At 43.7% G+C, this 105,787-nt stretch overlaps 3 protein-coding genes across 6 annotated transcripts; 1 reads left to right on the top strand and 2 right to left on the bottom strand.

The window, feature by feature from the left end:
- The first annotated feature begins 4,798 nt into the window (after positions 1-4,798).
- On the top strand, positions 4,799-49,864 carry LOC139387550 (SNF-related serine/threonine-protein kinase-like). Its single transcript, XM_071133890.1, has 6 exons — positions 4,799-5,067; positions 27,689-28,412; positions 42,409-42,550; positions 45,749-45,961; positions 46,166-46,303; positions 46,660-49,864. The coding sequence occupies exons 2-6, from the start codon at positions 27,824-27,826 to the stop codon at positions 47,879-47,881; spliced, it is 2,304 nt and encodes a 767-aa protein (XP_070989991.1). The 5' UTR covers positions 4,799-5,067; positions 27,689-27,823; the 3' UTR covers positions 47,882-49,864.
- Positions 49,865-55,981: 6,117 nt separating this feature from the next.
- Positions 55,982-67,849, bottom strand: LOC139387413 (anoctamin-10-like). 3 transcript variants are annotated; one of them, XM_071133777.1, is made up of 13 exons: positions 67,746-67,849; positions 66,734-66,987; positions 66,198-66,371; positions 65,813-65,953; positions 65,340-65,459; positions 64,612-65,247; positions 64,324-64,379; positions 63,237-63,311; positions 62,797-62,961; positions 62,409-62,600; positions 62,059-62,196; positions 60,919-61,035; positions 55,982-56,756 (listed from the first exon to the last, which is right to left on the bottom strand). In XM_071133777.1, exons 2-13 carry the CDS (start codon positions 66,981-66,983, stop codon positions 56,748-56,750), a joined length of 2,073 nt encoding a protein of 690 aa, XP_070989878.1. In that variant the 5' UTR covers positions 66,984-66,987; positions 67,746-67,849; the 3' UTR covers positions 55,982-56,747. The 3 variants fall into 3 exon arrangements, with proteins under 3 accessions (XP_070989878.1, XP_070989798.1, XP_070989708.1); XM_071133697.1 differs by lacking the exon at positions 55,982-56,756 and adding an exon at positions 59,858-60,831; XM_071133607.1 differs by lacking the exon at positions 55,982-56,756 and adding an exon at positions 59,858-60,831 and having other exon boundaries at positions 67,557-67,834.
- Positions 67,850-69,009: 1,160 nt separating this feature from the next.
- LOC139387024 (fatty acid 2-hydroxylase-like) lies at positions 69,010-105,309 on the bottom strand. 2 transcript variants are annotated; one of them, XR_011629126.1, is made up of 8 exons: positions 104,866-105,309; positions 83,944-84,021; positions 79,703-79,845; positions 79,167-79,267; positions 78,492-78,664; positions 78,115-78,367; positions 71,288-74,343; positions 69,010-69,880 (listed from the first exon to the last, which is right to left on the bottom strand). XR_011629126.1 is itself a non-coding variant. In XM_071133018.1 (7 exons), exons 1-7 carry the CDS (start codon positions 105,145-105,147, stop codon positions 74,195-74,197), a joined length of 1,179 nt encoding a protein of 392 aa, XP_070989119.1. In that variant the 5' UTR covers positions 105,148-105,309; the 3' UTR covers positions 69,010-74,194. The 2 variants fall into 2 exon arrangements, 1 of the variants encoding a protein (XP_070989119.1); XM_071133018.1 differs by having other exon boundaries at positions 69,010-74,343.
- Between the last annotated feature and the right edge of the window lie 478 nt (positions 105,310-105,787).

Raw genomic sequence — 105,787 nt, 5'->3', positions numbered from 1 at the left:
TTCAGCTGTCGTGGACAGCCTGGCTGTTTGGAAAAGGAGGTGCTTTCTGAACCCTTGAGTGACCATGCATGTTTGAATGTACATTTGATTGGGGGATTCAAATAAAGTGTGTGTGAGAGAGAGAGAGAGAGAGAGAGAGAGAGAGAGAGAGAGAGAGAGAGAGAGAGAGAGAGAGAGAGAGAGAGAGAGAGAGAGAGAGAGAGAGAGAGAGAGAGAGAGAGAGAGATAGATAGAGAGAGAGGACACACCTGCTCAGTGCCAGACGGCTGAGCTCACATGCACAGACTCATCTCTGCCATGTTGCTGCCTGACTGCTTCACTCAAGGACACTCCATCTTCACCACACACAGAGCGGAATGCAGGGATCACTGCTCCTACTCACCACTCTATTAGGCTAATAATAGCATAATAATATTTAATCCGTACTTGAACAAAGGGACTACACAAGAACCACATAGGCTTACTGCCCTTAATTGTTCAAGTGCATACCCTGCATCTATAGACATTATAGGTTGAAAGGTGAAAAAACAGCATAGACAAACATTATATTCACATCCTGTTTCCATTGATCATCCTTGAGATGTGATTTTCTGGAGAAAAAAAATCTAATTTTGTCTGTCATAGTTGAAGTGTACCTACTATTAAAATTACAGCCCTCTCTCATCTTTTTAAGTGGGAGAACTTGCACAATTGGAGGCTGACTAAATACTTTTTGCCCCACTGTATGTATATATATATATATATATATATATATATATATATATATATATATATATATATATATATATATATTAATCTTGCACAGAATTCAGCCTACCTGATGTGATGCAATTTTCCAGATATTTTACAACTTTTTTTCTCTGGCCTCCATTGATTTAGTCACCCTAATTCTGACCATCATACATGCATAAAAACTCCAATAACTTTATTATCTACACAATTAATTCATTATTTTACCCATTCGTCAAAAGATGCGTTTGGTTGCTGGATGAGTCTTACGATATAAGAGAAGCACAGAGAGGCCAGAAATAGCCAGACTTAAAAATTGGGTTAAGAAACCGAAGTTGGGTTTTGGAGAAACGGCATCAGTTTGTGCAAGCAATACAGCGGAAGAAGGCACGGCAAAAGAGTGGTGAACGCATAAACGTGGTCATGGAAAACGAGGAAGAGGGAGAAGAGCCGAGTGCAGTGGGAAGATGTGTGTTGAGGAAGAACGGCGCCAAGTAAAAACTGTATTCTGCTGTCGCTGATGGCTCAGAAATTGAACCTGACAAGAGTGAGGATGAATTACCTGTGGTGGCAAGTGTTGTGAAGACCTCCAAGTCTGAGCCTGATGGTCATGCAAAGGGGTGAGTGGGAGTGAGATTTTGGGAGAAAGTAGATCCCTGCCTTTTGGCTGATCCATATGCAGTCTCGGGCCAGGGTAGAAAAGAAGTCGGGTACTGTTTAATCGGTGAAGCTAGCTCATCTGCAGAAAAGTACATGGGTATACGAGGTTTTACTGCAGAAGAGCTACAAGGTGTGTTGAACGAAAGGGTCCTGCCCTCCCAGGCTGTCGGCCTGGTGTAGAATCAGTTAGGGTCAAAGTAGTCGAATGGGGTGGTGATATTAATTTGAATTAAATAGTGGTATATAGGCGTAGAGTTAGTTGGTGTTGCAATGTTTTCCTTTCCCCCCGTCCTTTAACAGTTTTGTATCACGAAATAGAACGTAATTGACTACACACTACCGCACAGTAGGTGGCGGCATGCACAAACAAAATGTGCGAACGCCATGCTACCAAAGAAAAAGAAGACAAAGAAAATATGGGTTTTTGATTGGACACCCTATATAAAATAGCTTTTGACTAAAATGAAAACGTGTCAGTTTCACGAGGTTGGAGTAACAAGATGTTCAACTACTTAAGACATTGGCTAGAAATTCGGTTGTGCCTTTAGATTTCAAGAAAGTTAACAACTAAGGAATAATTTTTCACTTATCTCATTGACTTCTAAACCCCAAACCCCAGTTTCCACCAGTTACCACAACTACAAAGTCAAGATTGGCTATATCAGTAGCAGTTAAATGTACCTACATGTAATCGAAAATGTAATCTACTTAATCCCCAAAAGTAATTGTTTTAATTGCTTTATTTAAAAAAAAATGTTAATCATGAGATGGCCATAAACAATAACTAGTAATGCTGTATACTCCAAGAAAGGTTCAAATATCATCTTTATGGTAAGAAAGTGTAATACATTGCTGAGGTGTAGTCACTTTTGAGGACACAAGCTCAAGTGCACAGTAAAAACATGATACATATATGAAAATATGAAATATTATACTGCATATGATTTATTTCCTATTCAACAACACTGTATGGATAAGGCTTGAAATGACTTGTATGCTATCCAAAGATAGAATAATCAATTTATACAATGACTAACTAGAAGATTTCACCTTTAACTACGCAAGTCAGTTATGAACAAATTCTTATTTTACAATGACGGCCTACCCCAGCCAAACCCTCCCGTAATAACTCGGACAATGCTAGGACAAATGTGTGCCTCCCTATGGGACTCATGATCAGGGCCGGTTCTGATACAGCCCGGGATCAAACCAGGGTCTGTAGTGACGCCTCTAGCACTGAGATGCAGTGCCTTAGACCAGTGCCTTAGACTTGGGTGTCTATGACAAACAGAAAGTGTTTTTTGTTTAAATTCTATGAATTGTTTTAGATGAATGGCTATAAATTGATTTCTGAATGTGCTAACTGCTGTGCTACAGGGTAAAGATTGCAGGCATGTGCTTTGTCAGTGGCTAGGGTTCAGCCAGGAATTGATGGACAGTCGTAAGAGCAAATTAAATGGTAGGAGGGACATTCCAGCTTCACGTCATTTCAGATTTCACATCCTACATCACACAGACTCAGAAAATATACAACTGTGTCGCTGGAAACCTGGGCTATTGCTCAATGCAAGCCACTTCGATCTACGGTGTCCACAGATCAAATTATAAGCAAAAATGTGGGTTGAAACCAGTACCAAAACCACGCAGGTCACCCAACATAATGCCACAGATGTCTCATGTTTTGAGGGAGCATGCAATTGACATACTGACTGCTGACTGCAGAAATGTCCACCAAAGCAGGTGCCAGAGAATTTAATGTTAATTTGTCCACCATAAGCCACCTCCAATGTTGTTTTAGAGAATTTGGTAGTACGTCGAACTGGCCTCACAACCGCAGACCATGTGTATGGCGTTGTGTGAGCGAGAGGTTTGCTGATATCAATGTTGTGAACAGGGTGGCAGTGGGGTTATGGTATGGGCAGGCAGGCATGGACAATTTGAATGCACAGAGGTACAGTGACAAGGTCCTAAGGCCCATTCTCGTGCCATTCATCCGCCACCATCATCTCATGTTTCAGCATGATAATGCACAGCCCCATGTTACAGGATCTGTACACAATTCCTGGAAGCTGAAAATGTCCCAGTTCTTCCATTGCCTGCACACTCATCCAACATGTCACCCCTTGAGCATGTTTTGGATGCTCTGGATCCAGTTCCCTCCAATATCCAACATCACACAGTCATTGATGAGGAGTGGGACGTAATTTCACAGGACACAATGAACAGCCTGATCAACTCTATGCGAAGGAGATGTGTTGCGCTGCATGAGGCAAATGGTGGTCACACCAGATACGAACTAATTTTCTGATCCACACACCTACCTTTTAAAGGTATCTGTGACCAGCAGATGCATATCTGTATTCCCAGTCACGTGAACTCCATAGATAATGGCATAATATATATTTTTTTATTGACTGATTTCCTTATATGAACTGTACATTTTTTTAAACTGTTGCATGTTGTGTTTATATTTTTGTTCAGTGTATTTACTAGGCTATTAGGTCCAATTAAATGAGAGATTCGCATGTTCATTTGTTGTATGGCTCCTTCGGGAATATGAAACCATCACAGCCAGAAAAGAGGAGGAATATATTCTGGAATGGTTATGAAAATAAAATAGTAAAAATATTCCTATTTCTAATGATACGATTCCGATGTCTAATTATTTTAGATTCTAAAAATAAAACACAGATTTTCGCTCTTCTCACTAATGGCAAATGGTTGCATTCTTGTGAATAAGCTTTTCATCATATGTCCCATTTGCACAAAATACTTACTTGCCAGCTTGCAATACAATTTTCAAGCACTAGAAAATGTGCGTATGCATGGTCTAAAGTTTGCGGGTAGGTCAGCACATTCTCACGTCAAGTTACATTTTTATAAATGCCTGCTTTTGGGGTGTATTTTGTACGTACGCACGGTTGAACTCTGTGTCCATACTGACTAAAGAGAATGTGTTTTACTCTTTTCCTTCCGTTTTCATTATTTCCCTCCAAAGGCATTCTAAAAAATGTACATTTGTAAAAAGCATTGTCTTTGGAGTTGTGAATCATAGTCAACGCTACAATTGACCTAATGTGATGTGGTTGGAAAGGCCTCCCCTATAGACCGCTATGCCTCACCCATATATAAATATGTGAAGAATGTATTCTCCCCATTATTCTCCTTCATCTCCTCCGGCTAGCTAATTATAGACACGCTGGCTGTTCAATTGCATAGGCCATAATAGTTTTCTGCTCTCTCGACTTCAGAACAGACATTTTCCTCTAGGCCTTTCCGCCTGCCTCAGCCCTAGCGCGCCATAGGAGAGAACATCCTCCGAATAAGACCGGAGTTAGCTGGAATGCTTTGACGTCAGTAGCAGGCCAACCCAGGCCAGCGCTCAGAGCCGATCAGACGGAGGTGAATGCACGAATAGGCTAGCCTACTGCAGAGAGAGACGCACTCACATCGAGCATCCCTGTTGCCTCGTCATTTGCGGAGACATCGGGGCACGCAAACACTACGCACCTGGCACAGTCAATACAACAGGGCGAGGGGAAAATATTGTGTAATAGCGTTATTAAGATTTTAACACATCAAGTAGGCTAGTATTCTTGGTATAGAAAGAAGTGCATTGCTGTTTACAGTGGTGGGTCGCTCCACTAGCCTCAAGGATAACGCATTTTCCTAACAATGGTAAGTATTTTTTTTTTCTTTAAGCTAACTATATTCCCACTCTTAGCAATTTAAGAATGATCTATTTTGGCTATAATGTTATTGTCAGATTTCGGTGCCAGATGTGAACGACAAGTCTATGTTTATGCATTTCATCAGATGCGTAGGCTAGTCAGTATATGTGTATTTTACGAGCTCGGGACTGCGAACTCAGGACTGATTGCGGAGTGGAAGTTTAACGTTACCAGTCGAAATTAAAGCAAGTGTTTACGATGGGCTGTTATAGCCTACTGCTGGTATTCATGTCCATGTGGAGACTAGAATGATCATAATTTGTACTTTGATAACTAGATATATGCGCTGGCAGCTTTTACATAAAATTATACCGACTAACTTATGATCCATCCTCTCCAATACCGCTGTCATACAAAACTTTCACAATGCTTTAAAATACATTTAAAGATATGTTTATGTTAATTATATATATTTGTGTAACTGTTTGGTAAGGATATCTTAATTCATTAAAGGTCCAATGCAGCCGTTTTCATTGCAATATTATAACATTTATGTTTAACAGTTTAAGTACCTTACTGTGATTCTTTTCAATTAAAATGATCGAAAAGACACAACAATAGCTTCTTAGCCAAGAAAAATTTCTCAAGCAAGAATTTTGCTTGCATTGTCTGGGAGTGGTCTGAGTGAGGAGGGGAATACTGAAAACAATCTGTTATTGGCAGAGTGGTTTGGGACTCTCTTTCTTATTGGTCTATTCATTCATATACCGCCTGGTGATGTCACCGGGCTAGCCAATACTCCATCCCACCAAAACAGACATTTCACAATTTTCACAATTTTCACAATTTCACAGGATAATTCCAACCTTGTAGTGTGGAAATATATATATTGTAACGACCCTGGGTTTATAAGCGTGGATATCGACTCTGCAGCTCGAGCATGCTTTTGGGGCACAGTCGATAGCGCTCTGGATTTTGGATTAGAAGGTTGAGAATTCAAGACCTGCTCCCTGCCTGTTTCATTACAATATATATACAACACACACAATCATGTTTTTGACTGCACTGGGCCATGAATGGGACATGATGATAATGATTGTAGTACAGGGGATGATGAGTAAAATGATTGTGAGACCAAGTCTTAAGTTTACCCATTTGTTCTGTGTATGGTGTCCTTTGTTAGGGAGTAGCAAGTTTGGTGGCATCTCACAGTGCAGTGTGTAATCACTCCCCATCTCTCATAACTCTGTAGGCTATTGTTCGTTACTGTAACAAAAGAGCTGGTTCCTGGCCTGCACCTTGTCTTTCTATTGCCTTGCCATCCCCAGGAAGCACGGGCCAACTCTGAGTCATCACAGGACTGCCAACCAGATAGGAAGATAGAGAGCAAGGGGGAGAGGAGAGAGGGAGAGAGATGGAAAGGGTGGAGGAGAATACAAATGGGGTGATTGAATAGCAGAGAAAAGTCAAAGTGAACTAACAGAGTGTGTGTGTATATATAGCCAGCGTGCATGTGAGTGTGTGTGAGACAATGCATACGTGTGTACATGTGACTGCTTGTAACTCTCCATACTTTATTCTGAGCAGGACGGGACAGTGTCCCCTGGGTCAGAGAGGAGAGAGCAGGCAGGTCACAGGAGAAGCATGCAGCTACAGACACAACTCACTCAACCCTGTAGTTCTCCTCCAATAGACTTACAATTCTATTTCAATTCCTATTAATATTAACATGCTGTTCCATACAAAGAGAGAGACGGAAGAAATGGAGGAGTTAAATATGTGATAAGAGTTTAAATGCTGGAAATGAGTGTGGAATTGAATTATCTGTGTGATAATGACTGAATTAAGAATTCAGAGAGAGTGCTCTCTCAAGTCTCTCTGCTCCCCTATTCTCACGGTGACCTCACCATTTTGAATATTGCATGATGGGAACAAGTGAGATGAGATCCTACATAAGGAAACCCCACTCCGTTCCTCCATCACCCACAACCCCTCCCTCCTCTTTCCCCATCACTATCCTCATTCCATTACCCTCCTCCCTCCCCTTTCCTCCTTCCATCCCGATCTACTCTCCTTTGATAAGATACAGAATTGTTATTTATTTATTTGATTTTATATATTTGATTTAACCTCTATTTAACTAGGCAAGTCAGTTAAGAACAAATTCTTATTTACAATGACGGCCTACCACGGCCAAACCCGGATGACGCTGGGCCAATTGTGCGCCGCCCTATGGGACTCCCAATCACGGCCGATGTGATTCAGCTTGGAGTCATTTTTTAAAAGAAATGTATTTATTTCACCTTTATTTAACCAGGTAGGCCAGTTGAGAGCAAGTTCTCATTTACAACTGCGACCTGTCCAAGATAAAGCAAAGCAGTGCGACAAAAACAACAACACAGAGTTACACATAAACAAATGTACAGTCAATAACACAATATAAAAATCTATGTACAGTGTGTGCAAATGTAGAAGAGTAGAGAGGTAAGACAATAAATAGGCCATAGAGGTGAAATAATTACAATTTAGCATTAACACTGGAGTGATAGATGTGCAGATGATGATGTGCAAGTAGAGATACTGGGGTGCAAAAGAGCAAGAGGATAAGTAACAATATGGGGATGAGGTAGTTGGGTGTGCTATTAATAGATTGGCTGTGTACAGGGATAGTGATCGGTAAGGTGCTCTTACAGCTGATGCTTAAAGTTAGAGAATGAGATATAAGACTCCAACTTCAGTGATTTTTGCAATTCGTTCCAGTCATTGGCAGCAGAGAACTAGAAGGAAAGGCGGCCAAAGGAAGTTTTGGCTTTGGGAATGACCAGTGAAATGTACCTGCTGGAGCACGTGCTACGTGTGGGTGTTGCTATGGTGACCAGTGAGCTGAGATAAGGTGGGACTTTACCTTGCAAAGACTTATAGATGACCTGAAGCCAGTGGGTTTGGCAACAAATATGTAGTGAGGGCCAGGCAATGAGAGCATACAGGTCGCAGTGGTGGGTAGTACATGGGGCTTTGGTGACAAAACGGATGGCACTGTGATAGACTACATCCAGTTTGGTGAGTAGAGTGTTGGAGGCTAATTTCTAAATGACATCGCTGAAGTCGAGGATCGGTAGGATAGTCCGTTTTACGAGGGTATGTTTGGCAGCATGAGTGAAGGATGCTTTGTTGCGAAATAGGAAGCCGATTCTAGATTTAATTTTGGATTGGAAATGCTTAATGTGAGTCTGGAAGGAGAGTTGACAGTCTAACCAGACACCTAGGTATTTGTAGTTTTCCACATATTCTAAGTCAGAACCCTCCAGAGTAGTGATGCTAGTTGGGCGGGAGGGTGCGGGCAGCAATCGGTTGAAGAGCATGCACTTAGTTTTACTTGCTTTTAAAAGCAGTTGGAGGCCACGGAAGGAGTGTTGTATGGCATTGAAGCTAGTTTGGAGGTTTGTTAGCACAGTGTCCAATGAAGGGCCAGATGTATACAGAATGGTGTCATCTGCGTAGAGGTGGATCATAGAATCACCAGCAGCAAGAGCGACATGATTGATATATACAGAGAAAAGAGTCGGCCTAAGAATTGAACCCTGTGGCATCCCCATAGAGACTGCCTGAGGTTTGGATAACAGGCCCTCCGATTTGACACACTGAACTCTATCAGAGAAGTAGTTGGTGGACCAGGCGAGGCAGTCGTTTGAGAAGCCAAGGCTATTTAGTCTGCCGATAAGAATGTGGTGATTGACAAAGTCGAAAGCCTTGGCCAGGTTGATGAACACTGATGCACAGTAATGTCTCTTATCGTTGGCGGTTATGATATCGTTTAGGACCTTGAGCGTGGCTGAGGTGCATCCATGACCAGCTCTGAAACCAGATTGCATAGCGGAGAAGGTACAGTGGGATTCAAAATGGTCAGTAATATGTTTGTTCACTTGGCATTCGAAGACCTTAGAAAGGCAGGGTAGGATAGATATAGGTCTGTAGCAGTTTGGTCTAGGGTGTCTCCCCCTTTGAAGAGGGGGACGACCATGGCAGCTTTCCAATCTTTGGGAATCTCAGACGATACGAAAGAGAGATTAAATGGGCTAATAATAGGTGTTGAAACAATTTTGGCAGATCATTTTAGAAAGAGGGTGTCCAGATTGTCTAGCCCGGCTGATTTGTCGGGGTACAGATTTTGCAGCTCTTTCAGAACATCAGCTATCTGGATTTGGGTGAAGGAGAAATGGGGTAGGCTTGGGCGAGTTGCTGTGGGGGGTGCAGGGCTGTTGATTGGGGTAGGGGTAGCCAGGTGGAAAGCATGGCCAGCCGTAGAAAAATGCTTAATTCTCAATTCTCAACAAATGATAGCGCCTGGGGAATGGGAGAGGTGCTGGGGACTGCAGGGCCTGGGTTAACCTCTACATCACCAGAGGGACAGAGGAGGAGTAGGATAAGGGTACGGCTAAATGCTATAAGAACTGGTCATCTAGTGTGTTTGGAACAGAGAGTAAAAGGAGCACATTTCTGGGCGCGGAAGAATAGATACAAGGCATAATGTACAGACAAGGGTATGGTAGGATGTGACTACATTGGAGGTAAACCTAGGCATTGAGTGACGATGAGAGAGGTTTTGTCTCTCGAGGCACCATTTAAGCCAGGTGAGTTCACCACATGTTTGGGGGGTGGAACAAAAGGGCTAGCTAAGGCATATTGAGCAGGGCTGGAGGATCTACAGTGGAATAAGATAGTAATCACTAACCAAAACAGCAATAGACAAGACATATTGACATTTGGGAGAGGCATGTGTAGCCGAGTGATCATAGGGTCCAGTGAGTAGCTAGCTAAGCTGGACACAGCGAGTCAGACAGCTAGCGTGCTGGGGCTAGCAGATGGGCATCCGGGGGACGTCGCAACAGAAGAGCATGTTGGGTGGGGCGGGTTGCAGGGAAGTATGCTCAATTCATAGATGGAAATTGAGATTAAAAATGTAAAAAATATATCGAAAATATTTACGAAGAAAAAAATATATACACGGGACGGGACAAGACAAAACAGACGTCCATCTGGGTAGAAGCTGTTCAGGGTCATGTTGGTTCCAGACTTGGGGCATCGGTACCGCATGCCGTGCAGTAGCAGAGATTATTTCTATGACTTGGGGGGTTGGGTCTTTGACAATTTTTTGAGCCTTCCTCTGACACCACCTGGTAGAGAGGTCCTGGATGGCACGGAGCTTGGCCCCAGTGATGTACTGGGCCGTACACACTTCCGTCTGTGGCTCTCACACTCTAAAATGTGCAGTTTTGTCACACAACACAATGCCACAATTGTTTCAAGTTTTGAGGGAGTGTGCAATTGCCATTCTGACTATAGGAATGTACACCAGAGCTGTTGCCAGAGAATTGAATGTTAATTTCTCTACCATAAGCCGCCTCCAACATTGTTTTAGAGAATTTGGTAGTACGTCCTCTGACCTCACAACCGCAGACCACGTTCAAGCATGGTGGTGGCTGCATCATGTTATGGGTATGCTTGTCATCGGCAAGGACTTGGGAGTTTTTTTATAATAAAAAGAAAAGGAATAGAACTAAGCACAGGCACAATCCTAGAGGAAAACCTAGTTCTGTCTGCTTTCCAACAGACACTGGGAGACAAATTCTCCTTTCAGCAGGACAATAACCTAAAACACAAAGCCAAATACACACTTGAGTTGGTCGGCTTGAAAATCTATGGCAAGACTTGAACATGTCTGTCTAGCAATGATCAACAGCCAACTTTAAGAATTTTTTAAGAATAATGTGCAAATTTTGTACAATCCAGGCATGCAAAGCTCTTAGAGACTTACCCAGAACGACTCACAGCTGCAATTTCTGCCAAAGGTCAAGACATATTAGTTTTTTCTTTTTCATTTAATTTTTGTTTTTTACAGATGTTTGATTTTTTTCTCCCACTTTGACATTGCAGTTAATGTTGTGTAGATCGTTGACAAAGAATGACAATTACATCCATTTCAATCCCACTTTGTAACAAAATGTGAAGAAGAAAATGATGGGTGTGAAGACTTCCTGAAGGCACTGTATATCATCCATGTTCAGCCACGATTCCGAGTAACATAGGATATTACAGTTCTTCCGGTCCCGTTGATAGGATAGTCTTGAACGGAGCGTGTCCAGTTTATTCTCCAGTGGTTGTATGTACGCCAATGGAATGCAGGGTAGAGGCGGTTTATTCCCTCGCCAACGTAGTTTCTCCAGAGTGCACGCACTTCGGCTTCACTTACTGTACGCTGGTTCTTTCTTCTCTGAGTTTTGGGGATTAGGACCTAGTCTGGGGTGAGCAGTATGTCCTGCACTTCCGACTCATTGATGTAGAAATCTTCATCCAAAGATCGTTGTTATAATGTCCAGAAGCTCTATTCGGTCATAAGAAATGATGGTGGAAACGATATGTAGAAAATAGCTACGATCAATGCAAAAAAAACACCCAAAATAGCAGAATTGATAAGGAGCACGTAAAACAACCGCTACCCAATCAAGCGCCATGTCTCGTATGTGCATGTTTGCGCGTGCGTGTGTGGCAGTGGATTTGTCCATATCCACTCTGGTCCTTGTGTTAAGTGCAGTACCTCTATTGCTTGTTTGTCTGGTATGTTCACCTAGGTACAATTTGTTCTCAGCCTTTCTGCTCAGCTAGCACCAGGCACCAGCAGAATAGATATTCTCACTCATTTTCTCAAGATGTTAGCAAACAAACATGCTAAGTTTGCTGAAATCCTGATGCTTTAGCATTGTTTATTAATGTTTGTGTGCATGTGCCTGTGAGTGTGTGTGTGTGTGTATGTGCATGAGAGAAATATACAGTATGTGTTAGTTGTCAGTGTGTGTGTCTGTGTGTTTATAACAGTGAAAGTCATCTCCCCAGCGGAAGCCTGGTCCCTGTTTGAACACTATCAGAAGGAAACAGGGTTGTTTCCTCCCTGCTCCCTATAGGACGCAGCGGTCTCACACTGTGCTGTTTTAGGCCTGTTCTGCTTTGGTAGCTGACAAGAGAGGCAGTGAAAGCCACAGTGAATAGGAGGATGGCATTCTCTTTCAGTCTCTCAGTCTCTGTTCTCTTTCCCTTTCTCATCTCTCCCCACTGTCTATCTCTTTCTCACATCTCTCTTCTATTTTACAGTCTACCACAGCACAGCTTGTGCACTGAACCTTGTTTAGCATAACTGCTGCTGTTTCTCTCAAATGGAAACATAAAAGCTCTATCCCAAGAACAGATCCTGAGGAAAGTCCTATCTTGCAAAGTCCTATACACAAAACATGTGTGTGTGACTGTGCATTTGAATGCACAAGTGTGAGTTAGACTTTCTGTGTATATACTACTAGGGTATGTATACATAGTTCAACTAACAATGATTGATTCCCAGAATGTTTCAGGTAGATTGTGTGCATTACATCACCTGAACAACTTGTTAATAGGCTGAGGCCCAGACAAAGCCCAGGCCCAGACAAAATAAGTGGACATGAGTTGACGCACTGTGCTGAACAATTAGCTGGCATTTTTTACAGACATTTTACAATCCTTGCCAGACCAGCAAAACGTGCCAGTATTGTGGAAAAACGCAATAATTATACCCATTACTAAAGCGTCTAATCCCTCTGTGCTGAATGACAACTGCCCTGTTGCCTTGACATCCTTAGTAATGAAAATTGTGAAAAGTCAGCGCCACCCAGAAGCTCCTCGACCCATTTCAGCTTGCCTATCAGCCCAGCAGAGGAGTTGATGATGCCATTCTTATGCTCCTCAACATGGTCTATAGACATCTAGAGGCCGCTAAATCCCATGTGAGGTTTCTGTTTGTTGACTATTCTTCTGCCTTCAACATAATCCAGCCTTACATTAAAGCACAGATACTCATAATGAACTTATCCTTGGATGGGGGGGCTGGTTTTGTGGCTGTTGGACTTCCTGAGCCACAGGTCACAGCGGATCAAGGTGGGTCCCCACGTGTCGGACATATGCACCACCAACACAGGCTCCCCACAGGGATGTGTTTTGCCCCCTCTCTTGTACAGCCTTGATGTACAGTTCAAGGCTTTTCCCTGTCTTCTTTTTCTGATTCACTGCAATGTGATTATTTTGCTGTACCAAACTCATATGGTATTACTTATTTTAAACTGAGGGATTTCTTTCCTTTTTTTTTGTTCTTTCTATTTGTATTTGTGTTATATGATGAGGAACACCGTGGCCCAGTCCTAAATTACTTTGTAGAGTGGTGTGATGAATCACACTTGGTCCTCAATAGCAACTAGACCAAAGAGATATGCATAGGTGCGAACAACACCTACCTCTGCAATATCCACCTATCATCTACGTCAGAACATAGAGATTGTAAAGGAATACAAATATCTGTGTGTGGACAATAAGCTTCAGTGGAGCATAGACCTGATCTACAAAAAGAGTCAACAGAGACTGCATTTTCTCAAAAAGCTGGGATCTTTTAATGTTGACTGATTCTGTTTACAAATCTTTCATTGTAAATGAGAACTTGTTCTCAACTTGCCTACCTGGTTAAATAAAGGTGAAATTAAGAGTATTTTAACTTTTTGTATTGTTTGTTGGTTTGGCAAAACCACTGTCAGCCAGAAAAATATGCTGAGAAGGATTATCACCACAGCAAGCAAGGTACTTGGAGTCAAACAGACAGGCCTGGATGAGATCTTTAAGGTCAGGGCCCTCAGCAAGGCTCACAAAATTATTTTGGACCCAAGCCAACCCCTGTACCTGGACTTTGAACTAATTTGTGCCAGGTGTGATATCCCTCCTCAACAGCTCGGTCTAATGTTCCTATCAGCCCAGTAAGGCCAACAGGCTCTTTTTATTGGTATGTAACTGTTATGAGTGTTGTATTGTCAATTTGTTTTCTACTGTATTTAAACACCACTTTAAACCTGTACATGATACTGCAACAAAATTTCTCCATGGGGACAATACAGTCAGTAAGTAGTCACGCCAGTATGAATTGGTTAAAGCTAAATTATTGCTGGTGAAAAGAGCCAATCATGAGCCGTCTTATTAGGGCTGGATGATATACTGTATTTTATGATATACCGGTATTGATGCAGGGACTGGTTTGGGTTTTTACTTTACCTTCTATACCAGTTTTTGAATGTTTTGGTTTGTTGAATGTGATACGCCATGTGTTATGTCAATTTTTACTTGATTCATCTCTCTCCGCTCTTTCTCTCCGTGCCACTTTCCACACAGACCTAGCCACGCCCCTTTCACTCAAGGAGCGCATTTGATGTTCCTCAACCACGAGACATTTGCGTTCAGTCTGCATGGTCTATGCAGCACATGCAATTCAATATCCAAGATGGCATAGCAGTCAGACGTCTTTGTCCTTCGTCTTGTCGTGTCCCATGTATATATCTTTATATACCTTTTTCTTCGCATATCTTTTTCATATTTTTCTAAACCTCAACTTCAAAATACACTCCTTCAACCCGCCTCACCCAATGTGGTGTGGATCTGTTTTTTATAAAGTATTTTTATTTACCTCGGAACCGGAATCCCCTAACAGAAGCTAGCCAGCTCAGTAGCTACTAGCTAGTAGTCAGCTAACCACGTCTAACGGCCATCAGCTAACCTTTAGCTCGGAAAGCTCTCGCCAGTTTGTACAACGCGACTCAAACCAGAGCATACCGGACCTATTTTCTCTCCATATCGCCAGATTCCTACCGCAAGCTCTGAACCTTTTCACCTTGATCATTGCAGCTAGCTAACGTCTGTCCCGAAGCAAGCACCAATTAGCCTGGAGTTAGCCCATGCTAGGCCCATTCTCCCGGCTAACTGAAGAGGCCCATCAGCAACTCCAGGGCTACAATACCCGGACCCCTTCTACTGCCGGTACTGGGCACGGAACCCGGCCGATCCTTCACGACTGGACTACCAACGTAACCTGCTCGAGAGAACACTCAACTGTTCCCTACGCCGCCACGTCCCCTGAATGCCCATCTGCTAGCCGCGGCCCGCTAGCTGCTAGCCGCTGCCCGCTAGCTGTCTAGAGCATATTGGACTGTTAGCTGAACAGATCCATCGGCCAATTTCTTGGGCCACTATACCTATTTTGCCAATTGGACTTGGACCCCTCTGCTACTCTGAACCCTATTAATCCATCACGACTGGTCTATCGAAGTCACCGCATGATGACTCGGCTACGCATGCCTCTCCCTAATATCAATATGCCTTGTCCATTACTGTCTTGGTTAGTTATTATTGTCTTATTTCACTGTAGAGCCCCTAGCCCTGCTCAATATGCCTTAACCAACCATTTAGTTCCACCTCCCACATATGCGGTGACATCACCTGGTTTAAACGTCTCTAGAGACAATATCTCTCTCATCATTACTCAATGCCTAGGTTTACCTCCAATGTACTCACATCCTACCATACCTATGTCTGTAGATTATGCCTTGAATCTATTCTCTCATGCCCAGAAACCTGGTACTCTGTTCCGAACGTACTAGATGACCAGTTCTGATAGCCTTTAGCCTTACCCTTATCCTACTCGTCCTCTGTCCCTCTGGTGATATAGAGGTTAATCCAGGGCCTGAAGTGCCTAGCTCCACTCCTACTCCCCAGACGCTCTCATTTGTTGACTTCTGTAACCGTAAAGCCTTGGTTTCATGCATGTTAACATTAGAAGCCTCCTCCTTAAGTTTGTTTTATTCACTGCTTTAGCAAACTCTGCCAATCGTGATATCCTAGCCGTGTCTGAATCCTGGCTTAGGAAGACCACCAAAAACCCTGAAATTTCCATCCCGAACTATAACATCTTCCGACCAGATAGAACTGCCAAAGGGGGCGGTGTTGCAATCTACTGCAGAGATAGTCTGCAGAGTTCTGTCTTACTATCCAGGTCTGTGCCCAAACAATTCGAGCTTCTACTTTTAAAAATCCACCTTTCCAGAAACAAGTCTCTCACCGTTGCCGCTTGCTATAGACCACCCTCTGCCCCCAGCTGTGCCCTGGACACCATATGTGAATTGATTGCACCCCCCATTTATCTTCAGAGCTTGTGCTGCTAGCTGACCTCAACTGGGACATGCTTAACATCCAGGCCATCCTACAATCTAAGCTTGATGCCCTCAATCTCACACAGATTATCAATGAACTTCCAGGTACAACCCCAAATCTGTAAACACGGGCACCCTCATAGATATCATCCTAACCAACTTGATCTCCAAATACACCTCTGCTTTTTTCAACCAAGATCTCAGCGATGACTGCCTCATTGCCTTCATCCGTAATGGGTCTGCGGTCATACGAGCAGCCCTCATCACTGTCAAACGTTCCATAAAACACTTCAGCGAGCAGGCCTTTCTAATCGACCTGGCACGGTTATCCTGGAAGGATATTGACCTCATCCTGTCAGTAGAGGATGCCTGGTTATTCTTTAAAAGTGCCTTCCTCACCATCTTAAAAAAGCATGCCCCATTCAAAAAATATAGAACCTGGAACAGATATAGCCCTTGGTTCTCTCCAGACCTGACTGCACTTGACCAGCACAAAAACATCCTGTGGCGTTCTACATTAGCATCGAATAGCCCCCGTGATATGCAACTTTTCAGGGAAGTTAGGAACAAATATACACAGGCAGTTAAGAAAGCTAAGGCTAGCTTTTTCAAGCAAAAGTTTGCATCCTGTAGCACAAACTCAAAAAAGGTCTGGGACACTGTAAAGTCCATGGAGAATAAGAGCACCTCCTCCCAGCTGCCCACTGCACTGAGGCTAGGAAACACTGTCACCACTGATTAATCCACTATAATTGATAATTAAGCATTTCTCTACGGCTGGCCATGCTTTCCACCTGGCTACCCCTACCCGGATCGACAGCCCTGCACCCCCCCACAGCAACTCGCCCAAGCCTACCCCATTTCTCCTTCACCCAAATCCATATAGCTGATGTTCTGAAAGAGCTGCAAAATCTGGACCCCAACAAATCAGCCGGGCTAGACAATCTGGACCCTCTCTTTCTAAAATGATCTGCCAAATTGTTGCAACACCTATTATTAGACTGTTTAATCTCTCTTTCGTATCGTCTGAGATTCTCAAAGATTGGAAAGCTGCCACGGTCATCCCCCTCTTCAAAGGGGGAGACACCCTGGACCAAACTGCTACAGACCTATATCTATCCTACCCTGCCTTTCTAAGGTCTTCGAATGCCAAGTGAACAAACATATTACTGACCATTTTGAATCCCACTGTACCTTCTCCGCTATGCAATCTGGTTTCAGAGCTGGTCATGGGTGCACCTCAGCCACGCTCAAGGTCCTAAACGATATCATAACCGCCAACGATAAGAGACATTACTGTGCAGCCGTGTTCATCAACCTGGCCAAGGCTTTCGACTCTGTCAATCACCACATTCTTATCGACATACTCAATAGCCTTGGTTTCTCAAATGATTGCCTCGCATGGTCACCAACTACTTCTCTGATAGAGTTCAGTGTGTCAAATCGGAGGGCCTGTTGTCCGGACCTCAGGCAGTCTCTACGGGGGTGCCACAGGGTTAAATTCTCAGGCCGACTCTCTTCTCTGTATACATCAATGATGTTGCTTTTGCTGCTGGTGATTCTCTGATTCACCTCTATGCAGACGACACCATTCTCTGGCCCTTCATTGGACACTGTGTTAACTAACCTCCAGACAAGCTTCAATGCCATACAACTCCTTCCGTGGCCTCCAACTGCTCTAAAATGCAAGTAGAACTAAATGCATGCTCTTTAACCGATCGCTGCCCGAACATGCCCGCCTGTCCAGCATCACTATTCTGGATGGTTCTGACTTAGAATATGTGGACAACTACAAATACCTAGGTGTCTGGCTAGACTGTAAACTCTCCTTCCAGACTCACATTAAGCATCTCCAATCCAAAATTAAATCTAGAATCGGCTTCCTATTTCGCAACAAAGCATCCTTCACTCATGCTGCCAAACACACCCTCGTAAAACTGACCATCCTACCGATCCTCGACTTCAGCGATGTCATTTAGAAAATAGCCTCCAACACTCTACTCAACAAATTGGATTCAGTCTATCACAGTGCCATCCGTTTTGTCACCAAAGCCCCATATACTACCCACCACTGCGACCTGTACGCTCTCGTTGGCTGGCCCTCGCTTTATACTCGCCTCCAAACCCACTGGCTCCAGGTCATCTACAAATCTCTGCTAGGTAAAGCCCTGCCTTATCTCAGCTCACTGGTCACCATAGCAGCACCCACCCGTAGCACGCGCTCCAGCAGGTATCTCTCACTGGTCACCCCCAGAGCCAATTATTCCTTTGGCCGCCTTTCCTTACAGTTCTCTGCTGCCAATGACTGGAATGAACTGCAAAAATCACTGAATCTGGAGACTCATATCTCCCTCATTAGCTTTAAGCACCAGCTGTCAGAGCAGCTCACAGATCACTGGACCTGTACATAGTCCATCTGTAAATAGCCCTTCCAATTACCTCATCCCCATACTGTATTTATTTATCTTGCTCCTTTGCACCCCAGTATCTCTACTTGCACATTCATCTTCTGCACATCTACCATTCCAGTGTTTAATTGCTATATTATAATACTTTGCCACCCGTATCCTACCTCATTTGCACACACTGTATATAGACTTTTTCTACTGTATTATTGACTGAATGTTTGTTTATTCCATGTGTAACTCTGTTGTTGTATGTGTCGAACTGCTTTGCTTTATCTTGGCCAGGTCGCAGTTGCAAATGAGAACTTGTTCTCAACTAGCCTACCTGGTTAAATAAAGGTTAAATAAAATTTTAATTTAAAAAACAATGTTGATGACAACAATGCTGTTTTCACTTTGCTTCTTAATATAAATCCACTAGCGTTCTATAATGACACTATTGGTTTATTACTATTAGTCTTTTCTTTGCAAGTTGCCCTAAATCTTGTGATAAAATAAAAAAAAATGTTTTAAAAAATCTAATTTGTCAGCTGTCAGGCTCTCGCAAAGTAGGCTATAGGCTGCTGCGGCCATTCCCACTGGCAGTAGGCTATGTTGTTCAAAGTGGCTAGAGATGACACAGTAATGAGAGAAAAATCATATAGGCCTACTGGAAAAATAATAAGCTCCTGAAAATATTAGTATTATCATCCTACAGGATTGAATCATGAAAAGAGCTTGTCTACGTTTCATTCTTTACACCTATTTAATTAGAAAGGAAATGCAAAACAAGCTGACCATCATGACGCTTGCTGCCTACAGTTTCTGATTAAAGAGATGAAGTCCAGACAGGCTACGCATATTTTAGGAAACTTTCTGAATAGACATAGAGAATTAGCAAACTCATACACCAACCCACCCACCGAAAAGGACCCATCAGTCAAAGCCGCCTGCTGTAAATCTCACTCAGACACACAAGCAAATCATATTTCTAATTTCCCCAAAAACGTATTAAAAACTTTGCCTTAGCTTCAAATCCTTTCTGTACGATATCAAAAATAAGTCTACATTATAGGATAATGCTAAATCAATGTAGTCTATCATATCAATTTCCAAGAAAAGTTTTAAGGGGAAGATATAGAGACTGCTGAGATATAGGCCTAGGCTAAATGAAGACGCTGGGAGACTAATTCAGCTTTCAGCAGGACAATAACCTAAAACACAAGGCCAGATCTACACTGTAGTTGCCTACTAAGAAGACAGTGAATGTTCCCTGAGTTACAGGGTTGACTTCAATTTGCTTGAATTTTCAATTTGCTTGAAAATCTATGGCAAGACTTGAAAATGGTTGTCTCGGTGTAGAGGAAGGGGAGGAGACAGGTTGAATAAGGATTTTTAAGCTTTGAGACAATTGAGACATGGATTGTGTGTGTGTGCCGTTCAGAGGGTGAATGAGCAAGACTAAATATTTAAGTGCCTTTGAACGGGGTATGGTAGTAGGTGCCAGGTGCACTGGTTTGTGTCAAGAACTGCAACGCTGCTGGGTTTTTCACGCTCAACAGTTTCCAATGTGTATCAAGAATGGTCCACCACCCAAAGGACATCCAGCTTGTGGGAAGCATTGGAGTAAACATGGGCTGGCATCCCTGTGAAACGCTTTGGACACCTTGTGGAGTCCATGCCCCGATCACTGGAGTCTGTTCCGAGGGCGAAAGTGTTACTAATGTTTGGTATAGTCAGTTTATATATCATTAGGCTGTATGTCATTTTTGATGTACAGTGCCTTCGGGAAAGTATTCAGATCCCTTGAATTTTTTACATTTTTTTTTTAGGTTACAGCCTTATTCTAAAATGGATTCAATTGTTTTTTTCCCTCATCAATCTACAGACAATACCCCAAAAACAGTTTTATGAGAAATTGTATTAGCTAATTTATATATAAAAATATATATATTACATTTACTGTGCATAAGTATTCAGACCCAGTACTTCAGTACTCAGTACTTTGTTGAATCACCTTTGGCAGGCGTTACGGCCTTGAGTCTTCTTGGGTATGACACTACAAGCTTGGCACAGCTGTATTTGGGGAGTTTCTCCCATTCTTATCTGCAGATTATCTCAAGCTCTGTCAGGTTGGATGGGGAGCGTCGCTGCACAGCTATTTTCAGGTCTTTCCAGAGATGGTCGACTGGGTCCAAGTCCAGGCTCTGGCTGGGCCACTCAAGGACATTCAGAGACTTGTCCCGAATCCACTCCTGCATTGTCTTGGCTGTGTGCTTAGGGTCGTTGGCCTGTTGGAAGGTGAACCTTCTCCCCAGTCTGTGGTCCTGAGTGCTCTGGAGCAGGTTTTCATCAAGGATCTCTCTGTACTTTGCTCCATTCATCTTTGCCTCGATCCTGACAAGTCTTCCAGTCCCTGGCGCTGAAAAACATCCCCGCAGCATGATGCTGCCAACACCATGTTTCAACATAAGGATGGTGCCAGGTTTCCTCCAGACGTGACGCTTTGCATTCAGGCCAAAGAGTTCAATATTGGTTTCATCAGACCAGAGAATCTTCTTTCTCGTGGTCTTGAGTCTTTGCGTGCCCTTTGGCAAACTCCAAGTGAGTTGTCATGTGACTTTTCAAACTTCTTCCATTTAAGAATGATGGAGGCCACTGTGTTGTTGGGGACCTTCAATGCTGCAGAAATCTTTTGGTACCCTTCCCCAGATCGGTGCCTCAACACAATCCTGCCTCGGAGCTCTATGGACAATTTCTATGGACAATACAAGGTATTAGATTTTTGATGATTTTTTTTAGAATAAGGCTGTAACGTAAGAAAATGTCAAGCGGTCTGAATACTTTCCGAAGGTACTGTAGGCCTATTGCAAATGTGTATTATTGTGGCGTCACCTTCTTCATTGCAAAAATAAACACAAATACACAAATTACTTTAAGCTGCATATTAATTTGATAGAGGTAATGAACTGCTCATTGATAAGCACAGCAATTGATAAAACAGGACCATATTTTAAAAAACAAGTGTTTCTGAGCTTATGTCAGTATTACACAATTACAGAAATCAGGAATAGAGACAGGTCCTATAGACCTCTACTGTATATGAGAAACTGTGTCCAACAGACCACCACCTGTTGTTATAATGGTGACATACTGAACAAAAAAATATGTTATTAAATATTTTTACAATTCTCAATGACATGTATAGCTAAAATAAAGATTTAAGGAAATACAGGCAGGCACCACATTTCTGCAAGACAAAACAGCTGGCTCAATCAAGCATTATGGTATTGTAATTATAAAAGCAAAGCTTGCTTTCATATAATAAAAAAAGCTTGAATTGGTAGAGGAATGGGATTAGTGTGGTGTGTGAAGAATGATTTAACTTGTATGCGGTACGAAGCCCATTATTGTGGGAGCACCTCTAAGAGTATGAACTAGGCTGTTTGAGAAGGTTTGAATTCTAAGCAACCTCCATACGCATTGAAATACAATATAACAACATAGCTACTGTAGTAAGTCAAAGCTGTGTGCTGGAAAACCTTGGTAGAGCATGGATTGAGTAGGCATTGTGGTGCTCTTGAATTTCCTTTCTTTTTCAGCTTCACTTAAAACATTGTTTTTTGTTTTTTAATTAGCTATAACCTTGGTTGTCCAGCTTTACAGTGTTTTGTAAACATTCCACTTGAGCTCAGAAAGTGTGCAGAGAGAAAGAGAGCACAGAGAGAGCACAGAGAGAGCACAGAGAGAGCACAGAGAGAGCACAGAGACTTGGCCGTCAGATGCCCACTCCTTTCACCTGCACACATCAGACTGTGGGCAGGTCAATAATTCACAGAATTGATTCCTGCAGATAAACAGAGCTCTATGTCTGTCTGTCTGCACATGCTCCTCATAGGACTCAGCACTCAGACACATGTGAGAAGGCCTGCTCTCCTCCATCCCTTCTGCTTCTTTGGCACATTAACCCTTCAGTTACAGCACACGCACAAACACACACTTGAGCGCACACACAGACACAGACACACTTGCATGGCAGCAGCACACACACACACACACACACACACGGATACACACACCCACACAAACAAATTATAATATCCCATTACAGATATCGATCCATACCATTTTTGCATGAACGCACTCAACATCCATAGCCTTTATTCCTACCAACCCTGTCTGTATCTGCCACCCTTCTCCATTTAGTCCTTCCCCACCTACCTCCGTCTATTCTAGCCCTTCCTCTCTCCTGTCCATTATCCTCTCACAGTTACGTGTATCCACACCTATAGTGACGCCTGTTCTGTTGTTCTTTCTGCCTCCCTTCCTGTTTCCTTCGATAGTCCTCTGGGATTCTTGGACAGTTCACACTGGTCACAGAAGTCAGTTCAACATCTAGTTTTGATTTACATGTAGTTGAATTGGTAACTAATGTGAATTCAACATGACATCAACAAAAATGTCACCATGTCATTGGATTTAGGTTCAAAGTTGGGTGAAAAAAAGACTAAATGCCCTTATGGTGATTACTTTTTCAAATCCAATCAGTTTTTCACATTGATTCAATGTCATCACATTTTTTGTTTGTATTGACGTGGAAACAACATTGATTCAACCAGTTTTTGCCCAGTGGGTTGTAACTTGTGAGCCACAGAGGTGTACCTCTACTGTTTATGCTGGAATGTTTATGATGCCATTAAGGGATTTGAGATTGTTTTATGTCATGTATTACCAAAAAAAGCCTTTTTTGTTGTTGTAGTTTTTTCAAGTTTATGTTGTTCAACTGGCTGTGTTTGTTAGACAGAAGTCGATGAGGCCACCTGGCTCCTGCTTCCAGTCCCTTATGTTTATAGGAAGGAACACTTCCCTAACCTGTCTGTCAGGTCACTATGAACTGTGCAAGAATGCACACACACGCACTCCCTCTGCGTGGGTTCAATGTCAGCCTGTGTCTGTGTGAGAAACTGGAAATGAGAATGAAATGCAGCCAGGAAATGTTGGCAACAGGTCTGAAGCTAAATGTCTCTATTACATATATGGTGACTATGGCCACTATGACTACTAAAATTAGTTTAAAGATTATAAAGGGTGATTCTGCTAGTATTATATGGGCGATTCCACCCCAGCGTGGACAACATTTTAGAGAAATAAGCTTTTTATTGTACATTATTGAACATTTCTGGGATCTTTTATTTCAGCTCATGAAACATTTTACATGTTGCGTTTATATTTTTTGTTCAGTATAAAAGGGCTGTCCCCTTAGGAAAACCCTTTCATGAACCCCTTTTTGGTTCTCATTTGGGTGCTCTTTTGGGTGTCAGTTGGCTTTCCATAGCTGCGCATTCAGAGGTCGAGACAGTAGGTGCGGTAGAGCGAGGGAGAGGGAGGGAGGGAGAGTCAAAAACAGCAAGTCCGTGACAAGGTAGCATGTCTGGAGAACCAGGGTTCTCAGGGTTCCATAGCTGCAGGGAGAACAGTTGAAACTTGAGCAGCACGACCAGGTGGACAGCCAGGAGGCATTGGTCTAGGTAGTCTGGAGGCATGGTCCCAGGGCTCAGGTCCTCTGGGAGGGGAGGGAGAGAGAGAATTAGAGGGAGCATAATTAAATTCACACAGGACACCAGATAAAACAGGAGAATTACATCAGATAAAACAGACTGACCCTAGCCCCCCGAAAACATAGACCATTGCAGCATATATACTGGAGGCTAAGAAAGGCGGGGTCAGGGGACACCCACATACGGGGACACCCGTATGACACCACTTTGCCAAAGCACAGCCCCCACACCTGGGGCGGCAGGGTAGCCTAGTGGTTAGAGAGTTGGACTAGGAACCGGAAGGTTGCAAGTTCAAATCCCAGAGCTGACAAGGTACAAATCTGTCGTTCTGCCCCTGAACAGGCAGTTAACCCACTGTTCCTAGGCCGTCATTGAAAATAAGAATTTGTTCTTAACTGACTTGTCTAGTTAAATAAAGGTAAAAATTTAAAAATTTAAAAAACACCTAGAGGGATATCAACAGACCACCAACTTACTACCCTGAGACAAAGCTGAGTATAGCCCACAAAGATCTCCTCCAACACACAAGCACAAGAACAGACAGGAAGATCACGTCAGTGACTCAACACACTCAAGTTGAGTATAGAGCAATGACACATAGGGACGGCATTGAAGAATACTAGTAAGACAGTGACTCAGCCCCCGTAATAGGGTCAGAGGCATAAAATTGAGCTCAATGGGAGAAAGCCCTGCCTTCAGCTGTTTTCTTAGAAATTCTAGGGAGAATTAGGAGGCCTGTGTCTTGTGACCATAGCCTATGTGTAGGTATGGAGCAAGTCCATGTAATTCTTTGTAGGTTAGCGTCAACCTTGAATTCAGCCCTAGCCTTAACAGAAAGCCAGTGTCAAGAGGCTAGTACTAGTGATTATTTGGTTCTAGTCAAGATTCTAGCAGCCGTATTTAGCACTAACTGAAGTTTATTTAGTACCACGACTATTGATGGTCCTAAGATAGCTGGAGAGTAGAGCATTGCAGTAGTCTACTCTAGAAGTGACAAAAGCACGGATTAGATTTTCTGCATTATTTTTGGACAAAAGTTTCTGATTTTTTAAATGTTACGAAGATGGAAAAAAGCTGCCCATTAAATATTATTGCTATGTTCATCAAAAGAGAGATACGGGTCCAGAGTAACACCAAGGTCCTTCACAGTTTTATTTGAGACAACTGTACAACCATCAAGATTAATTATCAGATTCAACAGAAGATCTCTTTGTTTCTTGGGACCTAGAACAAGCATCTCTGTTTTGTCTGAGTTTAAAAGTAAATTTGCCCCCATTCGCTTCCTTATGTTGGAAACACAGGCTTCCAGGGTAGGCAATTTTGGGGCTTCACCATGTTTCATCGAAATGTACAGCTGTGTTTCGTCTGCATAGCAGTGAATGTTGACATTGTGTTTCAGAATGCCATCAGCAAGAGTTAGTATATATGGTGAAAACAATAGTGGTGGTCCTAAAACGAAACCTTGAGGAACACCGAAACTTACAATTGATTTGACAGAGGACAAACCATCCTCAGAGATGAACTGTTATCTTTCCGAGCGATAAGATCTAAACCAGGCAAGAACTTGTCCGCGTAGACCAATTAGGGTTTCCAATCTCTCCAAAAGAATATATCGATCGAAGGTGTCAAATGCGGTCTTGAAGCACAAGGACAGATGCTTTGGTCCGACGCCATTAAACGGTAATTTACCACCTTCACGAGTGCAGTCTCAGTATTCAGTCCGATAGTCCAGGATTATGAGGAAAAACATTAAGATTCACAATATTTATTCCACGGGACAAAGGTATGATCCAGGGTATGACTGTGACAATGTGTAGGTCCAGAGACAAAACCCACTGAGTCGATGATGGCAGGGTGGCAGGTAAGGTGGTGGTGATATGTTCCTTGACTAGTCTCTCAAAGCCCTTCATTTAGTTCAGTTATCTTTTCCTTCTTTGGTACAGGAACAATGGTGGCCATCTTGAAGCATGTGTGGACAGCAGACTGGGATAGGGAACAATTGAGCATGTCCGTAAACACACCAGCCAGCTGGTCTGCGCATGCTCTGAGGACGCGGCTAGGGATGCCGTCTGGGTCAGCAGCCTTGCGAGGGTTAACACGTTTAAATGTCTTAATCATGTCAGCCACGGAGAAGTAGAGGGGGGCCCGCAGTCCTTGGGAGCGGGCCGCGTCGGTGAAACTGTATTATCCTCAAAGCGGGCAAAGAAGGTGTTTGGTTTGCTTGGAAGCAAGACGTCGGTGTCCGTGACGTGGCTAGTTTTCTTTTTGTAATCCGTGATTGTCTGTAGACCCTGCCGCATGTTTGAGCCATTGAATTGCGACTCCACTTTGTCCCTATACCGACATTTCGCTTTTTTGATTGCCTTGCGGAGGGAATAACTACATTGTTCGGGCAATATACGGGCGATTTTGCCCAATCTAGATCGAAGGCACAGAAACGATCTCAATGGGGATAGAGTTAAGTCTAATTCATGTTTTCTTTTTTTGCCATGGAAAATCTGGTACTGTAGTATCGCGATACTGGTATTGTGACAAATCTAGCTTGAATAGTGTGTTGTTACCAACAATATGTCTAAAATAAGATGCATCTAAAAAGGTAGTTTTGAGATATCAATGTAAATATTTTTAATGTTGACAAAAATCATGTGAAAATGTGTATTTCAGAATCTAGACATTCCCCATATTTGAGAGAACACTATAAGGAGTATCCTGACACCAAGATGTTGTCTGTATCATGTACGTTTCACAGATCATAGGGTCTTACAGGAGGCATATACAGTATACAGTAGGTTAAAAATGGTTTGTGATACAAATGTAAATAGCATTTCAAACATCCTTCTTCATGTGTAGCTCAGTTGGTAGAGCATGGCCCTTGCAACACCAGGGTTGTGGGTTTGATTCCCATGGGGGACCAGTATGAAAATGTATGGACTCAATACTGTAAGTCACTCCGGATAAGAACATATGATGTAAATTCAGTTTCTATTTCAGAATTGCCAGAACAATCTGAGATACCCAAAATATTTTTAGCTGGCTTGGAATCACCCGTATTTGGGTTCTATAGGCATAAGGCCGATACAATGAATTGCTTCATTAAAGTTGTGTAATGTGTGTTGTGTAATGTGTGTTGTCACCATAGCAGCCCTGTAATGGTAAATCTGTCAGTGGAGCCTTTATTTTTGGCAGACCACCCACTGAGTACTCTGTCTGTACCACTTGGGTGCTCCTGAGTGGCGCAGTGGTCTAAGGCACTGCATCTCAGTGCAAGAGGCGTCACTACAGACCCTGGTTCAATTCCACGCTGTATCACAACCGGCTGTGATTGGGAGTCCCATAGGGTGGTGCACAATTGGCCCAGCAATGTCTCGGGTAGGCCGTCATTGAAAATAAGGATTTGTTCTTAACTGACTTGCATGGTAAAATAAAAAATCTGAACAATCAAACTATAATAAGGAACATAGCTACCTGCAAAAGACTGCAGCGCTGAAGAAATTGCAATGCATTTCAATGTTGTTAGTATCGAAGTGTTTTTTTATAGTATTTCAAACACCACATCTCCCATAACAATCTGGATAATAAAAACCCTCCTCCATCTTGTTTGATATGAAGTATTGACTGTGTTTCCCATCGCTTAATTTGTCCAGGTAATGCATCAGTAGAGAGAGCCTCCAGCCCAACCCTCCCTCTCTTCATACCGAGACCTCTCATCCAGACTGAGACTGTCTCCAGCACCAACACACCACTCCCCTCACCCCACCCTTGCCCCGCCCCACCCAGACATGGCTGCTTCTAAGGGTGGCTACGAGGGCAAGATCGCCGGCCTCTACGACCTGGATCGCACGCTGGGGAAAGGCCACTTCGCCGTGGTCAAGCTGGCCCGCCACGTCTTCACAGGCCAGCTGGTGGCAGTCAAGGTGATTGACAAGACCAAGTTGGACACCATGGCAACGGGCCACCTACTGCAGGAGGTGCGCTGTATGAAGCTGGTGCAGCACCCCAACGTGGTGCGGCTCTATGAGGTCATCGACACCGCCACCAAGCTCTACCTCATCCTGGAGCTGGGCGATGGAGGGGACATGTATGACTATATCCTGCGCCACGAGGGTGGAGTGGCCGAGGACACGGCTAAAGTTCACTTCGCCCAGATCGTCCAGTCCATCTCCTACTGCCACCGGCTCCATGTGGTGCACCGAGACCTCAAACCAGAGAATGTGGTGTTCTTCAGGCAGCAGGGTACAGTCAAACTGACCGACTTCGGCTTCAGCAACCTCTTCAAGCCCGGGACCATGCTGATGACCAGCTGTGGTTCGCTGGCTTACTCCGCCCCAGAGATCCTGCTGGGGGATGAGTATGACGCTCCGGCTGTAGGTAAGACACATGTGGGACCTGGACAGTGGGTGTCTGGATGAGCAGGGGGTCTGTCTGTCCATCTGGATGTCTGGCTGGTTAACTTTCTCTCTGTCTGTCTGGCTTTCTGGATGGATGGATGACTTGCTGGCTGGCTGGATGGCTTTTTCTATCATAAGGCTCAAGAGATGAGAGAAATATATACAGTGTCTTCAGAAAATATTCAGACCCTTTTTTAAAAATGTTTGTACATTTATTAAAAATTGAATTACAGAAGTACCTTATTTACATAAGTATTCAGACCCTTTGCTATGAGACTCAAAATTGTGCTCAGGTGCATCCTGTTTCCATTGATCATCCTTGAGATGTTTCTTCAGCTTGATTGGAATCCAATTAAATTGATTGGACCTGATTTGGAAAGGCACACACATGTCTGTATAAGGTCCCACAGTTGGCAGTGCATGTCAGAGCAAAAACCAAGCCATGAGGTCAAAGGAATTGTAAGTAGAGCTCCGAGACATGATTGTGTCGAGGCACAGATCTGGGGAAGGGTACCAAAACATTTCTGCAGCATTGAAGGTCCCCAAGAGCACAGTGGCCTCCATCATTCTTTAATGGAAGAAGATTGAACCACCAAGACTCTTCCTAGAGCGGCCCACCAGGCCAAACTGCGCAATCGGGGGAGAAGGGCCTTGGTCAGGGAGGTGACTAAGAACCCGATGGTCACTCTGACAGAGCTCTAGAGGTCGTCTGTGGAGATGGGATAACCTTCCAGATGGACAATCATCTCTGCAGCACTGCACCAATCAGGTCTTATGGTAGAGTGGCCAGACGGAAGCCACTCCTCAGTAAAAGGCACATGACAGCCGGCTTGGAGTTTGCCAAAAGGCACCTAAAGACTCTCAGACCATGAGAAACAAGATTCTCTGGTCTGACGAAACCAAGATGGAATTTTTTGGCCTGAATGCCAAGCATCACATCTGGAGAAAACCTGGCACCATCCCTATGGTGAAGCATGGTGGTGGCAGCATCATGCTGTGGGGATGTTTTTCAGTGGCAGGGACTGGGAGACTAGTTAGGATCGAGGGAAAGATGAACGGAGCAAAGTATAGAGAGATCCTTGATGAAAACCTGCTCCAGAGCGCTCAGGACCTCAGACTGGGGCGAAGGTTCACCTTCCAACAGGACAACGACCCAACGCACACAGCCAAGACAATGCAGGAGTGGCTTCGAGACAAGTCTCTGAATGTCCTTGAGTGGCCCAGCCAGAGCCCCGACTTGAACCTGATCAAACAACTCTGGGGAGACCTGAAAATAGCTGTGCAGCGATGCTCCCCATCCAACCTGACAGAGCTTGAGATAATCTGCAGAGAAGAATGGGAGAAACTCCCCATATGCAGCTGTGCCAAGCTTGTAATGTCATACCCAAGAAGACTCTATGCTGTAATCACAGCCAAAGGTGCTTCAAATGTAGTAGTATTAAAAACTAACAAAAATAAGTAAGCTGTAACGTAACAAAATGTGGAAAAAGTCAAGGGGTACTGTATGTGAAAAGGGGCGCTGTATGTGAAAAGACAGTTCTATATAATTCTCCATAGAAAACAATGTCAGCGTGTGATCCATTTTACAGACAAATAAACGATTAACAGATTTATTTTTTTATTCTGTCCAGACCACATTCTGGTCCCTCTACGCCAGGGTTTTCCAAACTCGGTCCTGGTGCCCCCCCCCCCCCCCCCCCTGGGTGCACATTTTGGTTTTTGCCCTAGCACTACAAAGCTGATTAAAATAATCAAAGCTTGGTGATGAGTTGGTCATTTGAATCAGCTGTGTAGAGCTAGGGCAGAAAACAAAACGTGCACCCTGGGAGCTCCACAGAATGTCCACAAATCCTCTGAGACCATGATAAAGCTGGAGAAATGAACATGGGTTTATCTGTGGTACTGTCTGTCGGTCTGTCCATGATGCAATCATTACTCTAGCTCACCCAACACAAGTGTATATTCATTGAATCCCTATTTAGATTTTAAAGCAGCAAAATGTGAAAAGAAATTCAAGGGGATGTAGACTTTCTACCCACACACACATACAAACACACAAACGTGAACAGATGGTGTAGTCTCTGGGCTGCAGAGAATCTGGAATGGAAATGTAATTTGCGCTTGGATAGGCGGCATAGCAATCCTCGCACGGCTTTAATCTAGGCCAGGGACGTTGAAGCTGTGCCGATGCTGGGCTTAAAGCCCACAGTCAGGGGGATAGTTGTCTCTGTGTCAGAATAGGAGGATTGTGGGTTGCCACTTACAGTTCAGTGTGTCCGCACACTGATGTTGTTTTTAGTCTGGTCTGTTTACCGCAGACAGACAGGGTTGTAATATGGGCTTTTTCTTCAATTTAAATCGAATTAAATCAATCAAATTAAATCAAATGGAGAGTAGTGCAGGGAGAATGAAGGAACTATGAAGATATGTACTAGGTCTCCAGACCTGCAGTAATTCCTGACCTTAACATTCCCCAAGCACCGTATTCACCTGACCTCGTTGCTAAGAAAATGGACTGTTATTGTGAAAACGCCATGACGTCCTCACACACACGTGGAGCGTGTTATGGTGCTGTGCCATTATCACCCTAACAGAACACTGAGAGACAGTAAAAGAGGTGAGTGAAGGTAGAGTAATTCCTTCTGTTCCTAGCAGTGTGGAATCCAGTAAACCTATTATATCTGCTAGGTAATTGCCACCGGCCAGGGAACAGCTGAGTGTTCAATGACACAGACAGACACATATACAGGAGGACAGGATTACAGCTTAGAGGGAATCTAATTAGACTCACACCTCATCTCAGCACGACACACTACTAGTCCAGTGTGGTTCTATACATTCCTTAGTCATAACTGCTGATGGGATTGGCCATGTGAAATAATGAAGATCAGCACTACACTAAGTAAAGTATATCCCCTATGGGTAAATCTAGTTGAGCCGGTTTGATGTCGATATTTCAGCACAGTGTGACCCAAGCAGGACTGGTAATACTACAGTACAGGGCTGTATGTGGTGCTGTGCTGGGAGTGTGCCAGATTGAAAGCCCCTAAATGGGTCAGATTCCTCTGAGGCACAGACCCAGACCAGCCTACGAGGTGACCAGAGTCAAGGGGGCCGCCCACTGCAGAGGGACCGCAGGGGGTTTAGGCACGTGCACTGAAACCAAAATCACAACCACCTTATTCACCTGCAGAATCAGGACCTGACGTGAGCACCTACACACCTCAAACATGCCCCCAAAATAAAGACTACACGAGCCAGCCCAGGAGATTTGTGACAGAATCCCTAGATATATATTCTCTGATCAGTCCTGTGTGTGTCAATGTGTGTTTGGGCTGTGTTCACCTACATTTGTAGTGGATGCTTTCATTCCCTCTGGTTAATACATCCGCTTGATGTACCAGCTAATCCACAAACACATCTGCGACAGACACACACAAAAATTAAAACATGTTTATTGGCTTGCACGGCAGTGGCACTGCTATAAAATAAAATCCCACATTTTTGGGCCTATTGCACGTGGGTTGCCTTGGCGTTGTGTGTGAGACTGTGTGAACTGACCAGCGAAAGGTCCCATTCCCCAACCAACACACGACACTGGACAGGTTTCTGGCATTAACCTGGTTTGAGCCCGGTCATGATGACCCAGTGATTAGCGCCCTGTTTAAACAGAACCTGGGAAACACACACATAGCAATGTGGCATAAGATACCTTTGTCTAGTGTCAACTTGTCTCTGATGTAATCTGACAGGCTGTGTTGAAGTCAAGCTGGGACAAGGCCTGACGAGTGTGGGTGTGGGGGGGGGAATCCTATTACTACAGGATTATATACAGTGAGTGCCTTGCGAAAGTATTCGGCCCCCTTGAACTTTGCGACCTTTTGCCACATTTCAGGCTTCAAACATAAAGATATAAAACTGTATTTTTTTGTGAAGAATCAACAACAAGTGGGACACAATCATGAAGTGGAACGACATTTATTGGATATTTCAAACTTTTTTAACAAATCAAAAACTGAAAAATTGGGCGTGCAAAATTATTCAGCCCCCTTAAGTTAATACTTTGTAGCGCCACCTTTTGCTGCGATTACAGCTGTAATTCGCTTGGGGTATGTCTCTATCAGTTTTGCACATCGAGAGACTGAAATTTTTTCCCATTCCTCCTTGCAAAACAGCTCGAGCTCAGTGAGGTTGGATGGAGAGCATTTGTGAACAGCAGTTTTCAGTTCTTTCCACAGATTCTCGATTGGATTCAGGTCTGGACTTTGACTTGGCCATTCTAACACCTGGATATGTTTATTTTTGAACCATTCCATTGTAGATTTTGCTTTATGTTTTGGATCATTGTCTTGTTGGAAGACAAATCTCCGTCCCAGTCTCAGGTCTTTTGCAGACTCCATCAGGTTTTCTTCCAGAATGGTCCTGTATTTGGCTCCATCCATCTTCCCATCAATTTTAACCATCTTCCCTGTCCCAGCTGAAGAAAAGCAGGCCCAAACCATGATGCTGCCACCACCATGTTTGACAGTGGGGATGGTGTGTTCAGCTGTGTTGCTTTTACGCCAAACATAACGTTTTGCATTGTTGCCAAAAAGTTCAATTTTGGTTTCATCTGACCAGAGCACCTTCTTCCACATGTTTGGTGTGTCTCCCAGGTGGCTTGTGGCAAACTTTAAACTACACTTTTTATGGATATCTTTAAGAAATGGCTTTCTTCCTGCCACTCTTCCATAAAGGCCAGATTTGTGCAATATACGACTGATTGTTGTCCTATGGACAGAGTCTCCCACCTCAGCTGAAGATCTCTGCAGTTTATCCAGAGTGATCATGGGCCTCTTGGCTGCATCTCTGATCAGTCTTCTCCTTTAATGATCTGAAAGTTTAGAGGGACGGCCAGGTCTTGGTAGATATGCAGTGGTCTGATACTCCTTCCATTTCAATATTATCGCTTGCACAGTGCTCCTTGGGATGTTTAAAGCTTGGGAAATCTTTTTGTATCCAAATCCGGCTATAAACTTCTTCACAACAGTATCTCGGACCTGCCTGGTGTGTTCCTTGTTCTTCATGATGCTCTCTGCGCTTTTAACGGACCTCTGAGACTATCACAGTGCAGGTGCATTTATACGGAGACTTGATTACACACAAGTGGATTGTATTTATCATCATTAGTCATTTAGGTCAACATTGGATCATTCAGAGATCTTCACTGAACTTCTGGAGAGAGTTTGCTGCACTGAAAGTAAAGGGGCTGAATAATTTTGCACGCCCAATTTTTTAGTTTTTGATTTGTTTAAAAAGTTTGAAATATCCAATAAATGTCGTTCCACTTCATGATTGTGTCCCACTTGTTGTTGATTCTTCACAAAAAAAATACATTTTATATCTTTATGTTTGAAGCCTGAAATGTGGCAAAAGGTCGCAAAGTTCAAGGGGGCCGAATACTTTCGCAAGGCACTGTGTGACTCAGTAGTCTTCAGATGACGACTGAGTCAGAGTGGTGTAGTATTTCCACAGGTTCCCTGGCTGGTGGTGTACAGTTACAGTATGACTGACTCTGAGTGAATATTCTTTAGCTCAGCATGCTATTATTTTGGTCCACTGATCAGGTGCTGGTTTAATCCACACATTAGGCCTCGGTGACAGAGTGCCAGCTGAGAGAGGCAGCTCGCTCACTGAGGCCTGCTGCCACTACACTGCCATACAGCCCTGCTAATGATAACCCAACAGTGCAAAGCATAACAAAACACAGCACAGGGTTGAGGTCAACTCCATTTAAATTCAGGCAATTCAGAAAGTGAATTGAATTTCCAACCACTCTAAAGGTAAATGACACCTGGAAGATTGGACTTTCATCTGCTGAATGGGCAGAACGTGGCCCTGCAGCAAACTGCCAGGTGAAGAAGAGCTGTAGAGACACACACATATACACGAACACATGTAGAATCATGTATTGACTATTTGTACAGTGTGTACTGTATATTGTATGGAATATTGTATAGGTGGGTATTGCATACTGCTATGAATGGACCTCCAGGGTCATTGAACTGAGTGTCTGTCTCCTAGTTATTATGAGAGCAGTGTGACTGTCTGAACACAGTGGTTATATGATGAGGCAGAGACAATCAGAGGCCTGTGTGTGCAGAGTCACGCAGGGTACATCCCAGACCCAGGGCTATCGGAGAGGGAGTCTGTTTTTTGTGTCTAACACATGGCTGTTAATGTTACATAAGCCAAACCAAGCAGAGTGGGGAAGAACAGATAGTCAGATACCATCTCAAGCCCTCTGTCTTGTCTTGTGTCCTGGGCTATTTCATTAGAACTTGTCTGTCTACCTCTGTTCTGCCTTAACATTCAAGTCTACTTTACAGGCAGACATTTTCGTTATGTATTTGTCACTTCTGCTCCCGCTCTTCCCCCCTAAGCGCCAGGCTGCCCTGCATCACTCACTCCTATCATCTATTACGCACACCTGCCTTCCCTCCCCCTGGCGCTTGAGGGCGCCAGGCTGCCCTGCATCACTCTCTCCTATCATCCATTACGCACACCTGCCTTCCCTCGTCACGCGCATCAGCGATAGTGGACTCACCTGGACTCACTCATCATCTGTTTATTTCCTCCCCTATATTTGTCAGTTCCCAGCTCTGTTCGCTGCTGATGCATTAATTGTCTTTTGTTTGTGTTACCTGTTTGCTGACGCTGTTCCTGTCTCTGTCCGTTATTTATGAAATGTTTACTCCCCGTACCTGCTTCGTCTCTCCAGCGTCATCATGTGACAGTATTTCTCTAAATCTCTTGTAGACAAACCAGTTGACATGTCAAACCTCTAGGTTTACCAAACATTTAAGTGATCGTCAATTAAGAGCAGTAGGATTAAGTAATATATTGTAACAAAAGAGCAAGTACATTTGTATTTGTATACATGTATTTCTAGATGAAACACTTTTGGTGAAAAGGTGACTCTGATTTTGTGTTGTACTTTGTCAATTGAAAATGTGCTTAGAGTTTTGAAACCACTGCCTTTTTGATGACCTGTTTTGAGTGTTGTACTAAGAGTTATGAACAGATGGGGTGAGGTTTAGAGGGAGGGAGAGATGTAGATGGGAGAGAGCTCTCATTATGTACTCTAGAACAAAGTATTTCCTCTGAGTGAGGGAGCGGATTTCCTCTGGAGACAAACACCATCTGCTGGGATATTTAGAGAGAGAGGGCGGAGAGGGGGCGCAGGGAGAGGAGGAGGGGGGATAACAGGGAGAAGTGGAAGAGGGAGAAGGGGGAGAGTAAGATAGGGAACAAGGAGAGGATGCAGGGACAGAAGGGGGAGAGAGAGAGGGTGCAGAGAGAGAGAGGGCGCAGGGAGAGAGAGGGGAGAGAAGGGCGCAGGTAGAGAGAGGGGAGAGGGGGAGGGCACAGGTAGAGAGAGAGAGAGGCGGAGGACACAGGTAGAGAGAGAGAGAGGCGGAGGGCACAGGTAGAGAGAGAGAGAGGCAGAGGGCACAGGTAGAGAGAGGGCACAGGTAGAGAGAGAGGGGGAGAGCAGAGAAAGAGCGTACAGAGATTTGGCCGCCAGACGCCCACTCCATTGACCTGCACACATCAGACTGTGGGCAGGTCAATAATTAGCAGCATTGTGTATGTCTGTCTGCACTTGATCCTCAAATTCACACACTTGAACGAATGCACACACACAAAAACACAGTGTGAGTGAGTGAAAGCATTCGGTAGGTATACAATATATATTGAACAAAAATATAACCGCAACATGTTGTAACGGTTTTCATATAGTGAAGGAGAGTCGGACCAAACTGCAGCTTGTCGATTGCGATCCATGTTTATTTAAACAAACGTAAACACGACTAAACACGAACACTACAAAACAATAAACAAAACGAAAACCGAAAACAGCCTATACTTGTGTCAACTAACATCAAACAAGGACATCAAGACACTAAGGACAATCACCGACAAACTCAAAGAATATGGCTGCCTAAATATGGTTCCCAATCAGAGAAAACGATAAACACCTGCCTCTGATTGAGAACCACTCCAGACAGCCATAGACTTTGCTAGATCACCCCACTAGCTACAATCCCAATACATACACACCAAAACCCCAAGACAAAACACACCACAACACAAAAACCCAATGCCACACCCTGGCCTGACCCAATACATGAAGAAAAACACAAAATACTTAGACCAGGGCGTGACAGAACCCCCCTAAGGTGCGGACTCCCGAACGCACCTCAAAACAATAGGGAGGGTCCGGGTGGGCGTCTGTCCATGGTGGCGGCTCCGGCGAGGGGACGTGGAACCCACTCAGTCAATGTCTTAGTCCCCTCTCCTCGCGTCCCTGGATAGTCCACCCTCGCCGCCGACCATGGCCTAGTAGTCCTCACCCAGAAACCCACTGGACTGAGGAGCAGATCGGGACTGAAGGACAGCTCGGGACTGAGGCAGCTCGGGACTGAGGGGTAGCTCGGGAGTGAGAGAAAGCTCAGGAGTGAGAGAAAGCTCAGGAGTGAGAGAAAGCTCAGGAGTGAGAGAAAGCTCAGGCAGGTAGGTAGATCTACCAGATCCTGGCTGGCTGGTGGTTTTAGCAGATCCTGGCTGACTGGCAGATCCTGGCTGACTGGCGGATCTGGCGGATCCTGGCCGACTGGCGGATCCTGGCCGACTGGCGGATCCTGGCCGACTGGCGGATCTGGAAAAGTCTGGTTGACTGGCGGATCTGGAAGAGTCTGGTTGACTGGCGGATCTGGAAGAGTCTGATTGACTGGCGGATCTGGAAGAGTCTGGCTGACTGGCAGATCTGGAAGAGTCTGGCTGACTGGCAGATCTGGAAGAGTCTGGCTGACTGGCAGATCTGGAAGAGTCTGGCTGACTGGCGGATCTGGAAGAGTCTGGCTGACTGGCGGATCTGGAAGAGTCTGGCTGACTGGCGGATCTGGAAGAGTCTGGCTGACTGGCGGATCTGTAAGAGTCTGGCTGACTGGCGGATCTGGAAGAGTCTGGCTGACTGGCGGATCTGGAAGAGTCTGGCTGACTGGCGGATCTGGAAGAGTCTGGCTGACTGGCGGATCTGGAAGAGTCTGGCTGACTGGCAGATCTGGAAAAGTCTGGCGGATCCTGGCAGACTGAAAGATCTGGCTGCTCCATACTGTCTGGCGGCTCTGGCTGCTCCATGCTGACTGGCGGCTCTGGCTGCTCCATGTAGGCTGACAGCTCTGGCGGCTTCTTACAGACTGGCAGCTCTGGCGGCTCCGTGCAGAATGGCAGCTCCTTGCAGACTGGCAGCTCCTTACAGACTGACAGCTCCTTGCAGACTGACAGCTCCGTGCAGACTGGCATCTCCGTGCAGACTGGCAGCTCCTTGCAGACTGGCAGCTCCGTGCAGACTGGCAGCTCCGTGCAGACTGGCAGCTCCGTGCAGACTGACAGCTCATTGCAGACTGGCAGCTCGGGCTGCTTCATGCAGACTGACAGCTCTGGTTGCTCCATGCAGACTGACAGCTCTGGCTGCTCCATGCAGACTGACATCTCTGGCTGCTCCATGCAGACTGACAGCTCTGGCTGCTCCATGCATACTGACAGCTCTGGCTGCTCCATGCAGACTGACAGCTCTGGCTGCTCCATGCAGACTGACAGCTCTGGCTGCTCCATGCAGACTGACAGCTCTGGCTGCTCCATGCAGACTGACAGCTCTGGCTGCTTCATGCAGACTGACAGCTCTGGCTGCTTCATGCAGACGGACAGCTCTGGCTGCTTCATGCAGACTGACAGCTCTGGCTGCTCCATGCAGACTGACAGCTCTGGCTGCTCCATGCAGACTGACAGCTCTGGCTGCTCCATGCAGACTGACAGCTCTGGCTGCTCCATGCAGACTGACAGCTCTGGCTGCTTCATGCAGACTGGCAGCGCTGAACAGGCGGGAGACTCCGGCAGCGCAGGAGAGGAGAGAGGCTCTGGCTGCGCTAAACAGGTGGGAGACTCCGGCAGCGCAGGAGAGGAGAAAAGCTCTGGCTGCGCTAAACAGGCGAGGCGCACTGAAGGCCTGGTGCGTGGTGCTGGAACTGGTGGTACTGGATCGAGGACACGCACAGGAAGCCTGGTGCGGGGAGCTGCTTCCGGAGGACTGGAGTGTGGAGGTGGCACAGGATGGGCTAGACCGTGAAGGCGCACTGGAGATCTTGAGAGCAGTGTTGGCACAGGACGTGCAAGGCTAGGGATGTGCACAGGAGGCCTGGTGCGTGAGGCTGGCACCGACTTCACCAGCCGACTAACATGCACCTCAGGACGAGTATGGAGCGCTAACCCAGGTGCCATCAAATCCCAGACACGTTCCGTCGGGTGAATTCCATGCAAAAAGCACCAACACAGCAACTCCCTCATTTCGCTCTCCTCCAATTTCCCCATTAACTCCTTCATAGTCTCTGTTTCGATCACCTCCAACACCGGCTCTGGTTCTGGTCTCCTCCTTGGCTCCTCACGATAAACAGGGAGAGTTGGCTCAGGTCTGACTCCTGACTCTGCCACACTCTCCCTGAGCCCCCCCCCCCCCCCCCAATACATTTTTGGGGCTGATTCTCAGGCTTCCATCCGCTACGCCGTGCTCCCTCCTCATATCTGCGCCTCTCAGCTTTCGCCACCTCCAGTTCTTCCTTGGGGCGGCGATATTCTCCAGGCTGAGCCCAGGGTCCTTTACCGTCCAGTTCTTCCTCCCATGTCCATTTCTCCAGGTGGTGCAGCCTCTCCCACTGCAGCTGCTGCTTTTCCTGCTGCCTCTCCTGTGGCTCCTGCCTGTTAACACGCTGCTTGGTCCGTTGGTGGTGGGTGATTCTGTAACGGTTTTCATATAGTGAAGGATAATCACAGGCAGAACAGTTGAAACTGGAGCAGCAGCACAGCCAGGTGGACTGGGGACAGCAAGGAGTCCTCATGCCAGGTAGTCCTGAGGCATGGTCCTCCGAGAGAGAGAGAGAGAACGAAAGAGAGAAAGAGAATTAGAGAGAGCATACTTAAATTCACACAGGACACCGGATAAGACAGGATAAGTACTCCAGATATAACAGACTGACCCTAGCCCCCAACACAAACTACTGCAGCATAAATACTGGAGGCTGAGACAGGAGGGGTCAGGAGACACTGTGGCCCCATCCGATGATACCCCCGCACAGGGCCAAACAGGAAGGATATAACCCCACCCACTTTGCCAAAGCACAGCCCCCACACCACTAGATCTTCAACCACCAACTTACCATCCTGAGACAAGGCCAAGTATAGCCCACAAAGATCTCCGCCACGGCACAACCCAAGGGGGGGGCGCCAACCCAGACAGGAAGATCACATCAGTGACTCAACCCACTCAAGTGACGCACCTAGGGACGGCATGAAATCATCATTACACGGGTTGTGCTGGGGACAATAAATGGCCACTAAAATTTCAAACAATAGGCCAGATCCCTCAAGGTTTGAGGGAGTGTGTAATTGGCGTGCTGACTGCAGGAATGTCCACCAGAGCTGTTTCCAGATAATGTAATGTTTATTTCTTTACCATAAGCCGCCTCCAACATAATATTTTTATTTTTATTTTTAAATTTAGAGAATTTGGCAATACGTCCAACCGGCCTCACAGACCACGTTTAACCACGCCAGCCCAGGACCTCCACATCCAGCTTCTTCACCTACGGGATTGTCTGAGACCAGTCACAGCTGATGCAACTGTGGGTTTGCACAACTGAAGAATTTCTGCATAAACTGTCGGAAACCGTCTCAGGGAAGCTCATCTGTGTGCTCATCATCCTCAACAGGGTATTGACCTGATTGTACTTCGGCATTGTAACCAACTTCATTGGGCAAATTCTCACCTTCGATGACCACTAGTATGCTGGAGAAGTTTGCTCTTCACGGATGAATCCTGGTTTCAACTGTACTGGGCAGATGGCAGACAGCGAGTATGGCGTTGTGTGGGTGAGTGGTTTGCCACCATGAGTGCCCCATGGTGGCGGTGGGGTTATGGTATGGGCAGGAATAAGCTATGGACAACAAACACAATTGCATTTTATTGATGGCAATTTGAACGCAACGAGGTACCGTGATGAGATCCTGAAGCCCATTGTCATGCCATTCATTCACCTCATGTTTCAGCATGATAATGCACGGCTCCATGTCGCTAGCATCTGTACACAATTCCTAGAAGCAGAACATTTTCCAGTTCTTCGATGGCCTGCATATTCATCAGACATGTCAACCATTGAGCAGGTTTGGGATGCTCTGGATCGAATTATATGACAGCATGTTCCATTTCCCCCTAATATCCAGCAACTTTGGACAGCCATTGAAGAGTTGTGGGACAACATTCTACAGGCCACAATCAACAGCCTGATCAACTCTATGCGAAGGAGATGTCGCCCTGCATGAGGAAAATGGAGGACTGGTTTTCTTATCCATGCCCCTACCTTTTTTTAAGTATCTTTGACCAACAGATGCAAATCCATCGATTAAGAGTGTCACGTATACTCTCTCTCTGGCCTCTAGGTCATCAGGCTGTTTATCCCGCACACTTGTCACCATCGTCTCGCGCACCTGCGCCTCATGACACTCACCTGGACTCCATCACCTCCTTGATTATTTTCCCTATATCTGTCACTCCCCTTGGTTCTTTCCTCTGGTGTTATTGACTCTGTTTCATGTCGGTGTGTTGTTAGTGTTGCGTGTTTATTGTTTCATTTATTTATTAAAACACTCACTGAACTTGCTTCCCGACTCTCAGGGCCTAATTTATTTATTTATTAAAACACTCCCTGAACTTGCTTCCTGACTCTCAAGGCCTAATTTATTTATTTATTAAAACACTCCCTGAACTTGCTTCCCGACTCTCAGGGCCTAATTTATTTATTTATTAAAACACTCCCTGAACTTGCTTCCCGACTCGCAGGGCCTAATTTATTTATTTATTAAAACACTCCCTGAACTTGCTTCCCGACTCTCAGCGCACTCGTTACATTGGGCCTAATTTATTTATTTACATTGACAGATTTTATTATAGGAACTGTAACTCAGTAAAATCTTTGAAATTGTAGCATGTTGCGTTTTATATATTTTGTTCAGTGTGTATACAGTATATAGAGAGAGATCACAGAGACAGAACAGGAGAATAATCACTGGGATTCCACATGGGGGGTAAAATCTATCCTCATACAGGGCTTTCTCACATACATTTTACTTTTATTTAACAAGGCAAGTCAGTTAAGAACAAATTCTTATTTACAATGACGGCTTAGGAACAGTGTGTTAAGTGCCTTGTTCAGGGGCAGAACGGACTTTTACCTTGTCAGCTCGGGGATTCAATCTAGCAACCTTTCGGTTACTAGTCCAACGCTCTAACCACTAGGCTACCTGCCGCCCCACATCATTAACTTTGAACCTTGAACCTTGAAGGGATACTTCCCCAGAGTCAGTGGATAGCATTGTTATGTCTCTATGTCCAGTATGACAGAAGTTAGAAGTAGAAGTAGTTCTGCGAGCCATTGCAGGGCCATAGGGACATGGAGTGTCAGTGTGGGTGAGAGGTTGGCTCTCTCTGTCTCATAGGGCCACTCACAGTGTGGGTGAGAGGTTTGCCCGGAGTGTCTCAAGGCCTGTGTGTTTGCTCCAGGCTCCAGACCCTGCCAATGACACACTGACTGGGGGAGGGAGAGTTACATACTGTATGTACTCACCAGCTGTCTGGGACAAAGGCCTGGATCTGTAAACAACATCATTCATTTCAGCCACTGGAACCAGCCTACTGAGGGACAGTTATACTGTAGATGTTTGTTGGTTGGTTTGTTCCAGTGATTATTAGGGCAAGGAGTCCTGACCAAACAAATATCTGGGCCCTAGTGATCAAATAGTATGTGTGTGCATACTCACATTACGAAGTTTGACAATGTGTTTATGTATCTATGGTGACTGTATGCATGGTGTTTGTGTTCCAGATATTTGGTCACTGGGGGTGATCCTCTTCATGCTGGTGTGTGGACAGCCGCCATTCCAGGAGACCAATGACAGTGAGACGCTCACCATGATTATGGACTGTCGCTACACCGTCCCCGCCCATGTCTCCGCAGACTGTAAAGAGTGAGTAGCATCACCCTCTCCTTTGAGCCTCCAGCTCTCACACACACCATGCATTAACCTCAACACGGTGTCATACAATGCAGTTTAAATATGTCATATGGTTTTTATAATTCTCTCAGATGCACTAGAAATAGACTGTGGTTATGCAACAGTGATACATACAGACACATAATAACAACGATGCCAGTTGTCGGCTCTCTGTGTGTTTCTGAATGCCTGGCCCTAACCTGCCCTACCCCAGTCAGCCCCAGCCAACCTTTATTTTGACAAGGAGTCAGTGCTGAGACCAAGGTCTGTTTTCCAGATGAGCCCTGTATAGCACCACAATACACATCAAACTACACATTCATATGCACAATAAAATACACGTTATTATACACAACAATACATGAAAAGCAAAACAATCCTAAAAAACGGACACATTCGTCAGTAAAAAGGACCCCTGACAAACGGCTGAAATGCCCTAGAGGCACCAGTTGTAATTGTTGATGATTCCACAAGTAAGGTGCAAGAAAATGAAAGGTTGATTTACCTAACTCTCTAGACACCAGCGGGCTTGATCATCTGTCATTTTAAATCTTAACAGGGATGTTAGGCAAGGCAGACGTTTGTGGAGCGTATTGATGTGATCTGAATGACGTCAAAGAGGTGGGTGAGATTTTATTAAACCCATGTCTCCTATCGCCCAAACTCTGAACCTCACACCTGACTGAGAACCTCGTGCAAACAGCCTTCTGGACACAGTCTACCCTGTGCTCTTTGGCTGTTTTTGTCAGAGGGCGCAAGCCAATCACTGAATAGGGAATACAATATTGAAAGTTGATTTGAGGTGGCCAGCCAACCAGTGGGTAGAATAAAGAGATGGCTGAAATGAAAGTTTATCTCAGAATTTCCAAAAATGATGAGAGTTCTAGGAAACTGAGAGTTGCTGAGTGAGTTGGTTCAGATCCGTGCAGTATTGGACTGCCACTTGTCTGTAATTCATTGCGTGGTTACGATCAATCCCTGGATACCTAGTCACTCCATTCTACATCTCACCCCAGATCTCACCCCAGATCTCACCCCAGATCTCACCCCAGATCTCACCCCAGATCTCACCCCAGCTCTCACCCCAGATCTCACCCCAGATCTCACCCCAGCTCTCACCCCAGCTCTCACCCCAGATCTCACCCCAGATCTCACCCCAGATCTCACCCCAGCTCTGGTATCTATTAAAGTTCAATCTGAACATAACTGTCTTTGTGTTAAAAAGGGATGAATTAGCTATGCCCCTTGGTACCAATGCTATTTGTGTTTGAGACTCAAGAACACCCCTGCAGCCACTGAACCGCAGTCCAGACCTCCCAGACCTTGTGGTTCTGAGTCAGATGATTGAGCCTCAGACATCTAACTGACTGGCTCAGGAACAGTTTCAAACATAAAACCTGGGTCATATGACCAAGGCCCTGATGAAAGCTCTTTTCATGGGAAGATGATTCCTTGCAAAACAGAACAGTCCTGTGGGCACAATCAACAGAGCGAAAGCAGACCTCTCCCCACCCACCCTCCATCTCTCTATTCCTCTCTCTCCTATAATCTCTCTCTCACTATCTCCCTCTCACTCCCCTCTCTCTTTCCCTCTCTCTCCTGATATCTCTCTCCCCCCTGTTGCTCTCTCTCTCCCTCTCTTCTGCTATCTCTCCTCTCTGTTGCTCTCTTTCTCCTGCTATCTCTCTCCCCCTCTCTCCTGCTATCTCTCTTTCTCCTGCTATCTCTCTCTCTCCCCTCTGTTGCTCTCTTTCTCCTGCTATCTCTCTCTCCTCTGTTGCTCTCGTTCTCCTGCTATCTCTCTTTCTCCTGCTATCTCTCTCGCCCCTCTGTTGCTCTCGTTCTCCTGCTATCTCTCTTTCTCCTGCTATCTCTAGCTCTCCTGCTATCTCTCTCTCGTGCTGTCCCTCTGTTGCTCTTTTTCTCTCTCTCTCTCCGTACCTACTCTTACTTTGTATTAAGTGCTTTACTTTACTGCGTAGTAGTGTTGTGAGATGTGCATGGGTCAGTTAGGAAGACAGTGTGTAAATCATTCGTTTGTATTAATATTTCAGTAGTATGAATAGGATATACCAAACAACAAGAGCATTATTGGAGGTTCAGAGAAGTATGGGTACTTGCACAGTGTAAATGGACATAAGGGAAAATAGGGCATTATTTAAGGAGGATAGAGCCTTTAGGCTGAATGGTGATCCTGGTCTTGCATGGTTAAACCACTTAAAGGCGTGTGCAAACATATACACACACACACACACAATTGTTTTTCTATCCTCGTGGGGACCTAAAATTGATTTCCATTCAAAATTATATTTTCCCTAACCCCTAAACTTAACCCTTACCCTAACCTTAACCCTAAACCTAACCTAACCTTAACCCTAAACATAACCCCTTACCCTAATTCCAACCCTAACCCTAATTGTAACCCTAAACCTAACCCCTAAACTCAAAATAACATATTCCATGTCCCCACAAGGGAGATTTTTCCTTGTTTTACTATCCCTGTGGGGACTTTTGGAGATTTTAGGTCCCCACGAGGATAAAAGAGCAAGATGACACACACACACACACACACACACATACACACACACGCCTACCAGTGAGACGGAGGGAGCAGTGGCATCCTCTGGTGGTCATTCACAGGAACTTGTTCCTCTACACCAGACTAGAGCCAGCTCTCAGCCTCACTGCAGTGCATTAAAACAGTCACAATAACAAATAGATGAGTCTGATGCAGACTTTGCATACCTCTCTGCACACACACACACACACACTCACAGACATATAGAGAGGAATACAAAGTCCCCATCCTGCGTCAGAGCCTGCATGATGATGCACAGAGTCAGGCTGTGCCATGCCTCTCAGCCATGCCTTTCATCAAATGACCTGCCCTGCATGGATGCACCTAAAGACTGTCTGATGTCTGCAGGCGCTCATGAATATTGATGATGAAATAGATTGACAGTTTGATCTCATTCACTCTCGTATCGCAGATAAATGGGTTTATGTGCTTTGACTGTCAATAACTGAATCAGTATGCATGAGAACTTCACTCGTGTACCGGTGTTACAAAAAAGAGGCCACAGAGGTATATATAGTATCTGATCTATGGAAGGTGAATTCTCAACTGTGTCTCTCTCTCTTTCTATCTGTCTATCTGTCTCTTTCTCCTAGTTTGATCTCCCGAATGCTACAGAGGGACCCGTCTAGCCGTGCCTCCCTGGAGGAGATCGAGAACCACCCCTGGCTGCAGGGGGTCAACCCCTCCCCCACAGGGCACAGTGCCGCCCCCCTCACCTCCCACCGCAGCCTGTCCCGGGAGGAACACGAGATCATCCTCCACGCCATGACCAGCGGCAACATCGCTGACCGCGATGCCATCCAACAGTGAGGACTTCCCTATATCTTCCTCTTCTCCCCATATTCTCCTTCTCTCAATCCTCTTCCTTTGTACTCTACCTCAGATCTGAAAGCTTTTCAAGCAAGATAACTTGGTGATATGCATTTGTGGATGCAGTTCTGAAATGTGGTTGTTTTAAAATATTCTATTCTAAATTTAAACAAAATTGTGTGTCATTCTGGTACACCCAGGGCTCTAGAAGCGGATCAGTACAACCACATCACAGCCACGTATTACCTGCTGGGGGAGCGCATCCTGAGAGACAAGCAGGAGCAGCCCAGCGAGATCCCGAAAGTTGACAGTTCGTGGGCCGAGCCATCACAACTCCAGTAAGACTCAGCATTCATTTAGTACAGTCAGTCACAATGATTCACAAAGGCACACAGTGCAGTCAGTCAGTCAGTCAGTCACAATGATTCACAAAGGCACACAGTGCAGTCAGTCAGTCACAATGATTCACAAAGGCACACAGTGCAGTCAGTCAGTCAGTCACAATGATTCACAAAGGCAATAGAAAACGTCATTAAAAGTCTTTTCACAGACGGACATCACAGATCTTAACCTTCTTAAAAGTTCAATAGAGTCAGTCACAATGATTCACAAAGGCACACAGTGCAGTCAGTCATAGTAAAAATGCAACTAGCTGATCATGAACTTATTTCTAATATATCTTTCTCTTCTGCAGGAGGCCGCGGTCTGAGCCTCTGGATCTGGAGCAGAGGGGGCTCCATGGCCTGCTGGCTGGCTGTCCCCGCCGAGGGGTGTCTGATGCTGTGGACTTCCTGACCCACAGGCCCCTGCTGCTTCAGCCACAGCCAAGTCGCACAGAGAGCCCCTTCCCTGAGTACAGCACAGAGCCCTGCCTGGGGCTCACCCTGCATCCTTCACCCCCTGACGAAGCTCCACAGATCAAGAGCCTGGGAGCCCTGCAGCTCATCTGTGAAGAGGAAGAGGAGGAGGAAGATGAGGCGGAAGAGACAGGCAAACCACATGGACTTCATAATTTTCAAACACTGCCTCATATAATAGGCTTGGTATCAACCTCTGTGTCTACAGAACAGTCTAGTCCCATGCTCACAGCTCCAGAGGCTCCACAGAGCCCAGTCAGAGTAGTCCCAGGTCAGGGAGAGGAAACAGGCCTGTTGGCCACCTCAGTGGAGGAGGCACTGGAGACAGAGAGGGGGGAGTGGGACAGGGAGCTGCAGGCCAGGGTTTCTAGCCACAGCAGAGAGATGGAGCCTGACCAGCTGGCAGCCATACAGGAACAAGAACAGGGTATGATGGAGTCAGGGGAGAAGCCCATGGAGGAAGGAGACATGTCATGTGACCAACTGAGGCTAGGTAGTCATTTGACTTCAGACCAGCCAATCAATGGTAGTTCGATCAGCCCTAAAGCTCAACCTCCATACCTGCCTCGCCTCGGGGGGGTGCAGTGTTGTTGTGGGCAACAGGAAACTCCCAGCCCAGACATCATAGAAGGGGAAGATGCTATTCTTAAAAACAACAACACCACAGAGTCCAAGCCTAAGCTCCTGGTGCAGGGTGGGGGGTCCACCCCAGGCGCCTCACCCCGCTCTCTGCCCCATAACCACTGTGTGGACCTGGGCCCCGACGGGGTGGAAATGACCCGCAAGGTGAGAGGGCCTGGTGGGGAGTCTGAAGGGGACACTCCGGAGGAGCTTCAATTAGAGAGATCCCACAATGCACCACAGGGTCGCCTTGGGCCCAGGGAGACGGGGACCGACCCTACGTTCAGACTGGATCCTGGAAAGGGGAAGAACGTGAACCTGAGAGACCGCCTGCTGCAGTTCCCTCTCTGTGAGAAGGCCCTGTCCTTCAACATCCAGCCCACCTCCAAGGAGAAACTCCTGCCCTTCGCCCAGTACAACTGCTGCCATGTACTGTAGGCAGGGCCACCTGTAGATACCCTATACCTCCCACATTACTCACTCTGTCCCCTAGCCAAGGGGTAGGAATGGGCATCACTCCAGACACCCTCACACCAGGCCCAGACCCTGTCACTGTTCCATCTACTTCAACTTCAACACAAAACACTGGTGCAGACAGTATGTAGCCTATCTGAACTATCGGTCTGCGTCCAACCTAAACGGAATTATCATACTGTGACCTCAGACACGTTCCAGCCAATTGTAGTTAGACCTGTGTAGCCCCCACCCTGACCTCTTTATACTTACCGTCTACTGCTGCTTTCTTTGTGAGACAAAAACTGGACCTCATTGTGCTGCTATGTACTGGACTATAGAAAATGCTTTTTGTGTGGTCTTCTTAGACTATCACTATATACTGTAGCTTTGAATTGATTGCTATTTTATTTGCCCTTGTATCATAGCTTTTCATTTTGTACTAGCTTATCTAGAACTGAGCCCATTTTAGCATATGGTATGTTGTCACTGAGGCCTGCTAGTACAGTGCTATAATTGGAATGTGTAAGATGCTGTATAGGTGAAAGCTCCACTCCTTCGTTAGCTCAGCTAGCGGCATGATGGAAGGTGTGATGATGCTCTAGACAGTGTAGCTGGAAGCATGGTATCATTTAATGCGGGGGGTTACTTACGTCAATGACATTGTTGGTGCACTAATGTGGGTGCATTGTTGAATCTCAGTGGTACACAGTAGTGCAGAGGAGATGTGTCAGGCAGCGTTGCTCATGGTCACGTGATGAAGTAGCCCCGCTTGCGAACTTCAAAACCAGTGTTTGACTTTGGACCATGGGGGAATTTCCTCTTGGTCTAATGGTCTGGTTGCTCCCTAGGGAGACCCGCGATGATATCCTGTATGTTACATTGGCGCCCAACGTGAGGCGATCTCTCGTGGAGGAGGAGGTCAAAGGGGGTGAATGTAGTGGACTTGTCGGACTTGGTTGCTCATGGTCACGTGATCAGGGTCTGCGTTGGGAGCCGTGGGAGACCATGGTTCATATCACGTGTGTTACAGTAGCAAGGCTTGGGATCTAAACTGAATGTAAGAGCAACACCCAGGGAGAGAAACATTTTTGGACAGAGTTTCATAATGGAGACTTAAAAATATACACTGCTCAAAAAAATAAAGGGAACACTTAAACAACACAATGTAACTCCAAGTCAATCACACTTCTGTGAAATCAAACTGTCAACTTAGGAAGCAACACTGATTGACAATAAATTTCACATGCTGTTGTGCAAGTAGAATAGACAACAGGTGGAAATTATAGGCAATTAGCAAGACACCCCCAATAAAGGAGTGGTTCTGCAGGTGGTGACCACAGACCACTTCTCAGTTCCTATGCTTCCTGGCTGATGTTTTGGTCACTTTTGAATGCTGGCGGTGCTTTCACTCTAGTGGTAGCATGAGACGGAGTCTACAACCCACACAAGTGGCTCAGGTAGTGCAGCTCATCCAGGATGGCACATCAATGTGAGCTGTGGCAAGAAGGTTTGCTGTGTCTGTCAGCGTAGTGTCCAGAGCATGGAGGCGCTAACAGAAGACAGGCCAGTACATCAGGAGACGTGGAGGAGGCCGTAGGAGGGCAACAACCCAGCAGCAGGACCGCTACCTCCGCCTTTGTGCAAGGAGGAGCAGGAGGAGCACTGCCAGAGCCCTGCAAAATGACCTCCAGCAGGCCACAAATGTGCATGTGTCTGCTCAAACGGTCAGAAACAGACTCCATGAGGGTAGTATGAGGGCCCGACTTCCATAGGTGGGGATTGTGCTTACAGCCCAACACCGTGCAGGACGTTTGGCATTTGCCAGAGAACACCAAGATTGGCAAATTCGCCACTGGCGCCCTGTGCTCTTCACAGATGAAAGCAGGTTCACACTGAGCACATGTGACAGACGTGACAGAATCTGGAGACGCCGTGGAGAACGTTCTGCTGCCTGCAACATCCTCCAGCATGAGGGTCAGTCATGGTGTGGGGTGGCATTTCTTTGGGGGGCCGCACAGCCCTCCATGTGCTCGCCAGAGGTAGCCTGACTGCCATTAGGTACCGAGATGAGATCCTCAGACCCCTTGTGAGACCATATGCTGGTGCGGTTGGCCCTGGGTTCCTCCTAATGCAAGACAATGCTAGACCTCATGTGGCTGGAGTGTGTCAGCAGTTTCTGCAAGAGGAAGGCATTGATGCTATGGACTGGCCCGCCCGTTCCCCAGACCTGAATCCAATTGAGCACATCTGGGACATCATGTCTCGCTCCATCCACCAACAGACTGTCCAGGAGTTGGCAATGCTTTAGTCCAGGTCTGGGAGGAGATCCCTCAGGAGACCATCCGCCACCGCATCAGGAGCATGCCCAGGCGTTGTAGGGTGGTCATACAGGCACGTGGAGGCCACACACACTACTGAGTCTCATTTTGACTTGTTTTAAGGACATTACATCAAAGTTGGATCAGCCTGTAGTGTGGTTTTCCACTTTAATTTTGAGTGTGACTCCAAGTCGAGACCTCCATGGGTTGATACATTTGATTTCCATTGATCATTTTTGTGTGATTTTTGTTGTCAGCACATTCAACTATGTAAAGAAAAAAGTATTTAATAAGAATATTTCATTCATTCAGATCTAGGATGTGTTATTTTAGTGTTCCCTTTATTTTTTTGAGCAGTGTATATATATGATATGGTATCAACTAAGTAAATGCAGGTCTTCCAGATTGTTTGTGTATACTGGTATGTACTTTATCCTTATTCTTACAAATGCCATTGAACTCTTTTATCATAACGTTTATTTTTTTTGTTGTAGAAGAGAGGTGTGTGATTATAACAATTGTTTTGTGTTGTAAGTGTGACAGAATTAATCCGGAGTGATCATGAGTGTCATGAGTGCCCATACGGGGGGAAAAAATACATTTCAAATATATGTTTTGATAAATTATTTAGGATACATGTGAAATTTAAAAAAATTGGCGAAATAATGCATTTTTATTTATTGAATACACTTTAAATACATTCCAACATAAATTACAGAATATATTTAAAAGGTTTATATCAATGTGTATAAAATGTATATCACAATATATGTTAAAGTCATCAGAAAATGTATTTAATGTATTTTAAAATGCATTCTGAAATACATTAAAGATGTATTTTAGAATATATTTTGACATGTATTTGGAAGTGTTTTGTTAAATATATTCCAACATGCATTTAAATGTATTTGTAAGAAATATATTTTTTTATTAAAATGTATGGCAAACATGAAAAAAAAAAGCCAAATTGTATTGCAGCAAAATGGTGACTGTCTTAACAATGAAGCTTTAGTAGGCTCTTTGGTATCACATGCAGTTATGTGAGTCTCATTAAGACTGCAGAACTGTCAGTCTACAAGCTTAACATTTAAGCACAGAACACAACATAACACATTAAGTGTCATGTCAATTTGTCACATGAGAGGCTAAAAAGACTTAGCCACGCCCCAACAAGCCACACCTCCAAGTCTTCTAATAGGCTGCCACTATTACACAATCCATCTTGTCAAAATGCATTTATTGTACTTGACACATACCAAAAGCACTAACATGAATATACATGCATTTAAATGACTAAAAAAATAACTACAAACATGATGCATTATCGGTCAGTGAATGTGCATATGACAAATAAACAAACAAACTTGATGAGAGCATTGCAACCAATGTCCAACGGGCAGAATTTAACATGTGCTGGGTCGTTCCACAAAAATAGTGCCTTTTTGCGTCCCTTTTATATGTTAAGTAGAAATTATACACCACTATTGAATTTTGAAAGCCTGTTATATGAAATTAAGTGCCCTTTGATATAGACCATAAGGATAATTCAATAAATCTGATTTTCAATATGAATAAAGCTTCCAATCCCCCTGTCACAAGGGGATTTATGGCTGATTTAACTAGTAGTTACCAGTTGGAGGGCCATTCAAATGTGTTTTTCCCAGATTTGGTAAATTCCCAATTGGTTACGAACGCACCATAACACCACTAACCATCCTCTGTAGAGCTGCTATAACACCACTAACCATCCTCTGTAGAGCTGCTATAACACCACTAACCATCCTCTGTAGAGCCGCTATGACATCACTAACCGTCCTCTGTAGAGCTGCTATAACACCACTAACCATCCTCTGTAGAGCCGCTATAACACCACTAACCATCCTCTGTAGAGCCCCTATAACACCACTAACCATCCTCTGTAGAGCCGCTATAACACCACTAACCATCCTCGGTAGAGCCCCTATAACACCACTAACCATCCTCTGTAGAGCCCCTATAACACCACTAACCATCCTCGGTAGAGCCGCTATAACACCACTAACCATCCTCTGTAGAGCCGCTATAACGCCACTAACCATCCTCTGTAGAGCCCCTATAACACCACTAACCATCCTCTGTAGAGCCCCTATAACACCACTAACCATCCTCGGTAGAGCCGCTATAACACCACTAACCATCCTCTGTAGAGCCGCTATAAGGCCACTAACCATCCTCTGTAGAGCCGCTATAACGCCACTAACCATCCTCTGTAGAGCCGCTATAACACCACTAACCATCCTCTGTAGAGCCGCTATAACGCCACTAACCATCCTCTGTAGAGCCGCTATAACGCCACTAACCATCCTCTGTAGAGCCGCTATAACACCACTAACCATCCTCTGTAGAGCCGTTATAACGCCACTAACCATCCTCTGTAGAGCCGCTATAACGCCACTAACCATCCTCTGTAGAGCCGCTATAACGCCACTAACCATCCTCTGTAGAGCCGCTATAACACCACTAACCATCCTCTGTAGAGCCGCTATAACACCACTAACCATCCTCTGTAGAGCCGCTATAACACCACTAACCATCCTCCGTAGAGCTGCTATAACACCACTAACCATCCTCTGTAGAGCCGCTATAACACCACTAACCATCCTCTGTAGAGCCGCTATAACACCACTAACCATCCTCTGTAGAGCTGCTATAACACCACTAACCGTCCTCTGTAGAGCCGCTATAACACCACTAACCATCCTCTGTAGAGCCGCTATAACACTAACCATTCTCTGTAGAGCTGCTATAACACCACTAACCATCCTCTGTAGAGCTGCTATAACACTAACCATCCTCTGTAGAGCTGCTATAACACCACTAACCATCCTCTGTAGAGCCGCTATAACACCACTAACCATCCTCTGTAGAGCTGCTATAACACCACTCATGGAAGCACAAGACCTAGACCTACACTTTGACATATTGTGGAGCGTTGTATGATGTATCGTTTTTGTTTGAATTGATAAAACATTTTATAATAATAAAAACAGCCTAGTGCCCAATGTTTTTATTATTTAATTAAGCTGAAGAGGGGCACTTACTAAAAGTCTGTTTTTTTTATTTTTTTATGGGGAAAACATATTTTTTATGAAGTTGAACATGTGCTCTTTATGACAGAATGAAATAATTAGGTGAAATCAAATGGGTTTTTTTGTACTCACCATCACAATTTAAATGATATCACTGCCTAAGTTTTTCCCAATTAGGAACCACTTTGACACCCTTTAGACTAGATGTCATAGCCATGCGTTTCCGGAGTATTGTCAGGCATTACATGCATTTTAGTAAAGATGCAAATGTATCTACATGTATTTGAAATATATTTTACGTTACGTTAAATATATTGAAATGTATTTTTTTTCGTATGGGGGAGGATACCTGTAAAATGTTGTTGGATTTGCCTTGTGATTTGTCTATACATTTTGTCTGTCTAGTGTTTTCTGAGAGAACGTACTGCTACTACTCTAAGAGATACAGCTTGATCAAATCAGAAATCCTACTCTAGTCTAGATGGGAACTAGCTATTATGCAAGGAACAAATGTTATTGGAGAGTGTTACAGTACGAGTGTCTTCAGAAAGCTGTGTTCTTTCCCATCAGTGGAATGCCCAGAGGAACGATGGAACAGTGGTACACGGAAATCCCATGCTACTGAATGCGAGCAGAATGAATGGCGTAGTCTCAGCCCCCTCGTTGTGGAAGAGAAGAGTGTAGTGATGGACACAGAGCACTAACCTTAGCTGGCACATATATGATATGAACACGCCAACTCCAACTCCCCTGTCTTCTTTCCTCTTCTGTCATTGGACGGGGTGGGCCTCGGATTCCACCAACCAGCTGTCTGGTCCTCCTCCACACCTGGCCTGGAGTCAGCTGACTGAGGTGTGTCCATCTGTCTGTCGGCCCAATGACCCTGATTTAAACTATGACTATGTCTCGATGAGATTCATTTATTTTTGTATTTATTTATTAAAGTGGATTAAACCAATCACGGTGTTGTGATGTGGATGATTTAAGGGGTACAGTTGAAGTCGGAAGTTTGCATACATTTAGGTTGGAGTCATTAAAACTCCTTTTTCAACCACTCAACCACGTTTTTCAACCATACACAAATTTCTTGTTAACAAACTATAGTTTTGGCAAGTCGGTAAGGACATCTGCTTTGTGCATGACACAAGCCATTTTTCCAACAATTGTTTACAGACAGATTATTTCACTTATAATTCACTGTATCACAATTTCAGTGGGTTGGAAGTTTACATACACTAAGTTGACTGTGCCTTTAAACAGCTTGGAAAATTCCAGAAAATGATGTCATGGCTTTAGAAGCTTCTGTTAGGCTAATTGACATAATTTGAGTCAGTTGGAGGTGTGCCTGTGGATGTATTTCAAGACCTACCTTCAAACTCAGTGCCTCTTTGCTTGACATCATGGGAAAATCAAAAGAAATCAGCCAAGACCTCAGGAAAAAAACTGTAGACCTCCACAAGTCTGGTTCATCCTTGGGAGCAATTTCCAAACGACTGAAGGTACCACGTTCATCTGTACAAACAATAGTTTGCAAGTATAAACACCATGGGACCACTCAGCCGGCATACCGCTCAGGAAGGAGACGCGTTCTGTCTCCTAGAGATGAACGTACTTTGGTGCGAAAAGTGCAAATCAATCCCAGAAAAACAGCAAAGGACCTTGTGAAGATGCTGGAGGAAACAGGTACAAAGTATAGATCCACAGTAAAAATGAGTCCTATATCGACATAACCTGAAAGGCCGCTCAGCAAGGAAGAAGCCACTGCTCCAAAAGCGCCATTAAAAAAAAAACGACGGTTTGCAACTGCACATGGGGACAAAGATGGTACTTTTTGGAGAAATGTCCTCTGATGAAACAAAAATAGAACTGTTTGGACATAATGACCATCGTTATGTTTGGAGGAAAAAGGGGAAGGCTTGCAAGTCGAAGAACACCATGTCAATCGTGAAGCATGGGGGTGACAGCATCATGTTGTGGGGGTGCTTTTTTGCAGGAGGGACTGGTGCACTTCACAAAATAGATGGTATCATGAGGTAGGAAAAGTATGTGGATTTATTGAAGCAACATCTCAAGACATCAAGTTAAAGCTTGGTTGCAAATGGGTCTTCTAAATGGACAATGACCCCAAGCATACTTCCAAAGTTGTGGCAAAATGGCTTAAGGACCACAAAGTCAAGGTATTGGAGTGGCACACACTTTTTCGGTTGTGGGCAGAACCGAAAAAGTGTGTGCGAGCAAGTAGGCCTTAAAACCTGACTCAGTTACACCAGCTCTGTCAGGAGGAATGGGCCAAAATTCACCCAACATATTGTGGGAAGCTTGTAGAAGGCTACCCAAAACGTGACCCAAGTTAAACTATTTAAAGACAATGCTACCAAATACTAATTGAGTGTATGTAAACTGCTGACCCACTGGGAATATGATGAAAGAAATAAAAGCTGAAATGAATCATTCTCTCTACTATTATTCTGACTTTTCTGACTTTAGCCAAATACAAGGAATTTTTACAAGGATTACATGTCAGGAATTGTGTAAAACCTAGTTTAAATGTATTTGGCTAAGGTGTATGTAAACTTCCGACTTCAACTGTATGTGCTGTAGAGATTATCAACCAATAATTATTCCTCTGAAGCAGTCATGGTTTTCTTTTTTAGTCAGTCAAATGATAAAAATGCATCAAAAGGAATTTCAGTACCTTTTTGGATGATTAGGTATGTTTAGTTTATTTAGTCAAACACAACCATCAACCCAGCTGTTTATATTCATCCAACACTGCATCTGTTCTAAAATCTTCCTTTTTACAAGATACAGATAATGCACATGTAATAACATAACATATTCCAACATCAAGCTCATCATCAATCCATATGTTTAAATATAGTCATCTTCAAATAAAAGTACACAGATATTATGTGATATCAAGTGCTTTCAGTGGTGTTGCAATGTGCCTGAAGCGTATAACATAACACTCATAATGTGAAAGTACATGCTTAGAAAAAAAGAGTTCCAAAAGGGTTCTTCGGGAAGTCCCCTTAGGAGAATCCTTTTTGGTTCCAGGTAGAACCCAAAACCAAAAATGGAACCAAAAATAGTTATTCAAAGGGTTCTCCTATGGGGGCAGGCGAAGATCCCTTTTAGGCTAGATAGCATCTTTCTTCCTAAAAGTGTACATGGAACACACTGTCGGGAAAAATGTACAAAATGATATGCATATTTGCACTTGTGTGATTATACATCAAATGAAATACTTGCATAGTATGTTTCACACACACAATAAAGTCCAAAGCTACCCAATATTTCAAGAAGTCTCAAACACACTTATGCTGAAGCTGCATTTACACAACGTACAAAAGCTCTTAGCTCTTGCTCTTTGGTTTTCCTTCCTCAGTGCCTCGCCTCTCACTCTAGTACAGGGATGTCAAATATATGGCCCACGGGCTGGATCCGGCCAGCGAAAGGTTCCTATCCGGCCTGCGGGTGGTTTAAGTACATATAGATAGATAGATAGATAGATAGATAGATAGATAGATAGATAGATAGATAGATAGATAGATAGATAGATAGATAGATAGATAGATAGATAGATAGATAGGTAGGTTCGGCGCATGTGACACATTTCTTTGGGGGGGGGGGATTTGACATATACAGTGCATTTGGAAAGTATTCAGACGCCTTGACTTTTTCCACATTTTGTTACGTTACAGCCTTATTCTAAAATGTTTTTCCTCATCAATCTACAGTAATAATACCACATAATGACAAAGCAAAAACAGGTTTTTAGAAATGTTACGAGACTCGAAAATTGAGCTCAGGTGCATCCTGTTTCCATTGATCATCCATCCGTGAGAGGTTTCTAGAACTTGATTGGTGTCAGACGCTCCCCATCCAACTTGACAGAGCTTGAGAGGATCTGCAGAGTGGAATGGGAGAAACTCCCCAAATAAAGGTGTGCCAAGCTTGTAGCATCATACCTAAGAAGATTTGAGACTGTAATCGCTGCCAAAGATGCTTCAACAACGTACTGAGTAAAGAGTCTGGATACTTATGTAAATGTGATATTACAGTTTTACATTTTTAATAAATGTGCTAAAATTTCTAAAAACCTGTTTTTGCTTTGTCATTATGGGGTAATGCGTGTAGGTTGATGAGTAAAAAAATATGTAATCAATTTTATAATAAGACTGTAACGTAACAAAAGGGGGTCTGAATACGTTCGAATGCACTGTATACATACAGTGGGGCAAAAAAGTATTTAGTCAGCCACCAATTGTGCAAGTTCTCCCACTTACATTTTTTTTTTCATCATAGGTACACTTCAACTATGACAGACAAAATGAGGGAAAAAAATCCAGAAAATCACATTGTAGGATTTTTAATGAATTTATTTGCAAATTTTGGTGGAAAATAAGTATTTGGTCACCTACAAACAAGCAAGATTTCTGGCTCTCACAGACCTGTAACTTCTTCTTTAAGAGGCTCCTCTGTCCTCCACTCGTTACCTGTATTAATGGCACCTGTTTGAACTTGTTATCAGTATAAAAGACACCTGTCTACAACCTCAAAAGGTCACACTCCAAACTCCACTATGGCCAAGACCAAAGAGCTGTCAAAGGACACCAGAAACAAAATTGTAGACCTGCACCAGGCTGGGAAGACTGAATCTGCAATAGGTAAGCAGCTTGGTTTGAAGAAATCAACTGTGGGAGCAATTATTAGGAAATGGAAGACATACAAGACCACTGATAATCTCCCTCGATCTGGGGCTCCACGCAAGATCTTACCCCGTGGGGTCAAAATGATCACAAGTGCGGTGAGCAAAAATCCCAGAACCACACGGGGTGACCTAGTGAATGACCTGCAGAGAGCTGGGACCAAAGTAACAAAGCCTACCATCAGTAACACACTACGCCGCCAGGGACTCAAATCCTGCAGTGCCAGACGTGTCCCCCTGCTTAAGCCAGTACATGTCCAGGCCCGTCTGAAGTTTGCTAGAGAGCATTTGGATGATCCAGAAGAAGATTGAGAGAATGTCATATGGTCAGATGAAACCAAAATAGAACTTTTTGGTAAAAATTCAACTCGTCGTATTTGGAGGACAAAGAATGCTGAGTTGCATCCAAAGAACACCATACCTACTGTGAAGCATGGGGATGGAAACATCATGCTTTGGGGCTGTTTTTCTGCAAAGGGACCAGGACGACTGATCCGTGTAAAGGAAAGAATGAATGGGGCCATGTATCGTGAGATTTTGAGTGAAAACCTCCTTCCATCAGCAAGGGCATTGAAGATGAAACGTGGCTGGGTCTTTCAGCATGACAATGATCCCAAACACACCGCCCGGGCAACGAAGGAGTGGCTTCGTAAGAAGCATTTCAAGGTCCTGGAGTGGCCTAGCCAGTCTCCAGATCTCAACCCCATAGAAAATCTTTGGAGGGAGTTGAAAGTCCGTGTTGCCCAGCAACAGCCCCAAAACATCACTGCTCTAGAGGAGATCTGCATGGAGGAATGGGCCAAAATACCAGCAACAGTGTGTGAAAACCTTGTGAAGACTTACAGAAAACGTTTGACCTCTGTCATTGCCAACAAAGGGTATATAACAAAGTATTGAGATAAAATGTTGTTATTGACCAAGTACTTATTTTCCACCATCATTTGCAAATAAATTCATTAAAATCCTACAATGTGATTTTCTGGATTTTTTTTTCTAATTTTGTCTGTCATAGTTGAAGTGTACCTATGATGAAAATTACAGGCCTCTCTCATCTTTTTCAGTGGGAGAACTTGCACAATTGGTGGCTGACTAAATACTATTTTGCCCCCCTGTATGGATATGTATATCTATTTATATGTGTATATATATATATATATATATATATATATATATATATATATATATATATATATATATATATATATATATATATATATATACAGTACCGGTCAAAAGTTTGGACACACCTACTCATTCAAGGGTTTTTCTTTATTTGTACTATTTTCTACATTGTAGAAATAAGCTGTCATCAAGGCAAATGGTGGCCACTTTGAAGAATGTCAAATATAAAATATTTTTATATTTTGATTTGTTTAACTTGGTTACTACATGATTCCATATGTGTTATTTCATCGTTTTGATGTCTTCACTATTATTCTACAATGTAGAAAATAGTAAAAATATAGAAAAACCCTTGAATGAGTAGGTGTGTCCAAACTTTTGACTGGTACTGTATATATATATATATATATATATATATATATATATATATATATATATATATATATATATATATATATATATATATATATATATATATATATTCTTTAAATTATTATTGTCCAAACTTTTGACTGGTACCGTATAAAATATTATTTTTAAAATTATTATTATGCATTTTTAAGGGGGAATTAAACTCATTATACTTTGAAATGACTAAAACAACATTGAAACTGTGTAGAAATGCTAATGGGCCTACATTCTTACAGTTTCTTGAGTGTGTCCAGCAAATCACCGAAATGAAAGCTAGACAGACAAGGAGTAACATTTTCAAAAACAATAGAGAAGTATTTTTTGCACGTTTTGACAGTGAGGAAATATAGCACATTTTCAGTGCAGCTCTCCGGACCTCGATGAAGACCAAATGGCCCCCGGACCAAAATTAGTTTGACACCCCTGCCATCTCCCATGACATAAGAGACTTCTCTAGTTATGACTAGAGCAGTCCTCCAGGGTGAGATACTGAGACTGACAGAGCTTCTCAGGGCAGACTCTGGCAGGCTCCAGGATTTAGGTTTAGAGGTCAGACAGACATCTCTTTGGATCCTCCTCTCCCTCATCGCCATGGCAGCTGATTCTAATGAGCCCCCAGGTCCAGACCAACATTTGAAGGGCAACAGGAGACAGATTATGGACTTCCCCTCAGGGGTTCCCAGTGGTGTAAAGTACTTAAGTAAACATACTTTTAAGTACTACTTAAGTCGTTTTTTGGGGTATCTGTACTTCACTATTTATATTTTTGACTACTTTTACTTTTACTCCACAACATCCCTAAATAAAATAATGTACTTTTTACTCCTTACATTTTCCCTAACACACAAAAGTACTCGTTACAATTAGAATGCTCAAGCAGAATTATGGCACCTATCAATATAACACTTTGTCATCCCTACTGCCTATGATCTGGCGGACTCACAAAACACAACTACTGTGTTTGTAAATTATGTCTGAGTGTTGAAGTGTGCCCCTTTCTGTCCGTAATTAAAAATAACAAGGAAAATAGTGCCAACTAGTTTGCTTAATATAAGGAATTTTATGTACAGCATTTACTTTTACTTTGTACTTTTACTCAAGTATGACAATGTAGTACTTTTTCTACCACTGTACTTAAGTACATTTAAAACCAGATACTTTTAGACTTTTACTCAAGTAGTACTTGACTGGGTAACTTTCACTTTTACTTGAGCCATTTTCTGTTAAGGTATCTTTACTTTTACTCAAGTATGACAATTGAGTACTTTTCCACCACTGGGGGTTCCACAACCTTTAGAGCTTCTGTAAAGTCAAAGGGAGATGTTTGATTGTCAGACACTTGATTGTTACGGTAAGGTCAGGGCTTTTCTATAATGATTATTCTCTCACCTGCTGCCCAAGAGCTTGCATGGAGTGAAACTCAATCTGTTCCCTCTTGATTCTGACCCAGTCTGGTTCGTCTGGGATCATAAAAGCAAGAATCATCTTGACCAGGATCAGGACATGCTGACAAACAAACACACACATATACACTAAGTATTAGTATACAATACATGAAGAACACCTGCTCTTTCCATGACTGACAACCCTAGTCACAGACTGTTCTCTCTGCTACTGCACGGAAAGCGGTACCTTAGTGCCAAGTCTAGGTCCAAGAGGCTCCTAAACTGCTTTTACCTCCAAGGCATGAGACTACTGAACAGCTAATCAAGTGGCTACCCAGACTATTTGCATTGCCCCCCCCCCCCCTCTGTTATTATCTTTGCATAGTCACTTTAATAACTCTACCTACATGTACATATTACCTCTTTAATAATTAGTTTTTCTTATCTCTTACTTTTAGGTATTTTCTTAAAACTGCATTGTTGGTTAATTAAGGACTTGTAAGTAAGCATTTCACTGTAAGGTCTACTACACCTGTTGTGTTTGGAGCATGTGACAAATAACATTTAATTTGATTTGACCAGATGAATCGAGATGAATGCCATGGTCCCTAATTGACGTCACTTGTTAAATCCACTTAGATGTAGATGAAGGGGAGGAGAGTATTTTTAAGCCTTCATACAATTGAGACATGGGTTGTGTGTGTGTCATTCAGAGGGTGAATGGGAAAGACAAAAAATGTAAGTACCTTTGAACAGGGTATGTTAGTAGGTGGCAGGCGCACCGGTTTGTGTCAAAAACTACAACACTGCTGGGTTTTTCACACTCAACAGTTTTCTGTGTGTATCAAGAATGGTCCACCAACCAAAGGACATCCAGCCAACTTGACACAACTGTGGGAAGCATTGGCGTCAACATGGGCCTAGCATCCCTGTGGAACGCTTTCAGCACGTTGTGGAGTCCATGCACAGATCAATTGAGGCTATACTTCAGAGCAACTCAATATTAGGAAGCTGTTCCTAATGTTTGGTATACTCAGTGTACATACAACATATGTCAGTTGGGTAGATAATGACAGAGTAATATGCTATGAATAAGACAACTGTTATGAGCAAGATACTGAACTGTACTATAATCATACTGTACCTCGACCAGAATGGCGAAGAGAATGATGTTTCTGCCGCTAATCCCTCCCTCCAGACAGAACTCCCGGACCCGAGGAGACAGTAGCAACAGCCAGCAGTTAGACATAACTGAAACAAACCCCAGAACCTCAAACGCTGTCTGAAATATACAAAGGCATACATAAGTATAGTTACAGGCACATACAAGGACAGGAGCAAAGACAGACACGTGTACAGCAACATGGATTGGCACCAATTTGAAAATGACATTAACCACATCTATTTATTCACCAGATTTAGCTACATAGCTAATTTCCATCTGCAGTAAAATTGTTCACATTTTCACATTCCCTCTCTTAAAAACCACCTGACCTGCCACACTCCTATGTTGGACACAGGGGCTGAAAAGGGTTTTCGGAACAGTTTACAGATCTTGTATGCATCTGCTCTGATCTCTGTGACGTTGTTGAGGAGCAGGAGGACGGCGGTGAGCGGGTACACACAGGAGAACAGACTCAAATACCCAAACTGCACCAGCAACTCAATGTACTCAGCAAATAGGCCCTGAAACATAGCGACAGATGCGATAAGTTACACACCAAAACATAACATTCAGTCACATACAGTACAAATACAGTGCAAATACACCCAACCTTAATTCAACCCCCTACGGCACAGATACAAAGAAAGTCAGACAAGAGCACAATGAAGAGAAACAGAGGAAAACGTTCAAACACAAACACATTTTACATGGACTTACTGGAAAAGGGGGCAGGCTTCTCTGGGCTCTGAGTTTGTCCACATTTGGGTCATCCTCCTGCTGCTTCTTCTGAGGAGCACTGAAGAAGCGGTCCACTATGAACGGCACCACCACCTCTGTACACTGGTTCACCAGTTGGGTCACGATTAGCAGAGACGCAAGCCTCTGCGTACATAGACAGATGGTTAACACACACAAATAGTTACCTGCTGTATACAAACGCACTCATGCATGCACCCGCACACGCACACACACACACACACATTCTGTGATCAACTACTTTAGGTGCAGTACATACTGCACACAGAGAGATCATGATGTGTTCTGTTGCACAGCTCAAGAAAACATTTATTTACATTAGCGATTTTTACTGTTACATTGTAAATAATTTCCTCTGGCCAGTCATAAACAAACAGTGCTGCCCAGCTGAAATCTCTTACCTTCCTTAGAAGTGAAAGGTCTTGTTTGTAGAAGGCAATGTGAAATAGCACAGCAAAGTAGTTGAAGAAAGTGAACTGCAAAATAGACATTTGCAGTTTCAAAGCTAATTTCCAGCAATGCTACACATTTTGCTATGGGGCTGAGAAGATTTTACCGTTTTAAAGCTGGTTTCCTGCAATTCTACTTATTTTGCCATAGGGCTGAGAAAACATTTAACAGTTTTAAAGCTAGTTTCCTGCAAATCTTTACATTTGTCATATGGTTGAGTGAAAAATGGCAGTTTCAAAGCTAATTTCCTGCAATTCTACACATTTTGTCATTGGGCGGAAAGAACATTTTACAGTTTTAAAGCTAGTTGTAGTTTCCTACAATTTTACACATTTTGACATGGGGCTGAGAGAAAATTTGCAGTTTTAAAACAAGCTTTCTGCAATAGCACAAATTTTTACCATGGCTTATGCCATGTTCTTATGCTATCTGGGTGACTCAAACATTATAACAAAATCAATGGGGGACTCATGCCATGACTACATTTTTATTTTGGTGATTGTTAGTTCCAAGAGGTGATCTACATTTTAAATATATTGCTCCAATATATTTTCTACATACTTTATATCTAGTTCTAGTCATTTAAGTTCACACTGAAAACATTTTACTGAAAATGATTTGGGATGGTAAAATAGCACACCGCCGCTGCTAAATGCACATGTGAGAAACACTGAACACATATCCTGTTTTACTGTATCTGATTTGCCTCTGACTAAGGAATGGCTCCCACATCTGCTTATACATACACAGATGATACCAACTGCACACTACATCTACCTGTATCAGAATACATTTAGCTCTGCACCAGGGACTAATGCAACAGATTTAGATATTCAGTAGGAACAGAGAGAGAGGGAGGACCAGAGGGATAGGTGAAGGATGAGGAGGAGGAGGAGGAGAAGGAGGGGGAGGGGGAGGAAGAAGGAGGAGGAGGAGGAGAAAGAGGAGGAGGAGGAGAAGGAGGAGGAGGAAGAAGGAGGAAGAGGAGGAGGAGGAGAGGAATAAACTGACAGATGGGGAAGGACGAGTGGGACTGACCAGGAGGACTTTGGTGGTATGATGGTTCTGGAAGGAGGACTCCTCTCTGTGGTTTTCTACAAGAAGAAAATAAACAGATTTTCAGGTGTTACATTTGCATACTGTATGATTCTATTAGCCTATGCCCTTCGGTGAACTTAACTCTGTTTTCCCAAACATTTTACCCCCCACCACAATTATTCATCAACATCAAACTTATTGTCTCTCTCCCTCTTCTCAATTTGATTATTTTTCACCTCCTCCCTATCTAACCCATCTACCTCTCCGTCGCCCAGTGCCCTTTCTCACCCCACTCGGTGAGTTGCATGGCCACAGTGCGGTACACATTCCCCAGCATGTTGGTGTAGATGATGTGAGCCACAGAGGGCAGGTATAGCAGAGCTCCAGAGAACAGGGAGCCGCTGTCCTGATGGAAGCCCTGTGCCAGTGCCTCTCCGTGGTAGAACCCTGTCATACCCAGCACCACCATCCCCAGGAAGAACCCCACCAGGGGCACAGACACCAGGCCTACACGCAGCTGCCTCTGCCACTCCGGGAACAGGGGCTCCAGCCGCCCGGTCACAGGGTTGATCCCCAGGGTGCCGTGGAAACCAGGGCGGGGCTCAGCGAAGCGCTCGGCCAGGTGCAGCAAGCCCCAGCGGTGGGAGAGGGAGGAGCTGCGTCGCTTCCAGAACTCCATGACCAGCGTGGACCACAACATGCTGAACACGGCCTGTACCATGTGACCGCTGACCGAGGGGCTGTCGTCCACCTCTACCACCCCCCCAGCCTGCTCCTTCACAACTCCAGCTCCTGATCCACCTCCAGGCAGCAGAAAGGTCAGCACCAGGCCTAGGATAGCAGGGGGCACCAGAGCCCAGGTGTAGAAGTCCAGAAAGCTGAAGTAAAACCCCACGGTGCCTCCGAAGTAGGCTTGGATAGAGTCTGCATAAAGGACAGAGAGACCATTAGTAGGATAAAGGAATACAAGTTTGTGTATGTGTGTCTATGTTTATAATTATGTTGTTGTTGTTTACCAAGAGGCTGTCCCCATATCTGCTTCCCAGAGTACCAGTTTCTGCACAGGTCTGTCAGTCTCTGCTTGTCATGCAGAGGGAAGATGTCCTTTATCACTCCCGCCTTCTCTAGCTTCTGACCTACAATATAGAGACAAGAGGGATAGGCTAGGACAGGACAGAGAGCTGTACAATACAATTACCATTACTACACATACAGACAGGGATAAGGAGGTAACATAGGCAGAAGCTCGGCAGAATTGCATTACACTGTTAACGCTATCCAGCATATGTAGGGACAGTGTGTTGTAGTTCTCAGAGCAGTAAGGGAGGACAGGAGAGAGCACAGAAATGATCAACCAGAGGTGGAGCTCTGCCCTGCTGCAGAGCAGCTTAGCTAAGCAAAATAATGACAAAGAGAACAGAAAATGCTGAGGTAAACAGAATATTTAAAACAGCGCGCGCGCACACACACACACAGAGTAGAGACTCACATATGTTCTCCCTGGCCTTCAGGACCCCCTGAGACTCAGGGACTCCAGGGATTTTCTGCCCCTTCTGGGCCCTTAGAAAGTCCAGCTCATACTTGACTATGTACTGACGCTCCGCTAGCGTCAGGAACTCCTGCATGTCATCTGGTAACACAAAGGACAGGCGTCAATCAAGACTGTCATATATATTACATTTCATATTGTATTTGATCTTTATTACTACAGTTTATTACCACAGTGAATGTGTTGATTGTATTCCAACAGAAGGTGTATTGGGTGCTGAATATCTACACAACAAGTTCAATTTCAACTTGCCTAGTCGTGTTAGTAACTGTTATTACCGTAACTATCCCTCTACTCTTTCCCTGCTGATTACCAACATTCTTACCAACATTTCTGAAGTTGTCTCTGTCATTGTAGGAGAAAGCAACCATGTCTCCATTGTGGTATTTCTTACACAGACCCAAGTCCTCTGTGGCTCTGAGGAGAGTGCAGCGAGGAGCAGACACCACGATCACATCCCCACACTCATCCTCTCCAGGGTGGGCCAGCAACGCTGCGCCTAGTCCAGGGAGGAAGAGAGAGGTTCAACCATATTATCATTGCCTCTACTGCAGTGTTCTTTGAGGGTGTAGTCCTACAATCTTCAGTTTCAGCCCGGTAATGACTGACACCTGATTCAGCTAATAAACTTAGATACTGATGAATGCTCCCGCAGTTGTAATGTGCAGCGTTTTGACTCAAAGGTCTTCGTCAGGCTTAACCCACGTTAATAAAGCAGTCCCTGGATGTACGTACACTACTTTGTAACAAGAGACTCAACTAATAAACTAATATTACTCAATAGTACTGAGCTGGAACAAAACACAACAAAGATTGAAGACGTCTGATCTGCTGCTGACCCTATCTGACCTGACCTCTCACCTCCGTCTCTCTCGGACACCTCGATCAGGGAGATGAGCCACCTCTTGGTGACAGGCTGGATGTTGTCTGAAAGCTGAATGAGGACCAGGGGCTCCACCTGCTCAGACACACAGCAGGGACAGCTGACCTGCGTCCAGGAGCCCTGGTTCAGGACCTTCGTCTGGGTTTGGACGGAGCCTTCATCTTCATTACCCAGCAATGCCGTTGTCTCCCTGCGGCCTTCACCTTTATCACCTAGTGATGTCATCATCTCCCTGTAGAGAGGCAGTGTGTGTTACCTGGTTCATCATCTGTGATATATTTATACACCCTGTAATCCACACATTTACATGGAGTTCAAATGGCCATAGAAGGTTGTGGCTGTAGGTTAGAGAGCAGGCCAATTTGCATGTGATGCTGAGAGGACAGGGTAGCAGTAAAACATAGAGAGGACAGAGAGGAATGACCAGATGGCAATCTGAGATCTGAAGTTGTGAACACTGAGTCAACATAGGAGGGCAGCAGTAGCCAGAGATAGACGTTATCAACAGAAACAAGGGGCCAGGCCGGCTGCAGTACATAGTCTCCTTTGTGCTTGGCTCTAAGTGCTTTAAAGCACTGTCTCTTTAATTATGTTGTGCGTCAAGAAGGAACCGCAGAGAGCAACGGCAGTGTGGTAGCAGCATCTGAGCAGATAAGCAACTTCCTATGGGCTCTGCCTCTGACAACACAGATACATATAACATGTAACATCAAGACCGAGAGGAAGAAAGTGAAAGCTAGATAGAGGAGGAAGGAGGGAGGGAGGTAAAGAATAATGAGTGTATGAAGGAGTGTACGGTACCTGACAGGGCGCTGAGGTATAGGTCAATAGGCGTATGTGGATAGCTGGACCACACCCCCTCCAGTGTGATGTTTGAACACACACAATAGCACAGACAACACACACACGAACATACACACACAGTTGTCCTGAAATAAAGGTGGGGCCTGGTCAGGGGTCCTGAACACAGACCTAAACACACACACTTACACACTACGGATCTGTCCTTGCAGATGGTTGATTCAAAGTTGAGTTGCAGGACAAGAATGCAGTGAAACTTCTCCTTCCCTTCAGGGTGTGGAGCTCTGCTCACTGCGTTTATTTTTCCTCCCTGACAGGCACCTCCCATCTCTGTCTGCCTTTGTCTGTCTGCAGCCCTGGGTCCTACTGTCCCACAGAGCTCTGAGTCAGACCATAGCCGCCACAGTACTGAACTACTCCCACACAGCAGGCTGCATATGCAGTGGGGTCTGAATTTGACACCCTTGATAAAGATTAGCAAAAATGACTGTATAAAATAAATAATTCAAATACAATACTATATTGTATGCCCTCCAAAATTGGGAAATTCTATTATTTTATACTAATACAATTGCTCAGATAAAGAGATTTTGTTTAGTAAGTAATACATTTTTCTCTGAAACAGCAGAATTCATGGTTCCTTCAATGAAGGCAAGTCGCCCAGATCCTGAGGCAGCAAAGCATCCCCAAACCATCACACTACTACCACCATGCTTGACCGTTGGTATGAGGCTCTTACTGTGGAATGCAGTGTTTGGTTTTCACCAAACATAACGTGAGCAGTGTTGTCCAAAAAGTCAACTCACGTTTGCCAAAAAAGCACCTGGAAGCACCTGGATGATCGTCAAGACTCCTGGAAAAATGTAATGTTTTGGAATGGCCTAGTCAAAGTCCAGACTTAAACCCCATTGAGATGTTGTGGCCGGACTGAAAACAATTTATGCTAGAAAACCCTCAAATATTGTTGAGTTAAAACAGTTCTGCATGGAAGAGTGTGCCACAATTCTTCCACAGTGATGTGAGAGATGTTTGGTTGCAGTCATTGCAGCTAAAGGTGGCACAACCTTTTGAGTTTTGCATAACTGTATAAAATAAATGAAAATGATCCAAAGTTGTATTTGTTAACTCAGGTCCCTTTATATAATATTAGGTTTTGGTTGAAGATCTAAAAACCGGTGTCGAAAATATCCAAAAATAGAGAAAATCAGAAATGGGACAAATATTGTTTTTCACGGCACTGTATGCTGTAGGAAATCACCTTCATTAGTAGCCATTAGTAAGGCAAAGAATAACAGAATGATCTACAGTTCAGTACATCAACATGACTATTAAAAAATAAATAATTGTAGGTTTAGAGTAAAAATCTGCATTTCGCTACACTCACAATAACATCTGCTAACCATGTGTATGTGATCAATAAAATGTTGATTTGAAAACAAAACATGACAAGCGATCAGAAATATAAAGACATTTATTTACTGATACTTCCCCATTTGCATAGACATTTGAAATTCCAAAACAAAAGGCAAAACATGTGCTAAACCGATTTTACAATATTATTGCATAATTGAGCAGATAATTTCATTTGTCAGAATCAAAGCTTACAAGTTGTTAATAAATATAGAAACATGTATCTACAGGCCTATACTACTTTAACACAACAGGTGGCACCCTCCTGCTCACAAGATGCTTGGTCCAGTCAAAGGCTAGGGTGGGTGTTGATACAGAGGAGGGGGAGGGGCATGCCAAACTCAGATGTCATTATTATCATTTTTATCAACACCATCAGCATCCTTATTATCATCCTTATTATCATATCACAACAATATTTGGTTCGTCATCAAGTCATGAAAAGTCCATCATACAAAAGTCATAAGCACGGGTACAAATATTGTCTTGAACGTGCATTGTCACTACTGTGAGATGAGTTCTTGATGCTAATCAGGGTATCTTACTGATCCTCCACTGACAGTTCTCTGTCCGAACACAACGTGAACACGACCAGACCCTGAGTCCTGACCCCAAACCTGACCTAAGTTCCAAACAGACCACTCCCACCCCCATTTAAATGACTGCAAGGAGGAGGATTTTATACAGTAAAGCAAATGCTGGATTACACATATTTATGTGATGAAGAATTACTCTCTTGGCATATATTAACTCCCATCAAGCCCCAATGGAGGTGATAGGAGACTGTGGACCCAGGACGTGTCCTTAGCTGTAGTGATATATACATTTGTACGTTTGCCCACTGACAAAGAAAGGATCAGTTTATAATTTTAATGGTAGGTTTATTTGAACAGTGAGAGTCAGAATAACAACAACTAAAAAATCCAGAAAAACGCATGTCAGCATTTTTATAAATTGATTTGCATTTTAATGAGGGAAATAAGTATTTGACCCCTCTGCAAAACATGACTTGGCAAAACCCTTGTTGGCAATCACAGAGGTCAGACGTTTATTGTAGTTTGCCACCAGGTTTGCACACATCTCAGGAGGGATTTTGTCCCACTCCTCTTTGCAGATCTTCTCCAAGTCATTAAGGTTTCGAGGCTGATGTTTGGCAACTCGAACCTTCAGCTCCCTCCACAGATTTTCTACGGGATTAAGGTCTGGAGACTGGCTAGGCCAGGTGCTTCTTCTTGAGCCACTCCTTTGTTGCCTTGGCTGTGTGTTTTGGGTCATTGTCATGCTGGAATACCCATCCATGACCCATTTTCAATGCCCTGGCTGAGGGAAGGAGGTTCTCACCCAAGATTTGACAGTACATGGCCCCGTCCATCGTCCCTTTGATGCGGTGAAGTTGTCCTGTCCCCTTAGCAGAAAAACACCCGGAAAGCATAATGTTTCCACCTCCATGTTTGACATTGGGGATGGTGTTCTTGGGGTCATAGGCAGCATTTCTCCTCCTCCAAACACGGCGAGTTGAGTTGATGCCAAAGAGCTCCATTTTGGTCTCATCTGACCACAACACTTTCACCCAGTTGTCCTCTGAATCATTCAGATGTTCATTGGCAAACTTAAGACAGGCATGTATATGTGCTTTCTTAAGCAGGGGGACCTTGCGGGCGCTGCAGGAATTTAGTCCTTCACGGCGTAGTGTGTTACCAATTGTTTTCTTGGTGACTATGGTCCCAGCTGCCTTGAGATCATTGACAAGATCCTCCCATGTAGTTCTGGGCTGATTCCTCACCATTCTCATGATCATTGCAACTCCACGAGGTGAGATCTTGCATGGAGCCCCAGGCCGAGGGAGATTGACAGTTCTATTGTGTTTCTTCCATTTGCGAATAATCACACCAACTGTTGTCACCTTCTCACCAAGCTGCTTGGCGATGGTCTTGTAGCCCAATCCAGCCTTGTGAAGGTCTACAATCTTGTCCCTGACATCCTTGGAGAGCTCTTTGGTCTTGGCCATGGTGGAGAGTTTGAAATCTGATTGATTGATTGCTTCTGTGGACAGGTGTCTTTTATACAGGTAACAAACTGAGATTAGGAGCACTCCCTTTAAGAGTGTACTCCTAATCTCAGCTGTATAAAAGACACCTGGGAGCCAAAAATCTTTTTGATTGAGAGGGGGTCAAATAAGTATGTCCCTCATTAAAATGCAAATCAATTTATAACATTTTTGACGTGCTGGATTTTTTGTTGTTATACTGTCTCTCACTGTTCAAATAAACCTACCATTAAAATAATAGACGGGTCATTTCTTTGTCAGTGGGCAAACATACAAAATCAGCAGGGGATCAAATACTTTCCCCGGGGGGAAAGTATTTGATCCATACATACACACACACTACGTTATGACCTAACGGTTCAAATCACTGTGAGACACATGTACTTTGTGAGGCCCCAGTCCCCTGTCACAGTCTCCTCTCTCCATGGTCCCCTGAGGAAATGTAGGAGTTTTTGGGATTATCTTTAGCGGCTTCACCCAAAGGACAAATTAAAAGGGGGAATAAGGGAATGAACAAAAACATATGGATTGCAGAAGATGGTAAAAAGGCTAGACACTTTAGGATATAAAACTAGTCAGAACAGTCGAGGATCGGCCTGGAACTGAACCGAAAGCCTCCCCTGTGGTTTAGTCTGATGCAAGATCGTCATCCTACATGCAGAGAGGGGCACAGGAACCTATAGTGGAGTCCTTATCAGTTCCATTCTGTAGCCATGTGCTCCTCCCTTCAGCAGGAGGCCTGATAGACTGGCCTCATGCCCTCAGTGTTCTGTCTCTGTATCCATGACAACACATATCCATCCATGCTTCCATCAATCCACACATCAATACACATCCATCTTCCTCTCACTCCATCTCTCTCCACCTAGTAAAACATCAACTCATTTGAGTTGTCATGTCAACAACAAACCAGAGTGTATAGGAGAGAGATGGAAAGGGAAAGATGCAGTCTCCCTTTGTTTGTACGAATGTTTGTATACATTTATTCATACCATTACTGAATAGAAAGACCTTGTTGAAATATAAATTAGTCTGAACATAGTGAAAGACTAAATCAGCTCCCTCCATACCTTCCCACAGATTTGAAAAGGAAATGCCCAAGTTTAAGAAAGACACTACAGACTAACCATCAGTGAATTCAGTGGGCACACGCTGTCAACAGCAATTTTCTGTGTCAAAACAGCATAGCTGTGATATAATGTTGAGAATGGGGTTAAGTCCTCATAACAATGTTACTAAGCGTTACTAAAAGTATTACTACCTCTTGACCTCTAGCTGCATAAACACTCCAGGGATAGAGAAGGGACTTTCCTGAATTTTCTTCAAATGTATAAACCTGGACAGCTTAGTTGTACAGTTGAAGTCGGAAGTTTACATACACCTTAGCCAAATACATTTAAAACTCAGTTTTTCACAATTCCTGACATTTAATCCTAGGAAAATTTCCCTGTCTTAGGTCAGTTAGGATCACCACTTTATTTTAAGAATGTGAAATGGTAGAATAATAGTAGAGAGAATGATTTATTTCAACTTTAATTTATTTCATCACATTCCCAGTGGGTCAGACGTTTACATACACTCAATTAGTATTTGGTAGCATTGTCATTAAATAGTTTAACTTGGGTCAAACATTTCAGGTAGCCTTCCACAAGCTTTCCACAATATGTTGGGTGAATTCCTCCTGACAGAGCTGGTGTAACGGAGTCCTGTTTCTAGGCTTCCTTGCTCGCACACACTTTTTCAGTTCTGCCCACAAATTTTCTATAGGGTTGAGGTCAGGGCTTTGTGATGGCCACTCCAATACCTTGACTTTGTTGTCCTTAAGCCATTTTGCCACAACTTTGGAAGTATGCTTGGGGTCATTGTCCATTTGGAAGACCCATTTGCAACCAAGCTTTAACTTCCTGACTGATGTCTTGAGATGTTGCTTCAATGTATCCACATAATTTCCCTTCCTCATATTGTCATCTATTTTGTGAAGTGCACCAGTCCCTCCTACAGCAAAGCACCCCCACAACATGATGCTGCCACCCCCATGCTTCACGGTTGACATGGTTGTTCTTCGGCTTGCAAGCATCCCTCTTTTTCCTCCAAACATAACAATGGTCATTATGGCCAAACAGCTCTATTTTTGTTTCATCAGACCAGAGGACATTTGTCCAAAAAGTACAATCTTTGTCCCCATGTGTAGCTGCAAACCATAGTCTAGAATATTTTTTATGGCGGTTTTGGAACAGTGGCTTCTTCCTTGCTGAGCGGCCTTTCAGGTTATGTCGATATAGGACTTGTTTTACTGTGGATATAGATGCTTAGTACCTGTTTCACCCAGCATCTTCACAAGGTACTTTGCTGTTGTTCTGGGATAGATTTGCACTTTTCGCACCAAAGTACGTTCATTTCTAGGAGACAGAACACGTCTCCTTCCTGAACGGTATGACGGCTGTGTGGTCCCATGGTGTTTATACTTGCATACTATGGTTTGTACAGATGAGTGTGGTACCTTCAATTTTTTTTCTGAGGTCTTGGCTGATTTCTTTTGATTTTCCCATGAAGTCAAGCAAAGAGGCACTGAGTTTGAAGGTAGGCCTTGAAATACATCCACAGGTACACCTCCATTTGACTCGAATTATGTCAATTAGCCTATCAGAGGCTTCTAAAGCCATGACATCAATCTCTAGAATTTTCCAAGCTGTTTAAAAGGCACGGTCAATTTAGTGGATGTAAACGTCTGACCCACTGGAAGTGTGATACAGTGAATTATAAGTGAAATAATCTGTCTATAAACAATTGTTGGAAAAATGACTTGTGTCATGCATAAAGTAGATGTCCTAATTGACTTGCCAAAACTATAGTTTGTTAACAAGACATTTGTGGAGTGGTTGAAAAACAAGTTAATGACTCCAACCTAAGTGTATGTAAACTTACAACTTCAACTGTATATAAGGACAACTATAATCTCTAACTTTCACCCTCCTAAACATCACTCTTTATCCTCTCTTCCACATTCACACTCCCTCTCTCACTTATTCTCTCTCTACTGCAGGGTTGGTAAACTCTTACCCTAGGAGGTCCGGAGCCTGCTGGTTTTCTGTTTTGTTCGAAGCAGCCAGAGCCAGCCAGAGACAAAGACAAGGACAGACAGACAGACTATAGGGACAGGCTGGGGTCAAAGGGTGTGGCGTCATTGAAGGGGTTGATTGCCAGGTCTAAGAGGGATGGGTGAAGGTCGCCCCCCAGTGGAGAGTAGAGTAATTTGGGTCTTCTGAAAGGTCTGTTCAGGGATCAGTGTGTTGAACGGATAGTCCCACAATGTGGTGCTGATTCCAAAGCCTGCAGAGGGAAACCAATTTATGCCATCAGTGAGAGGACAGAGTCAGAATTATTTTTGCACACATACAGGAATCCAGGTATAATATTTATGAGAACCATACACAAAGCTGAACTACAGGCAATTACAGAGACATATGGACAGTCTGAGGTAATATAATCAGAGCTTGACTTGGGCAGGAGCTCAGCGGAGATGAGTACCAGCACCTCAAAATGTTCAACTGCTTGAGATCCTGCTCCTGTTCTAGAATATTAGCTCAAAAGTACCAGCACCTATTTCAGTCCAAGACAAGCACGGAACATAATACTTGATCTTGTTCGTTCCCCATCCTCTTTATCAGAAGTCACTGTAACAGAAGTATGGTGACACAAAGCTATTCAAATCAAATCGTGTTGGTCACATACACATTTTTAGCAGATGATATTGTGGGTGTAGAAAAATGCTTGTGTTCCTAGCTCCAACAGTGCAGTCGTATCTAACAAGCAATGCCGGAGTGGCATTCACTAAAATACAGTAGAATAAAATACAGTATATACACATATGAGATGAGTAAAGCAGTATGTAAACATTGTTAAAGTGACTAGTGTTCCATTATTAAAGTGACCAGTGTTCCATTATTAAAGTGACCAGTGTTCCATTATTAAAGTGGCCGGTGATTCCATGTCTATGTATACAGGGCAACAGCCTCTAAGGTGCAAGGTTGAGTAACTGGGTGGGAACCAGTAAGTTATGGCTATTTAACTGTCTGATGGCTGTTGTGGAATAATCAGAATTTGTTGGTAACATATGTAAGATGTTTTGTATTCATCATATGTTATTAAAATGTTATTTTTGTATAATACTGTGGCAGGGTTGCAGTTATCTGTTCTATGTCAAGACTAAGTTGCATGGGCCGCAGAGAGGGGAGAGGTCAAAGTGTCATCATGTGTAAACATATCTTTTGCTCCACTGTGTCTGTATGCCAGTCCCTACTTTTCCCATCGGGGAAAGGAGGATGGCAGTGTCTGGAATCATTCTATCCTATCCGTCAGCTTGTCCAGGATTGGTTGTATTTAGAGTTGGTTGTATCTAAATGACAATTTGATATATGCCTGTTGATATGGAGGGTTGGTTTATGATTTCAGGGTTTGAGTAAGGAGACAAAGCTGAACGATTTATTATGTCTATGCTGTCTGACTATGTGTGTTTTTGCTATTAAAGGAACTCAGCTGCATTGAAGGGGGGCTCTCAGAGAATTCATGGTTAGACACTGAATTGCCTGAGAGTCACAGGGTTGTGATAGAGCTCATATAATTAAAGATGAACTTTGATAACTAACTCTGACTTGTGTGTGGTTTGCGCTCATGATTTGGTAAATAGAGGACATTTCCACGACATGGCCTTGAGATAAAAGCTGTTCAGTTCAGTCTCCTTCCACCTGTACTGATAGCGGGGTGAACAGGCCGTAGCTCAGGAGGTTTATGTCCTTGATGATATTTTTGGCCTTCCTGTGACATTGGGTGCTGTAGGTGTCCTGTAGGGCAGGCAGTGTGGGCAGACCGCACCACCCTCTGGAGAGCCCTGCGGTTGCGGGCAGTGCAGTTTCCGTACCAGGCGGTGATACAGCCCGACAGGATGCTCGCAATTGTGCATCTGTAAACGTTTGTGGGGGTTTTAGGTGACAAGCCAAATTTCTTCAGCCTCCGGAGGTTGAAGAGGATCTGTTGCACCTTCTTCACCACACTGTGTGGGCGGACCATTCCAGTTTGTCAGTGATGTGTACGCCAAGGAACTTGAAGCTTTCCACTTTCTCCACTGCATCCCCTGTCGATGTGGATAGGGGCATGCTCCCTCTGCTATCTCCTGAAGTCCATGATCCATTCTTTGTTTTGTTGATGTTGAGGGAGAGGTTATTTTCCTGGACCACTCCACCAGCGCCCTCACCTCCTCCCTGTAGTAGGTGATTGAGTTGGAGGCGTGCCTCAGTCATGGGTGAACAGGGAGTACAGGAGGAGCCTGAGCACACACCTTGTGAGGCCCCTGTGTTGAGGATCAGCAAAGTGGAGATGTTGTTTCCTACCTTCACCACCTGGAGGCGGCCCGTCAGGAAGTCAAGGACCCAGTTGCACAGGGCGGGATTCAGACCCAGGGCCCCAAGCTTAATGATGAGCTTGGAGGGTACACCCATATTGAAGGCTGAGCTATAGTCAATGAACAGCATTCTTACATAGGTGTTCCTCTTGTCCAGATGGGGTAGGGCAGTGTGCAGTGCGATGGACATTGCATCGTCTGTGGGTCTATTGGGGTGGTAATCAAATTGAAGTGCGTCTAGGGTGTCAGGTAAGGTAGAGGGCATATGATCCTTAACTAGCCTCTCAAAGCACTTCATGATGACAGAAGTGAGTGCTATGGGGAAATAGTCATTTAGTTCAGTTACCTTTGCTTTTTTGGGTACAGGAACAATGGTGGACATTTTGAAGCAAGTAGGGACAGCACACTGGGATAGGGAGAGATTGAATATGTCCGTAAACACTCCATTCAGCTGGTCAGTGAGGATGTGGCTAGGGATGCCGTCTGGGCCGGCAGCCTTGCGAGCGTTAACACGCTTAAATGTCGGCCACAGAGGACGAGAGTCCACAGTCCATGGGAGCGGGCCGCACCGGTGGCACTGTGTTCTCCTCAAAGCGGGCGAAGTAAGTGTTTAGCTTGTCCGGAAGCAAGACGTCAATGTCCGCGATGTGGCAAGTTATCCCTTAGTAATCCATGATTGTCTGTAGACCCTGCCACATACGTCTTACGTCTGAGCCGTGAATTGCGACTTTACTTTGTCTCTGTACTGATGTTTTGTTTTGCCTGTTTGAGGGAATAACTACACTGTTTGTATTCAACCGTATTCCCAGTCACCTTGCCATGCTTAAATGCGGTGGGTCGCGCCTTCAGTTTTGCGCGAATGCTGCAATTTATCCGTGGTGTTTGGTTTGGGTAGGTTTTAATAGTCACAGTGGGAACAACATCCCCTACACACTTCCTGATGAACACAGTCACCGTGTCCACGTCAATGTTAATCTCAGAGGCTACCTGGAACATATCCCAGTCCATTTGATTAAAACATCCTTGAAGCATGGATTCCGATTGGTCAGACCAGCGTTGAATAGACCTTAGCATGGGTACTTCCGTCGGACTTTCTCTATGTTATCAGAACCACACCATCTGTAGTTAATCATGAAACATACACCACCGCCCTTCTTCCTGGAGAGTTCTTTATTCCTGTCTGTGCGATGTACTGAGAACCCAGCTGGCTGTATGGCTGGGGACAGTATATCCCAAGAGAGCCATGATTCAGTGAAACAGAGTATATTACAGTCCCTGATGTCCCTCTGGAAGGAGATACTCGCCCTGAGCTCATCTACTTTATTGTCCAGAGACTGAAGATTAGCGAGTAATATACTCGGAAGCAGTGGACGGTGTGCACGCCTCCTGAGTTGGACAAGAAGTCTATTCCGAACAACTCTTCTCCGCCGGAGGCGTCTTAGAGCAGCCGCTGGGTTAAGTTCAATTGCCCTAGGGGTACGAACAAAGGATCCAATCCAATCCAAAGTCGTATTCCTGAACGTAATGCTGGTGCATGCATTACCATCGCTCTGATATCTTTCTGGCTGTATGTAATAACACAAAAAAACATTCTGTGTGATTAATGTAAGAAATAACAGACACAACAAAATACTGCAAAGTTGCTTAAGAGCTAGAAGCAGAGCGGTCATGTCTGTCGGCGCCATCTTATTGGTCCTCCTCACCTGCTCTTTGGTTTTCAAAGTGGTGCTTGACGTGGTATGTCTTGAGGCTGTACAGGTAGGAGTTTTTCTGGGGGGAGCCGTAGTGAAGGTAGTAATGGATCATGTCGTACACCACGTACCCAAACAGCCCCCCCACAAACAGGGACACCCCTAAGGCCTCAGGGAAGGACTTGGTCAGCAACAGGTAGAAGCTGCCTATCACCACTGAGGCCAGGCAAGGAGGGAAGACTAGGCGGGAGCCATCGTAGGGAGACTGGAGGGGAGAAATCACCATGGTGTTAGTATAGGAGCACATATCAGTTAAAAAAAAGACGATACATTTGAAATGTTAGTGAACAATACTCTGGAACTCTCTTCTGTATATGTACATATCTCACCTTATGATGCTGTCCGTGCAGCAGGAAGTGAATGGTGATGAGGTAATAGTTGTGGGCGGACGGGCGCATGTGAAAGACGAAGCGATGGACGCAATATTCGATGAAGGTCCACGTGACCATGCCCATCACAAAGATGAGCGGAAAGCTGTATTTGTGCACCAGGAAGGAATAGTCTGCAGAGGGAGTGGGTGGGACAGATACAGGCTTAAACAGGAATCACATTTCTACTAGACTGTACATGGGAACAAGCATGAATTTGCTGGACAGATGAATTAACAAATAAATGTGGCTGGAATGAACTACTTCTATTACTTCTTATTTGTCATGTTTTTTATTTTATTAGTTATACTATTTTGAGTTTGAATACTGCACTGTTGGATAGGGCTTGCATGTTAATCATTTTACTGTACAAAATGTATGTTTTAAATAGTCTACTATTTGAAAGTATTTTCAAATACTTATTTCCAAATACATTATTTCAAATACCAAATGCATGGGTGTATTTAAGTATTTGTATAAATACTGTGTATTTGAGTATTTTAAAATACATGCCAATACTTTACATGTGTATTTCCAAATATTGAACTACTTACATTTTCAAAAAAAATGTTTTTCCAAATACTTACTACCCTAAATAGTATTTTAACCCAGATCTGATGATTGTGTCTTTGTTACCTGTGCTGGCGAATAGTCTGGTTTTCTCCTGAGCCAAGGTGGTGTAGCAGTACCAGCTGAGATAGAACACCAGTGGCATCCACACAGCAGGGACCATATACCTACACGCAGACAATCATATGGACTGAGGTAACATGCAAGCGTTAGGGTGTCAGGTAACAAGGTAGCAAGGGTGGCAGGTAACAAGGTAGCAAGGGCGGCAGGTAGCCTAGCGGTTAAGCTCGTTGGGCCAGTAACCAAAAGGTCGCTGGTTCAAATCCCCTAGCAGACTAAATGAAAAAAATCTGCAGATGTGCCCTTGAGCACTCAACCCTAATTGCTCCTGAAAGTCGCTCTGAATAAGAGTGTCTGCTAAATGATGTAAATGTAAGTGCTTTCCTACATTGTATGGGCTGGTTTTCCTGACAGCGATTTAGCCTAGTCTGGACTAAAAAGCATGCTTAAAGGGAATGTTTGGGACCTTTAAGAGGCTCAATTGAAAATGCCTTTAAGTCCAGGACTTAATCTGTGTCTGGGATACATATCATCTCTCTTACCAGGATGTCTTGGTGCTGGCCTCCATGAACTCGTTCCCAAACAGGCGAATGGGCCGATTCACAGGCTGGTGCACCCAGGTCTCGTATTTCTCTCCCAGGTTGCCCACCTGCCAGGCCAGGGGCTTCCGCCAGTCCACCAGGTCCTGCAGGCATAGCAGGGAAGACACAGCTCGGGTTACAACACTGCACATACAGTAGCTTAAGCCTTACAGCACACAACAGTTCATTACAAGATGTCTATAGAGTGTCATAACCTCATCAGTACTGCTTCTGCCTAAAACCTTCAATTGTCAAAGGACATATTGTTCTTGTAGAATCTAGATAAATGGAAATTGGACTCTAAAACTTATTTCAGTCATAGCTTTATGTGATAGTGTGATCAATCAGTCTGGGCCCTTCTGTAGGTGTTGTAATTGTCCAGCAGGTGGCGGTAGAGAAACATATGGCCAGAGGAAGGAGTTATCTCAATTTCTGTGAAGGATCTGCAGATTGTATCTCTGTCCATACCTTTTACTAAATGTCTCCTTCACCATGACCTTAGATCAAGACTAGGCAGACAGATTGGCTTGTTCTCAGAGTCATGGTCTCTTATACATTATCATAGATTATAGGGCGGGTACTATATTAACTAGACCACAGAGCCATGCATGGAATAGCTTGGTTGTTGTGTTACAGCCTGAATTTAAAATTGATTGATTTTAAATTTTGTGTCACTGGCCTACACAAAATACCCCATAACGTCAAAGTGGAATTATGTTTATAGACATTTTTACAAATTAATAAAGAGTGAAAAGCTGAAATGTCAATAAGTATTCATAAAGTTGCATTAACTCACTGTGTGCAATAATAGCGTTTACATTTTGTTTATGACTACCTACCCCACACATACAATTATCTGCAAGGTTCCTCAGTCCAGCAGTGAATTTCAAACACAGATTCAACCACAAAGATCAAGGAGGTTTTCTAATGCTACACAAAGAAGATCACTTATTGGTAAAAGGGTTAAAAAAAAGTAGATATTAAATATCCCTTTGAGCATGATGCAGTTATTAATTATAATTTGGATGGTGTATCAATACATCCAGTCACTAAAGATGCAGGTGTCCTTCCTAAGTCAGTTGACGGAGAGGTAGGAAACCGCTCAGGATTTTCACCATGAGGCCAATGTTGACTTTGAAACAGTTAGAGTTTAATGGCTGTGATAGGAGGAAACTGAGGATGGATCAACAACATTGTACTTTCTCCACAATAGTACCATAAACAACAGAGTGAAAAGAAGGAAGCCTGTACAGAATAAAAAATATTCCAAAATATGCATCCTGTTTGCAACAAGGCAAAATGTGGCAAAGAAATTAACTTTATGTCATGAACACAAAGTGTTATGATTGGGGCAAATCCAATACAACACATTACTGAGTACGACTCTTCATATTTTCAAGCATGGTGGTGGCTGCATCATGTTATGGGTATGCTTGTCACCAGAAAGGACTATGGAGTTTTTTTAGCATAAAAATAAATGGAATAGAGCTAAGCAAATGCAAAATCCTAGAGGAAAAGCTGGTTCAGTCTGCTTTCCAACAGACACTAGAAGACACATTCACCTTTCAGCAGGACAATAACCTAAAACACAAGGCCAAATATACACTGGAGTTACTTACCAAGACAACATTGAATGTTCCTGAGTGGCCCAGTTACATTTTTGATTGAAAATCTATGGCAAGAAATGTCTGTCTAGCAATGATCCAGGGGTATGAATACTTTCTGAAGGCACTGCATGTGATAATCAATGTCAAGTGTTATGCCATCACCCAATGTATCACAATGACAAACACACACAGAGCTGGCCCTCACACACACAGGTGGCCCTCACACACACACAGGTGGCCCTCAAACACACACAGGTGGCCCTCACACACACACACACAGGTGGCCCTCACACACACACACACACACACACACACACACACACACACACACACACACACACGCACACAGGTGGCCCTCTCTCACACACACACACACACACTCACACACACAGGTGGCCCTCACACACACAGGTGGCCCTCACACACACAGGTGGCCCTCACACACACACACACACACACACACACACACACACACACACACACACACACACACACACACACACACAGGTGGCCCTCACACACACAGGTGGCCCTCACACACACACACACACAGGTGGCCCTCACACACACACAGGTGGCCCTCTCACACACACACACACACAGGTGGCCCTCTCACACACACACACACACAGGTGGCCCTCTCACACACACACACAGGTGGCCCTCACACACACACACACACACAGGTGGCCCTCACACACACACACAGATGGCCCTCACACAGGTGTCCCTCACACACACAGGTGTCCCTCACACACACACACACACAGGTGTCCCTCACACACACACACACACACAGGTGGCCCTCACACACACACACACAGGTGGCTCTCACACACACACACACACACACACACACACACGTGGCCCTCACACAGGTGTCCCTCACACACACAGGTGTCCCTCACACACACACACACAGGTGGCCCTCACACACACACACACAGGTGGCTCTCACACACACACACACACACACACACACACACACAGGTGGCCCTCACACACACACACACAGGTGGCTCTCACACACACACACACACACACACACACACACACACACACACACACAGGTGGCCCTCTCACACACACACACAGGTGGCCCTCACACACACACACACACAGGTGGCCCTCACACACACACACAGATGGCCCTCACACAGGTGTCCCTCACACACACAGGTGTCCCTCACACACACACACACAGGTGTCCCTCACACACACACACACACACACAGGTGGCCCTCACACACACACACACAGGTGGCTCTCACACACACACACACACACGTGGCCCTCACACAGGTGTCCCTCACACACACAGGTGTCCCTCACACACACACACACACAGGTGGCCCTCACACACACACACACAGGTGGCCCTCACACACACACACACACACACACACACACACACACACACGTGGCCCTCACACAGGTGTCCCTCACACACACAGGTGTCCCTCTCACACACACACACACACACACACACAGGTGGCCCTCACACACAGGTGGCCCTCACACACAGGTGGCCCTCACACACACACACACACACACACAGGTGGCCCTCACACACACAGGTGGCCCTCACACACACACGTGGCCCTCACACACACACGTGGCCCTCACACAAACAGGTGGCCCTCACACAAACAGGTGGCCCTCACACACACACACACACACAGGTGGCCCTCACACACACACACAAACAGGTGGCCCTCACACACACACACACACACACACAGGTGGCCCTCACACACACACACACACACAGGTGGCCCTCACACACACACACACACACACACACACACAGAGGTGGCCCTCACACACACACACACACAGAGGTGGCCCTGTGTTGCAAAGCAAAGGTGACTGGCTGCTATCCACTAGTCAATCCCAAAATATTCCTAAAGCCTGAGGAAGACTGCCCCTGTTCTGTCATTGAAAACATAGCAATATCTCCCCTGAGATATGGCACTTTTACACTATGACATCACTCTGTGCATACCATTCGCTGTCTATCTCTACTGAACACTGATAAACCTGCCACATAGTTGATCTACTATAGACTGCCAGAAATGCCCACGAAACCACTCCCACACAGTCTCCAATGAGTAGCTGTGAAAATTGGTGACCACACAGTTTTTAGCAAAGTTGGGTGAATGACCGTAAAAGTGGTCACCTCTCGATCTTCTCCCTCTATGTGTCAATGCAGGAGTGTACTGTAGCTCACAGGCCTCAGTCAGAGGAGCGCTGAACTCAAGGTCCTTGGACCAGACACAGGTAGAAACCCCTGCCTACCTGCAGCAATGACAGCTGTGCTCTGTAGGAGACGCAGTGCCACAATGTTGGGCCAATGACAGTCTCAAATACAATACGGCTCTGGCATCTGAGCTCTACTTTGACTTGTAGTTAAACCCCAGAACATCCTCTGATTAGATCACCAGGCTGGCTGGCTGGTCTGATGCAGTGGTTGGGTTTTAATGCTTAGAAAGATCTAGATGATGTCCCTTAGCCTGATCTTAGTCTTTTTTCTTCCGGTTTTCTTTCTGATTCTCTCTCTCCCACTCTCTTTCTCTGGTTGTGTTTTTCTCTCACCGTATCCAGGTTGACTTGACTGCATTTGCTAATGGGTGAAGTCTCCTCATCCATTGTCTTCTTCCTCTCCCTCGCCGTCTGTGGAACAACAGGAGACAATGAAAGGGATTGTGAGCTCCAAATCAAATTGCAAACATGGTCAGGATATCCATTAAGGCAACCTATTCACAATATAAAATGTTACCATGGGGATATAATGTGGTTAAGATTTGTCTGTGGCTAATCATGGCAGGTTATTTGTTTCTGCACATCCTCATGGCTATACTTCAGATTATTATTATTATTATTATTCACTCTTCAAAGTTGTAATAATAGAATGCAATTTCAAAAGTGCACCATTAGTTCCTCTTGTCATGTTAGTCATTGCATGCCTTAGAGAGCCATTTATAACTTGTCAGAAGTGTCCAGATCAACAAGCCCATTTATTTATTTTTAATTTAACCAGGCAAGTCAGTTAAGAACAAATACTTATTTACAATGTCGGCCTACCCCGGCCAAACCCGGATGACGCTGGGCCAATTGTGCGCCGCCCTATGGGACTCTAAATCACGGCCAGATGTGATACAGCCTGGATTCGAACCAAGGACTGTAGTGACACCTCTTGCACTGAGATGCAGTGCCTTAGACCGGTGTGCCACTCCGGAGCCATGTCAGTTAAGGTTTTATTATTTACGTTTTTTTAGGGGCGCGGGATGTTCCAGCCAGAGTTTTTTTTAAGTTTGCAAACCCCTGCCTTAGAGTACCACAGTATGAGTCATAATACCCATAAAACCTGGAGGTCAAACAGGGGAACGATTCCAATCATTTTCCCACCATAAATTCTTCCCAAACGGGGATTTTGGAAACAACCCTGGCGTAACATTTTGATGACCGTGTAAATCTCTCTAGGACAAGGTGACTTTTATCAATACAGCCAACTGTATTTACCCCCCAAAAGTACATGCAAATTAGCTGCTAATGTGGCTGTCATAAAGAACTACAAATGCCAAGAGGATCTGGAAGAGACTGCCGAATCCAGGCAAAGGTACATTCTCTGGATTAACTATCTAATGTTAGCTAAATGTAGTAATTAGTAACAATTTTTTTAAATGGACAATTCTGTGAACAGTCTTGACACAATACCTGTTAGCAAAGGTACTACTGTATCAACTAGAGATTATGTGCAGGGGCTTGCAGTCATTTCTAGTTTTGAATGTCTACTTTCACGCTAATTAACATTTTTGAATCTGGAGAGTAAATAGAGGCGAATATATTGATAAAAGTCACCTAGATTTACACAGTTATCAAAACGTCACACCAGGGTGAGCCTACACCAAACACAGACCTTATTTAAGTGCTTGTAAAATCCACTATGGGAAAAATGAATGGTGGAAAACCATTTGGAACCATTTCCCTGTTTGACCACTAGGTATTACAACGCCTCCACTGTGGGGCTCTAATCAGCCCCATTCAGCGATATGACACACTTCAAATACTCCGGCTTCATGCAGCATTTTCCATAGGAATATGTAGATGACGTCAGCGCTATCATTATCTACTGGTTTCAATGTCCATACTTTTATGTTTAAGGGCACATTACATGAATGTGTGGGTTGGTACTCAGGACCAGGGAATCTCCTCAAAGTGGAGTACTATTAGCTGATCATCTATATTCTAGGTTGTCCTAAAAACTAAGTGGGTGAAAATTACAGAGAGGTGAGGGATAACTAGATCCTTGGATAGCCAGGCTGTCAAGCTTGGTGATATGTGACATGAGGAGTTTGTACAATTAATACGACCAGGCAGTGAGGCATGCCTTAGCTTGTTACACAATGGCATGCGTTTAAAAGTGTTGACTATTTAAAACAAAGCAACAAAAGTACAGTATATTGTCGTGTCTTTGGCTATGCCGGATTAAGTGATATGACATGCTATTTTATAAAATCCTTTCTCCGTAATTAAAATTACCTGATTGAGCTAATCATGTAAATGTAATTAACTTGAAAGTCAGGACACCATGAAAGAATATTTATAGAGCTGTTATCTTCCGAATAAACTCTTAAAGACCTAGTAATATTTTACATCAATAGCAGTCAATATTAATCGTCACCTTATTTCAGTCTCATTTGAAAGTTGTAAATTCTTGTTTATCTGCATGAACTCTGGCTAACAAGTTGAATCAGCAATACAAAATTGGGTTTCATTATTTATTTACTAAATACCTAACTGATCACACAGAATTACATATACACAGAATGAATCATACCTTGATTACAAATGACGTCCTAAAGGAAAACGTCCCTGGCGGGCGGAACAGATATGGTTGCACAAAGAAAAGGGCGATTGGTCTGAGTGAAAGAGCGGGAAGACTGAGGAACAAAGTGAGAAGCGATGTCTCTTTCGTAAATACAGTATCTTATGCATTCTAAATTACTGCCCATTTGGAAAAGGAAAATGCAATAAATATTTACTCTGAGCTGCGCTTCGGTAGGTTGGTGGTAGATGGAAGGCCGTGTTGCCCAACCAAGTCCTTTGAAGAATGTCTCTGGTGGTAAATTATATACGTTGTAGTAACGTCGTTGTGTGGTAGACGGGATACTCTGTCTGTTCTTTCCTAGCCCACGTTTGCAGCTGCTGTTGCTAACTCAATGGCTAGGATGTATCACTTGTGTAGTGAATAAGAGTTCAAAGTTCATACCATTCGCAACCAAAGCTCACGCTGAGGTTGGCTTAGTTCTGTAGTTGACATGTTAGTCCTTTTAACGCAGAGGCTGCAGACCTCACGTACTTGGAACCGGAGGTTACATTTTCTTCAAGGCCTTATATAGGAAGGGAGAGAAGGGTGTGTTTGAAAAGTTTTATAACCCAGGTCACTTCACAGGGGCGGGCTACTGATTGAGCAGAGCCCTAACCTTATGAAAACCCAAATCTCTCATGTGGAAGCTAAAATTACATTTAATCTCTTCACCAATAATTTTATATTAAAATATTTAAATTGAACAACAATTCCGATAACAATTCCGATAACTACAATGTGCAGACTTTCCACTGTAGAGTTTATGTCATCCTATCATTGATGAGAATGTCTCAGATGACAACCGAACTGACATCATATTCATTAAGTACCACCGCATAAATTCAATTGGTCGGATTACCAGAATATAGTTCATTTCCCCCCACCTTCTGATGTTCCCAGAATCTCTATGTTAACCAAGGGATTTTCAAATGTCACATCAGTAGGGTAGAGAGGAAGAAGGGGGAAAAGGTATTTATGACTGCCATAAACCCCCAGGCCAACGTCATGACAATATGCCATCATTTACTATTCAACAATTACTTTTGAATTCTTCATTCATTCTTGTAAAATGTCAGGTGAATATGCCAATAAGAAACCCATGCTCATTTCTGAAGGTAAATGACATACAGTAGCTCAAGTTATGAGTGTGTTACAAGATGGTTTCACTTACCCTCTAATAATAATACATTCTATAGTCAATTTTATTTAAGAACAGAATCCTTGCGGCACTGTTTTGGATGTAGTTTATGAATTGAATTTTCAGGCAGCCCCCCCCCCCCAAGTACTGCATTCCCATAATCAATTCTGGAGAAAATGAAAGCTTTTCATTGATGTGGTGAGAGAGAGACTTAGGCGGGAGATGTTATTCTTTCACCTGAAGAACGTTTTTCAGACGTGATCAATGTGGCAATTAAAAGGAGACCGCAGGGTCAAATGAAGGGGATGACGTGGCCATCTATGACAGGGTGGATGCTGCAGAAGTTGGTGATCTGCTGGGGGGTCTTGCTGCTATTGATTTGGGGGAAGTTGTTCTGCATCCAAGATTTGACCTCTTCCAGACAATGTTGACAGAGCAGATATTGTGTCAGGCTTTGTTTTAATGTACATCTGTAGTCTGCTTAGCAGTGGAATTGGACACTGTGTAGTCTGACAATCTGGCCAAGCGGAAGCATGTAGAGCAGGAAGAGGATAGGACCTAACATAGAGCCTCAAAGCTGGTTAGCACCGAGGTGTGACTGAAGTGTAGTTGCCACTAGGTCCACACTCGGTGGTGATAATGCACCTTAAAGTTGGTTGCCAACTGAAATATAAAGTCCACAGAAGAAGACAAGGAATACAACTGAAGGAGAAGTGGTTACTAGAAACTATTCATTTCCCCTTTTAAATGTCAGAGTAGAGGACATACTATTGCGTGTGACTCAACATTCTACAAAGATCCAGAAAAAAGGACATTTTGCATTTCAGTTAAAATAACAACCCAATATTTATATGCCAAGACAAATTCACTAGCAACAGCAAGCTATATGTCCATGAATGTTTAATGTGTTTCAACCTGTCCCCAAATTAATATAGTTGGTTCAGAGTTTGTTTTAATATTTCAAACAGACTCCTGGAATAGGATGTGTCAAGGGACTTAATGTTTCTGAATGTAATAGTGTGCTTGGTACGGAGCTGAATTGCAGGGGTACTCAGACATTTTCATGGCCAGATACACCCATCTCATGTACATCCAGGTATGAGGCCGGGACTTCTCCAGTGATGAGGTCTAGTGTATGCTCATGATTGTGTGTGGAGATGTTGACATGCTGTACCAGATTGAGACAGTCAAGCATGTTCAGGAAGTAAGTAGCAGAGGAACATTTTGATGAATCAATGTAAATGTTGAAATCACCTAGGACAGTGGATCCCAAACTTTTCATAGTCCCGTACCCCTCCAGCTGCATACCCCCTCTAGCACCAAGGTTAGGGCACTCTCATAATGTTGTTTTTTGCCACCATTGTAAAACTGCCACACACACACACACTATACGATTCATTCTTAGGTTTAATGAATGTATGTGAGTTTTTGTCACAGCCCGGCTTGTGGGAAGTGACAAAGAGCTCTTATAGGACCAGGGCACAAATAATAATATATTAATCAATAATCTTGCTCTTTATTTAACCATCTTACATATAAAACCTTATTGGTTCAAACATTGTGAATAACTCACCACAAGTTAACGAGAAAGCTGTGCTTGAAAGGATGCACATAACTCTGCAATGTTGGGTTGTATTGGTGAGAGTCTCAGTCTTTTTCCACACAGTCTGTGCCTATATTTAATTTTCATGCTAGTGAGGGCCGAGAATCCACTCTCACATAGATACATCTTTGCAAAGGGCATCAGTTTCTTAACAGCGCGATTTGCCAAGGCAGGATACTATGAGCGCAGCCCAATCCAGAAATATGGCAGTGGCTTCTGATTCAATTTTCACAGAACCGCTTGTTGCAATTTCGATGAGGCTCTCTTGTTCAGATATCTGTAAGTGGACTGGAGGCAGGGCATGAAAGGGATAACGAATCCAGTTTGTGCCATCCGTTTCGGGAAAGTACCTGTGTAATTGCTCTCCCAACTCACTCAGATGCTTCGCTATATCACATTTGACATTGTCCGTAAGCTTGAGTTCATGTGCACACAAAAAAAATAGTACAATGATGTAAAGACCTGTGTGTTGTCCTTGTAGCTCTTCTCTGTCTGCATTAACAACTTCTTATCACAGCCTGAATTTTGTCCCGCACATTGAATATAGTTGCGGAGAGTCCCTGTAATCCTAGACTCAGATCATTCAGGCAAGAAAAAACATCACCCAGATAGGCCACTCGTGTGAGAAACTCGTCATCATGCAAGCGGTCAGACAAGTGAAAATTATGGTCAGTAAAGGAAACTTTAAGCTCGTCTCTCAATACTGTGCACCTTGATAACCAGCGCACTACTGTATGTTGTAAAAGTGTTACATGGTCGCTGCCCATATCATTGCATAGTGCAGAAAATACACAAGAGTTTAGGGGCCTTGCTTTATCAAAGTTAACCATTTTCACTGTAGTGTCCAAAACGTCTTTCAAGCTGTCAGACCTTCCCTTGGCAGCAAGAGCCTCTCAGTGGATGCTGCAGTGTACCCAAGTGGCATCGGAAGAAACTCCACTATGTCTCCCTGTCATGGCTTTTGCGCCATCAGTACAGATACCAACATGAGCAGCAGCTTTGCTACATATGGACCGTTAGTGGAATTCCCGCAAGAGAGTAACGGTTAACGTAATTGAATGTTAATTATTTGACTAGAACATATTTCGCTGAACACTAGATGATTTCATTTTATTTTTGGCAGTGAAATGAGGCTAGTCATTTTTGAGGCTACTTTAATTTTTTTAAATTATTTAAATTTTAAATGTGAATCACATTTGTACTTGGCGTACCCCCAACGGCATTGCACGTACCCTTGGGGGTACGCATACCCCAGTTTGAGAATAACTGACCTGGGATAACAACATTGGAGAGGGTAGGACACAGAGAGTTGATCAGCTCAGAAAACTCTGTAGTAAAAGAGACTGTTTAAGGGGAGTGATACATGAGTACCACAGTGAGATAACTGGGTGATATCATTTTAAAAGCCATGCAAACAAATGACAAGCCAGCAGGGACAGACAACATTTTCAGGTCAAAACAGTCTGCAACTGCACATGGGGACAAAGGTCGTACTTTTTGGAGAACTGTCCTCTGATCTGATGAAACAAAAATAGAACTGTTTGGCCATAATGACCATCGTTATGTTTGGAGGAGAAAGGGGGATGCTTGCAAGCCAAAGAACACCATCCCAACTGTGAAGCACGGGGGTGACAGCATCATGTTGTGGGGGTGCTTTGCTGCAGGAGAGACTGGTGCACTTCACAAAATAGATGGCTTCATAAGGGAGGAAAATGATGTGGATATACTGAAGCAATATCTCAAGACATCAGTCAGGAAGTTAAAGCTTGGGCGCAAATGGGTCTTCCAAATGGACAATGACCCCAAGCATACTTCCAAAGTTGTGGCAAAATGGCTTAATAAGGACAACAAAGTTAAGGTACTGGAGTGGCCATCACAAAGCCCTGACCTCAAACCTATAGAAAATTTGTGGGCAGAACTGAAAAAGTGTGTGCGAGCAAGGAGGCCTACAAACCTGACTCAGTTACACCAGCTCTGTCAAGAGGAATGGGCCAAAATTCCCCCAACTTATTGTGGGAAGGTTGTGGAAGGCTACCTGAAACGTTTGACCCAAGTTAAACAATTAAAAGGCAATGCTACCAAATACTAATTGAGTGTATGTAAACTTCTGACCCACTGGGAAAGTTATGAAAGAAATTAAAGCTGAAATAAATCATTCTCTCAGCTATTATTCTGACATTTCACATTCTTAAAATAAAGTGGTGATCCTAACTGACCTAAAACAGGGAATTTTTCCTAGGATTAAATGTCAGGAATTGTGAAAAACTGAGTTTAAATGTATTTGGCTAAGGTGTATGTGAACTTCCGACTTCAACTGTAGCTAACCCACCACATAACAGGCCAGTGCCGCTCATATCCAGAGAGCAGTTCTGATAATGAGTGGGATGAGTAACTGGCAAAAAAAACAGTGATCAGGACTAGGGTTGCACATTTTGGGGAATATTCAGAGGTGGAAACTTTCCATGGGAATGAATGGGACTATATGGGAATTAACGGGAATATATGCAAATTCATATTAATACCATTTAAATATAGATGTTTTTTTACATTGGATATATTTACCATATCATATGGAGACAGAAACATAAACCTTTTACCTTATAAGTAGACATCATTTCAAATTATTAAATAAAAAATACAATTTAGTTACGAATTGAACTTTAATTGAGTTGACTCTTCACATGGGATGATTTCCCTGAACAACAAAAGAAAGGGAATATTGAATGATCCCCAATGATCCATCGTATCTCCCAAAAACATTTTCAACATTCATCTGTAAAATGATAGTCTAGAAATTATAGCTTTGGTTGTCTTCCTCTCAGGCTTCCATGTCTTCTCCTTGGATGTCCACCTCTTGAAAATCAGACTCTGAGGCCTCCTCTTCACTGTCATTTTCCAACCTTGTTGAGGATGGCTCCTTGTCAGGTTCATAAAGACTCAAATTTGCCCAGATGGCTACCAATCTTTCAACCCTTGTATTGGTCAGCCTGTTGCGTGCTTTGGTGTGTGTGTTCCCAAACAAGGACCAGTGGCGCCCTGAGGCGGCTGATGTTGATGGGATTTGGAGGATGATGAAGGCAACAGGGGAAAGAGCCTGAGATCCACAAAGTCCCTTCCACCAGGTGGCTGATGAGATATGTTGGCACGACTGCCATATTACATCTCCATCCCAAAGCCCTTGCTTGGAAGTGTACTTCGCCAGACTGCCAAGAACCATGCCGTCAGGCCAAGGTGGCGAGAAATGGTAGTTATGACACCATAGGCCTTGTTGATCTCTGCACCAGACAGGATGCTCTTGCCAGCATACTTGGGGTCCAACATGAAAGCTGTAGTGAACAACAGTGAAGTGAACATCAGACAGGATGACATTTCCTCCCTTAATCATGCAATGGCTACTGCTATAGGTTTCAGGCTGTTTACCACTCCCTCCCAAAATACATCATCCAGGAGGATCTTCTTGATGGGCCTGTCCATATCTGCAGACTGCTATGGCCATTTCTTGGAGAGACTCCTTCCCCTCCAGGAGACTGTCAAACATGATGACAACACCACCCCAATGGATGTTGCAGGGTAGCTTCAATGTGGTGCTCTTATTTTTCTCACTTTGCTTGGGGAGGTAGGTTGCTGCTATAACTTCATGACCCTTCACATACCTAACAATTTCCTTGGCTCTCTTGTAGAGTGTATCCATTGTTTTCAGTGCCACGATGTCCTTGAGGAGCAGATTCAATGCATGAGCTGCAGAGCCAATGGGTGTACTGTGAGGGTAGGACTCCTCCACTTTAGACCAAGCAACCTTCATGTTCGCAGCATTGTCTGTCACCAGTGCAAATACCTTCTGTGGTCCAAGGTCATTGATGACTGTCTTCAGCTCATCTGCAATGTAGAGACTGGTGTGTCTGTTGTCCCTGCTCTTGTAGAATACTGGTTGAGGGGCGGAGATTATGTAGTTCATTATTCCTTGCCCACAAACATTAGACCACCAATCAGAGATGATTGCAATACAGACTGCTTTCTCTATGATTTGCTTGACCTTCACTTGAATTCTGTTGAACTCTGCATCAAGAAAATGAGTAGATAAAGCATGCATGGTTGCTGGGGTGTATGCTGGGCGAAGAACATTCAGAAATCTCTTCCAATACACATTGCCTGTGAGCATCAGAGGTGAACCAGTTGCATACACAGCTCGAGCAAGACATTCATCAGTATTTCTCTGACTACGTTCCTCCATTGTCAAAAAAACCTCTGATTCCAGGAGGATTTTCCTGTAAAGATTAGAAAATTAGTAAAAACAATTCCATGTACAGATAAATATTTAAGCAGTTAGATTAAAACAACTCCTTCGTAAGAATGTTTTAAAATGAAACATGTATGGAAACAGGTGAATTAACACTCCTCAGTTAGCAGGCTCAAGTAAGCTAAAACCCACATGGTATCAAAAAAATAACTAGCAGAAATTGTTAACAAGTCAGAATTGATTTAAAAACACACTTTGCTGTAGGCTACTATTTAACAAAAAAATGGTGTATGTCATAAAATATATTCACCCCACCCAGTATTGTAATTAAAACGTACCAGAAAGCATGTAGTCCTTGGCTCAGACAGTGAAGTAGTGTGGGCTCAATAGCATCTCAGTCTGCAAGATCTTGAAAATCAGCTGTACATGTGATGGAAGAATGCACTGTGCATGCAGAGGTTTGCAATTCCATTGAATTGGGGATAGTTTAACCAAAATACGTCACAAGACCTAGAATTGCCTTGTGTATCCCACAAATAAGCCTCAATGTTATAAGCTAACTTCGATGAATTTAAGCAAAATTCCGCAAAGACCGGGGCTTAACTTCCCATGGAAAATGTCCTGAAAAATTCTGGAAATTTACCAGAAAGTTTCAGACCCTTTGCAACCCTAATCAGGACACAATCTCAACTATCACACAAAACAGACTAATAGTTATGCTAAGTCCAGGCTGTTGTGAAAGATTATGGATGGATAGCTTGTTGTATAAAGGAGCAATAAGAGAAAGCAGGGAGTTTCTTTGAACAGTATCGAGCAGATTATTCAAGTGTTGGCAAACAGTTGCTGGGTTGGGCTGTTTAGTCATTTCCAATGGATACAGGTTCAAAGTTTACACTCACACTATTGGAGTCCTTGAGCTGAGCATTTTGTTAACAAGAGGAGACAAGACACATTCAGTATTACTCAAATACATGTGTGCTTGAAAAAGATCATAAACATCTACCTCAAGATATTAATCACATCTAAGCATATCTGAGGAGCAATGAGGACCCAGTCAAAGCCTCTATTAAGCATATCATTATATCACATTAAAAAAAAGGTGTCCCCCAGATGACATCAATGGTTGTCGTCTGGGGGTCATGTGACTCATCTTGGTTAATTGTTAACCATCACTGTTATATATGTTCCAGGGTAAACAGTCAGACGGCTACATAGTTGAGAGCAATAAGCCACACACACACACACACACACACACACACACACACACACACACACACACACACACACACACACACACACACACACACACACACACACACACACACACACACACACACACACACACACACACACACACACACACACACACACACACACACACACACACACACACTTAATTGAGTGTTAACTAAAACATTATACATCTCATTCAGTGGAGGCTCCTTAGAGGTGGTCCATCCTACTCAAGGAATTTCAGAATTGGTTTAATAATGAAACATAAAGTTGTAATTTTTAGATGAAACTATGCTAAATACACTGCTCAAAAACATAAAGGGAACACTTAAACAACACAATGTAACTCCAAGTCAATCACACTTCTGTGAAATCAAACTGTCCACTTAGGAAGCAACACTGATTGACAATAAATTTCACATGCTGTTGTGCAAATGGATTAAACAACAGGTGGAAATTATAGGCAATTAGCAAGACACCCCCAATAAAGGAGTGGTTCTGCAGGTGGTGACCACAGACCACTTCTCAGTTCCTATGCTTCCTGGCTGATGTTTTGGTCACTTTTGAATGCTGGCGGTGCTTTCACTCTAGTGGTAGCATGAGACGGAGTCTACAATCCACACAAGTGGCTCAGGTAGTGCAGCTCATCCAGGATGGCACATCAATGCGAGCTGTGGCAAGAAGGTTTGCTGTGTCTGTCAGCGTAGTGTCCAGAGCATGGAGGCGCTACCAGTAGACAGGCCAGTACATCAGGAGACGTGGAGGAGGCCGTAGGAGGGCAACAACCCAGCAGCAGGACCGCTATCTCCGCCTTTGTGCAAGGAGGAGCAGGAGGAGCACTGCCAGAGCCCTGAAAAATGACCTCCAGCAGGCCACAAATGTGCATGTGTCTGCTCAAACGGTCAGAAACAGACTCCATGGGGATGGTATGAGGGCCCGACGTCCACAGGTGGGGGTTGTGCTTACAGCCCAACACCGTGCAGGACGTTTGGCATTTGCCAGAGAACACCAAGATTGGCAAAATCCCCACTGGCGCCCTGTGCTCTTCACAGATGAAAGCAGGTTCACACTGAGCACGTGACAGTCTGGAGACGTCGTGGAGAACGTTCTGCTGCCTGCAACATCTTCAAGCATGACCGGTTTGGCGGTGGGTCAGTCATGGTGTGGGGTGGCATTTCTTTGGGGGGCCGCACAGCCCTCCATGTGCTCGCCAGAGGTAGCCTGACTGCCATTAGGTACCGAGATGAGATCCTCAGACCCCTTGTGAGACCATATGCTGGTGCGGTTGGCCCTGGGTTCCTCCTAATGCAAGACAATGCTAGACCTCATGTGGATGGAGTGTGTCAGCAGTTCCTGCAAGAGGAAGGCATTGATGCTATGGACTGGACCGCCCGTTCCCCAGACCTGAATCCAATTGAGCACATCTGGGACATCATGTCTCGCTCCATCCACCAACACCAGACTGTCCAGGAGTTGGCAGATGCTTTAGTCCAGGTCTGGGAGGAGATCCCTCAGGAGACCATCCCCCACCTCATCAGGAGCATGCCCAGGTGTTGTAGGGAGGTCATACAGGCACGTGGAGGCCACACACACTACTGAGCCTCGTTTTGACTTGTTTTAAGGACATTACATCAAAGTTGGATCAGCCTGTAGTGTGGTTTTCCACTTTATTTTTGAGTGTGACTCCAAATCCAGACCTCCATGGGTTGATACATTTGATTTCCATTGATCATTTGTGTGATTTTGTTGTCAGCACATTCAACTATGTAAAGAAAAAAGTATTTAATAAGAATATTTCATTCATTCAGATCTAGGATGTTATTTTAGTGCTCCCTTTATTTTTTTGAGCAGTGTATATTCACGTCACCAAATTACTGATTAAAACATACTGTTTTGCAATGAAGGTCTACAGCACTCTCTAGGGTAGCACCATGGTGTAGCCGGAGGAAAGCTATTTTCCGACCTCCTCTGGGTACATTGACTTCAATACAAAACCTAGAGGCTCATGGTTCTCAACCCCTTCAATAGACTTACACAGTAATTATGATGACTTCCGGAAATGTCGTCCAACTTATCTGAGCTCTTGCAGCAAGAATTGACCTGTTGTCCATGCAATCAAAGGATCAGAGAATGAATCTAGTACTGAAAGCATAAGCTACAGCTAACTGGCACTGGAGTGCTTAAACTGTGGTCAGTAGTTGACTCAAAGAGAAAGAAATAACAGTTTAATTAATTTCTTTAAAAATATATATGTTTTCATTATTTTTTTCTTCTTACTTTACATTTCACTTACTTAGCTAGCTAATGCAACTATTTTAGCCTAAACAACAACCTGACTCAAACAGAGAGGATGCTATTTATGTTAGCTAACTGGCTATCCAACACCGCAACTCTTCCAACTCAAGGTAAGCTTTCGGTTTTATTAATTTATTGCCACCAGGGCCTGCCGGTGTAACTGTTAGCTATACACTGTACTGCATGATTGTACACATGGATTGGTTTGTGGGTTTACTAGCACGTGAACGTAAACTCACCCCATTCCGTACAAAATGTGCTCAACTGCAACATTCAAACGACGCTACAAAGAAAACTAATGGGACTGTAGCGACTGTGTTGACTTCAAAATCTGGGGTATGAACTACGTTTCTATGGTAATGGCTCTATAGTATTGGAGAAAAGTTTTTTTTTCAACTGACCCTCCGTTACATCGTGAAGTGTCATGCCGTATCGTACAGCACGCATAAAGCAACTATTTCTGTCTTACAATCGCTCTCCACCAGGTGTAGCACTTCTCTCATTGTTTAAAAACAAGAAATGGACAGTGACAGGGGTAAGGGGGGGATACCTAGTCATTTTTTTGCGTCATCACTGCATGTGATCATCATTCTCAAAGCCGCTGTTTACTTCTGAAGATCACTTTAGCACCGCCCTCAAAATCCGATTCAAATTCGACACAAACCTTCAACTCTTTATAGTGTTTTATTTACATTTTAGAGGCAATAAGGTGATAAGTTGGACAGATCGAGTGAAAAAAAGCTATTTTCCCACACAACATCTCTCCTTCTCACTATCACGCATTAGTTTTGTTTCCCCGCCCGCCATTTTTAAAAAGACCTGACGGAGCTCATTGCCTTGTTGAATTATGCAGAAACGGGCAGTGTTTAGGTCATGTAATTGATTCTGTTGGAAAGGGGAGAAATTGTGCTTTACAATGGTATTGACATTACAGTTGATCTGGAAGTATTATGTTTTTGGGCGCTAAAATAAGGTCAGTTGTACGGACCAAGGCGATGTACAAAAGTGAGTGAGTTTACATTAGTTCTAGTAGCTATGTTGACTATGACGTTAGCTAATATGATGACAATGATGTAGGTTGTGTAGCGGTGATGTATGAACATTTGGCTTGGAGTTTGGCAAGAGTTTACAAGGCGGTATTGAATGCCTCACTGTCTGTCACCTTGATTACTCCAATTTGTCTCAACCTGCATTCATGCAACATGCATTCAAGTGACAACAGTCACCTTGCACAAATGTTAATAAACAGCTGAGGTGACGTGTAAAAACAGTCCCAGGCAGGGTGTTTCAAATTTGAGGAATTTGTCTGCCATATAACAATGATTCCATTTAGGGGAGTAAGATGTCTTTCTAAAAGTGTGACTTTTCCTTGTGGAAGACATTGTGGAGAGAAACAGTAACAGGGTATGGTGGTGTGAGCCCTCTCCCTCTCCTCAAACACACAGAGGTATAAGTTAGGATAGCAGGATAACTCAGCTCCTCTCACTAATAAAACCAGCCAAGAAATCAAGATAACTCTCATTCACAAACACACGCACACAAATTATCTTTCTTTCAGTTGGGTGGATAGGGATGGTACTACAAGCAGAGAGAGAAACTGTAGCTGGAGATGTTTGGGACTTGGCATCATGTTACTACATGCACAGTTAGACAAGACACTGCCATTATTTTCCCACAATATCCCAGAAAAGCCCTTATAGATTTCAAACACGATATGGACATGGTGACCAGTGAGTTGAGCTAGATTCAGTCTGAGCAGCAGGCAACCACTAAAAATCTCTTGCGGGGGAAACTGGGAAGACTCTTCAGTATACAGATTCATATTTAGTAGGTAGAAAATTCAAAGCTCACAGATTGGGAAAGACAGGTGTAAGGGTATCTCCACATATACCAACATGGTCTCTGCATTTCGTATTATTCTTTGTGGATGTCAATCATTAAATTTGTATGTTACTAATTACAATTTGTATGATATGTTACAGATTACAATCAAGGTTAGCTAGGTGGCTCGGTTTCTAACATTAGCTATCTGGCTAACATTAGCTAGGCTTGGGGTTAGGGGTTACAGTTAGGAGTTAGGTTAAAGAGTTAACGGAAGGATTTGCTAATATGCAAAGTAATTGCAAAGCAGCAAAAAAGTAATAAAAGTTGTTGCTAATATTACAAAAAAAAATGCTAAAGTTGTCCGTGATGAGATTCAAACACGCAACCTTTCGGTTGCTAGACGTTCACGTTATACGTCTACCCATCCACACCAAGCAACCACTCTCCTTTCATTTTTTCTTTAAGTAACCATACCAAACATAATTTATCATACTACATTTCAGTGTCCCGGGTATAAGTTTACTATGTTACGTCTAGTCTGTGACCAGTCTGCATATACATTTAAGCACACATGAACATCATAAATGACCAGGACAATGCTGACATGGGCCTTTGTAGACCTAAATAACACTAACATCAGGAAGTAGGCATAGAAAGATGATTTTATACGTTCTTCGTGCTTTTAGCTCAGCATAAGATGTTAGTCTCTTAATCATTGATACAATAGGTTTGAGGAAGGCGGCTCCCCCCCACTGGGCAAAAACTGGTCATTCCAACAACTAAACCCGATGGTTTGAATTGAAGTGAGAAAATCAGACTTTCACAGTGAGATGAACATGGTTGAAATGACATACTAAGGCATAACTAATGACGAGCACAAGGGAACAGTTCCAAGTGTTTAACTGTGGTTAAAACCCCCATGCAGTTATTTATTCATTTTTTTATCATCACTGTATGTCTCAAATCACTGTGTGTTTGTTTAATGAAAAATAACTAACTAAAAAGTATATTGTTTTATCATTTATTTCCCTGACCCTCCTTTGAGCATTTCAAGGGCCAATCTGACCATGTAGGCATTAGCAAACAAATGTGAAGATATTTACATACACCGCCCTGATTGCCTGATAGGATAGTTGAGAGCCCACCCCCTTACCCAGATTAACAGTCATTGGTCTATTATAAATCAGATGACATTGTGACATCATGATGTGGGCTGAAAGTTCCATCCCACCTGAACAGGCTGAAATTCAAGGCATTTTTTTTCAAACAGCTCTTACACACACAAAAAAAAAAAAATCTACATTTCAGAGTGTTATTTCGACCTCATAGTTTGGAAATATAAAAAAACAGGAAAATCAAGTGTTCAATTGCACTGCCCCTTTAACAGGATCAACAGTGACACAGTGTTCAACTGTGGTTAACAGGATCAAGGCCTACTGTAAATTGCAGTCTGGACACAGACATGCCAAACGTAGTCAATAAGCTCCTCCTTAAAGGCAGACGAAAATAGAGCCCGGTGTGTAACTGTGGTAAACGGGATCAAGACAGTGAGAAATCCACATGCCCCCCCCTTTGCTCACACTAGGTACTGGAGGAGAGATAGGATAAAACAGATTATCTTCATTTTCTGGAAGACATTGATTTCAACTCCCTCTCCAACTAAACCTGCATGTCGCCTACCACCATTAGAGTGATGGAAAGTTTCTCTCAAATTCGCTGACTATGTTATGGGTCATACAGTACTCTGCTTGCATAGTGGGTCAAATCTGACTCAGACAGACAGGATTGACCAGTTTTAAAATACAAACACAGTGAGATTCTGAAAGGAATTGCCTTTCTGACAAAACGTGTTGCAAGTAATACACACAAAACATTTTTTTTTTAATAAATAAAAATAATTTAAAAAACAGGTGCAGGTGTTGTTACACGTGGTCTACCACTGCGAGGACGATCACCTGTCCATCCTGTCTCCCTGTCTTAGGCGTCTCACAGTACGGACATTGCAATGTATTGCCCTGGCCACATCTGCAGTCCTCATGCCTCCTTGCATCATGCCTAAGGCATGTTCACGCAGATGAGCAGGGACCCTGGGCATCTTTCTTTTGGTGTTCTTCAGAGTCAGTAGAAAGGCCTCTTCAGTGTCCTAAGTTTTCATAACTGTGAACTTAATTGCCTACCGTCTGTAAGCTGTTAGTGTCTTAACAACCGTTCCACAGGTGCATGTTCATTAATTGTTTATGGTTCTCTGAACAAGCATAGGAAACAGTGTTTAAACCCTTTACAATGAAGATCTGTGAAGTTATTTGGATTTTTACTAATTATCTTTGAAAGACAGGGTCCTGAAAAAGGGACGTTTCTTTTTTTTCCCTGAGTTTAGTTCAGTGTTGTACACCAGTGGAGTCCGGTGGGAGGAGCTATAGGAGGACGGGCTCATTGTAATGGCTGGAATGGAATAAAAGGAAATAACTCAAACGTGTGGTTTCCATATGTTTGATACCGTTCCAATAATTCCATTCCAACCATTACCTCCAGCCCGTCCTCCTATAGCTCCGCCCACCAGCCTCCACTTTTGTAAACTCATAAGAAACACTGGCTTGTATGCAGTCTACAAACACTAAGATACAACATAAACACTATACAGAAGATACAACGTCAATCCTATGGGTCCTGGTTAAAAGTAGTGCATTATATAGGGAATAGGGTGCCATTTACTTCCTTCAACAAAGTAGTGAATTATATAGGGAATAGGGAGCCATTTACTTCCTTCAACAAAGTAGTGAATTATATAGGGAATAGGGAGCCATTTGGCTCCTTCTCCATGAGATCAGACCCAGGACATGAAAGCATTGATCGTTCCAAATGGATGTTTTAAAAGACTGTCTGTTATGATAGCAACAAATATCTGTTATACAGTGGGTAATGAAAGTAACCACCCCCTTTCAAAAATGTTCACCTTTTGTTGCCTTCGAGCCTGAAATGAAAACTAAAATCAGACTTTTTCACGGCTTTATTTACACACATTAACCCACAATAGCCAAGTGAAAAGAATGTAATCTAAAAAACCTTCAGAAGATGAATTAAAGTAAAACACACTATTTGGATAAGTGAACACCCCACCTTACAATTGCAATTACAAACTTGCTGAGGTATAACCAACCAAAATTGAACTTTTTGGCCTGAACGAAAACGATATGTCTGGCGAAAACCCAATAAATCTTTCCACCCAAAGAACACCGTGCCTACAGTAAAGAACACCGTGCCTACAGTAAAGAACACCGTGCCTACAGTAAAGAACACCGTGCCTACAGTAAAGAACACCGTGCCTCAAGTAAAGCACAGTGGTGGCGGAATCCTGTTGTGGTGGTGTTTCTCTTCAGCAGTGACTGGAGCACTTGTCAGGATAGAAGGGAAAATGGACAGTACAAAATGCAGCCAGATTCTTGAGGAGAACCTGCAGCCATATTCCAGGAAGTTGAAAATGGGAAGATAGTTCACGTTTCAGCATGACAATGACCCAAAGCAACTGTACAGTGGCTGAAGGACAAGAAGGTGAATGTCCTTGAGTGGCCTAGTCAGAGCCCGAACTAATCGAGAATCTGTGGAATGACTTGAAGAGTGCAGTCCATGAGCTGTCACTGTGCAATTTGACTGAGCTTGAACAATTCTGCAAGGAAGAATGGGCACATATTGCACAGTCTGGGTGTGCAAAGTTAGTAGAGACGTATTCAAAGAGACTCATGGCTGTAATTCAAGCAAAAGGTGGTTCCACCAAGATTTAACTCAGGGGGGTGTTCACTTATCCAAGTAGGGTATTTTAATGTTTGAATTGTAAATCATTTGAGGGGGGTTCTCACTTGGATATTGTGGCTTACTGTTTTGTAAATAAAGCTGGGGGAAAAAAAGTCACATTTTGTGTTTTCATTTGAGGCTGTAAGGCAACAAAATGTGAACATTTTGAATGGGGTTGGTGACTTTCTATGCCCACTGTATATGGGCGTAGTATATTCCTTCACATTCTTAACACAAAAATATTGTTGTGCCATCATGTCCTAATGCCTCCACATTAGAGAGTATGATGAATGACAAACTTAGCCTCTCCTCTATTTATTCAGGTTCAACGGGCAGCCAATAGAAAGCAATTGCGGCTGGCAGAGCAAGCCAGGCAATTTTATCCTTCAAGAAAAGCCCAAGTATCCAAAGTTGCCCCTGCCAAGAGTGAGACAAGTGGAGCCACACAGAGCTACAGTGCCTTGCGAAAGTATTCGGCCCCCTTGAACTTTGCGACCTTTTGTCACATTTCAGGCTTCAAACATAAAGATATAAAACTGTATTTTTTTGTGAAGAATCAACAACAAGTGGGACACAATCATGAAGTGGAACGGCATTTATTGGATATTTCAAACTTTTTTAACAAATCAAAAACTGAAAAATTGGGCGTGCAAAATTATTCAGCCCCTTTACTTTCAGTGCAGCAAACTCTCTCCAGAAGTTCAGTGAGGATCTCTGAATGATCCAATGTTGACCTAAATTACTAATGATGATAAATACAATCCACCTGTGTGTAATCAAGTCTCCGTATAAATGCACCTGCACTGTGATAGTCTCAGAGGTCCGTTAAAAGCGCAGAGAGCATCATGAAGAACAAGGAACACACCAGGCAGGTCCGAGATACTGTTGTGAAGAAGTTTAAAGCCGGATTTGGATACAAAAAGATTTCCCAAGCTTTAAACATCCCAAGGAGCACTGTGCAAGCGATAATATTGAAATGGAAGGAGTATCAGACCACTGCAAATCTACCAAGACCTGGCCGTCCCTCTAAACTTTCAGCTCATACAAGGAGAAGACTGATCAGAGATGCAGCCAAGAGGCCCATGATCACTCTGGATGAACTGCAGAGATATACAGCTGAGGTGGGAGACTCTGTCCATAGGACAACAATCAGTCGTATATTGCACAAATCTGGCCTTTATGGAAGAGTGGCAAGAAGAAAGCCATTTCTTAAAGATATCCATAAAAGTGTTGTTTAAAGTTTGCCACAAACCACCTGGGAGACACATCAAACATGTGGAAGAAGGTGCTCTGGTCAGATGAAACCAAAATTGAACTTTTTGGCAACAATGCAAAACGTTATGTTTGGCGTAAAAGCAACACAGCTCATCACCCTGAACACACCATCCCCACTGTCAAACATGGTGGTGGCAGCATCATGGTTTGGGCCTGCTTTTCTTCAGCAGGGACAGGGAAGATGGTTAAAATTGATGGGAAGATGGATGGAGCCAAATACAGGACCATTCTGGAAGAAAACCTGATGGAGTCTGCAAAAGACCTGAGACTAGGACGGAGATTTGTCTTCCAACAAGACAATGATCCAAAACATAAAGCAAAATCTACAATGGAATGGTTCAAAAATAAACATATCCAGGTGTTAGAATGGCCAAGTCAAAGTCCAGACCTGAATCCAATCGAGAATCTGTGGAAAGAACTGAAAACTGCTGTTCACAAATGCTCTCCATCCAACCTCACTGAGCTCGAGCTGTTTTGCAAGGAGGAATGGGAAAATATTTCAGTCTCTCGATGTGCAAAACTGATAGAGACATACCCCAAGCGACTTACAGCTGTAATCGCAGCAAAAGGTGGCGCTACAAAGTATTAACTTAAGGGGGCTGAATAATTTTGCACGCCCAATTTTTCAGTTTTTGATTTGTTAAAAAAAGTTTGAAATATCCAATAAATGTCGTTCCACTTCATGATTGTGTCCCACTTGTTGTTGATTCTTCACAAAAAAATAGTTTTATATCTTTGTTTGAAGCCTGAAATGTGGCAAAAGGTCGCAAAGTTCAAGGGGGCCGAATACTTTCGCAAGGCACTGTATCTTATTCCTCACAGAAGAAAACTAGGAGGAATTAAAGAAATGCAATAGGCCAAACATCAAGCGACAATACAACAAAAAAGTATATATTTGTAACTCAGGAAATTCACTTATTTTTGTGAAAATCCACTCCTATAAAATACTGCCTTTACTCATCTAATGTACTGTACGTTCGATCAACATTAACGTTTACAAAACACATGCATGTGGTTTACAAATAGGGGAAATGAGAGAATGATAGATGCAAATAGAAAATGCGTCTCAAAGCAGATGTGAAAATCACACCTACATATGCAGCAAGTTCCGTTTTACCATGAGAAAATGAAGCATATCCTACTTTACTGTAGTCTACTTTCAGTCACAGACAATAAACTATGCTTGAGTTAAAAGTATCTGAGATATACTTGTTATTCTCTTTGAAGGCTCTTTATTGGCATATAGGCTGCACCTGTATTTCATCGGCACTACCGTCTGTGTCCAGCTCTCCGATGTAGTACTGTTCCATCCACCGCCTTGCGTTCTCCGAGTGCCGGTGTGGGGGTCCCGCCATCTCCATCCTGATATCATTCCCTGACCGGCTTAATATCAGAGCCTCTCCACCCGGGTGAATACGAAGGAATCCCGTCACATCATAAATTCTCGTCCCCGTTAATACCCAACATGAGTTTTTGGTGGAATGATTGGCTACCTCCTTCTCAGAGAAAAACCGAGGTGATTCCGATTGAGACATTTCGATGTTGAAGTATGCACAAAAAAATAACTAAAGGAATGGGTCAAGCCCCCTTGGCATGCCGACTGACCGCGTACTGACTTCTAGCTCATCTCAGCACTGACTGATTTTACCCGATCAACTAATTTACATATCATGAATTATTCACTGTTTAGGATTGCTCTAAACTCAGCATTTGATCTACCTGTTGCGCGCTAGCTTTTTACCTCCAATGTTTACAGCTCTAATAGAATTATTCCAACGTTAATTAGGGGTTGAAGCCAGCGTAGCTGGGTGAAACGCTATTGTATTTGTTGGGGTTCAAGCAGAATATCTGGTGAAACCATATTGCATTTGTTGGCGTTCATTATTATACATCGTCTGCCAAGGAAAACTGACATGAACATTCCTGTAAAATCATTTCTATGATGATGCAAAATCGCATGATGGTAAAGGAACATTGGCCTTATCCTCTCATGCAAATGCCATGCCAATTGGCTGTATGTGGTGCTATAACAAGCAATTGAAAATGCAAACTTTGAAAGGTCACGCCCCACCCGGTGGGAAAGAATTTGCCTCAAGGACCTATAAGGTCTGCCATGATGGATTTTCCACGATTTTTTATTTTGTGAAAACTACATAATATGCTACTCCTCTAGCA

This window comes from Oncorhynchus clarkii, chromosome 1, assembly GCF_045791955.1.
Source record: "Oncorhynchus clarkii lewisi isolate Uvic-CL-2024 chromosome 1, UVic_Ocla_1.0, whole genome shotgun sequence".
Lineage (NCBI taxonomy): Eukaryota > Metazoa > Chordata > Actinopteri > Salmoniformes > Salmonidae > Oncorhynchus > Oncorhynchus clarkii.
This window is presented reverse-complemented; position numbering and strand designations above follow the sequence as displayed.

Coding starts and splice junctions, on each gene's coding strand:
- LOC139387550 (XM_071133890.1), top strand. CDS start 27,824: ATGGCTGCTTCTAAGGGTGGCTACGAGGGCAAGATCGCCGGCCTCTAC. Junction 42,551..45,748: donor GTCTCCGCAGACTGTAAAGA/GTGAGTAGCATC, acceptor TCTTTCTCCTAG/TTTGATCTCCCGAATGCTAC. Junction 46,304..46,659: donor GCCGAGCCATCACAACTCCA/GTAAGACTCAGC, acceptor TCTCTTCTGCAG/GAGGCCGCGGTCTGAGCCTC.
- LOC139387413 (XM_071133777.1), bottom strand. CDS start 66,983: ATGATGACATCACTAGGTGATAAAGGTGAAGGCCGCAGGGAGACAACG. Junction 65,954..66,197: donor AGACAACTTCAGAAATGTTG/GTAAGAATGTTG, acceptor TTGTGTTACCAG/ATGACATGCAGGAGTTCCTG. Junction 64,380..64,611: donor CATGCAACTCACCGAGTGGG/GTGAGAAAGGGC, acceptor TTCTTCTTGTAG/AAAACCACAGAGAGGAGTCC.
- LOC139387024 (XM_071133018.1), bottom strand. CDS start 105,147: ATGTCTCAATCGGAATCACCTCGGTTTTTCTCTGAGAAGGAGGTAGCC. Junction 84,022..104,865: donor GTAGTGCCGATGAAATACAG/GTGCAGCCTATA, acceptor GTTGTTCCACAG/ACGGCGAGGGAGAGGAAGAA. Junction 78,368..78,491: donor TGCACGGACAGCATCATAAG/GTGAGATATGTA, acceptor TCTCCCCTCCAG/TCTCCCTACGATGGCTCCCG.